Raw genomic sequence first — 144,179 nt, 5'->3', positions numbered from 1 at the left:
AATTACAGGATAGGGCCCGCAACGCTCGATGGCATCTTTTTGGTCTAATTCTAAACCCCTTCTCCCCCACCTTACATGGTGCTTGTCATATAACAGGTAGTTCATAAATATTCATCACATCGGTGGAAAGAGGAGGAAATAAGAGGGAAGGGCATCCCGATCTCAACCCGCACATGATCTCAACCCACACAGCCTTCCTGCTGGTGACAAAATGGTCCCAGATGACCAGAGGCGTCCTGGATTTCACTTTTATGCCTTTTGTCTTTTTTTTTCTTTTAGGTCCTCCTGGCCCCAGGGGTCCGAAAGGTGACAGAGGACAGCAGGGACCCCCGGGTCCCACTGGCAACAAGGGACAGAAAGGAGAGAAGGGGGAGCCTGGCCCTCCCGGCCCGGCCGGTGAGAGGGGCCCGATCGGGCCGGTCGGCCCCCCTGGAGAGCGTGGTGGCAAAGGCTCCAAAGGCCTGCAGGGCCCCAAAGGCTCCCGCGGGTCCCCCGGGAAGCCCGGCCCTCAGGGCCCCAGTGGGGACCCAGGCCCCCCTGGCCCACCAGGCAAGGACGGACTCCCAGGCCCCCAGGGCCCCCCTGGCTTCCAGGGACTGCAGGGCACCGTGGGGGAGCCTGGGGTGCCCGGGCCAAGGGGTCTGCCGGGCTTGCCTGGGGTGCCGGGCATGCCGGGTCCCAAGGGCCCCCCCGGTCCCCCGGGCCCATCAGGGGCGGCGGTGCCCCTGGCCCTGCAGAGCGAGCCAACTGCAGCACCCGAGGCCAACGGTAAGTCTGAGCCCCACGTACCTGGGGATGGGTGCCCCCGCCATGTGTGCCCCCCACACTGCATTTTATTGGAAGTGAAGGCATCGCACAGGGTGGCCTCCGCCCCCGCTGCTCCCACGGCCCCGTGCCAGGCGGTGGTGCTCAGGCACTTGTGTTTCTCTCTAAACAGCACCAGGCCCTCCAGCACTTGTTTATAATTAGCTGAGTCGGATCCTCGGGGACAAACTGGTCCCAAACATTTCCTTCAGGAAAGTCTGAGGCTGGCCACCCTGGACCCGTCCCTGTCCTCATTTTATGCCCTTCACCTGGGGATGGATGACCCGTGGTTAACGTGCAGATGGAACTTTCTGTTCCTGAAGCCAGATCGTATTTCTTTTTGAGAAGATGTTATGGCGCCTTCTCGTCCTTTGATAGTGAAACCTTTGGTCAAACCCTGAGTGTTGGGTCTGCAACCTTTGACCCACACCCGATTCCACTTGGTTTCCTTCAGTCCAGCTCAGTCATGTTTGTTCCATGAGCCTAGTTCTAGTTCTGGGCTCTCCTAGCCACTTGTTTACAGGTTCCACGTGATTCCAGACTGACATTGAACATCTGTGCCTGTGCTTTTTGTTGCTGTGTCTGTTATTTCTGTCATTGTAAAGACGAATCCAGACACAGAGGAACAAAGGCTCAGGGTAGATATTTTCCAGATTATGTAGTTTTAACTACTGTGTATTCTGCAGGCCACTTTCCTGGACTAGTCTTTGCTCCCAGCATGTCCCCAAACGTCAGTCACTGGCTTGGCACATGGACGTGGGGAAGCAGGGCCATAGCTGTGCCTCTTAAACGCAGCTGAGGAAAGGCATAGTGCTTTCTCTCTCTCTCTCTCTCTCTCTCTCTCTCTCTTTCTCTCTCTCTCTCTCTCTGTGTGTGTGTGTGTGTTTTAATCAATACTTTTAAACTTTGCATTCCTAGGCTGCCCGCCTCACTGGAAGAACTTCACAGACAAATGCTACTATTTTTCGGTTGAAAAAGAAATTTTTGAGGATGCAAAACTTTCCTGTGAAGACAAGTCTTCACATCTTATTTTCATAAACACAAGAGAGGAACAGGTATGTTTGCAGCATACTTATAGTTGGGGAAAACTGTAATTTAAGGATCGTGACACCTGGAAAGTACGTGCTTACTGAGGATTCAAAGATATCAAGAATTCATAGTCACGTAAACACAGAAGGCTGCATTATGGAGATTTGGGCTATTTATCCAGTGACAAGAAGCATTCATGGCATGGGAATTAGGTCCTTATGCTTCCACCTGGAAGGTCTTGCTTTATCAAGCCTGGAGGTGTGTGGCTTTTACCGGTGGCCATTGAAAGAGCCGTAAGCCTGGCAGGCCGGCACCAGGCCCCTGTGGAGAGAGAGGCAGAGAGGCCTAAGCACCGCAGGGGTGGGGAGGGATGCAAGAGACCAGACGTGTGGCCTCGGCACAGTCAGGAAGAGCAGAGGAGGCCCTGGGGCAGAGCCCACACATGATAACAATGGTGACCACTCACTAGGCCCCTACTGTGTGCCAGGCACTGTATGAGGCATTTTCTCTTAGAAACCTCACCACATCCCTAGAGCTTACGTGTAATGTTACCCCCATCTAACAGATAAGAAAACTGAGGCCCCGCAAAGTTTAAATGATTAATACATGATGAGACAAGTAAATGCAGAGCTGAGATTGAAACTGAGGTCCAACTAGCAACAATACCAATGCTCTTTCTTTAATGCCACACTGCCCCAGTGGCCTCCTTCCTTTTCCTTAAGTGTCTCTGGCAGACATGACCCCGAAAACAGATGCTTCTGCAGTAATCGACTGGGAAGGAGCATCCATAAGACAGAAGTCAGGTACCTGGGCTTCAGAACACACACACCTGGGCCTGATCCCAGCTCAGCCACTTGTCATCTGTCTTAGGTTGGTGGTTGTAATGGCTCAAAGACACATTGTATGTGACACGTTGGACGTGGGACCTGGCCCAGAGGAAGCGCTCAATATTGCCGTGGCTGTTACTGTTGTTTGAACATGGGAGGGAGGGGTGGTGGAAGGGGGTGGAGCCTGGTGGGATTCATCGAGTGGTCTGGATACTTTAAGGGAGAAAGAGCATCACTTAAATATTGCTTATAAGCTTATAAGAGGACAAAACGTCAAAGCCCCCAAAACAGTGCAAAACAAGTGCAGTAACGAGAGGACAGCAAAAGCAGTGTACAAATTCTGACAAACATCCTTTTTTTGTGAGACAGCTTTATCTTATTCAAATCTCATTATGCTTCTCTGTTAAAGTCTGATAAACATCCTCTTATAAAGTGTCCTTCTTTTCTAAACATTGAGGGGAAAGTCCCCCAAACATCTGTTCAAGAAATAGTAATGTACCGTTTCTGATTTATTTTTCAGCAATGGATCAAAAAGCAGATGGTAGGGAAAGAGAACTACTGGATCGGCCTCACAGACTCAGAGCAGGAAAACGAATGGAAGTGGCTGGATGGGACATCTCTAGAGTATAAGTGAGTCTCAGAAACTTCCAGATTGCTGGTCAGGCTCTCACTGGTCTATGTTTTCACCTCTTGCCAGACTGACTTCCTACAGTTTCTTCCTGAACGACCTTGTGTCCTACACGTTCCTCAAACTGAGGCTCCAGGTACCAGCTGCATGTTTATTTCCATGTAGGGAAATTATGGTTGAGAATCAATATGCTGTAAAAATAGGGGTTTTCTTTTTTCTTTTCATGGAGTGAATTTTTTTTCATTTCTACAAAAACAAACAAAACAACAAACAAAATAAACCACCAGACTCATAAAACCACCCAGGATGGCACTTGTGGCCGAGCGTGCTCTTTAAATGCTGCTGTGAAGGCCAAAGAAGCCCCAGGCTCCCCAGCATGGTCCGAGCTCACCAGCCATGTTTCTGATGAGAGCCGGGCACTCCCTTCAGGATGATGCCATCGATGCCCTGACCCCCTCTGTGCTTCTGGCCAGAGTGTGGGGATGAACTACAGGTTGATGACTGTCCTACACACAGAAAGTTCAAGTACACCACAAATGAAGGCGTTTGTGGGATGACCGTGTCCTGCAGGCTTGAAGAGTCTCTCTAAGTCCGATGTGACCTGAGTTCTATAAAGGCAGCAACAGAGAAGGGAAGCACTTCACAGAACCTTCTCGGAGCTCCTAGGGGCATAGACATCTCTATGAGCCTCATCCGACCCCCGTGCCCACTCCTGCCCTAATCCTACCCCATGGTCTGAAGAGGACTAACTTGTGCCCATTTAAATTTCACCTCTTTATCCTACTCCTGCTTTGCCTCTAATGGATGTGAAAATATGCGACACACACTGTACCAAATGGAGCAGAATTTATAAAAACCCACCTTTCCTTTGCTGGAGACAGAGAAGGCAGGCCCCGCAGAGGTTCAAGCAGGCATGTGGGCATCTCGGCTTCAGGACCATGTCCCGAGCATGGAGGAGCCACAGCATCCTTGGCACCAGGAGAGGAGAAAGCGAGGGTATTTCAGGTCCAAGACAGCATCACGCGCTTCGGGGCTGGAGCAGTAGAGGTCAAGGACAGGGAACAGGGGTTAGAAGGGATGGAGGGGCCAGATAGAGTTCCTGTGCGTGTCTGTGCATGGGGGTAGACAGACAGGCTTCTTTATACTTTTAAATCCTCCACGTGAAAAGCATGATTAGAGGATATAGGTGGAAACCAGAATAAGGCCATTTATTTTATTTTTTTAAAAAACCTTTTACTTAAAAATTGTGGTAAAATATATATAACATAACAATTACCATTTAAACCATTTTTAAGTGTAGATTCCAGCGTCAACTACATTTACATTGTTGTGTAAACTTCACCACCATCCATCTGCAGAATTTTTTCATCTTCCCAAACTGAAACCCTGTCCACGTTAAATAATAACTCTCTATTCCCCCCAGCCTGTAGTACCTACCCTTCTACTTTCTGTCTCTATGAATTTGACTCCTTTAAGTCACTCGTGTATGTGGAATCATTCAGTATTTGTCCTTTTGTAACTGGCTTATTTGACTGAGCATAATGTCTTCATGGTTCATCCATGCTGTAGCACGTGTCAGAATTTCTTTCCTCTTTAAGGCTCACTAATACTCTATTGTATGGATGGACCACAGTTTGTTTATCCATTCATCCATGGATGGACATGTGGGTTGCTTCCAACTTTTGGCTACTGTGAATAATGCTGCTGTGAACACAGGTGTGTAAATATGGGAATTCAGTTTTCAGCACAACCCTAGACCTCATTCCATGTGACCCTTATCACCCCCATGGGAGAGGTGGAAATGATCAGCCTAGAATGGACCTGACCCCCGAGGTGGGGTCACATAGCCAGGCACTGGGTCTATGATCTTACCATTGTGGGGGGTTTGGGGGGAGTGTTTAGAAACCGTACTTAGAGAAAGACAGTATATGTCTATTTTTTATTTTGGCTGCGGGCTGTAGTTGCGGTATGCAGGTTCTCGGGATCTTTCATTGTGGCACGCAGGCTCTTTGTTGTGTGGCGCAGGCTTCTCTCTAGTTGTGGCGTGCAGGCTTCTTTTCTCTCTCTAGTTGTGGTGCGTGGGCTCCAGAACACATGGGCTCCATAGTTGCGGCATGCGGGCTCTCTAGCTGAGGTGTGCGAGCTCAGTAGTTGTGGCGCACGGGCTTAGTTGCCCCTTGGCATGTGGGATCTTAGTTCCCTGACCAGGGATCGAACCCGTGTCCCCTGCATTGGCAGGTAGACTGTTTACCACTGGACCACCAGGGAAGTCCCGACAATATATGTTTTTGCTCCTGCACCCCATCACAAGTGCTGTGCTGGAGCGCACACTGGAAATTTTGGGTCCATAGCTAGGTTCATCCTACCACAAGGGAGTTCTGGGTGGGGGCTGGCGAAGGCCATTTCTTTTAAAAGAACGACCAAACTTCAAGGTGGAACGTTTGAAGATTTTAGGTCTGCTCCGAACTGCCCCAGACTGCCCCCAGGGCAAATGGATATCTGCCTCCTGGCTCAGCAGACATCCTGTCTGCTCCCTGCGCACCTGTCCTTGGGGAGACGAAGCCACACCACACCCTGGCACTCGGGAATTTGGCCGCCAGCCCGAGGAGGGCATCCAGCACAGCAGAGATATGCTTCAGGAGAGTCAAAACAGTTGTGAGAGTTGTCACCTAAAATCGGACCAGTGGCAGGGGGTGGGGCACGGGAGGCAGAGACTACTAAGGGAAAGAGAAATTTGTGACTGACAGTCTAGAGTGCCGGGATCATTTTTTTTTTAAGGGAGTCAGTGGGGAGCTGGAAAAAAAAAAACAAAAAACCTCAGTCCCCTCCACTTTTCTCACAACCATAAATACGAAAAAGGTCTGGGTTAGACTCACTAAGAAATTCAATCTGAAGCCCTCCTATAAGCAAAAACTGGATTGGCCCACATGGAATGGATTGAGAGGGAACAGAACAGTACGGCCTATGCCAGCTCTCCCAAAGTGGAAGTTTCCTCGTCTCTCCCAGGCTCCAGCAGGAATTATGTGATTTGGGAGGAGAGCACCAGAATTGGTACCTGGGACCTGAGAAGGCTCACATCCCCAGACACCTTCCTGGGAGCTCTGTTCCCAGCCACAGCCCAGACAGTGCTTCTAGTTTTCCACCCAAAGGAATACATAGACATGTAAAAAACCCTAGGATCACATTTTTTTTTTTTAACATCTTTACTGGAGTATAATTGCTTTACAATGGTGTGTTAGTTTCTTCCCACTAGCTACCTATTTTACGTTTGGTAGTGTATATATGTCCATGCCATTCTCTCACTTTGCCCTTGGGATCACATTTTAAAAGCAAGAATAAATTAGGCAGACATATTATGAGGCCTCAATAGCTGAAGGCTAATTTAACTTGACATAGAATAATAAACACAGTACAAACTAGAAAAAGAGCTAGTGTAGCGAGGGGAGAGAGTACCTGCCCTAGAGTCAATAAGGTGTGGGTTCCAGGTCCGGACTCAGCACTCAACAGCTCGTGACCTTGTGCAAGTTACTCAACTTTGGAATCTCCATGCCCTCATCTAGAAATGAAGATTCCAGAAGGACCGATGTCAGTATTGTGAAAATTAAATGAGATAATATACATCAAGCATTGAGGACATTGCGCCCATGGGAAGTGCTCAAGAATTATTACTCCTATTGTCATCACTGTCATCATTTTCATACTAGTCACTAATCGCAGGATAACACTTCCTAGCAGTTATGGATTATACCATGTCCTGAAGAAGATGCCACACACACGACAGGTTTGTGAAGACAAGAAGAATGTTCCCTGCCGTGGCCTGGGGATGGGGCTCTAGGCTCTCAGGGGTCTCCCAACACGATACAGCTCCCCAAGTACCTCTCCATCGACTCAGACTCACCTGTACCCTCCTTCTCTTTGCTTCTGTGGCCTCCAAGAATCCACTTCCTTTCCCCTGCCACCCACATCCACTTCCCTTTCCCCTGCCACCCACAGTGGTTTCTGGACCTGGCACCTCCCCGTACTTTGTGCAGGCTACAGAAGAAGTCAGTCTCCCTACTTTACTCTTATCCTTTTTCTCCAACACGCGCACACACACCCCTTGTGAAATTATTTCAGGCTGCTGAGGGGACTGTTAAAGAGGAAACACACAAAGGATAAAAGGTTCTCTCCTCTGCCTCTTGCCCCCACTCCATTTTTATACTGAGAGCTGGCTGAGAAAGACAGTGCTGGAATAAACAGACAAAAAGCTACGGTGATGTGGATTGGATGCCAGAAGCTTAGGGCACACGTGGACTTGAACGGAGGTTTATTTCCCATGAAACATACGACCTGACTCACTAAATCTTATGACGATTAGGGAAAAGGATGGCATGAGAAGCAATCTGTGATGTCTCAGGATGGTCCCCAGGACAGGTTTCCAAATGCGTTGGGTCCACACACCAATACAATTCCAAGAGAAAGACTGGAGGGCTGACTCATGTTGCCAAGATTTTAGTTGCCCAACTAAGGACGTGGGTTTTAAAAATCACCTATCAACGGTGACTTCCCTGGTGGTCCAGTGGTTAAGACTCCACACTTCCAGTGCAGGGGGGCACGGCTTCGATCCCTGGTCAGGGAACTAGGATCCCACATGCTACACAGCACAGGCAAAAAAAAAAAAAAAAAATCACCTATCAACAAATCTCAGCACAAAAACAAGAATAAAACCAAGAAAAGACAGTTGGCCATCACACATACACACAGAGTTGTCCTCATTTTTCTCTTTTCACCACAGACCTGTGAGAACTTCATTCTTGCCCAGCACCAGTCCTCTGACTGGACATTGGGATCCACTGGCCCACAGTCCCATGATAACATTCAGTGAATTATCCTGGAGTGTCCACCATGACCCAGCCTCTGTGCTGGTTTGGAGGATCTTTTCTGGAGTTTGGGGCACAATACGAGTGAGAGGTACTGTTCTTCTACTCATGTAAAAACAGTCTGATTTCCAGGACCCTGTCACAATCAAGAAGACAGACACTCTGACCCTAAACGTGGATACAGTGAAGAGCGGGGCTTCAAAGGAGGTTTCAATGCTCTCCTCTCAGTAATTAATAGAACAAGTATTGAAGAGATAGAAAAACCAAGAGGGATATAGCAGACACTATCAACTAACTTGACTTCATTGATATTTATGGGACTTTTCACCCAACAACTACAAATACACATTCTTTTCAAGTGCGTATGATATGTTCACCAAGATCAACTATGGGCTGGGTCATCAAACAAGTCTCCATAAATTTAAAAGCGCTGGAATTATGTAGTGTATGTTCTCTCACCAAAACAAAATTGAATTAGAAATCAATAACAAAAAGATATCTGTAAAATCACCAAATATTTGGAAATTAAAGACACACTTCTAAATAACCCATGGGGCAAAGGAGAAATCACAAAGGAAATTTGCAAATGTTTCAAAGACAAAGAAAACATAACATACCAAAATCTGTGAGATGAAGCTAAAACAGTATATACAGGGGCATTTATAAATTTAAAATGCTTATATTAGAAAAATATTTTAAAGTTGAAAATTAATGACCTAAGCTTCTACTTTATGAGGGTAGAAGAAGAAATGCAAATTAATCCCAAAGCAAGCAAAAGCAAGGAAATAATAATGACTGGAAAGCAATGAAATAGAAAACAGACAAACCAGGGAGAAGACCAGTGAAATCAGGAGCATGTCAAAGCTGGTCTTTCTACTCTTGATGGAATAAATGCCGGTGTGTCATTTGGCAAAGGTCATCACTGTCAATGGAGACTGCCTGGTAGGCACGGGGCAGCCAAACACATGGGATGGAGACTGCCCACTTGCTCAAAGCAGAAATGTAAGGGAGCCTTTGAAGGCCTTTCCTGCCCACCCTCCTTGCAGTTGCCCACCTTAGATCACCAGAGATATGCTGTGCTTCCTGAGAGTCTCCCAAAACACACTTGAAGCTCCTCTCTTCCTCTTGTCCATTTCTTGGTCCCCTGCACAGGATATCATTTAACGGGAGCATGCTGTCAAGTTACGAGTAACAGCTTTCATCTCTGCACTGCAAAGACAAAACATGGGCTGCCCTTCTGTCCACACAGATGGCTACACGTAATATTATATACTACATTTTTAGAATATAGAACCATAGAATGGTAAGGACCAGAAGGGAACCTTTGGCATCATCTACTTCAATACTAACTCGCTCTAGTCATGCCTCATGTTTGTATCAGTGGCACTGGCTTTGGCCACTAGAGAGAAATCTTCCACTGTTCAGACCTCTATAGCGGGAGAAAATTCTACAGCAAAGAAACACTTCTTACTACTAAGATTTTCCTGTTTTGAGGCCAGGCTCTTACCAGCAGAAGTTTCTTGGCCACGAAGGCTCAGTCAATCTTGTGGTTGATGAGAAATACTAAGTTGTGAGGGTTGGAAGGGGCTGTTCCCAAAATTGAGAGTTTGTGCTCTACCTCCATTAGTATAAACCCAGAATCCTGGGGGGTGTTTCACACCCACTGGCTGAGGTGCTTGCAATGATTCCAGCTCCCTGGAAGAGGGAGTCCCGATGCTTCCATGGTCCCCAGTGTACTCAAAATACAGTGTCCAAGTACATACACACCTTGCTACCCAACCACTTCTCTGACATGTATGTTATAATGTGGCATTCAAGGATCTGGCGCCCAGGTTTCAGCCATTCTTCTTTCCAGAATCTACCTATGAATGAGGTTTAGGAAACATTTAAGCTGAAATTCTTCTCCAAAATATATACATTCTATTTATCTGACACGTTCTGCTCTATTACAAACATGCAGACTGGGGGGATTTGCCACAAATCATTCCATGTGATTTTAGCTTTTCCAAAGAGATGCTGTGAGACTTAGTCTTTGAGACAAATTCCTCCTGCAGCCTGGCTTCAGGCTACTCCACCGCACATCCATGCTGGTCCCACCTGAGTCACTCCACTCACAGCCACCTTCTACCTTTAGTCCTGAAGGATTGCTTTAAGCACTGCATGTGAAGAATTCCAGTGACCTGGAAAAAAACGAATGGAGGATGGTGATAAAGACAATCTCCTTTCTTATCAAGCAGTTCTCTTTTTGTCTCATCTGTAAATCCCTTTTGTCTACTCAAAAGGGCAAGGAAATACAAGGGGAAAATATTAAACAGATCTTCTATCAGAATTCCTATTTATTATTATTCCTATTTATTATTTATTATATAATAAATAATATTATAATAAATCCTATTATATTTATTATATAAATATTCCTATTTATTATTCCTATTTATTCCCAACTAACTGGGAGATAAAGAATATTAAATGTCCTGTCAGTATGCATCGAGAATCACAATCTCAAATTTGATAAACAAAATTGGAAGGGAACCCCCTCGTATAACTACAGAAATGAACAACGTGTACACCAACGACATCAAAGTGCCCGGGCATTGTTGTCATTTCCGGGAGGGTCCTTCAAGGTGGAAACACACACACAAAAAAGCTTGCCTGAAAGTTTCCTTCCAACTTCATCTCTTTCTGGCATCACTGTGACAGTCTGAGGGTTTTACCTCATTTGTTTCTTGCCTGTGATATAATTTCTGAGAGGGCTGGGACTCTATTCTCCACAGTGCCGTGTTGCCATCAGCTAGCATTATTTATCCCTGGCACATAGTTGGTGCTCTGTGAATATCTGTCGAATGAATGAGTTAACGAATGACCATTTCTGACTTCCACCTGAGTATCGTCCCACATTTACTCTCATCAGTTGATGGTTTCATCTAAATTATCTCTTCATCACTAGATTTATTTAAGTGAGTTCATTTCATTTTATAAAATATCCCAAAATATACAGTTGGCTTGGGGGAGTCCATGCTACCTTGTTACATCCTTTAACTGTAAATTTCAACTCTCCTTTCCCATCGCCCTGATTTTTGCTGGTCTTGTCGTCGAAAGAAGCAGGACAACATGGGCTCTGTCCCCAGGTGACCCTGGTAAGAGCCTGGCCTCAGAAAAGGAAAATCTTAGTAGTGAGAAGTGTTTCTTTGCTGTAGAACTTTCTCCTGCTATCAGGGTCTGTACAGTGGAAGATTTCTCTCTAGCGGCCAAAGCCGCAGCCACTCTGATACGAACATGAAGCATGGACCAGAGTGAGTTATTATTAGATGATGCTGGTTGGGTAATGAGTCATCGTTTATGGGAAGCACTTCCTGCTGCAGATGTTTTTTCGGACCCTCCGCACGAGGCAAGCTTGTCCTCTTAGGAGGTAACCACAAGCTTCTGTGCAAAGACCTGGTTCTCAGAGAAAACGTAGTCTTTCAAGTTTTGAGTCTTGGAAGCACATCTAATTTATTGCTTGGAAATAGAGTCAGGGACAGCAAACGTTGGCAAAGGGGTGCTTTGAGCAGCAGCATGCAAGTTAAGCCCCAAATGAGCTCATCCTAAAGAAAACTTGTTTTAAAGACTTTAATCTCTCTCCCCAAAACGGCAGTGAGATGTATAAGTCATCTTCAGTAAGAATAAATTACTATTTCTTTCTATAGCAATTAACTATCTACAACTTAGCCAGAAAACCATAACCAAGTGTTTATAATTGTAGGTTCTTGTAAGTGTATATCAAGCGTCTTTCGCTCTCTCTGCCTGACTCTGACTTGTTAGAGACAAGATATCAGAACGTACGAGGATCCCTCTGGGTTCTTCCAAGAATGTGTGTGTGTGCGTGTGTGTGTGTGGTCCTCAGAATGCATATACATTCACACACAGATATACACCCACATGCCCAGCAGTCAGCATTCCAGTGCACGTTAGAAAGCTGTCATTCATCTAACTGTGTTGGAGACAGATTTACTCTCTCAGCAATGTTATGAAGCAGCTCAGTGAGCTGATTGCTCTGTGGCAATGATAACAAGCCTGCAGGGAGATGCTGCATAACACAGCGCTCTGCAAAACAGCTGCTTATTCTGAACCCGAGTGTGCACAGCTTTTTAAACAGTGCATTTTCATTCCCGGACAAATGGCAGGCCTTGGTTTTGTTTTTTACATTTCTCTGCTGCTCTTGGGTAAAGAAAACTTCTCTGTGGCTTTGCAGATAATATCTGATTTCTGTTTTCTTAAAAGAAATTGGAAAGCTGGACAGCCAGATAACTGGGGTCATGGCCATGGGCCTGGAGAAGACTGTGCTGGGCTGATTTATGCTGGGCAGTGGAACGACTTCCAATGTGAGGACATCAATAACTTCATTTGCGAAAAAGACAGGGAGACAGGTAAGCAGCAGAGGTGATTTAAGAGAGAGCCACTGAGCTTATATCTTATTAAAGGGCAAGAGGTGATGAGTATAAGGGATCTGAATGTAGGCTCGGTAATCGGCTTCCAGTCCTGGTTCTGCCATTTACTAGCTGGGCAAGCTATTAACCTCAGGGAAATAATAATATCTTCTTAATGGGGTTGTGGTGAGGACTTAAATAAGTTAATAAATGTGCCTAATGTAGAGGAAGTATTCAATAAATATTAGACTAAAAGGCCTAGGTCATTACCTTATAATATTGTCAGTCAATTGTTATTTAACATATGGCACCAGTGTTGTGTCTTTTTCATAGAGTTCCATGCACGGATAATTCAGGTGGCCAAGCATTCAATTCCACGTGTATTTATTGAGCATTTACTATGGGCCAGATGCTGTGCTAGATAATGTAGGGATATAGTTTCCCTGCCTCCTTCTAAGCTCATAAGCCTAAGAGGCATTTGGAGATTCTCTTTTTCATTTCAAAAGGTACTTATGTAAAACTTCATTAAATACATGACCCTCTTCAGGACATAGCATCTTAGTTTTCTTCATCAGAACTAGATTTGAAAGTTTGTGGTGGGTGAAGGAGGAAATGGGGGTGAATGGTAATAGGTATGGGTTTCTTTTAGGGGTGATGAACATGTTCTAAAATATTAGATAGTTCTAAACTATACAACCTTGTGAATATTATGTAATTCTATCTCATAAAGTCTTTATTTTGAAAGTTGGTGGGAGACCTTGAAGGGCAGGCACTATCTTTGTGCTCTCCCTCTGCTGTGCTCCACAGCACCAGTATCACCCCAAGGGGAGCTTTTACACACGTCTGATGCCCAGTTTTTTGCAGCTGCCACGCAGGGAACACCCCTTGATCTCCTGGCTCTAGTGGCCAGTGAGCTTGCATTCCTGGGTCCCATGAGACTATAACAAACAAATCATTCTTGGCCAGCTGCTATCCCCAGGGGACTGTGCAGACAGCAAACTGAATCATACCCCCAGTGTTTCTGTGAAAGAGGCCTATTTGCTTGTCCTGGAGCTTCAGCAAGAGGGGTAGGCTTCTGGTTTGGCTCATCTAGGGACCTACTGAGGCGCCCTCCAGGGACAAAGGCTGGTGGATGCCATCTTTGTGACCTCCCTCTGCCTCGTGACAGGGTGCAGGTAGCTCCCAGGATGGAGGTTGTACACTTGTCTGGCACCCTGATTTTTGCAACAACTGTGCAGGAGACACTTCTAGGTCACCCAGTTCTGGTGGCCAGTGGGACATACCTTTCAGTCCCACAAGACTATAAATATTTGCATACTTTAAAAGCTGCTGCCTGAAGGTCTAGTTTCTAATCAGCAAGACTCTAGTTGCTGACTGAGATCCTCCCCTTTGGGGCACTGACAGGTCTTGGCACACTCAAATGCTAGGAGCCACTAAAAATAAAAAAGGCTGCTTGAACAATCACAGTGGTTTGAAGGACAAGCAAGAGCTAGGGCAGTGTTGAAAGATAAGGTTCATTCCTACAAGATGCCACTCCCTCAAGATTGGGAAAGAGGGTTGTTTTATCTAGTTTGACAACACAGAGAGTCAAGCAAAATGAAGAAAGATACATATGTTCTGAATGAAAGAACAAGATAAAACCTTATAAAAAGTCCTTAGTGGAGATAAGTGATGTACCTATTAAAAAGTTCAAAATAATAGTTATAAAGATGCTCACACTGAACTCGGGAGAAGAATAGATGAACACAGTTAGACTTCAATAAAGAGACAGAAAATATAAGAAAGTACCAAATAGAAGTTACAGAGCTGAAGAATACAATAACTGAACTGGAAAATATATACTAGTAGGATTCAGTAGCAGACTAGAAGCAGAAGAAAGGATCAGTGAGCTCAAAAGCAGGGCAGTGGAACACACCCAGTGGAAGCAAAAAGAAAAAAGAATGAAAAAACGTGAAGATAGTTTAAGGTACTTAAGAGACAATGTGAGGTGGTCCAACATTCACATTATAGGGGCCCAGAAGGAGAAGAGAGGGGTAAAGGGGCAGAAACTTCTTGAAGAAATAATGGCTGAAAACTTCCCCAACCTTGGGAAGGAAACAGACATCCAAACCCAGGAAACCCAGAGTTCCAAATAGGAGGAACCCAAAGATACCCACACCAAGACACATTATAATTAAAATGTCAGAAGTTAAAGACAAGGAGAGAATCTTAAAAGCAGCAAGAGAAAAATAACTTGTTACATACAAGGGAACCCCTATGGACTGTCAGCTGATTTTTCAGCAGAAACTTGGCAAGCCAAAAGGGAGTGGAATGGTTTTATTAAAAGTGTTCAAAGAAAAAACCTTCCAGTTAAGAATACTCTACCCAGCAAAGTTATCCTTCAGAATTGAAAGAGAGAGTTTTCCAGACAAGCAAAACCTAAAGGAGTTCACCACCACTAGACCAGCCTTACAAGAAATGTTAAAGAGGCTTCTTTACACTGAAAAGAAAGGGTGCTAATTAAAAACAGGGAAACATATGAAAGTATAAATCTCACTGGTAAAGGTCAAAATATATTTACCTTTACATATATATAGTAAAATTCAGAATACTCTAATGTTGTAAAGGTAGTGGATTAACACTTATAAAGCTAGTATGAAGGTTAAGAGACAAAAGTAATAAAAATAACTACAACTACAATGATTTGTTAAGGGATACACAAGATTAAAAGATATAAATTGTGACATCAAAAACATAAAATGGTGTGGGGGCAGGGAGTAAAAACACAGAGTTTTAGAATGCATTCAAACTTAAGTTGTTATTAAAATAGACTGTTATAAATATAAATTGTTATATGTAAGCCTCATGATAACCACAATGCAAAAACCTATAGTAGATATATAAAAGATAAATAGAAAGGAATCTAAGCCTACCACTACAGAAAATCATCAAGTCACAAAGGAAGAGAGCAAGAGAAGAAGAAACAGAGGAACTACAAAACAGCCAGAAAACAATTAACAAAATGGCAGGTAATACATATCTTTTAATAATTATTTTAAACATAAATGGACTACATTCTCCAGTCAAAAGACATAGAATGGCTGAATGGATAAAAATACAAGACCCGTCTATATGCTGCCTACAAGAGACTCACTTCAGATGAAGGATACACACAGACTGAAAGTGAAGATGTAAAAAGATATTCCATGCAAATGAAAACCCAAAGAAAGATGGGGTAGCTATATTTATATCAGACATAATAGACTTTAAAACAAAGACTGGAATAAGAGACAAAGAAGGTCATTACATAGTGATAAAGGAATCAATCCAACAAGAGTATATAACATTTGTAAATATTTATGCACCCAACATAGGAGCACCTAAGTAAAAAAAGCAAATATCAACAGACCTAAAGGGAGAAATAGACAGCAGTACAGTATTAGTACCCCACTTTCATCAGTGAATAGATCATCCAGACCAAAAAATCAATAAGGAAACATTGGCCTTAAATGGCACATCAGATCAGGTGGACCTAACTGATAGAAAAAATCCCATCCCAAAGCAACAGAATACACATTCTTCTCAAGTGTACATGGAACATTCTCCAGAATATATCATGTTAGGCCACAAAAAAAAGTCTCAATAAATTTAAGAAGATTGATTTCTAGCCTCATACCATTGTGACTGGAAAAGATGCTTGATATGGCTTCAATCACAAGAAGAAAACTGGAAAAATCACAAATATGAGGAGATTAAACAACATGCTGCTGAACAACCAGTGGGTCAAGGAAGAACTCAAAAAGGAAGTAAAAAATATAGTGAGACAAATGAAAATTCAACATACCAAGACTTATGGGATGTAGCAAAGCAGTTCCAGGAGGGAGGTTCATAGCAATACATCCTATATCAAGAAAAAAAGATCTCAGATAACCTAACCTTACCCCTCAAGGAACTAGAAAAAGAACAAATGAAGCCCAAAGTTAGTTGAAGGAAGGAAATAAAGATCAGAGTGGAAATAAATGAAATAGAGACTAAAAAGATAATAGAAAAGATTAATGATAGAGCTGGTATTTGAAAGATAAACAAAATCGACCATCTTTTAGCTAGATTTACCAAGAAAAAAATATGGGCTCAAATATATGCAATCAGAAATGAGAGAGGAGGGGCTTCCCTGGTGGCGTCCAAAAAAAAAAAAAAAAAAAAAAAAAAAAGAAATGAGAGAGGAGACACTGTAACCGGTATCACAGAAATACAAAGATCACTATGAACAATTATACACCAACAAATTGGACAACCTATGAGAAATAAATTCCTAGAAACATACCATCTACAAAGAAATGAATCATGAAGAAATAAAAAAATCTGAACAGACCAATTACTAGTAAAGAGATTGAATAAGTAATCAAAAACCTCCCAATAAACAAAAGTCCAGGGCCAGATGGCTTCATTAGTGAATTCTACCAAACGTTTAAAGAAAAATTAATACCAATCCTTCTCAAACTCTTCCAAAAAATAGAAGAGGAGGAAGCACTTCCAAACTCATTTTATGAGGCCAGCATTACCCTGATACCAAAGCCAGACAAGGACACTACAAGAAAAGAAAATTACAGGCCAATATCCTTGATGAACTATAGATGTAAAAATCCTCAACAAAATATTAGCAAACCGAATTCAACAATACAGTAAAAGAATTATATGCCATGATCAAGTGGGATTTATTCCAGGGATATAAGGATGGTTTAACATCCACAAATCAATCAATGAGATACACTACATTAACAGAATGAAAGGAAAAAATCATATATCATCTCAATAGATGCAGAAAAGCATTTGACAAAATTCAGTGTTCATTTATGATAAAAAAAAAACCACTCTCAAATGGATTCCCTGTAGAGGGAAACTCTCTATAGAGGGTCTGTGACAGGCCCACAACTAACATCATACTCAATGGTGAAAAGCTGAATACTTTTGTTCTAAGAACAGGAACAAGACAAGGATGCCCACTCTCACCACTTTTATTCAGCATAGTATTGGAAATCCTAACCAGAGCAATTAGGCAAAAAAAAAAAAAGGCATCCAAATCAGAAAGGAAGAAGTAAAACTGTCACTATTTGCAGGTAACATGATATTTTATATATAGAAAACCCTAATGGCTCCACCAAAAAAAAAAATGTTAGAACTAATAAATGAATTCTGTAAAGTCGCAGGACACAAAAATCAATGTACAAAAATATGTTGTGTTTCCATACACTATAACAAACGATCAGAAAGAGAAATGAGGGAAACAATACCATTTGCAGTTGCATCAAAAAGGAAAAAAATACCTAGGAATAAATTTACCCAAGGAGGTGAAAGACCTATACACTGAAAACTATAAGACACTGATGAAAGAAACTGAAGAAGACCCAAATAAATAGAAAGATATTCTGTGTTCATGGATTGGAAGAATATTGTTAAAATGTCCATACTATCCAAAGCAATCTACAGATCCAATGCAATCCCTAGAAAAATTCCTATGGCATTTTTCACAGAAATAGAACAAACAATCCTAAAATTTGTATGGAACAATGAAAGACCCCAAATAGCCAAAGTAATCTTGAAAACGAAGAGCAAAGCTAGACACAGTCCCTGATTTCAAACTATATTACAAAGCTACAGGGATCAATACAGTGTGGTAGTGGCATAAAAACAGATACATAGATCAGTGAAACAGAATATATATAACCCAGAAATAAATCCATGCATATGGATTATTGGTCAACTAACTTATGATAAAGGAGCCAAGAATATACAGTGGGGAGAGGACAATCTCTTCAATAAAAGCTATTGAGAAAACTGGACAGCCACATGCAAAAGAATGAAACTGGACCACTCTCTTATACCATACACAAAAATAAGCTCAAAATGGGTGAAAGACTCAAATGTAAGACCTGAAACCATAAAATTCCTGGAAGAAAACATAGGTGATAATCTCCTTGACATTGATCTTGGTAATGATTTTTTGGATCTGACAACAAAAGCAGAAATAAGCAAGTGTGACTACATCAAACCATAAAGCTTCTGCAAAGCAAAGAAAACCATCAACAAATGAAAAGTCGGCTTACTGAATGGGAAAAAATATCTGCAAATCATAGAACTGATAAGGTGCTAATATCCCAAATATATGAAAAATTCACACAACTCAATAGCAAAACACCAAACAATCCCATTGAAAAATGGTCATAAAATCTGAACAGACATTTTCCCAAAGAAGACATACAGACGGCCAACAGGTACATGAAAAGCTGCTCAACATCCCTAATCATCAAGGAAATGCAAACCACAATGAGATATCACCTCACACCTGTCAAAATGGTCATTATAGAAAAGACAAGTGTTGGCGAGGATGTGGAGAAAAGGGAACGCTTATGCACTGTTGGTGGGAATGTAAATTGGTGCAGCCACTATGGAAAAACAGTATGGAGGTTCCTCAAGAAATTAAAAATATAATAGAACTACCATATGATCCAGCAATTCCACTTCTAGGTATTCATCTGAAGAAACAAAAACATTAACTTGAAAAGATATATGTACCCTTATGTTCACTGGAGCATTATTTACAATAGCATTATTTACAATATGGAAGCAGTCTAAGGGTCCATCAATAGATGAATGGGTAAAGAAAATGCAGTATATAAATACAATGGAATATTATTATTCAGCCATAAAAAAGAATGAAATATTGCCATTTGTGACAACATGGATTAACCTTGAGGGCATTATGCTAAGTGAAATAAGTCAGACAGAGACAGACACCATATGATCGCACTTATATGGAACCTTATAAAAAAAAATGGAACTCATAGATACAGAAAACAGGTGGTTGCCAGAGGCGGAGAGTGGTGGGGTGTACAAAATGGGTGAAGGGGCTCAAAATGTATAAACATCTAGTTATAAAACAAATAAGGCATGGTAATGTAATGTCATGTACAGCATGGTGACTATAGTTAATAATCCTGTTATATATCTGAAAGTTGCTAAAAGAGTAAATCTTAAAAATTCTCATCACAACAACAGCAACAAAATTATAACTATATGTGGTAGTGGATGTTAACTAGACTTACTGTGGTGATCATTTTGCAATATATACAAATTTGGAATCACGTACACTTGAAACTAACATGTTATATGTCAATTTTATCTCAATTTTTAAAAACAAAGTTGATGACAAAAATATATTTTGCTCAAATTATTTTTGACAGTAACTGGGGCACAAATTATGCATTTATCCATTCAACAGTCATGTATTGAAAACCTCTAGTGTGTCAAGCACTCCTCCAAGTGCTAGAGGTCTCCAGACACGTAAGAAACTCCCATCCTGGTCAGTTTCAGGAAAAGAACACAAATATCTCAACAAGAGATTATAGTAGAGGGTGACAAGTGACCCAGATTTGTCATTTGTTAGCCTTCTTTGGCCATTTGGGATTTGAGTTGGGACTAGGATTCCCCAAAATAGGCTCTTTCAAAGTGAATTTTACCTTTTATTTAATCTGAGTAAGAATTTCTAGGCATTTATTTGAAAAAATAATTATTGAACGATGTGTTTGGAATGTTTCCTATAAAAACACATGTTCCTTTTTTGAATTATACATTAACATTGTTCTTTAAGAAAAACTAACACCCATCCTTTTTCCTTTCTTTTAGTACTATCACCTGCATTATAATGGACTGTGATATAATAATAAGAGCAAATTTTCGGACAGTTCTCAAAGGCAAAAGATACTTCTTCCTCATTGCATCACCTTCTCACCAGATTGAAAAAAAGCACTGAAAACCAATTACTGAAAAAATTGACAGCCAACGTTCTTTACCATCTGCCATTACTTAAGGACTTGGGAACAAAAGTGTTCCCCCAGTATGATACATTGATTTTCAGTATGCAAATGGACTGAATCACATAGATTTTTCTCAGCCAGTAATCATACGGTTATGCAAATCATGTCTTCCAGAGTATGGAATGCTCCAATCAGAAAAAAGATTATCATTGGTTGTTGAGCTTTAGGAAGAACTGAAAACGTATACTGTGTAAACAGTACCTTACATTTCTAAAATCCCACATGTAGGAAAAATATGCAGACATACAGATATATAGGTCAACTTTTAGTAACAATATGAAATATACTTAAAGAGCTTTTAAAACTTTGTATTTTTGTACAAAATATTTGCCTTTTTACAATTTTTTTCTTTTTTTTTGTTATTTTACCATTATAGTACATGAAGCCAAAGAAAACAATAATGGTACTAATAAAAACTCATAGGGTTTCTTGTCAGATTTAATTCTACACAGTGGCAAAGAATTTCTTTCAGTTGTGGTTTAAAAAAATAATTAAATATGTGTGTATATGTGTATTTTTTAATGTATCATTTCCTCAGAGGAATCAATCACTTGAAATGTCTAAGAAGTGTCCTTGCAGATTTTGCCAGTGTAGGTCAAGCCTGAGCATGTGTGTGGCTCAGTCAAGTGGGCCATGCATCAAGCCCATCACCAGCCAAGACTCTTGCTGTGTGTCTGCCAGGCTCAGAGGAAGTGGTCAACTCAGGATGTGCTTTTACTTCATTTTGGCGGAGTCAGGGGTGGTGGAGAGGCATCTGTTGGGAAGGGCAGAGCACCTGAATCTGGCTATCTAGAAGGTCCTGTTTTATGGCTGAGGTATGAATATACTTGGTATCAGACCCATACCAGAGCTGATATTAAATGTCAGGAAAGTATGGCATCACATCGGCCAAAGGCAGAGATGCTAGAAAGATGGGGACGCCTATACACTACCTGGAAAGTTTATGTTTTCTTCAGTCAGATTCCAAAGAATCCGTAATTCCAAGGCACATGCATGATGAAATGCAAGAATAAAATCTTGGCCACTATGTTGAACTCTTGCAAAGAACCTTTTGTCTGAGCCCATCTACCTTCTACTCCTTGACTTGCCATTGAAAAGTCTAACATGAAATGTGCTGAAAACAGGCTTAGATGTAACTGATGCTCAAAGGTAAGATTTCCATCCAACAGATTCCCTCTCCTCTCCTCCCAAGGAGCTCCCCAGCAGTGCTGCTACCTATCCCACATACAATGGTAAAAGAATAAAGACAGAGTTTGATTTTCACACCTGCAGCTGTGTGGACTGTGTTGTCTTGCCCTGGTCACTGTTCATGCCATCTCTGCAGCCCAGGAATGGTCACCTCCTCAGCACCTTTATGCCCTGCTGTCCTGTCCATGTAGTCTGGTCGGGCTGGTAGGACCCACTGTCATCTGGGCCCTATGACACAAGACAGGCACTGGACTCTGGTACCTCTTCAGGCTCAAGACCTTCTATAGACTAAACTCTATCCTCTTTTTCATCCCCTTCTGGTTTCTTAGGTGTCAATTAAGATTCATGTTCAGAAGCAACTTGAACGTCTGATGCCATGCTCAGAAGAGAATGGTGCTGGCTCCCACAGCTGAGGGTGTTCCTAATAACAACTTACCCAGAGCTTATCATTTGTCAGGCTTCAAGCAGATGATCTCATGTCATCCTCCCAACAGCCCTAAAAAGTAGGCCTTACTGCTCTCCCCATTTTATAGGGAGGTGATGTCATTTCCTGGGTCACATCATCACCAAGGAATGAGGCAGGATTCAGACTCGAGCTTTGAAAATGTTCTAATTTTCTTTAGGAAGCAGGGTTCATCTTAATAACACAGTAAAATCAGATGAAAATCACACATTACCAGATGCCTCATGCACTCCTCTGTATATTTAGCTATTTATACACCATGTTTCTATTCACCTACTCACCACTGATGCCCTTCTGGGAGGAGAGTTTTGGTAAAATGTCATGAGGTCCTCAAGCACTTGAGTTGCTATGAGAAGATGGAAACTTTTTCTTTTTAAATGACTTGAAAGAATGAGTGCACAACCAGAAAGAAAAAAACCCTTTCTTTTCCTCTTTGTGAGCAGCATTCACCAGGTCTTCCCATATCCTTCCAATTTTAGCAGTTAGAGTTTAAAGCAGACAACAAATAGTAAGACCTGCTCCCATTTTAAAAATCAGATGTTTAAGGAAATAGAAAGCTACATAAATCATATATCCCTGGGACTTCCCTGGTGGTGCAGTGGTTAAGAATCTGCCTGCCAATGCAGGGGACATGGGTTCGAGCCCTGGTTTGGGAAGATCCCACATGCTGCAGAGCAACTAAGCCCGTGCACCACAACTATTGAGCCTGCGTTCTAGAGGCCATGAGCCACAACTACTGAAGCCCTCGCACCTACAGCCTGTGCCCCGAAACAAGAGAAGCCACTGCAATGAGAAGCCCGTGCACCACAACGAAGAGTAGCCCCTGCTCACTGAAACTAGAGAAAGCCTGCACGCAGCAACGAAGACCCAACGCAGCCAATCAAACAATCAATCATATATCCCTATATAAATCAGGTAACGATATTAAGCATGTGTATTTTGCCTCAGATGACAGAACTGATCTCTTGAAAAATGAAGTATGTTAACTCATTCATGGCTCAAAGAAGTCCAATAATAATAATAAAAGTTTAAATATATTTAGCACTTTCACATACATTACCTCTTCCAACCTTGGTGCAAAACTTTTCTCTCTACTTTAGGAATGAGGACACTGAGGCTAATTTGAAGACTTGCCCGTTGCCCACATCACTGTCATGCAAATCTGATCAGGTTCCTCCTTCTTATGTCCCTAAGTCTAAGTCCATTCTAACCCTTACCCCCAGTTTAAAATCTTCTGAGTTGCCTGCAGGACATACATGCAGGGGAGATAAGGGCCTTGTGACCAGGTCCTCAGCTGCACCTCCAGCCTCCCCTCCAGCTGCAACCCTGCCCTCCCTTGCCATGTGCCAGAACAGCCTTGCAAGCCACCTGCAATTTCCTCCATGCTCTTTCTTACCCTCATACTTTACCTGAACTTCCCTTCCCTACCTTTGTTACCTGGAAAGTACCTCTAAGATACAGCTCAAGCATCACTTCTAGCCCGAATCCTTTCAAAACAAATGCACCCTGAAGGAAGAGCTGATTCTTCCATGCCAAACGCTACACACAAGTGCTCCAGATAACATGGAGGAAAACCCACACACTGTGTTAGATGATCTACAGATTAGCTGAGAGGCCTAAATATTACTGAATTAAGAAGAGAAAGGTGGGCTTCCCTGGTGGCGCAGCAGTTGGGAATCCGCCTGCCAATGCAGGGTACACGGGTTTGAGCCCTGGTCCGGGAAGACCCCACATGCTGTGGAGCAACTAAGCCCGTGCGCCACAACTACTGAGCCTGTGCTCTAGAGCCCATGAGCCACAACTACTGAGCTCACGTGCCACAACTACTGAAGCCCACGCGCCTAGAGCCCATGCTCTGCAACAAGAGAAGCCACCATGATGAGAAGGCCCGTGCACCTCAATGAAGAGTAGCCCCTGCTCACCGCAACCAGAGAAAAAACCCGCAGCAACAAAGACCCAATGCAGCCTAAATAAATAAAATAAATAAATTTATAAAAAAAAAAAAGAAAGAAGAGAAAGGTGAATATGGCCAGTCAGCAATGAAATCTTAAGAGAACTGATGAATGGGAGAAGCCAAGCAGGAGAAATGAAGCAATTCACGTTGATAACAACTGGTTACTATAAATCCACTATATTGGCTATATATGTAATATACATATTATGAATGGAATATTGAGTGAAAAGAAAACTGGCAAAGCAGATTCATTCTATTTATCAAAATATGGCCCTGAGTCAGGGAAAAGCTTTAGAAACCTTTTCTAAATGGCTGTGTAATGAAATATCTCTTTTCTGTTATACTCAACAGTTTTAGAAGTATAGGTGAACTTTTGCCATTTTTTAGAAGGTATTTCTCTGTACCATAGCTCCATTTTCCTGGAAAGCATCCCGTAGTGGCATGGCATCACACTTACTTTATAAATCACAGAGCAGATGTTAAAGAGATTCCACTCCACCCATTCATGCTTTTTCCTCTCCTCCTAGATATACTTGTTCAAATAAGTACATAGCATGCCCAGGTTACACCAGGTGGGCAGAAGTCCAAAGAAAAGCAGGCTTAAGAAAACCAACTTTAATTCTCCAGAAGCAGAGCCCCTGGTTTTCAAACTTTTCAATGAATGAGTCTATGAATGAACTCAGTCCAGCCCTGCCTGCCATAGGCAGGGTTGTATCCCAGCCTCCAGCTTTCCTCCAAGGACTTATTAGGTAAAACAGGGATCACCTGTACAACTTGGTTGGGAGTCAGCTGCCAGCAAGGAGACTCCCACCAACAACTCAACCAGGCAGGTCATTAAATGGGCTTTAACAAAAGGGTTAGTCCTCTTGGCCAGAGATGGAGAATTGTCCTTTGGCCAGTCTTCCAACCGTTGGTGCCAGAGTTTGGTGTATTCTTTAATCATCACTCATTGCTGTGACCCACTAAATAATGCCTGCAAGCTTCAGGGAATTATAAGATTCTTAAAAGCAGTTGCTGTGCCTGAGAGCAGAGGAGCTAGGCCAGGTTTGACATAAACCAGCACGAAGTGCTGGCTCTAGAGTAGCTATAATAACACCTACTATCTCCAATTACCATACGAGGAAATTGAAGATCAGACAGGTTAAATAATTTTCCAAGAACTGGGATTTGAACCCATGGCCACCTAGCTTCCACCCCACCAGGCTGTCTCCTTTGATCCAACAGTAACCTTCCTGAGAGTCTGGGCTTTCTGGGTTGTATTTTGTTCTTTGCCACAAGAAATCAGTCAAGCCACCAGGTCTCTCTAACAGAAGTAGGGAGATAATGGAGTAATCGTGATTCGTGCCCTTTACATAAAAGTACTAGACCAATCTCTTTGTTATCAATGAGCAAAGAGGCAAAAGTCCACTTGGCACCCATGCCATGGATGTCCAAAGAGGTCCAGTTTGGAGAAACCACCGTAGATTCTAGAGTAACTGGACGTCTCACAGGGTTCTCTGATATAATTAGTGTCAAATGAAAGGAGACAGGCTTGGGAGCCAAATAGACCCAGGTTTGAATCCTCCTCTCTACTTCCTGCTTGTGAGGCATATGCTGTTGGATTCTGTTTGCTAGAAATACACTAGCCTTTTTATGCATATAAATTGTATCTACCCAAAATGAATAGAATGAAGTCATATACCATTGTGTCCTCCCTTTGTTTTAGGGGCAGATGGAAGGATGAATGCATGAATAGTTGCAAGGACAGATGCAAGCATGGATGGACAGATGGTTGGCTGCATGGAAAGGCTCTGGCCCCATCATAAGTAGTTTTTTCACAGGTTCTACCTCCTTCCTCATGACCTGTAGAAATATGACTTTCTGCTCCACACAAATCCCACTGGAAGCATCTCTCCTGGAACTTCAACCAAACTCTAAAAGGCCAACTAAAGGAGAGCTGAAGGTCAGACAGGATATGGGAGAGGCTGGCTGAACTCAGCTGCATGAGGCAGCTCCAGGTCCCACTTACTGAGACCTGGGAGGAAGGGGGCACAAGAGGAAAAGCACGGAAGCCTGATGCTGTGGGAAATCCTGATCAAACAGACAAAAAGCAAGAAAGAGTCCCCAGTGGACTTGCTAACATGCTCTTAAAAATCTATAATTCTGCCCCCGCCAAAAGATTTCCTAGCTCCAGCCTTCCACCATGATGTTCATAGATAGTAAAATGAATAATGATTTTTCTCGTAGACACACACTACCTTGTTATTGATGGTAATAACAACTTATTTCTAAACAACTATTTGCCTTGCCTCCATTTGGACAATACTGTGTGAAAATAAGCTCTTTTTACTCCAAAGGTATAGTTTGGAGTCCACTTCATAAAATAGTCTGGATTTCAGGTCCTATAAGATGCCACTTAATTGACACTCTGCAAAGAAATAATCAGTTTATACCAGAACTTCACCTATTTCAACCCTATACCTACAACTACACTGGGTGAAGTATATACCAAGAGGCCTAAATCAACAGGCACAAGGAATAATGACCAGCACCTTCATACAGAGCCTGGCATTTCTCAGAAAGAAAAAAGAAGCCCCCCAAAATTAAATGATGGATAGATAGATGGAAGGAAGGAAGGAAGGGAAGAAGAAAGGAAGGAGGGAGGGAGGAAGAAAGATAGGAGACAGAAACATAGACACATAGATGCATAGAATGGAAGAGAAAAAGAAAGAGGGTCAGCCAAGAGAAAGCTGTTACCATTTTTTTTTTTACCCCAGAGTCCATTTGAAAGAGTTCTTTCGGTGGAGAAAGCACTGCCTTAAAGTCCACTGAAGTCCTGAAGTCCTCCGCCTGCCCCCCCAGGCAGGTGAAACCTGAGTTTAAGATGATGACAGCTTAGGAGCAGCCAGCGGCACTGCACATACTCTTCTGAAGGCATGAAAAAATCATCTGCTCAAGATCGTTGGTGCTCACTTTTCAACTCTGTGGCCACAGTGTTTTGAAATCATAGAGCCCCAGCATTACCTTTTCCGGTTTTCGTCTTCCATCGCAGGCAACGGGATCATATGCACTGCATTCTTCCACAGTCTGCAGTAAGAACTGGCAGCTTGGTCAGCTGGCCCTGGCATTTGGGGTTGCTGCTTCCCACCTCCCGTGGGGACTGTTTTCCTCCCTAATTCAGCTCGCTGACACACACCCTACCACAACGGGCACCTCGTGAGGCCAGAGCAGGGGAGGCCAGGAACCCAGCATGTTACCCAAATACAGGGTGGGGTTGAACCTACCCAGGAGCAGACCTGCCAGAGACAGGCTGCTCCCAGCAACCGGAAACCCCCGCAGGGATGCACTGGGCACCACGGAAAAGCAGGCAAGGCTGATCTGTCTGAACATTCGCATGAACTCTGGATTCTCACCCTTCCCTGTCTAGCCCTGTTGCTATTTTTGAGAAATAATCTCCTACTTAGTATTAGAGATTATATAAGAAAATACCACTTCTCATAAGAAAATAAACCAATCCCCAAGACTAGCACTTGAAGGATAACATCCTGGACCACACAGCCTGATGTGTCCCTAAGCTTCACGTTCTCCTGGGGCCTCATGGATCCCTGCTGTCATCACAGCAGGAGAGGGACACTGCTCTGTTAACGCTCACAGCCAAGCATTGACCAAACCCCTCCCCCCTTTCATTCTCTAGGTTAGAAGCTCTGGAGAAGGCTTACAGTCAGGGCTAGAGCACAATAAAAGATAAACAGTCACAGAGAGCATCCAGTTGCTAGAGAAGCAGAGCTTGTCAGCCACGGAGGATTCCAAGGAGGAGAGGTCTCACCTGGACTGCCCCCTTCCTCACTCCAGGGTGCCGCCTGGCATCGCCTTGAAAACCCCCTGTTCAGAAGCACCTTTTAGGCATCTAGACCCCCAAAGTGCCCCTCTCCTGCCTACAGATCCATGGGTCCACCCTGGAGACACCTGTCTCCAGTTATTCACATGACACAGATCTCAACCTTCAGAAAAGATCCAGCCTCACCCTACAGGGTCTGCACCAGAATAACCAAATCTCAATAATAAAAACCCAATGTCACTAATACAAGAGACAGAGGAAGGGATAGGGAGGGAGACAAACTTCGGTAGAAAGGGTGGAAGGTGATACTTCACCCAAAGAAGTGTGTCTCCAAAGGTGGACTCTTAGTCATTGTGGGGAGGAATCTGGGGATAGGAGGTAAAAGGGGGGATGACATTTATAAGGGGGGATGACATTTATAAGGGGGGATGACATTTATAAGTGGACCATTTTTTCCTTATCTTTATAGACGTTACTTTCTTAGAGCAGTTTTAGATTTAGGGAAAAATTGATCAGAAAGTTCAGCCAGTTCCCACACATCTCCTCCCAGTTGCAACTGCACAGGTGGAATGAAGGAGAGTGAGGCCCTTGGCCTTGGGAACTTGGCTGTCACAAGGCATTTAGGAGGCAGTCAAAAAAAAAAAAAAAAAAAAAAAGATCTGTCCTCCGAGACAAGGCAGAAGCCAGCCCTCCCAGGGTGAGATAACGAAGACTCTGCATGCTTAGCACCCAGCTCGGGGGGCTTGCAAACTGACACTACGTATTTCGAAAACTTTGCAAAATTAAAAAGAAAAAAAGAGTTTCTCCATGGATGGCAATTGTTAGCCTGTCTTCAGAGCAGGAGCCCTTTCAGCTCTTCTCTTTTGTGGGAATTTTGGGGAATACAGGAAATTGGGGGCACCCTGACGTCCTTATTCAAACCCCTTTACCACTCACCCGAACACCCTCTTTTTCCCATTTTCTGCAAATTGGCACCATTCTCTCCTCAGGTGTCTTATGCGATGGCCGAGCACTGTATATCCTTGCTGACGTTCTAGTCTTCAGAACCTCCTCCTATAGGACACCCAGGATAAAATTTTCAAGGATACACCACTCCCTGGAGCTCCTCAAAATCAGCAGTACCACAGTGGTGCATCTGGCCTCAGGATCAAGCCTTGAGATCTGTCTCTTCTCCCCCTCTTATTAATTTATTCCATCATTTATTTATTTATATCATATGTGTATGGACTCAATCCACCTAGGGTCTTTGTAGTCTGTGCGTCAAGACTCCCAATAAATTACCGAATGTCCTCGCCAGCACTATATTTGGAAGAGATTTCAGGAGGAAGGGGGCAGAGTGGTTTGTGTCTTTCCACGCATATTCTAGACAAGGAGTCAGCGTGCGATAGTCTGTGGGCCAAATACAGCCCCCTGCATGTTTTTATAAATAAAGTTTTATTGGAACACAGCTGTGCTCATTGTTTAAGCACTGTCCATGGCTGCTCTTGAACTGCAATGTCAGAGTTGAACAGTTGCAATAGAGACCAGATAGCCTACAACGCTGACATGTCCTATCTGTTCCTTTACAGAAAAATGTTGCCAACCCCTATACTAGATGGTAATAATTTATCTTTCTGTAGTGCTTAGGAAGTGTTTCACACATATAATTTTATTTCAAACAAACACCTCAGTGGATTAGGATATTTTATCACTTATAGTATCATTGTGCTGCTATGACATTTCCTACTTTACAAAATGAGGAAGCTGAGGCTGAAGGTGTTAATGGACTGGGCACTGAGTAGCAGAGGGGTCCTCAAACTCAGCACTGTTTCCATCCCACTCTCCCACCACTGTGTCTACAATACCAATATCCTTAATGTGACCTGATAAGAGTCTGAAGGGCACACAGAATCATCTTAAGGAGCTTTAAAAGCAAGGTAGCACTTTCGACAACCTCTCTTGTAAGAGGTCACCAATAGTAATAGCAACTGGAAAAGGCAAAATTATAGAGGCAGTAAAAAGATCAGTGGTTGCTAGGAGGGAGGGGAGAGAATGGAAAAACCTGAGAAGTGCTACCTTAGCCAGGTGACCAAAGCCAGCATTAACAGTCATAATTCATGTGGATGGCCTGTACTCTTGATATGATGTAATGAAAATGGCACTTTATCCTTTGGTCTGTCTCCCAAAAGCCCATAAAATCAGTCTATTCGTGCAGAAAACATCAGACACATTCCTATGGAAGGACATCCTACAAAATATCTGAGTGGTACTCCTAAAAACTGTCAAGGCCATCAAAAACAAACAAGGAACAAAAAACAGTCAAAGCCAAGGAAAACCTATGGAGACCTGACAATTCCATGTAATGTCGTATCTTGAATGGGATCCTGAGACAGAAAAAGGACATTAGGTCAAAATTAAGGGCATCTGAGTAAAGTATTGACTTTGGTTAATAATAATGAACCAATATTGGTTCACTGATTATAACACATGTACCATACTAATGTAAGATGTTAAGATAAAGGAAACTGGGTGCAGGGTATAAGGGAATCCTCTGTACTATCTACTCAATTTTTTTGTAGTAAGTCAGAAAGAGAAAGACAAATACCGTATGCTAACACGTATATATGGAATCTAAGAAAAAAAAATGTCATGAAAAACCTAGGGATAAGACGGGAATAAAGACACAGACCTACTAGAGAATGGACTTGAGGATATGGGGAGGGGGAAGGGTAAGCTGTGACAAAGTGAGAGAGTGGCATGGACATATATACACTACCAAACGTAAAACAGATAGCTAGTGGGAAGCAGCCGCATAGCACAGGGAGATAGCTCGGTGCTTTGTGACCACCTAGAGGGGTGGGATAGGGAGGGTGGGAGGGAGGGAGACACAAGAGGGAAGAGATATGGGAACATATGTACATGTATAACTGATTCACTTTGTTATAAAGCAGAAACTAACACACCATTGTAAAGCAATTATACTCCAATAAAGATGTAAAAAAAAATAAATAAAAACCAAGGGAACTTTTTGGCCAACCCAATAAAATAAATAAATAAAAAATAAAGTCTATTTTTTAAAAAAATTTGCTAAATTAGATACAAAGCTATACTAACAGGGCAATAACAACTCCTGGGCATACATCCAGAGAAAACCATAATTCTAAAAGATACGTGCACCTCAATGTTCACTGCGGCACTATTTATAACAGGTAAGACATGGAAGCAACCTAAATGTCCATCGACAGAGGAATAGATAAAGAAGATGTGGTATATATATACAATGGAATATTAGCCATAAAAAAGAATGAAATAATGTCATTTGCAGCAACATGGATGGACACAGAGGTTATTATACTAAGTGAAGTGAGTCAGACAGAAAGACAAATATCATGTGATATCACTTATATGTGAAATCTAAAAAATGATACAAATAAACTTATTTACAAAACAGAAACAGACTCACAGACTTAGAAAACAAATTTATGGTTACCAAAGGTGAAAGGTGGGGGGAGGGATAAATTAGGAAGTTGGGATTAACATATACACACTACTATATATAAAACAGATGATCAATAAGGACCTACTGTATAGCCCAGGGAACTCTACTCAATACTCTGTAGTAACTTACATAGGAAAAGAATCTGAAAACGAATAGATATATGTATATGTATAACTGAATCACTTTGCTGTGCACCTGAAACTAACACAACATTGTAAATCAACTATACTCCAATATAAAATAAAAATTAAAAAAAGAATTACAAAGTGAAAAAATAAACTTTTTTTTAGTTGCTAAATTAGATACAAAGCTACACTAACAGGACAATAGGGCCATAACCTTTGGAGTTATCTCTTCAGCCAGACAGAAATCATCTGCTCCTCTACTGGTCAAAAATCACTGGCAGCTTATCAATTATCTTCATTAACATCCAGCTTTACAGCGTTTGAGCCATTAATTTGCCAAAATTTTATTCCCTAAAGGTTCTGATGGCCCGTTGATGGGCTTGTTGGTCAATGCAACAGAATGACATTTGCACGGATATATATTTATCCTTTTATGTTATTTCCATGTTTTGGATAATTTCATCTTAAAAACATAACTCGTAAATTTTTTAAATCATTATTTTTCAGAGAAGTTTTAGGTTTACAGAAAAATTAAGCAGAGTGTACAGAGGGCTGCCATATCCCCTCTCAACCACCCCCTCCCCCAGTTTCTGCTCTTAATAACATCATTCATTAGTGCACTACACTTGTTACAATTGATGAACCAGTAGTGCTAAACTACTGGCTTAAACTAAAGCCCATAGTTTACATTAGGGTTCACGTGACATGTAGCCATCGTTATATTGATAGTTTCATACAAAATAGTTTCACTGTCCTAAAAATCCCCTGTATTCCACCTATTTATTCATCCCTCTCCCCATCCCCTGGAACCCCTAGTAACACATATTTTTAGTGTTCCCATGGTTTTGTCTTTTCCAGAATGTCATATAGTTGGGAATCATACAGTATGTAACCTTTTCTTATTGGCTTCTTTCAATTACTATTTATAATATTACTAATAAAGAGTTATATACATTTAAGCTTCTTCTATGTCTTTTCATGGCTTAATAGCTCATTTCTTTTTAGTGCTGAATAATATTCCATTGCCTGGCTATACCACAGTTTACCCATTCACCTACTGAAGGACATCTTGGTTGCTTCCAAGTTTTAGCAATTATGAACAAAGCTGCTATAAACATCTGTGTGTAGGGTTTTGAGTGGACATAAGTTTTCAGTTCCTTTGGGTAAATACCAAGGAGCATAATTGCTGTATTGTATGGTAAGAGTATGTTTAGCTTTGTAAGAAACTGTTTTCCAAAGTAGCTGTACCATTTTCATTCTCACCAGCAATGTATGATCCTGTTGCTCCACATCCTTGTCAGCATTTGGTGTTTTCAGAGTTCTGGACTTTGGCTATTCTAAAAGGTGTATAGTGGTTAATCTTTGTTATTTAACTGAAATATTTAGTCCACTTATAAGTAATGTGATTGTCGTGTATTTGGATTTAAATCAAGCATCACGTGTTTCGTGTCTCGCTTTCTCATGTTCCCTTTCTCCCCTTTCCTGTCTTCTTTTGGATCAAATATTGTTTTGCCCCCTTCTCTACTTTTTGTTTTGCTATTTAGACATTATTTTGACATTATGTTAGTGGTTACATTAGCTTGGAAAATATAATATTATTTTTGACTTTTTGAGTTCAATTTATTTAATCTATTAAAAAAAGTTCACCCCTTTCTCCCACCCCCACCCCCTACCCCTTGCAATCACCAACATGTTCTCTCTATCTCTGAGCTCAGTTTTTTGGTTTTTGTTGTTTTTCTTCAAGATTCCACATATAAGAGAGATCATATAGTTTTTGTCTTTCGCTGTCTGACTTATTTCACTTAGCATTAATGCCCTCAAAGTCCATCCATGTTGTCACAAATGGCAAGATTTCATTTTTTTAAGGCTGAATAATATTCCGCTGTATATATATACCAAAATTTCTTTATCCATTCATCCACCGATGAACACTTAGGCTGTTTCCATATCTTGGCTATTGTGAATAATGCTGCAATAAACACGGGTGCTGCATACAGCTTTTCAAATTAGGGTTTTGTTTTCCTCACAAAAATATCCAGAAATGGAATTGCTAGATCATATGATAGTTCTATTTTTAATTTGAGCCACCTCCATATTGTTCTCCATAGTGGTTGCACCAATTAGCACTCACACAGACAATGCACAAGGGTTCCCTTTTCTTCACATCCTCATCAACGCTTGTTATTATCTTTTTGATAAGTCATTCTGACAGCTGTGAAGTGGTATCTCATTGTGGTTTTGATTTGCATTTTCCTGGTGATTAGTGATGTTGAACATCTTTTCATGTACTTGCTGGCCATTCATATGTTTTCTTTGCAAAAATGTTTATTCAGATCCTCTGCCTATTTTTTAATCAGATTTTTTTTTTTTGGCTATTGAGTTATATGAGTTCTTTATATATTTGGGATATTAGCCCTTTATCAGATCTATGATTTGCAATCATTTTCTCCCATTCAGTAGGTTGCCTTTTCATTTTGTTGCCTTTTCATTTCTGCTGGGCAGAAGTTTTTAGTTTTATATAGTTCGACTTGTTTACTTTTGCTTGTTGCTTTCGGTGTCAGATTACCAAAAATCCTTGCCAAGACCTATGTCAAAGAGCCTACCGCCTCTGTTTTCTTCCAGGGGTTTTATGGTTTCAGGTCTTAACATTCAAGGCTTTAATCTCATAACTCATAACTCTTATACTGTTTTCTTCACTGCTAGCTAGACCCAGGATTCTTAATTGGTAGGTCACGTATAGTACGGTGGCACCTCACAAATCCATTGCTAACATGTGGCCAAATATTGATCAACATGTAAATTTCATTTTAGGCACAACTACAATACTTACTGTTACAGAGTTGTTCAAAAAATGAAACACAGAGGTGACGAGGCTGTGAAAAGCAATATAGAGCTATGTGGAACTTACTGTAAGGCGGTAAAGCATAAATTTTTATCAGGCTAGTACCAAAGGCAAATTTTATGCTAATTTAACCATGTGAGCAAAAGGCCAGGGCAGTAAAAAGGTCTTCTGAAACAACAACATGGCCTGAAAAGCTGCCAGGTGAATGAGGAAATGACTGTGGATGCTTTCATAACACCTTGAGAAAGTGTTAAACCCGAGCAGTGGCTGCATGGTAATTTATTGCTTACTTGTTTACTGTTGTTCTGAGTATTTCAATCTCTTCACAAATGCCACCAAAATTCTAGCATACGAGAATGGACTAGAAATGTAAGAGCTGAGAATCAGTGAGCCAGGCTGTAAAATGTCAGAACTAAGAGAAAGCAAAAAAGATGGGAATAGAGTGAAAGACTGATAGATTTCTGACCCTATCTGCAGAGCCTCTGCTTTTGGCATTGGGCACTAGGCAAAAACACCTCCAAGTCCTTCCAGGCCTACGATTACATCTCAAGAAGATAGCTCATTTGTTGGAGAATTCATCTCCCACCAACCAATCCCAGGAGAGAGAGATGAAGGGGTGGAGGGGAAGCAATTTTTCATAGAGCTGAGCCTTAGACCACTGTCAATGCTGTAATTATATTACACTTGCCACTTATTTTGGTAATTTATCGGGGTAAGGTACATGGGATAATTTAAAAACTAAATTCATTCAGTCACTTTCAAAAACATTCAACTGGCTTATGTGTGGAGCAATAAAGTGTGAAAGTGACACAGCATCCAAATTATAGCCATGTGTGACTTGGCTTTTTTATTTGGGGGAAAGAAAATGGTCAAGCCTTAAGGATCGTGTTTCTTTCTGTCGCTCTGACTCAGGAATAATGAGTTCCTGCTGGCGACACAGTGGCTTGGGGAGGCAAGCACAGAGGGGCTTTGGTGCACTTCCAAAGCTGTGTGTGAGCCTTCAACATGAGACCCTGGTTCGGCGGGAGGAACAATGAATGAACCCTGCTGAACAGGGGCTGGGGGTGTCACGTGTTAACATACAGACCTTCCCTGAGATCCCTAAGCACTTCTCAAATGTGAATTAACTTGAGCATCCTTACCACAGAGCACAAGGCACAGTTATTCATTCATACATTCATCAAAGATTCATATAGTCAACCTCTTAGGGCCTCTCTACTATGTTCTAGATCCTGTGCCAGATGCTGGGGATCTTTCTTGAGTTCCCTGGAAAGCAGATCCCAAGATAAAGCCTTCATTTACCTCCTCCACCACCCACTCTAGATTTCACTCACCTTTGGTCAGTACTCCAGACAGCTGAGGCTTCCTGCCTGATGGGCTGACCCAGAACCTCAGCCCTGAGTCCTCAGCTGCCTTGGCCTCATCAAGCCATAGCTGTTGAAGTTGCCCACTTACTGTTATTGCTGGCATGGAAGCACCGAGAGACACCCAAGTGAGTCCTCTGGGTTCCAGTCAACTCCTCCATGCTTTCATTATGTAGGAGCAATCCTCTGCCTCATGGTAATTAGGGTCAATTTTGCCCACCAAGGGGATAATTCTTTTCTTTGCCAGTTCTTCCACTGACATGAGGAGCCTAAAATGACCTGACATAGTCACAGCTTCAAGTTCACCTGCTGCCTGGTGTTCCTCTTGTGGAAACCAGAACCTTTAAAATGGCAGAGTCTAAAGTTGCAAGCTTGATAAGCAGTGATCCTGAGAGGATCCACACCCATTTCTATCCCTTGGTTCCTGTACCTGTGAATTCTAGTTATTGGGAGCATAGCACTATAGCCACTGACTTAGTGGATATACTGCACCCTGGAAGACAGCACCCTAACTCTGCAGGTTATTGCCCCAAGGCTAGAACCCTAGCTGAGCCTTCAACAGTCTTTGCACTCTCCCATTAGACTAGCTACTTCTGGTTGATCAGATCTCTGGGGAGACCAGTAGATCTCGTGTTCATGTGCCCTTTGCCACAATGCTGTGCAGGATGCCATTTTTAATAGATCAGGAATTCTGTGAGCCCTTGGGTGGTGATATTAATAGAGACATGTGGGTAGGGTTGGTATATCAATTCTGGAAAGGACAACTTGAAATTGACATCATTCTGCCACCAAGTGGGTGGTCTGGTCTCCCCAAGGCTCATCACTAGCTGTCCACATCCACAAGATGAGACATCTTGTCTACCTTGTGGTTGAGAGTTCCCTCTGCAGTGGGGGTTCTCTGGTGGGCATTAATGTAGGATACAAAGATACACATACTCTGTGCCCACAACCACAGATACATCCTCATGCCTCTTCCCCAGATTTCCTCACCATGGACCTTCCAATTTTGTTCCTTCTGGGCCCCGACCAAGCAGTCAAGCCATTCACTCTTGTCCAAGAATTCATATCAATCTGTATCTCAGGGTACTTCTCCTTCTTTATAAAGTGAGCCTTTATAAGGTCACCCTGAGAGGGTGTACAACATGGCAGCAGTCCATCTCCAGCCAGCACCAAGATCCCATGATCTTTCTTTCCACTGTGCTGGTAAATGGATAGCGGGTGGCTGGTTAAGTTTCCCACTGTGGTAGGTTCAGGGCAGGGATGTGATATGAGTGAGGCTCTTTGGTGCTTAAGTCTGTGCTTTTCCTTGGCACCCCACTCTGCCAAACCAGAGAGTAGTGCTAGGATGGAGAATACATAGTTTCTCCTATAAGTTCTTTGCCCAGTGGGTGGTCACTACTACTCTAGCGACTGGCCAGAACATGACACCCTCTACAGAGCAGGTCAGAAAAACATCCGTGTGCCAGCTCCCACTCTGCCCAGTTTTGGAGGGTACACTTTACACTGTGGCTGTTATTACCAGTTTGAATGCCATTGCTGTAGAAAAATGAAAAACCGCAATTTGGTTTGGGCCAATCCTGGCTCACAAATTGTGTTCCAGCCAGCTGAGAGATTGGTATTTCTAGGAGAATAGAAAAGTTAAGAAATCTGCAAGGTCTGCCTTGTGTTGATTTTTCCAGGGACTTAGAAGTTACTGGATGCTTCAAAGTATTGAGTGACTAATTTTCTTTCCTTTTTTCTAAAATCTAACATGGTTAAGCACTTATTTCCTGAAAACCTGCCAAAAGAGTAATTTTTTTCAGAGTTGGAATATTGTTTTAAAATGTAAAATGAAGTCCTGATAGCAAAAATTATCAATGTAGCTTGAATCTACCTATGGCAACTTAAGAAGTATTGCCTTCTTTTAAAAGGAGTTTAAAAGAGAGAAAGAAAGAGAGAAACTTCCAAATGTTTCTGAAGTGCTTATTTTTCTCTACGATTCAGGCTTGCTTATTGGATAAGAATGGTCAACCCAGGGCAGTGGGCAACTCCAGGTAAAAATGTGCCTACAATTTGTTTTTAGTTGTGTTATTACACCTTTCAAGCCAAGGTTGCAGGTTGGCAGTGCCCTGAAGAAGGCAGAGAACTGGACAGCACCCACATCTCCCATTAGGGAGGCCTCCAGACAGAGCCTGGAGCAGAGCCACGCTGAAATTGACCCAAGACAGGCCTTCCTGGGCTGCCCAGAATCGGAGCAGCACCCTCAGGACGAGCCCACTTGAGCCCACTTGAGCCCACTTGAGCCCACTCTGGATAGGCCATTCTAGGGGCATATACAGATTTGCCCAATGGGTGTTTTTTTGTATCCTAAGAAGTGTCTCTGTCAAATTCATAATTTAGATTGGAGGTTGGTGATCAAATACTATGGAAACTACTACCTGGTTTTGCCATTTAGTGAAGGAGTGGACCTTTCATTCTAGAAAGTGCTCGTTGAAAGTAAGGTATTTTGTTTCAAGAAGTAGATACACAGTTAATCTGGAGTTTTAAAATATTTTCCCAAAATAACAATAAACCTTGTTTTCAATGAAACCGGTTAAGTGCCTTGTGTATGATGATATTCCTTTGATTAGTAAGTCACATTATTTATGGGCTGTTGGAAGACCAACCTTTCACTTTACAAATTGCCAGTGGATCATTTGGGAAAGGAACCAAAGGGTCAGGAAGAGCTCTTTATCCCACTAATGCAGACACACACACAGCATGACCCAGATATAAAAAGGGGCCAGCACTGCTAGCAGATGCCATTCATGGTTGAGCTGAGGAGACAGCTGCCTGGAAGCTCTCATAAAGAAGAAAATGATAGAGAGGTGGGGGGAAACACTGCCCAGAGTGAAACACCATGGGGAAGACCAGAAGGATCTGGGAGGGGTCTGGCTTTATGAAAAAACAAGATATAAAAGGACCCCATTTTTCTAGTTTCTGCCCCACCCTCTCCCTCCTGAAAATCTGAATCCAAATAGACAACATATTTGACTGCAAATATCCACCCTTAAAAAAAAAAAAAAAAAAAAAAAAAAAATATCCACCCTTTCCATGGTTAGTTATGAGAAGAGTATATAAATTTGGATAACACTAGCTGCTATAATAAACAGCCCCTCAAAAAATGTATAATGGCTCAAAGACCACAGGAGTTTCTTTTTTTCCCAGAACTCAGTGTGAAGGAGATATTGTTTGGCAGCTCTCCTCCACATGGCAATTCAGGAACCAGGCTCCATCTATTTTGTGGCTGTGCCATCTCCTACGGCCTTGTCCATCTTCTGCATCAAGACACTGAGGAGGGCACTTAAAAACCCTGCCTTTTAGAAACTCTAGCTTGAAAGTGATGGGTAAAACTTCTCACAAACCATTGGTTAGAACTTCATTGCATTGTATGCCTACTTGCAAGGGTGCAAGGAATGTAGTGTAGCTGCCTGCCCAAAGAAAAAGAAGAAATGGATTCTTTTTGGTGAATGGCTAACCATCTGCTTGGAAGCAGATAAACCCTTTATTCATTTTTTCATGAGTGCCTTCTGCTGTGCACTGCAGGGTGAGTGGCAAGTAAACAGTGAAATGAAGCAGTGTTTGAGTGACTACTGAGATCAGAGTAATAATTATCATAAACTTATTGAGAACTTATTATGTGCACCTTTCTAAGTTATTTACATGTTATCTTATTTAATCCTCAAAGTTTTGTGTACTTTTACAGATGAGGAAACAGGCACAGACTTACTGAAAGTCACATAGCTGTGGGTGGCAAGGCAGGAATCTGAATCCAGATTCCTCATTCTTTTTTTTTTTTTTACAGTACGCAGGCCTCTCACTGTCGTGGCCTCTCCCGTTGCGGAGCACAGGCTCCGGATGCGCAGGCTCAGCGGCCATGGCTCACGGGCCCAGCTGCTCCGCGGCATGTGGGATCTTCCCGGACCGGGGCATGAACCCATGTCCCCTGCATCGGCAGGCAGACTCTCAACCACTGCGCCACCAGGGAAGCTCCCAGAGTGTAACTTTTAATCACAATTTTTGTTCATGCACACGGAAACCAGCTTTTAGAATTTTGTAACCCAAAGGTCAGTATGACATAGTGTAGTGTATTTCAAACTGGATTCCTGGATGGGGTCCATTGAGTTCAATGGGACAATTTTTAAATTTGGAGTTCCCACTGTAATGATAACCTTTAAAAAAAAAATACCATGGGGGGTATGAATCTCAATCTGCAAATTTAAGCAGGGAAAAATATATTACTTAATTCTCTGTAATTAAACTTAATTTCTAACTCTGAGTCTACCATTCCACCAGGAGGACAAACAACTTCAGGTCTCCTTGCTCCCCTCACCCCACACCTCCAGGGCTTTGTCTCAACTCTGTGACTTTTCACAGAGCCCCAAACACCAAATCATGGGGGCCTGTGCGGGAGCAAGGACTTATGTCCAAACAAGTAGCCACTGAGATGCGTCCCTCGGTCTCATGTCAGTGCCTCCCACTGGCCAAAACCAAGCAGAAGCCAAAAGACAAGAGGGATCAGTGATACAATTCATAATGAGCAGCCTCCAAGGGCACAGATCAGGCTGGAGAAGAATGGAGAGTGGATCTGAAGGTACGGATGGAGGATAAGCAGCACACTGAGGAAAAGTAGACCCAAAAGGGGCTCTGTCACCTGGAGGCTTAGGGAACACAAACCAAGAAAGCTTACAGTCTGCTTCTCCGACCCGCCAGACCCCTCCCATGAGGTCCTTGGCATAGAATCCAAGTACCTGCTGGAATAGTCAGGACAGGAATAAAGGAAAGGGCTGGAGAGGGAAAACACAGAGAGAAATCAACAAATAATGCCTCAAAATATTATCTCAGCAATATAAGCACACTGTGAATCATCTGGACGACCATCCAACAACCTATTATCACCATAAGATCTCAGAAACTGCCCTTACAGGTAATAATGTATTGGCCTCAAGTGTTTTTTGTTCATTAACCCTTCCATCCAATAAACATTTACTGAGCACCTACTATGTGACAGGCACTGTTCTAGACACCAATCAATACACCAGTGAAAAAGGCAGACCCACCCTCGAGGAGTGGACATAGTTCTATTTTTATTGTCATGATTGATTTTTTATTGTAATGAAACAAGAACAGAGGTGGATTTCATAATGAAATAATCACTTGGGTCAAGCAAAGGTTAAATCATATCACGATGTGCTGTAAAAATCTCGGATTTCCACAGTAGTTCAAAGAGTTAAGCGGTAATGTGAAATGGGATCATCACACAGCAGACAGAAATGCCGAAGTGAAAAAAAACTGCACTATGAGACTCAATATTGTATTTATATTGCAAGCCTCAATTTTATTTTAACAAAATTACATTATCTATTATTTATGTCATTTGAAGTTTTGTTTCTATTTAATTTGTGTATTTGCTTTTAGTCCTGTAGTTACATAAATGCCATATACACGAACTGTAATTAGTTTTATGTTTGTTCACTTAAGAAACATAAAATAAATCATTACAAGGGGTCTGTGGAAATGTTTTCCTTTTTTAAAAGAGGTCTATTCTTCCTTTAAATTTGGGAGACCCTGGGGGAGCGGGGTTATGATAATGCATGTGAAAGAGTTGTCTGGCACTTAGCATATCCTCAGTAAATACTAATTCCCTTCCTTTTCTCATAATATTTTTTCAAGATGAGTGATAAAAATAAATTACTTGAAATGGGAAACTAATAAGGCCATATCTTTAAAGAATTTCTTGCTCTCAAGAAAATGGAACCATAATTTGCCAGGATATTTCCAGAGTCTCAGCAACTAGAAAACTGTACAAAAAAAAAGAAGAGGAAGAAGCCATTGCGAAATAAGAAAGGCAATGCTCATGGTACAAATCTAAGTGAAAATATAGCTCCCAATATTTGAGAAAGAAATGAAAAGGCATGCTGGAGATATAATCCCTCAAAGTTTCTGTTCCCAGGTAGCATGCTCAAAATAGCCATTAGCTACCTTATGGAAAGAATTTTAAGAAAGGAGTGTTGCCTCCTCCTGATTTGCCCATTCTGAGCACACAAGTCCTCCCTGTAGTTTGGGTAGGAGTTGTTTTCCCTCACTTTCAAGGCCCTTTTGGTTCCTGTATTTGCAAAGGCTCAGAGTTCATTTCAGGTCTAGCCTTTAAACACAGCTGCCCATTTGATTTGTTCACCCAAGTAATATCTTTTTCTATTCTCTTAGCCCTGCAACTCCACCTTGGGAGCTCCTTCTTGAAACTTCAGTTACTGCTCAATCAGTACTCTCCCTCTCCTAGTAATTATATCTCGGGGTCAAAGGAGATGGACTTATTTTGCTACCTTATTTTGAACACATTTCCTTGCTGGGGTGCAAGCTACAAGTGGATTTCCACACATTCTTTTCTGAAGAACCAGAGCAATGGTTCTTCCAGAGTAACATCAGCAGTTAACTCCCGAATCCTCTGCCGTACTCCCTCATGTACATGCTAAGAAAAACTACTCTGTCCTCAGAGCTGGGGCCATGAACACAGTTGAGTAGATCGGGGAGGGTCAACCACAGCAGTGATGACTAAGCTGAGCTTTAAACAAGAAGGATTCGACTAGTTAGAGCAGGGAAGAAAGGCATTGGGAAGAAGCAGAAATGTACGCGAAAGTTATTAGACATGAAAAGAACTGAGAGTAGCTCAGTCTGACTGCAGAGTATGTGGTTATGAGGCGAGACAAGAGAAATGCAATATATAATTATGACTTTAGAATCAAAAACACTCAAGTCCGAATCCTAGTCGTGTAAAGAATTTTTTTTAATTCTCTAAGTCTTGTTTTCCTCGTTTGCATACAATATCTCAAAAAGGAATCAATGAGATCATGTATATAAAGTATAAAAGACAATGATGGCATATGATGTGTGCTTAGCATACAGTAACTTATTATGAATAGGAATATATCACTATATAAGGCTGATGGATTGGGCAGGGCCATGCTATGAATACCTTTGAATGTGGAGCTAATTTAACTAGGTCTTGAAAGCTATTTGGAGCCACTGAAGGAATGGACTGATCAGATTTCTATTTTCATTAAGGCAGATATTCAAGTACAAGGCAGTGTGCTAATCACTGTGGGAGAGATGTTTGAACAAAAATGCTATCTTAGACACCCCCTCTATGATTCACTGCCATCAACCACTGACGATTTAGTGTGGGTCTGGTGCTGACATCAAAACAGGAACCTTTTCACGACTTTCCATAGCCTGCGCGTCCGGAGCCTGTGCTCCGCAACGGGAGAGGCCACAACAGTGAGAGGCCCGCGTACCGCAAAAAAAAAAAAAAAAACAGGAACCTTTTCACGACTTTCCGTTTACGAAGTGGGAGGAAGGAAGCTAGAGTCGGGCAAAAAAACATTTTAGTGGAAAGTCTAACCAGAACCAAGTGGCAGAGGCCTCTTCTAGCCCTGAGGGCAAAGTGCTTTGTTTTCCTCTAAGAGCTATGAATAAAAATAGCACATGCTAGAGTGAAGGTCACAAAACCTCATGAAATAGTCATAACTTAGTAATTCCCCCTGGTGTAGGTCTGTAACACTTGTTTTTTAAACTGACATAAACAGCCATTAGAGGAGTTCCTTGAAAGAAAAAAACACCAAAGTCCAGCTGAGCCTTCCTGACTTCTGTAATGTGGATGGACCTGCTGAGTTGCTCAGAACTAAGGAAGTATTCTAACATAGCACTATAAGTATATACCATTTTCTGTAGTAATAACTTACTTACAATTGGCATTGACTAAGGCCGTTAAGGTCAGTACTACCAGAATCCACTTCAGATAGGAATACATCTAAATAGAAAAAGTTCACTTTTCTGTCTCTTCGTCTTTCTACTTTAGAGGAGTATTTCCATGCAAATGCTGACCTCTCCTGGTAAGAAACTTTAGTAAGTTACTTACTAAACTACTTCTTTAAAGTTACTTTAAAGAAGGTATCATTCCAATGGAATTTAAGATAATTTGCGTTATGGATAGGAAGGGCAAAGTTAAATGATCCTATTTTATTTAATTAATTTTTTTTTTTGCGTTACGCGGGCCTCTCACTGTTGTGGCCTCTCCCGTTGTGGAGCACAGGCTCCGGACGCGAAGGCCCAGAGGCCATGGCTCACGGCTCATGGCTCATGGCTCCGCGGCATGTGGGATCTTCCCGGACCGGGGCACGAACCCGTGTCCCCTGCATCGGCAGGCGAACTCTCAACCACTGCGCCACCAGGGAAGCCTATTTTAATGGAAAAAACAACTTCACCCACAAAATGCTTTTCCCTTGGCAATCCCAGAACTTTCTCTCTTTCCTCCAAAGGCTTTCTCATTTTGCTTATTACATCCCTATTGAAAATTATAAAAGTCAAACATGATCACTCCAACCAAAGAGATTTATTCACACTGAAACAAATACATCTAGCTCTTTCATTTTCTCTGCCTTACACTCAGCAAATGAATATTTTAATATTTATTCACCAATTCATTGATTGACACTTGGTGTTTCCAATTCTGTGATGTTACCAACAGTACCAAAATAAGCATTTGTGTACATGGCTCTTTGTATACGTCTTATCAACATAAGAAATCCTCTTGTGTTTATACCTAGAGAATTGTTGGATTGAAGGGTATTACACCTTCAACCTTATAGAATGCCAAATTCTCTTCCAAAATGTCTGTACCAGATTACATTTCCATTAGCTGGCCCCACCTCCTCACGAACATGCATCAGGATTTTTTTTTTTCTATTTTTTTGGCCGCGTGGCACGGCATGAGGGATCTTAGTTCCCTGACCAGGGATCGAACCCATGCCCCCTGCAGTGGAAGCACGGTGTCTTAACCACTGGACCGCCAGGGGAGTCCCACATCAGGCTTTTAAACTCATGCCAATCTCACAGATGAGAAAACAATCTCTCAGTATTGTTTTATGCATTTCCCTGATTACTCAGGGAGCTAAGCATCTTTTCATATTTCCTCTTCTGTATGAATTTACTGTTTATGTCTTTTGCCGTTTTTAACTTGTTTGCCTTTTTATTGATTTGTAAAAGTTTTTAATATATTCTAGACACTAATCACTGATTATAAGAGTCGCAAACATCTTCCACCACTCTAAGCCCGTCTTTCCATTTTTACTATCTTGTCTTCTTAATGAGCTGAAGTTAATTTTAATGTAGACAAAATTGTTTATTTTTCCTTTATGTTTTATGCTTTTTGTATTTTGTTTGAGATATCCCTCCCTACTCCATGGTAATTGGATATGTTCTAAATAATTTAATTTTGTATTTCAGACTGTGTCATTAATCCATCTGAAATTTTTTTGTGTGATATGAGGGATCTTTTTTTTTCCCCATGTGTGGATAACCAATTGTCCTAGAATGATTTATCATATAATCTCCCATTTTCTTCTTGACTCTTAGTCACAATGTCTTCAAATGTGATACAATGAAACATAGATAAAATTTCTTCATATGTGTGGGTCTGTTTGCGGACTCCTTATTTTCTTTCATTAGTCAATTTTTCTTTCCCTTAACCATTAGTATGGCATCTTGTTATGATTCTAATAAGCATATATCTAGTAGGGCAAGTTTTAATTTTTTCCAGTGTTATTGAGGTATAATTGACAAATAAAAGTTGTGTATTTTAAGGTGTGCAACATGGTTTTGATAAATGATTACCACAATCAAGCTAATTAACATACCTATCACCTCACCTAGTTACCTTTTTTGTGATTGATGAGAACACCTAAGATCTATTCTCTTAGCAAATGTCAAGTGTAAAATACAGTATTAACTATAGTCACTGATCTGTACATTAGATCCTCCCCTTCTCTTTTCATTTCCTACAGTCCATCTGTTAGCTCTGTGTCTGTGTGTTGGCCTCATTTTCTCTTTCTGAAGATGGGCTTTCTCCAAGTGATAAGGAAGACGGCAGCATTAGCTCAATATTCACCACGGTTCCTGTGGTGAATCGGGCTAGGCAGCCAGCATCACTAATGGATATTATCCTACTTGCTGTTCAGCATCCAAATAACTCTTTCCAGTTGAAGGGAAATCCCAAAATAGGGCTCTGCAGCTCACTACAGAAGCTGAAGGTGAGGAGGGACAGGTATAACTCTTCCTGTTCCCTGGAAGCTAGAGCACAAGCATGAGACCTGAGTGTAGCCAATCAGATACTGTCAGCCACGAACTTGAATCTCGAGGAAGACGTGCAAAGGTCTGAGAGCTGGAGATGATGCAGGACAGCTGCAGCGGCATGGTGTGGTGGTCAATGTTCAGTGACGCGGTGACAAGTGCCCAGGGGCTGCCGAATCCAGAAGCAGAGCCAAGCCATAGAAATGGTGTTGGTGGGGCATCTTAAGACTGAAGCTATGTCTTGCTTCCACTGAGGCCTGCCCAAGCTTTATCTCCAGCCTTTTACTTATATGAGCTTCCCGATACCCTCCCAATAACGTACTTCTCAAAATACTAACCAGAGCAGGTTTCTATTGTTTTATGAAAGAGAAACTCTCACTAGTACGACAGCCATATTGTCCAGCTGCAGAAGAAAAATTTCAAAGACTTACGGCTGGCCAGGCCTGGTCCTATGCCCACAACTGTTCATCTGTTACAAGAATGGGGCAAAGGTGGTGGGAATGGCAAGCGAGGAGTGGGAAACGTGCTGGGCACCCCTGCAACAGTGATTAGGACTGAACAATCTTGACCTTCATTTATAAACATTTGTAAACATACAGAAGGAAAAATCACCATTCATATGAATATCTTTCTTGCCTTCCTCTGCCAAATCCCACCCTCACAAATATACAGCTCATTCCTTTCCATTCTTTAAGCTTTAGCTTAAATATCATTTCTTCAGAGAGGTCTTTTCTGGCAACTCAAAAGTTAAATACTGCCGGAGTCCCCTGCCTCAGTCTCTCATTCCTTTGGTTTTGAGGGACCTTGGGGCTACGTTACTTAAGCACTCTTCACCTCAGGTTCTTCTGTAAACGGGGAATAATAAAGAGTACCTACCTCACAAGGTTGCTGGGAAGGCTAAATAGTTCATACGTGTAAAGCACTAAGAATTCAAGCACACAAGGGCACTCAATATACGCCACTGTTTCCTTCATAGCATTTTTCACAGTGAAATTCTTTTATGTTTTTCTTTACTTTAAAAAAAATCTTTTCTCCCATAGAATAAAAACTCCATGAGGACAGTTAACTCTTCTGTTTTGTTCAAAATGCCAGGTTCACTCATACACACACACACACAACTAATATATATATATTAGTTGAGAATAAACAAATGAAGAAAATATTATATCAAAAACTTAGGAGAGTGTGGTGGCCATGAAAATGCTCCCCTCAGACCATTTGCTGTGGGAAACATAATTGACTGACAGCCCCACTGTTGCCTGCTGGGTCCACCACACTTGCACCGAGGCCAGGCTTTCTGAGGGTGGCTCTAGGTCAATGACTGAGCATGGCAGAGGTAACCAGGGCAGGTCCATTCGGGCAAACTGCCAGACCCTTCCTACAAGAAGTTTGGCCTGACATCTCCCCACTGGCAAAGTCAAGCCTTTCCTGGAGCTGCACTTCACTTCTTCCCTCCCTCTCTCTTTGCACAGGTGTCAGCCCTGCACTGTGGTCTGCAAGCTCTCACTGCCTGCTCCTGGCTCTTGCTCCCTCCCTAATAAATCTCTTGCACATCTAATAAAATGTTGGCATCTGCTTCTTGGTAGACCCAAACCAACACACTCAGGACTTGCAGAAGCAAACCCCGAGGGGAGAATTTGTGAATATATGATTAAGGTGCTCTCAGGAGAAACCAGTAAGGGAGAGAAACAGGATAGGAAAGGGATACAAGCCAAGTGATGGGTCAATTTCAGTCAAAATCTCTGCCTAAACTTTCAGGGAAGCTGGGCTCACCAGGGTAAGAATCACCCACTATTCAATTTCTAACCTTAAATTATGTTCATCTATGTGGTCTAATCAAGCTCACCAAACAGGATTTCACAACATATACTAGATAATGATATATACAGTATTACAATAAAAATAACAATACTGCATATATAGTCCAATAATATTGTTCTTGTGCCTAGCAAATAGTAGGCACTCAATAAATACATATTGAATGAATAGCACAATATTTACAATATAAAATGCTTGAAAATTGCCACCACCCTATAAAAAAGACAGCACCCACAGTTTTCACACAATTTCTCTTTTTCCACAAAAATGTAACTCCCAAAATATACACGAAGTGCCAAACTTCTTCCATTCTTCTTCTCAGCGACATTCCTCTCCCAATGCAGGAGTCTCATTCTTTTTGCTCAACTTTGCCTCTCAAACATCAGTTCCCTGTCAATATAATTCTTTCAATCCACTTAAATTACCTAGGGAGAGGAAGGGAAAGAGGGCTAGGGCCCAGAACCCAAACCGGCAAAGGCCGCAATCCAACATGCTAACACAGCTGACTTGTGAGCATGCAACAAAGTTTTGTTGGCCTGGGCTAGAGGATAAAGACCAGAACGAAAGCAGACTAAGCTGCCTCCCTGGTCCTTTTCTCCTAGATCTCACCACACCAATGATAACTTGAATCCAAATGAGACATACCAAGGAAACGAAGAGGAATAAAGATGTGAATGCTTAGAATCCATCCAAACCATCCATCCTAGAATTTCCCATGGAGGTGTTTCCTAACAGAGAGGCATTCCCTGGTCCATCTTACCTCACTAGCATAGAAGGAAGAAGAGGTGCTCAATAAATGTAAGTGAGGAATTTACATGTTATTGGATGTCTGCCCTTGGAATGTTATTATTACATACTTCTTTAAACACTTATGTTAGGAATGACAATATGATCCTCACCCTTATCTAATTATAAGGAAATAATTTATGAGCCATTAACTAGGCCCGTGGCTTCATAAGGATTCATAAGTTAAGACTCGAGAAGAATATAGGCTTTGGGATTACAGCTAGGGGTTCAAACCTAGCTTCCTCTAGCCATGTGACCTACGACAGATGAGCCTGTTTCCTCACTGATGTGTATAACTATGTACAATGTTGTTGTAAGGAGTAGGAATAATACAAGAAAAGTGTCTGGCTCATAGGAGGTACTCAATAAAACTTGACTATTACTTACGACAGTATGACAGTGTAGAGCTAAAAAATTGAAATCAAAACCCATGGGTAGTCTCATGTTGCCAGTTACCTCTATCAAGAACCCTATCTCTTTGAGTTTGCTTCCTCGTGTAAAGTGAGCATAATCGCTGTTACTCATCTCAAAATATCATTTAAAAGATCAAAAGCAAAAAAAAAAAAAAAAAAGATCAAAAGCACTACACGTTAAGTGCTTTGGGAATTATAAGGCATTTATTAACATGATCTAAATGCTAACACATTTCTATGGTAGTGAGTTTTGATGCACAACTTTTTTAAATGCATCACCTACTTCCTTGCCTTATTGAATATCACTTCACCTTGAGATCTCAAGATCATACTGATGGCTGTGACGTTTTTGCCCTTTTTAAGTTATCTAGCATCAGACTACTGTTTTTACATAGATTTTTTCCTAACTTGTGGTAAAATATAAATAAAATTTAGCATTTTAGCCATTTTTAAGTGTACAATTCAGTGTCATTAAGTACACTTACAGTGCTGTGCAAACGCCACCCATATCCATCTCCTGAACTTCTTCATCGTCCCAATCTGAAATCTGTACACATTAAACAGTAACTCCCCATTATCCCCTGATGTTTGCTGCTTTTTTTTCCTGTTTATCTGGCGTTTGTTCACTCATTAGTAACAACAGCTCACTTCTCTCCTTCCCACAAAATATACTGCTGGCTGTAACTTGGGAGGAACCGCAAATGCCATTTTTAAACCAGTAACATTCTTTGGCATGAAACACGAATACAATCTGGTTCCAACCCAGTTTTTCAACTCTATTTCTATTCAGAATCCAAAGTTTAAGTCAAAGTCAACAACTACCTTTCACTGTGCTTTCTTCTTTCCACACCTCTGCTCACACCTTCTTCACCCTTTGGAATGTCTTTCCTATTCACCCCTTCACACTCTGACCTGTCTATTGGAATCCTTCAGGGCCCAGCTCATATTCTCTCTTTTCCACAAAGGCTCCTTGACCACCTCATATGGTCCCTCTCTCCTTTGATCTCTTACAGCAGCTATGATGCAAATTACTCATGATCAAAATTGTACACTGCAGTTGTTTCATTTATGTCGACCTGAGCTCCTCAAAACAGCAATTTTTGTTCATTCAATCATATGTCCATATATTTATTACTCATTCAACAAATACTGTCCACTGTGTATAAAGTGCCCAGCAAATGTGTGAATAAACACAATTCTAAGTCACTAGACTTTGATGGATGAGTCAATAAACTCAAGCTCTTCTTCTGTTTGGATTTTGTAGAAAATAATTTTATTTACCTCTTGGGTCTTAGTTGTGCTCCACACAGTTAATAATCACCTATAATATAATAATAATCCTAATACATCAGCTACCTATTAAATCAGTTAAAACCTGTTTATTTTGGCAATTTGGAAATTTACGTTGCACAATCAAACCTGAATGATTCTGTTGATTCTAAAAAGCCTTCAACGCTCCAGGTAGCCAGCACTGTTCACAATTCCCACTTAGGGACAAGACTATGCAAAGCTGTCTTTTTGTTAGTGTCCTGTATTCTCGCTGGATATCAACGAAGGGAAAAAGGTGAAGCGCGTCTAGCTTTCTTCATTTAGGTACACATGGAGGTGAATAAGAGCTGGTAGGAAGTGTTTGGGTCAGTGCTTCTTCGCCCACAGCATAATTCCAACTGAAAAGTTACTGCCACTTGGCTTCTCATTGGCCAAGCCTCTCTCATTGGCCAAGGTAGGAAACTGCAAGATTTTGCAGCTGGTGCCTCCAACCCTTGACCCGGCGCCACGCGCTATCCAATCAGCGCCGAGTACTGCGTTCCTCCGAGATCTTCCTCTTTCAGTATAGCCCTCTATGTGCCAGCAAAGTTAACGAATCCCCAAACATTCATAATAATACTTGCATTGCTATACAAGCCACACGCGCATTCATGACTTCACTGACGCTCCTCCACAGCCCAAGGATATAAGCATTATTTCTATTACTCAGAAGAGGAGGCTGCTCCTGAGCTACAGGGCCCATGAACTGTAGGGCAGAAACGCAAATCCGGAGCTGGGACCACTCCTCGAAAAGGACTTTGGTCCGGCGGTGCACGGCCACTGCCGACACTTCCCCAGCCTGGAGCATTCCCGGATAACCCACCTGCCTTGGATTCTCGGGCGGCGGTTACCTTCCCTCGCGGCCCATTGAGCCGTAACCAGCCGCCTTTCACCAGGCTTCCCCAAAACAGGAAAACCACCGCCAAAGTGCGCGTCCCGGCCTGCAACCCGCAGCGCTTACAGGACAAGGCCACACATCTACCGTCACCCCAAGGGTTACCCACGAACCCGAATCGGGATTTGAGCGGCTAACTCCGGCTCCCAGCGCCAGCCCGTCCTCGGTCACCACAGAAGCTCCCACCCCCCACCGGGCCCGCCCCTGCGCTCACAGGCCGCTCTAGCCGCGCACCGAGCCGGCAATCTCTTCGCTCCCGCCCTGACGTCATCGGCGGGCGCCGCGGCGCGGTGGCGGGCACGCGCGGCCGAGAAGATGTCTCCTACGCCGCCGCTCTTCAGTTTGCCCGAAGCGCGGACGCGGTTTACGGTGAGGGGAAGGCGGGTGGGTGCGGCCCTGGCTCAGCGCTATTTTTTGCCCTCCTCTCCCTGAAATTACTCGAATTTTGCTCTGGGGTAAAGCGGGGACAGAGGTGTGTGCGCCGCGGCGACGGGCTCCCGGCCTCGTCGAGGGCTGGGAAGTGGCAAAGGCGCATTACCTGTCTCTTCCGCGCGTCCTCTGCGGTCCGCCTCCACCTTCCCGCCGGCTGGTCCCAGGACCCCGCGTTCTGGGCGTGTCTGCGCCCTGCGTGGAGGGGTCATCCGCAGACTACCTCTGTTCGGGTCCAGCTCCTCTGCAGTGCTCTCTCAGCTGGTCAGGTGTCTCCAGAACTGGAAGGGGGCTGCTGAAGGGGGAGGGACTGACTTTAGCCCAGAGAACTGGCTCCCGCCCCGCCTCCTAAGCTGCCAGGTGGTTGTTCTGGCCGCTTATTCACCACCCTTTAACCCTCCGTATCTCATTCGTAAGAGATGGATGAGGAAGGTCCTAAGTGGGACAGGACAAACAGGTCAGCTTGGAAAGGGTTGTCAGCTGTCATTTTATTCTTACACATTGGGGAACAGTAGTTTAAGCATTTGGGAAACACTTTACAGAGCGTTTTCTTGTTAGCTTGGTTAACTCTTAGAATAGCACCTGTAAGGAGGCTGTTTTATTATCCCTGGTAGATGAGATAGAAACTGAGACAGCCTTCCCCCACTCCACAAGTTAAATGATTTACTTTACTGTTTTCTCTGACTTAAGACCCGCTATTCTTTTTATGTTGCCCATCACTAAATTGTTTGACTGTATTTTTCCCTAGTGCTCTGAAATTCTGCCAGGAGTAACTGTTAGGAATATCCAGTATTGGTCCTGGAGGGGACCATTTAATGGGAGCTCATCTAGCCCAGTGCTTCTCAAGCTTGAGCATGAGGTGGGATCTCCTGGAGATCTTGTTAAATGTAGATTCTGGTTCAGTAGGTCTGGAATGGGGCCTGAGATTCTGCATTTCTAACAAGTTCTCAGGTGATGCCACTGCTGCTGTTGGTAGTAAGGATCTACAACAACCCTCATATTTAACTCATGAGGAAAATGAAGCACAGAGGTAAGGGGGTATGCCCAAGATTACACAACCTATTCACAGGCAGAGTCAGGAACGGACTTTTCCAGTATAAATATAATTCCTGTGAGGTAACATTGATTTTCCAAGTGTATGTGAATTTTCACAGAATGAATGACTTGGCAATATTTTTGTCTTTCAATTATGACTACTTTAAGACAACCAGCAGGTTTACTACTTTAAGACAATCAGTGTTTACTTGGTGTCAGGGGCTGTGCTGTGCAAGCCACCTAGACGAGGCAGGACTTCTTTTTTTTTTTTTGAGGTAGGACTTTTGATGGGTCTTGAAGAATGGATAGAATTTGCGTGAGCACGTGGGAGGAATAATGGGAATGAATACACTAGAGTGAGCTTGATAGAAAATGATGGGAAAATGGCTAGACCCTAGTAGAGAGTATGTGTTAGGGGGTACTGGGAAATGAGGTTGCTTGAGTGGGATAACATTACCAAGGACGTTTAGAGGAAGCTACGAAATAAGGAGCCACTTAGAGATTTTTTTTGTTTTTAAAGCAGGATACTCTCATGAATGGGATATTTAAAAAGAAAGGAGGAGGGAAAACCTGGAATGAGAAAGTCTAGCTGGGGAGCTCTTGCAAGGCTTAAAGTGATGAGTCTATATCAGTAAGTGGCATTTGAATAAGAATTACTGATAGAATGACTCATAGGTAATTTTTCCCAGGTATAAACATTTTTTAGTTAGACATACTATTGATGAGTGATATGTTTTTCAGTAAATAATAAGCAGAAATCTTTCCACTTATTTGCTATTTTTATTTTTCTAGAAATCTACCAGAGAGGCCCTGAACAACAAAAATATCAAGCCCTTGTTGAATACCTTCAGCCAGTTGCCTGGAAGGTAAGGCGTTGATATCCATGAAATAGGCTCGCTGAAATCTTTATACTTACCCTGAGCTGCTTTAAAAATGCAGGTGTTTTTTGTTTTTAATAGTGAAAATGAAAAAAAATGTACCCTTGACCAAGCTTTTAGAGGTGTTGTAGAAGAAGAAATTGTAAGTATGTTTTTCCTTTATTTATCGTTAGAATTTTGCTGGCAAATTAATATTATTTTTAAATTTGCTTTTATCCTTAGAATAGATATTTAAACATGACTATTTTTTCTAGAGTGAACTTGCTACTTTGTGAAACCTAACTTGGTCATAGTTAGTATAGGAGTTGTGTAAGGATTAAGGGTTTTAATAGCACAGTTTGACTTGTTTAAGTGTTTGGTTTAATAAATGAATAGAGCCCTCTGCAAGTGAATATGTATAAGAAAATTTGATAAGAGGTCTTCCTGAGCAAAAACTATAATTTGAAGGTGAGCCCTCTCGCTTTGCTGGATAAACAGTGACACATCTTGTAGTGGCATAAAAGGTCTAGTCCAAGGATGTTCAGCATGGGAGCTGGGATTCCATGCCCTCATTTTCCTATGGCATCCCCTTATCAGTTCACCTGCAAAAATAACAATAGCCTATCCAACTTCAGTAGAGAAATTTAATCTAAACATGAAAAATCTGAATTTATTTACCATTAGTGGAGCACGCAAATGAAAGGAAAAATTTCAATAGTTTATTCTTGGTTTAGCAAAGCTTAGATCTCAAGAAGCTAGACCCTTTTCCCATGGCCATAAAACAGTGTCCCTTTCTTTTGGACAATTCTATGTCAAATTCATTCTTTCCTCTTCTTCAGACCTAGTCACTTACCTGTTGTCAGGTATTGGGCAAGTTACTTTGCTTTTCTGAGCCTCAATTTCATTTGTAAGAGGGGAAATACCATGTTTTCATGGTGGTTGTGTGAAACGGCACTTAATGTACACTCAATAAATGCTGGATTTTATGATGTTATCAAACCTAAGCACCACCTCTCTTCTATTAAAACCCTCCCTCAGACATATTGATGCACGAGTACAATTAATTCCCCTGGCCCTGCCTTTGTCCTGTGCCATTGAGTGAGTTTTGGCCTCAGCACATGTGTAGTTGATTAGCTTACAGCCTTAATCATGCTAATGTAAGGATCTTCCTAAGACTTGGATTTTAAGTGAATCACCTGCTGTTTAATTATTTGATATACTTCTACCGTTAGGGTTATTACTGTTCATTTTTAAAATTTTCATCTTAGAAAGTAATCTTATCTTCTGTGAGAAATATCTTTATCCAGTATTTATGATAATCAATTTAATGTCAGAGGATATGTTTTTCTTATTATCAAATTAGTCTAAAGTCTGGCTCCTAAATTAAGTTGTTTTCTCCTTTGTTGGTAGATAAATCATTCATCATGTGAAAACGTTTTAGCTGTTATTTCTCTTGCTATTGGGGGAGTTACTGAAGGTAAGTATGGGTTTGTTTGGTGTTTTTTAAAGCAATCTTGGGCATGACATGTTTTATTTAAAACTTATTCTCCCCATACCTAATTGATTTTGTTCATTTTTAAAATTCTGCCTACCCGCTTTGCCAAGAAGTCCCATGGAAATTAGCTCACAGGCATTCCTTGTCACTAGTGTGTACAGTGCACACTTCGGCACTTTCTTTGTTCTCCACTTGTTCTGTTCATCAGGTAAATATTTATTGAGCATCTACTATGTGCCTGGTACTGAGCTAGGAATTGGGGGATTCAGTGGTAACTAAAACATATTCGCTGCCTGTAAGGAGCCTAGTGGCTAATGGAGGAAACACGTCTAAATGTCTTACTGGGGCGGGGGGTGAAGTAGGAATGAAGTATGGTTGAAGTGATTCTCTAAACTTCAGAGTCTGAAGGAATCAGGATGGTCTTAGAAAGGAAACTGTAACATAAGAGCTGGGATGTGAGGGATGAGTAATTTGTCAGGCAGAAACAGAAGGATATAGCTATATAAAGACCTGGTTCAGCATGACTAAAAAAAATGTAGAGCAGAATGGTGAGAGGATGATGAGCATGGTGAAGAAAAGAAGCAGGAGGGGTAGGTTAGGGCCATTTGTAAAGGGCTTTGTGTGCCATGCTAAAGAGGACCTATGGAAGAGCCATTGGATTGGGAGAAACTGCTGGCAGGAAAACTAGGTAGAGGACAATTAAAATGGGGCAGTGGCAGTAGGGGATAGTTTCAAGAGCCTTTTATTTATTTTTATTTATTTATTTTTAGTTATTTTTATTTAGTTAATTTTGGCTGCGTTGGGTCTTCGTTGCTACGCGTGGGCTTTTCTCTAGTTGTGGAGAGCAGGGGCTACTCTTCGTTGCAGTGCACAGGCTTATTGCAGTGGCTTCTCTTGTTGCAGAGCCCGGGCTCCAGGCATGCAGGCTTCAGTAGTTGTGGCACACGGGCTTAGTTGCTCTGTGGCATGTGGGATCTTCCTGGACCAGGACTTGAACCCATGTCCCCTGCATTGGCAGGTGGATTATTAACCACTGCGCCACCAGGGAAGCCCCTCAAATGAGATTGCCAGGCTTTAGCTTTGTTTTACTGAATCAGAATCTTTGAGAGTGAAATTTAGGTAATTTTCTATAGCTATTAATGTGAGTTAACTTTTGCCAAACTATACTTCTGCTAAGGGCAGGAAGTATGTCTCTCAAATCTCTTGGATATACAGGACATAAAAGTATCACAAATCTAAGTGTTAAAGGACTTTAGAGGTCATATGGTCCAATCTTGTCTCTGACCTATCCTGTCTCCCCTCAGTAAAGTCCTTGGCAGGTGTTCATCCAGCCTCTACTCCCATTGATGGAGCTCACTATTTGATTTCTGTTAGATAGTTCTGATGGTGCGATATCCCCTTTGTATTGAGTTGAAATTTGCTTCTTTATGCCTCCCTGGTTCTAGGCAGTATCCCTCACGTCACATTCCAGATATGATCTTACCAGTGCAGAGTAGAGCTGGAAATACTACTTCCTGTTTCTGAACATACTGTGTTAATGCAGTAATTTGGGCTAATAGTACCCACTCAGTACTTTTTTTTTTTTTTTTACATATCATGCTGAAGTGTCTACTTTTCCTAAACACTTAACAAGTGTTAGTATCTATTATGTAAAAATAGAAGGAAGAATGAGCAGGGAGGTAAAAGTATTTTTAGCTAGCCTAGATGACCTTAAAGTCCTTAATTTATTGCTTTACTTTAGTAAGATTGAATTTAGAAATAAACAACTTTTTATTTTACCCTTTTTTCCCTTGAAACAATGGTATTATTGTAAAAGTTTAATGAGTTGAAATCAGTATCAAATCTTTTTTTTTTTTTTTTTAGAAACAAATATTTATTTTGCCACTTCAGAAGGTTTTTGAAAGCTTTAGGAAGAGTGGAAGAACAGAATTTTTAATTTGAAGTTCATTTACCCTTTTTTTTAACATCTTTATTGGAGTATAATTGTTTTGCAGTGATGTTTTGTTATCTTTTTTGAAGTAGTTATTTCAAATCACAGACAACTTAAATTTTAGGAATAGTACAGAACATTTGGAAATGAGAAGGGAACATACTAGTCCTAATTCTTCTACTTTAAAAAAAACTACCATTTATTTTGGTATATGGTTTTAGTTTCTCTGGTCTTTTTAAAAGATTTTATTGTGATAACCATAATACCCATACAGTTTTGAACCCTGCCTTTTTCACTTGACATTATATCATAAACATTTTCCAAGTTATTATAGTCGTCATAACCATCTTTTTTAATTGGCTGCATTATATTCTTTTGAATAGCTTAGTGGTGAAGAAAACAGACTGTGGAGCCAGACTGCCTGGGTTCGTATCCCAGCTCTACCACTTACTGGCTCTGTGATCTTGGGCAAGTTATTTAACTTCTCTGTGTCTCAGTTTTCCCATTCTATAAACTGGAGATAATGTTATCTACCTCATAGGGTTATAAGGATTACATGTGTTAGTATATGTAAAGCACTTAGTGTGCCTGACATATAGTAAATGCTCTAGAAGTGTTATCAAGAATGATTATCATCATCACATACTTACTTAAGTATATCCTGTTTGGGGACTTGAGGTTGCTTCTGTTTCTTGTCTTTCACAGCCTTGTTAGGATTGACAAAGTATACCTTTAATATTTTCTTTAAAATTATTTTGCATGGGCTGTTTTACTCAACAGTATTTTAAACTTATTAATTGGCTTGTGCTCCACTTGAAGGTATTTGTACAGCATCTACACCTTTTGTATTGTTGGGAGATGTTTTGGATTGCCTTCCTTTGGATCAGTGTGACACGATATTCACTTTTGTGGAAAAAAATGTTGCTACTTGGAAATCAGTAAGTGCCTTAGTTTCTTTTTCTGCTAATATTATCCTTCTATAGATCCAGAGTTCTGAGGGTAGTTTTTGTTGTTGTTTTTGTTTGTTTTTTGCTTATATTTCTAATATTGCTGATTGCCAAAAAGTTTGTCCCTATGAGAATTATATATTCTGCTCTCTTGGAAAAGCCAAGTAAAAGTTATATGGAGAAAATGGAAGTACAAAATTTGAGTAGATACAATTAACTTGAAAACACACACTTTTACATGTTTAAAAGTTACTAGAATTGTGTTTTGTTATATATTTGAAAATATTTTTATTTCATTAAAATTGTTATTTGCTTGAAAAAAGTGAAAGTGGCATAGTAGATTCTCAGTGCATAGTAGTGTTCTTTAAAATTTTACTTCCTGTGACTTATTACTGAAGGATGTGCAACAACTTCAGAACAATAGTAATAATTTCTGTCTTAATTTCAGAATACATTCTATTCTGCTGGGAAAAATTATTTACTACGTATGTGCAATGGTAAGTAATTCAACAGTAAATGATTGTTTTTTAAAAAGTAAATGTGGCCAGGAAAACAGGTGGTGGAATTAAACACAAGTGGTAAAATTTTTAAAGTAGATTGTATCTTCATTTTTAAATAGCAGTCTGACTTATTAAAACTGATCATTTGCTTTAAATTAAACTATTATTGTTCTGGGTATAAACTTAATGAAAACCAAAAAAATTTAGTAAAGCTTGTCTTACCCATGCTAAACTTGTTTAGTTTTATTCCTAATTTTCTAGAGCTTTTTTGTGACAAAAATAGTTTCTACCCCCATTTTGAGAACTACTGCTTTAGGAAAATACTTTTAACAAACTGGTTAAGAAACTTGGGTATGATTGTAATAAACATAGAATGATCTCACCTGTGTAACCTTGGTTTCCATGTGTTGTTAGATCTCTTACGAAGATTATCAAAATCCCAGAATACAGTCTTCTGTGGACGAATTCAGCTCTTTTTGGCCAGACTTTTCCCTTTATCTGAGAAGTCAGGTAAGCTTTTGTGCATAAAATGCTTTGCAGGAAAATCTTTACCAGATTAGAATCTACTATGATGATAAAAAAGAAAAATGGTTCTAAAAAGTTGAAAACTTAGGAAATTGCCACTTTATTTTACTTATAAGTAGTTATACCTGTCCCAGTGTATGATACAGGTAACCCTTAAATAAAGTCATTGATTCCTTTTTTTCTATATCTGCAAGCCTGTTTGTTTGTCTCTCTTTTTTTAATATTTATTTATTTATTTATTTTGGCTGCACTGGGTCTTAGTTGCGGCATGCAGGATCTTTGTTATGGTATGCAAGATCTTTAGTTGCAGCATGCGGACTTCTTAGTTGCAGCATGCGGACTCTTAGTTGCAGCATGCAACTCCCAGTTGTGGCACGCATGCGGGATCTAGTTCCCCAACCAGGGATCGAACCTGGGCCCCCTGCATTGGGAGCACAGAGTCTTACTCACTGGACCACCAGGGAAGTCCCTAAAGTTATTGATTCTTTAAGTTCAAAGTTTATTAATAATAATGTACAGTTGAATCACACTGAAATATGTAGCTGTGAATCATGTTTTTATTTCATTTCCTAATGTGTGCCTATTTTTCTCCTTTTTTCCTTCAATCACTACTGTTCAGCCACATTGACTTTGTTCGTTTCTTTTATCATTTATTATTGTGAAATATAATGGTAATATGAAAAGTGCATAAAGTAAATATAGTATAATTAGGAAGCAAATACTTGTGTAACCACTGTCCAGGTCCAGAAATGGAACACTGCCCACCACAAGGCTCTCTAGAGCCCACCACAGTCTGTTCAAATATGCCAGATTTTAATATCTCTGTGCTTCAGTCTTCCCTTCCTTAATATCAGGCTAATATACCACCTACTTCATATGTTGTTGTAAGGATTAAATGAATTAAAATATGTGAAGAGCTTACAACAGTGCCTGCATGTGGTAAGACCTATAGTATATGTTAGCAGTTGTCTTACGTGTGGCTTTCTTTTTGTCCTGCTAGATCTATGTTTTTTTTCTTTCCTCTTATTTAATGTGGTCAGGATTAATTTTGATTTATCAGTGTATTTACCACTTGTATTTCTGACCTTCTGTTTCCCCCTTTAGACTTTACTTTAGTGCAGATTTGTGTTTTCTTTGAAAATCTTTATTTCTTTACTCTTGAAGAATGGTTTCAATAGATAGAAGATTGTAGGTTGGCACTGGATATAGGATTTCATTTAGTGGGAGATAATCATTACTTTGCCTTCTAGCTTCTATAGATAAGGCAAATGTCAGTCTAACTCCTTTGAAGATAATCTAGTTTTTTTTTTCTCTCTATCTGCTCTTAAGGTTTTATTTTTCTTTGGGTTTTTTGTTTGTTATTTGTTCGGGTTATTTTGTTTGTTTTTCAGTTTTATATGATGTATCTAAGCGTGGATTTTTAAAATTTATCATTCTTCAGATTTGTGGGCATCTCGAATTTATGGATTGGTTGTCCTTCATACAGATTGTAAAAATTTAAGCTGTTATTTCTTCAAATATTATATATGCTTCTTTCTCTTTTTCTCTTTTTGGAACTCTAGTAGACATCCTATATCTTCTCACTGTATCCTGTCTCTTACACTTTCTACATTTTTCATCTCTTCGTCGCTCTCCATCACATTCTGCATAATTTCTTTAGAAATGTTTTCCAGTTCACTACTTCTCTCTTCAGCTATGAATAATCTGCTAAATGAGCTCTTAATTTCAGTAATTGTATTTTTTCATTCCTAGAAAGTCTTTTTTAAGTCTGCTGTGTCACTTTTTTAGTTTCTTATTCCCTGCTGATATTTTCAAACTTGTTTTTTAATCTTCTAACCAGGGTAAGCATTGTTATTTTTATGTGTCTGATAATTCCAGTCTCTTAAGTCTTTGTGGGTATGTCTCTAGTGTCTGTTTCTACTGTTTCTCACTGATTGTATCTTACCCCTTTGTGTTTCTGGTTAGTGTTTGATGTTATATTTGAGAAGATATTTGAGGGAATAATTTTGAGGCCTAGGTTAGATACCTTTCTCCAGATAAGAGTTTTCATTACTCCTGCCAGGCACCCTTACTAGTCCAAGATTACCTTAATATAGCCCAGCTCAAGGCCTGTGATTCCTTAGATAATTGAGAAGACTTGGCACTGGACTGCAATTTGGTTCATCCTTACCTGAGGACATAGGTCCCAGTCTAGAAGAAGGTTGGGGTAGGATTTATTAGATTCCCCACCTTCCTTGGACTCAGAGATTTATTTTTATCATCCTCACTTCAGGACGCTGCTAAAAGAGTAGCTCAGTTTTGCAGCGGATTCTTCCTGTTTGGCAGATATCGTCAAGACAAAAGTGGCTTTGAGTGCTGATGATGCATTGCTTATCTTTCTTGCCTTCTTGATTTTTGCCATATATTCCTCACTGAATGTCAGCTCTTTACTATTTTTAAGAAAACAATTTTCTGTTTCTTTGCCTAAAACAATGCTGTGAACATGGTTTATGCTCTGTAAGTATTCATAGAATTAATGTAATTTATCCAAGTTTTCAGTTGTCCTTAGAGGGTTAATCTGAATTAATTAATTAGCTAATTAATTAGCCTTCCATTACTGGAAGCTCAGCTTTTTATATTTTTTTAACAGCTTTATTGAGATGTAAATTCACATACCATACAATTCACCATTGAGAATGTACAGTTTTTTAGTATATTCACAGGGTTCTGCAGTCATCATTGCAGTCTAATTTTAGAACATTTTAACTTCTAAAAGGAACCCTGCACCCATTAACTGTCACTCTCCACTTACCTCCATCCTTACCCTGTCTCCCAGGCCCTAAACAACCATTAATCTACTTATTGGTCTCTATGGACTTTCCTATTCTGGACATTTTAAAAATGGAGTAATAAAATATGTGGTCTTTTGTGACTGGCTTTTTTTTTTTTTAACATCTTTATTGGAGTATAATTGCTTTACAATGTTGTGTTAGTTTCTGCTGTGTAACAAAGTGAATCAGCTATACGTATACATATATCCCCATGTCTCCTCCCTCTTAAGCCTCCCTCCCACCCTCCGTATTCCACCCCTCTAGGTGGTCACAGAGCACCGAGCTGATCTCCCTGGGCTACGCAGCTGCTTCCCACTAGCTATCTATTTTACATTTGGTAGTGTATATATGTCAGTGCTACTCTCTCACTTCATGTGACTGGCTTTTTAAACTTAGCTTAATACTTTCAAGGTTCATCTGTGTTGTATGTATCAGTAGTTCATTCCTTTTTATGGCTGAATGATATTCTCTATATGGATATACCACATTTTGTCCATTCATCAGTTAATGGACATTTGAGTTGTTCCTGCTTTTTGGCTATTGTAAATAATGCTGCTGTGAACATTTGTGTACAAGTTTTATGTGGATGTATGTTTTCACTTCTCTTGGCTATATACATAGGATGGAATTGATGGTAACTGTTTTAATTTCTCCTGGATAGATATCTAAGAGTAGAATTACTGGGTCATACGATAACTCTGTATTTAAGTTCTTTTTTTTTTTAATTGGGGTATAGTTGTTTTACAGTGTTGTGTTAGTTTCTACTGTACAGCAAAGTGAAGTAGAGTTCCCTGTGCTATACAGCAGGTTTTCATTAGTTATCTATTTTATATGTATTAGTGTATATATGTCAATAATCCCAATCTCTCAATTCATCCCACCCAACGTTTTCCCCACTTGGTGTCTATATGTTTGTTCTCTACATCTGTGTCTCTATTTCTGCCTCGCAAACTGGTTCATCTGTACCATTTTTCTAGACTCCACATATATGTGTTCACATACGATGTTTGTTTTTCTCTTTCTGACTTAACTTCACTCTGTATGACAGTCTCTGGGTCCATCCATGTCTCTACAAATGATGTATTTAAGTTCTTGAGGAACTACCAAACTGTTTCCCAAAGAGACTGCATCATTTTATCATTGATGCAAGTGCGTTCCAGTTTCCCTGCATCCTTGCTAACACTGACTGTTTATTGTCTTTTTTATTATAGCCATCCTAGTGAGTGTACAGTGGTATCTCATGGTTTGGGTTTGCATTTTTGTAATGACTAAAGATGTTAAGCCTCTTTTCATGTGCTTACTGATCATTTGCATGTCTTCCTTAAAGAAATAGTCTATTAAGATTCTTTGCCCATTTTAAAGATTGGGTTATTTGTCTTTTTATTACTTAGTTGTACAAGTTATTATATTCTGGATACTAGACCCTTATCAGATATATAATTTGTAAATATTTTCTCCCATTCTGTGGATTTCCTTTTCACTTTCTTGATCGTGTTGTTTGCAGCAAAAAAGTTTCAAATTTTGATGAAGTTTAATATATCTATTTTTTCTTTTGTTGCTGGTGCTCTTGGTGTCATATCTAAGAAACTGTTGTCTAACCCAGCAGTCCCTGACCTTTTTGGCACCAGGGACTGGTTTTGTGAAAAACAGTTTTTCCACGGACTGGGGTTGGTCAGGGGCATGGTTCAGGCGATGATTCTAGCGATGGGGAGCGGCAGGTGAAGCTTCGATCACTCCCCAGCTGCTCACCTCCTGCTGTGCGACCCGGTTCCTAACAGGCCACTGACCGCTACTGGTCCACGGCCTGGGGGTTGGGGACCCCTGGCCTAACCCAGAGTCACAAAGATTTACATCTATGTTTTCTTCTAAGAGTTTTAGCTCTTACATTTAGGTATATGATCCATTTTGAGTTAATTTTTGTATGTGGTGTGAGGTGGGGTTCCAGTTTCATTCTTTTTATATGTGGATACCTAGTTGTCCCAGCACCATTTGTTGAAAAAACTATTCTTTTCCCACTGAATTGGCATCTTGCCTTCTTTTTACCTTCAAAATATCAAGATCAATTGAACCTTAGGACCTTGGCACTCTTTCTGCTGTCTGTAATCCTTTTGTTCGTTATTGTCACATTACTGACTTTTGCTGTCACTCAATCTCGGTTTAAATTTTATTACCTTAGAGAGGCTGTCTTTGAGCATCTAATCTAAACCTGCCACCACAGTTACCCATTATCACCACCTGATTTCAAATCTCTTCTTAGAATTTAGCACCACCTGGCATTTTCAGTGTGTTTGTGTTGTTCACCTCTGTATTTTCTGTGCCTAGTAACTTCTAATACCAGATATCTAGGCACTATTTAAATATTTGATGAATGAAATTCTATCTCTTTGTGAAATGAAGTGCCCCTTCATAAGTACTGATTTGTGATTTCTTTTTCTGGAATTTACAGAAAACAAAAACAAGGTTTCAATTCTCAGCCATTCTTTAGTCCTTCCTGTTGATCTCTAGCCTCCACTCTCATTTTTTAAAAAACATTTTAACCTCTTTTTCAATATGCTACATTCCTAAATTGACAAGACATAGAGAAATGACTTTTTTCTTATTAATTAGTTGAAAGACTAACAATAATTGCTAAAGGTAGCTTTAAACTATATATATATCTTTTAATAAATTATATTTTTAAATTTAATTTTTAAATTATAAAATTACCCAACGTTGTTTCAGAAAATTTGGAAAATGAAGGGAAAAAAATCATAATCGATCCTGTCACCCTAACATAAGCTAGGTTGGCATTTGGGGATATCTTCTTGCAGTATTTTTTCTTCTTTTTTTACATTTGATTGCATAAGATTCACTAGAGTATATCCCAAGACCTTCAGAAAGCTGTCTTCACATGTAATTTACCCATTAAATTTAGTAAAGTATGACTGAGATTTTTAACCTGAGAATTATGGCATGTGCTTTGTTGAGTAATAAACAGAAAATGGACAAAGATATTTTAAGTAGTCAATGCTAAATGGTCAGCCAGTTTCATTCACTAGCTTAATGACGTCATCTAGCATACTAACTTTAAAAAAAAACTTCTTGTTTTAAAATAACTTTAGACATGAAGAGTTGCAAAGATAGTATAGAGTACCCAAATAGTTTCACCTAATGTTAACCTCTTACATGCCATGGTACAGTTATCAAAACTAAGAAATCAACATTGGTGCAGCACTGTTAGCTACAGACTTTATTTGGATTTTACCAGTTTTATCAGTGCTTTCTTTTTTAAGAATCCAATCTGGGATCCTGTATTACTTAGTTGTGATGTCACTTTAATCTCCCCAATCTACCCAGTCAGTGACAGTTCCTCAGTCTTTGCTATTTTTTCATGACCTTGACAGTTTTGAAGAGCACTGGTCAGATAATTCATAGAATGCCCTTCAATTCATGTTTGTATATTGTTTTTCATAATTAGATTGAGGTTACAGATTTGGGGAAGAAGACCACAGAGGTGATGATGGGCCCTTCTCAGTGCATCGTTTCAACATGGTATTGATGTGTCTTTTTACTGGGGGTGTTATCTTTCATCACTTATTTAAGATATTATCCTTGATCACCATATTTCTCTACTACAAAATTACTATTTTCCCCTTTGTAATTAATAAATATTTGGAGGGAGATACTTTGAGGCTATGCAGATACTTTTTCTCCTTAGACCTTTGCCGGCTGAGTTTAGTACTGTTCATCAGTGGATCTTGCCTGCAGTGATTATTATTAGGTTGTCCTGGTGGTGATTTTCTGTTTCTTTCATTCCTTCTACGTTTATGAATTGGGAGTCTTCTCTAAAGGCGAGTTGTCTTGGGAATTCCCGGGCGGTCCAGTGGTTAAGACTCTGCGTTTCCAATGCAGGGGGCCTGGGTTTGATCCCTGGTCAGGGAACTAAGATCCTACAAGCCTCGCAGTGCAGCCAAAAAAAAACCAAAAGAAAAGAAGAGTTGTCTCTTCTCCTTTGTTTACTTGTAATTCAGTCATCTATTTCAGTATGAACTCATGGATATTTATTTTATATGGGTTATAATCTCATAATATCATTATTTACTTTGTTGCTCAAATTATTACAGTTTTCCCCATTGGGAGCCCTTTCATGTAGGCGAGGATAGTCCAGGCACATCTTGTATTTTCCCTGCACAACCCCTGGAATCAGCCACTTCTCCAAAGAGCCTGATTTGTTTTACTTAAAAATGGTATTTAGAAGACAAGATCTGGGACCTAGATAATGCTAATTGTTACTAGAATATCACTGCTTCTAAGCCCTCTCAGTAGACAGAGCTTGGAAAGATACATATGTATACTAACTGTATTTCTGTATCTGTATTTCTGTATCTGTCTACGTGTTTTTTAATGACCACGAACAAAAACAGTGCTATCATAGTGACTGATAACTTGTGAGTCTAATCTAGCACCAATAGATCTGCTTATTTATAACTTCTTTCCCTGACAGCGAGAGACCTGGCCCTCACTAACTATGTTTCCTATAAATATTGTTATACATTCACACTTTTTGAATAATACAATTTCTATTTGTGCTTCAGCAAAATTATAAATTACTACATATTGCATTCTGTAAAATTGTTCTAGAATATTCATAAATAACAAGGATCAATATATCTGTCACAGTGTATACAGAATTCAGCATACTCTAAAGGCACCTTAAAGAAATGAATTTTAGAAAGAATTTGAAAATCAAGTGTGATGTTATTCTGACTTGATCTTTTGCTTAATTATGGATTTATCATTTTATGTATTTTGGTTATATGACAACAAAGTTATACTCTTAAACAAGTTTAGGTGTTTGATGGATTTGCTTTGAAAATCTTTTTTTTTTTTTTTTTTAATAGGTCTTAACTTGCAGAGTCAGTTTAATCTGGAAAATGTCACTGTTTTCAATACCAATGAGCAGGAAAGCACATTGGGTCAAAAGGTGAGGCTGATATGAAATCTAACATAACATATTTTGTTATTGAGATAACTCAGATGAATGGGTCTTCTAAATCAAAAATTTTTAAAACCTTTGTTTTCAATTTATAGAAATAATATGTATTCTGTGTAGAAAAAAACAAAATAGAAATATTTAAAATAAAAAGTACAGCTACCCCATAATCCAAGGCCCCAAAGATAACCACTCTTAACATTCTTTTTTTGTCCTTACAGGACTTTCTGTGTATATGTAGTTTTATTCCAAAATTGAGGTCATACAATACATACTGTTCTGAAAATCACTTTCTTCTTTTAACAGTATGAAATGGTTGCATTTCTGCATCAGTACATTTAGATTTGTCTCTGTGTTTTAATGTCTCATGATAAGTTTTTGGATATATCACAGTCTCCTGTTACTGAGCATTTAGATAATCTCTAATAGTGAAAACTGGTTAGCAACATTATAGTAAATAGTATTTTGTGTATCATTGCTAAATTATGCAGGTGTCTCCTTAGGATAAATTTTGATAGGTGAAATTTCTGTGTCAAAATAAATGCATATATCAAATTTTGATAACTGTTGCCCGGGTACTTCTCAAAAAAGTTGTACCCATTTATACCACCCCCAGTGGCACATAGAGAATGCCTTCCCATTTCCCCATAGCCTCACGCCAACATGGGGAATTACCAGTTTTTAAAAATTTTTGCTTAATTGATACATACTTGAAAGGTAAGTCGTCTTTGTTTTAACTTACATTTCTTTGGTTATTAATGAAGTCGAGGAACTTACTGCATGTTCATTGGAATTTATTTTTCTTCTGTGCTGATTAGAAACAATGAGGAAGAGAATTGCCTATTCATAACATTTGCCCATTTTACTGCTGAAACGTCTTTTACTGTTGATGTGTAGAAACTCATTATATAGAATATTATTAATTCATTCCTACTGTGTGTTGATACATTTTTTTCCTCAGTTTATGGTTTTTCTTGTAACTTTATAGTTTTCTATATGGAGCTATTAAATTTGGATATAGTAATATTAACATTTGTTGGTCTTTTGTTTTAGTGTTTCTAGCCTTGTGTCATACTGAAGGCTTCCACTCCACAGGAGTATGTAATTCTTTGTTTTTTTCTGGTGCTTTTATGATTTTATTTTTTCTTTTAAATCTTTTACCCAGCAGGAAGGTTGGGGTTTGGAGTAAGTTGAGTTATAATTTAATTTTTTCTAAATGGTGAGCCAGTTATCTCAGAACCATTTGTTAAATAATCCATCATTTGCCCACTGATTTTTTCAAAAGGACATCAGCAGATCAACTTTATTTTTAAAGATTATTTATTTATTTATCTGTCTGTCTATCTATTTATTTATTGGTGCGTTGGGTCTTCGTTGCCGTGCACAGGCTTTCTCTAGTTGTGGCGAGCCGGGGCCACTCTTCGTTGTGGTGCGCGGGCTTCTCATTGCGGTGGCTTCTCTTGTTGCAGGGCATGGGCTCTAGGCACACAGGCTTCAGTAGTTGTGGCAAGTGGGCTCAGTAGTTGTGGCTCACGGGCTCTAGAGCGCAGGCTCAGTAGTTGTGGTGCACAGGCTTAGGTTTCTCCGCAGCATGTGGGATCTTCCCAGGCCAAGGCTCGAACCCGTGTCCCCCTGCATTGGCAGGCAGATTCTTAATCACTGTGCCACCAGGGACACCCCCTAAAGATTATTTTTGATGTGTCCAGAAGACAGTCCAGAGCTGGCAAATTTTTGGACATTCAGCACCTGCTCTTCATTTAAGAGCAAGTTATAAAGTTTAAAAAATTATTAATTAGATGTAACTAATATTTCACTGTAAATTAATCAGAGTGCTTTACTTAATTTATCCCTTAAATTGTAATCATTGTCAATTTGGAAATGATATTGACTTTAAGATTTTTCAAAATCTGCCTTTCCCTTTTATGTATCTTTTAGGTATTTCTTGGACTATTTTATGTAACCTTGTTATTTTAAATTGGGGGGGTGGGATGAATTGGAAGATTGGGATTGACATATATACACTATACTATGTATAAAAGAGATAACTAATGAGAACCCACTGTATAGCACAGCGAACTCTACTCAATGCTCTGTGGTAACCTAAAAGGAGAGGAAATCCAAAAACGAGGGGATATATGTATACGTATAGCTGATTCATTTTGCTTTACAGTAGAAATTAACACAACATCATAAAGCAACTATACTCCAATAAAAATTAAGTATTAAAAAAATTTTTTTTCAATATGGAGCTGTACACCCAGCATATCCTAAAGTGTTCCCAGATAATAAGTGTTATGTGTACAGGCGGGGGAAGATTTTCAAGGTCAAATTAAAGTTGGGGACAAAAACTACTTAAATCGCTTTGAGTTATTTACGGTGGTTCTTGGAATCCTTAGTGTACTAATGATCTTCTCACTTTTCCAACAAGTCATTGTATACTATGTTTCCAAATCATATTTTGCCATAGATTCTCTATTCCCAGAGAGAATGTACTGACTGTGTTTGGAAAAGTACTGGTTTAAAACTTTGCACTATGTTTTTTGTTGTTGTTATTGTTTTTAATGAATAGGTATTTATATTCTTTTATTATTTATATAAATATTTATTTGTTTATTTAATATTTATTTTGGCTGCAACTGTTCTTAGTTGCGGCATGCAGGATCTTAGTTGCAGCATGCAGACTCTTAGTTGCGGCATGCATGTGGGATCTAGTTTCCTGACCAGGGATCGAACCCGGGCCCTCTGCATTAGGAGTGCAGAGTCTTACCCACTGGACCACCAGGGAGGTCCTTGCACCATGTCTTCATGGCTATCTTATATTATTGTCATACTGCTCTTGAGTTCTCGGATCCCTGTCATATAGAATTTTCCTCTGCCTGACAACTGCTTCATGACAGGATGTACATTCTTTTAATTTAGCACATGGAGGACAGAGAAGAAGGAATGGATGTGGAAGAAGGTGAAATGGGGGATGATGAAGCTCCAACAACTTGGTGAGTGTTTAGAAGTTCAGATTTCTTGATTTACAAAGATAATACCTTATGACTTATCAGGTACTAAGGTGAGAATGTAGACAGGGAGGAAGGAGATCATGCTTATAGATTTCTTTTGTTTGTAACTTTAATGTATATCACTTAAAATTACAACTCCAAAATCACTAATGGGCTCTATCAGTTGGTTTCTAAATTGTGTGCAGGCAGTCCGTTGTTTAGGTGTAACCTACCTTATATATATTCATAACGTTTGAAAAGCCAACCACAGGCAACCTACGCACTCCTTCCCTTCTCCCTTCCATTTCATTTTGAGATCATGGTGCTGTGTGGATCACTAAACCTACTTCCTGTTTCCCATATAAAATTACAGTCTTACTTGGAATATTTGTATGGGCATGAAGCTTAGCACAGATGCTAACTGTAATCCATAGGTTCAACTTGTTAAGGTTTATTTGGAAAGAATGGAGTAAGATAGTATACGTATACATATAGCTGATTCACTTTGTTATATAGCAGAAACTAACACAACACTGTAAAGCAATTATACTCCAATAAAGATGTTTAAAAAAAAATACGTATTGACACTGAAGATTTGTAACATAGCCGATTTAGAAATTGAATTAGTAACGCCATTTTTGTAATACTAAGTTGATATGTACTTAATGTGTTTGTTTCATACTAGGTCTTAGTGTGTTGGTTAGGATATAATGCCTAGGGCTTTTACCATTAGAGTCAAATTAACATTAGCTTAAACAACATAGAAATTGATTTCTTTCTCATGTAAAAGTCTGAAGACAGGTGTTCAGAAGACAGGTGTTCAGGGCTGATGCAGTAGCACTCTTCAAGGAGATTGTCTAGTGATCCATGTTCCTTTAACTTCTTGTTCCACCATGCCTTGGTATTTGCTCTTTTTCATATAGTCCAGGATGGTTCATCATCATATCTGCATTCTAGCCAGCGAAAAGGGAAAATGGTAAAACATAGCCCATATAAGACATATGACTTCCGCTCCCCACTGACTGGCCAGAATTTAATCACATGGCCACACCTAGTGCAGGAGAGGTTGGGAAAGAGAGCCTTAAATTCTGAATGTATCCAGCCAAAATTCAGGGGTTCCACCACTGAAGATAAAGAGGGAATAGGGGTCTATGAACCCCCTGAAATTATTTATAGACGTTTATATAAATATTTATGAATTTGTGTACTTTTCTAGGGAAAGAAGCCATGGCTTTCATTACCTTTTTCAGAGGATATGTGACCCAAGAAAAGTCAAAGCATTTAGATATTTCTAAAAGAACTTAAATGATTTATTTAATGTAACGTTTATTTTATCAGCTCCATTCCAATTGATTACAACCTGTACCGAAAATTTTGGTCACTTCAGGATTACTTTAGGAACCCTGTGCAATGCTATGAGAAAATTTCATGGAAAACTTTTCTCAAGGTGAGTTGCCAATTACAGACTACCAAAAGCCCAATATTTTATAGCTAATGGCAGAGTCAGAACTTGACTCTTGTCCAGCATACTTTTCACTATATAGTTCTACCTCTTATGTTTTTATACCTATTTCATAATATAGAAGCTAAATTGTAAATTAATATATAAACAATTGATTTTGAGAGTAGTTTATAAATGACTTGAGGATTAAAATTTAGTAATTACAGCCTTGGTTTTTTTTTTTTTACATAGTGAGTATTGTCAATTGATGAACTTTTACAGAATACATCCTGCCTTCACACAAAATTATTTCAGCTATCCTCTAAGAATAGGACTTTGCATACTATGGCTTTGGACCACATCCAGCCTACTGCCTACTTTTGCAGACAAAGTTAATTTTGTCACACAGTGACACCAATCATTTACGTGTTATCTGTGGTTGTTTTTGTGCTATAATGGCTGACTTGAGTAGTTGTGATTGAGACCATTTGAGCCATATAGTCTAAAATATTTACTATCTGACTGTTTACAGGAAAAGTTTACTAACCTCTTTTCTATAAGAATCCTCTGTATTTCTTTTTCTTGGCTCCTTAAAGGTCAGTTTGTCCTTTTTGTTGTAATCAAAATCTAAAGTTAATAGGTAGCTCTTAAAAGTAGCATGGTGTGTTTTCTGTGTTACTTTTTAAAGTTTTTATTTTATATGAAGTATCTTTTTTTTCGCCATAACTATCCAAATTCAGGTTAAGTGGTAAGTGAGAAATCATCTGGAATTGTTCCTCAACTGGATAGGCTTTGACATCATTTTTTTATTTGGTCACAGTGTTTAGCACAAGAAATGCTTGAGAGTTCCGTTGCTGATTAAACAGCTACTTTTACTGGTAAATTTCTGTATACTCTCAAAGCATTCCTTTCTCTGTTTGCCCCTTACACAAACTGCATAAGAAATCACATTTTTCCAGAAGTAGAGAGTTTATTCCTACTTTTATAACCATGATATCTCACAAAAAATAGTTTTACCCTCATTTTGCTGTCATAATTTTTCTTGTTTAGTGTGCCTTAAGGATGCATATATGATTAACTGGGAATAAATTATACATTATTTTGATAAAGAAAAGCACTAAACAAATGATTGGGCAACAATGCCAAATAAAACTAATTGATATTTTTACTTTGCAGTATTCTGAAGAAGTTCTAGCTGTTTTTAAGAGTTATAAATTAGATGATACTCAGGCCTCAAGGAAAAAGATGGAAGAATTGAAAACAGGAGGAGAGCATGTATATTTTGCAAAGTTTTTAACAAGTGAAAAGGTATAAATCTTTCTTTTTCACTAAGCATAGTAAGAAATGTTTTTATTTTTGTTTTCTCTATTTAGCTGATATCCTTTTACGTTAAATACAGTAGAAAAGTTTCTTACTTTATTTTTGGTTAAAACTGATAAATGTTAGTTTGAGAGTCCTATTTCTTCTTGTAGAAGTAAGACTAATTTAATTTCAAAGGTGAAAAGTTGTTCTGCATTGTCTGTTTTGTAGATTTACTTTGGATTAAATACATTTTAGTTATTTTCAAGTACATATATTCTGAACCTCAAGTTAGGATTTCATTTGCATTTATGAAAATATTTTGTATAGTTTTCCATTTAGGTACAAATAAGGGGTTTTAAAATTCCCTGTTAATCTTATTTACACAGTTTAATAAGTAATAAGTAAATTTTGTTCAAATACAATGCTAAGGCATTATGCAAGTTTCTAGTCAAGATGGCACATTGAGTTTGTGTTTCGATTCACTCCCTTTGCTCCAAACACAAAGCAATGACAGGTAAAATATAAAAAGAGAAAACCAAAAAGACAAAGCTGGGCTTCCAGAGACAAGATAAATATCTTCACAGACCAGAACTGCCAAGTAATAAGTGAAAATGAAGCCTTGGGCCTGCTGACTGTATATTCCAAGCAGGTGGTGGCAACCAGGAGCTTGGCTACAAGTGAGACCAGATCCATGTGGGACCAGGAGCCAGAGCCATATTCACTGCTTGAAGCCAGAGACTGGGGTAGAACTTAACCCACTTTTGAAAAGAAGCTAAGGTAGATATTACCAGTCTTCTGCCAAAGGCTGTGGTTTCATAGCAAGTTGTGGGTCTAGGGATAACAAAGGCACAACTTTGTGTCCTCTGCTTGCTCTATGACCAGATATGAGATATCCCCACTATACTCATGAAACAGCTGTTCCAAAAAGTCATCATGAGACTGTTTTCTAGACTTGGGCCCATGGACCTGGTGAAAGAAAGTACAAAACTACTAGATAGAAAAAGGTATACACAGAGATAAAGAAGAAGCAAAAAGCAACAATCCCAAAACAAAAGCCTTCCATTCAAAACTCTCTGATAAATTAAAATTCCGAAATCCAGTGCTAAGAAAGATCACCAACAAAATCAACTATTGGGATGTATGTTTGTTTATTTTAGATACATAGCCTGACCAGGACTTTAAAATATATATGTTTTGGATAATCAAAGAGATAATTGATAGTACAGCCTCCATGGAGAGTAAGAAATTGTGAAACTGAAACATTTCAGTTGAAATGAAATAGGAAAGTTTAATATGACAACTAATAGGGATTCTTGAAAATGAAAATATATGATCATTGAAACCAAAGCACAGCACATAGAATTAAACTATAGTTTGGACATAGATGACAAGAGTACTAATGATGAGAAGTTCACCCAGAACACAGCACAGAGACAGATTTTTTTTGTCAACCTGAAAGCAGTTAAGAGCCATGGAATATAGATTGAGAAATTCTAGCATATATCTAAGTAGGATTGCCAAAGAACAAAATGGAGAGAATATTGGAGAAACTAAAGGACTAAAGGAAGTCCCAAGTTCTCAGATTAAAAGTGTGCTACAACTGCCAAGCAGGATAAAGAAAGATGAATCCATACTTCAGTACATTATGCTATAACTGCAGGTATAGAGAGAAAACCTTAAATGCCACCAAAGAGGGGAGGAAAAAAACACAAATATACTGGAAAGGAACAGATTTCTAACAGTTATCAATAATAGATACCAGAAAACAGTGGAGAAGTATTTCTGAGAAAAAACTATCAGTCCAGAATTTCATACCCAGCTAAATGCACTCAAGACTGTAGATGAAATAAAGACATTTTCATTCTAAGACCAGGAAAGCATACCACTCTTAAGACCATCATTGTGAAAAACTACTAAAGGATGATCTTCAGGAAGAAGGAAAATGAATCCATAAGAAAGGAGTGGAATACAGAAAGCAATTGTGAGCACAGAAATTGAAAAATATTTCAGTTTACTATTGACTAAAAACAAAAAAGTCATAATAACTGATTTTTAAAAAAATTTTAATGTAGTATGTAAACTAGATAACAATAAGAATCAGAGGGGAAAACATGTTTAGTGAGTAATTTAAGTGTATGCTACAGTCCTTGTAAATCCTCAGGAGGAGAAAAGGAATGCTGAATAACTTTAGACATTATTATATTAAAAGGGAAACCACCAAAGGAAAAACATCCTGTAGCTCTCAAATGGCAAGGGGTTAAAAAAGGGGACAAGAAGGAATATAGACTACCTTATAAATCCAACAGATGGCAGGAAGGGAGGAAAAAAAGAAGGGTAGGTAAGTCCAAATGTATCAGTAATGACTGCATAAACTGATTTAATTTACCTAATAGAGATTATCACATTGGATTTTTTTAAAATCCAGATATATTTATTCATTTAAATGAAACAGACATATAAAATTCTTTGGTTGAATAAAGAATTCAAAATTTTATTTTACCGTATGTAGAAAGGGAAGAAAATTCCAAAGCCTCCTCTAATTTAACAAAGAAGCTTCCCAAAGATATATACCTTTCAGAAAGCTTGAGATATCAATTTAAATAATATTATCAGGGCAAAACAGTTAAAAAATACAACAACCAGTAAGAGTTGTATGCTTTTAGCAGTTAAAGGTCACATTTCTCAGGACATGACAACTATTTCAAAACCCTGGATATCTTAAAAGATTTTTTTTTTTTTTTTGGACAGTTGACATTTCCAAGGACATTTTAGAAAGCAGCAGGATTATACATTTTCAGACATCTCCACATTGGAATGTAAAATCAGTGCTTTTGTATCGATCTCCATTCACCACTTTATCAGAACTGGTCCCTGAATAGTGTCTCCCTTACTGACTCTTTGTGAGCTTTGTTTCACCAGCAATGCAGACAGCATGAGCTTTCAGGGTTAAGCACTGGAATTCCATTAGGTAACGTTTTGATAGAGGGAAAAGCAGGTTTTAGATGCTTAAAACTTTACAATATGGGAAAGAAAAAAGGCACAGAGAATTGCAGCAAAGAATGTAAGGCATGTGATGTTTTGCATCTTCACTTCCATTTGTTGCCTCTTAAGCAGTAACTTTATCTTAAATTTCAACCTATAAAAGAACCCTTCCTGTGCAATCTTTGTATTTTTCCTATGTATTTCCAATGTTTATTACTCAGCATCCAAGTGAAAATATTTGTAATGCACCACCTGTAGCACCATTTGATAAGTTTTACTGCTTCACTAAAAGAAGCCTTCTAGCATTTCTATAACACCTTACATGATGTTTTACATCCCAGGATTTCTGAAAAGGCCATCCCACCTAAGTATGTGCCAATCTAATGTTACTTCTCAACTTTCTTCTGGTTGTAGATTTGGTAAATGACAGAAACACTCCTGATTTTTCAGGGATATATTTCTTGCCAGTGAGAGCTAGCTTAAGTGAAATCAAAAGCCATTTAATTATTTAGAGTATAATTCTATAGCCCATTGTTTCAGTGGTGAGCAGGTTTAGGAGAGTGGTCTTGTCATTACAAGGTTAGGTCTTTCATCACTCAAATAGAGCATATAGCCTCATTTGATGGCCGTGTTATTACCCAGAACCCTTGTGTTTTGCTTACATGAATGTGGTCAGACTTTTTCTTAGGAGAGTTTTCCTTATATCATTCTTAGGAAGGATGATATAACCTTTCTAGTTAGAGACAGGCCAGTCATGTAGCAGCTTCAGGTAGGCACAGATTTTACAGATAAAATAGATATGTTTCTAACTTATCATACCTTCTTTCTTAAAGGTGGACGTTTCCACTAGAAACTCAAGCCTAGGGTATGATTGTAAACACTAATTTCCAACAATACAGTTCCCTTGTTAACGTAGCAAAATAATCCCTGGATTATTATTTTTAGTGGAGAACTGCCGGTTCCTTAAGTATAGTCCAGAGTCTTACTCAGAAATTTTAAGGGAGGATTTCACCTCCAGTTGTCCAGTTTATCATAGTGTGTGAAGGGCACTGTACTATTATAGGAATTTCTCCCTCAGTACTGTGCAGCATGTAAAAGTAGAACCAGCATTTTCAAACAAATTCCAAGTATCATGAGTGTTAGCATGATGGTTAAAGGAATGTATTTTTATATCTTTGAGTTCTTACAGAAAAAAGCCCAGCCAGTAACTAGGTATGAGCTTCAGGGTTACCCAGTTCTTCAGAATACCGACTCCTTTTCCCCTTACAGTTGAGACTCAGTGACCTAATGAAAAAATCCGGGGGAATACTCCAGAGCTATCAGTTACCAGAGTGGTTGTCCCACAGTCACACACTAGTGTGGTCATTAGGCCATTCTTGTTCATGGAGGTAAGAGAAATAACAATTCTTCCCAGACTCTGCATTGTATGAAGAGCTCTCAAATAAGAACTTTTAGTCACTTAAAAAAAAAAAAAGTTCCTGGCAGAAAGAAGCTGTCAGTACAGCCTTAAATTTTTCATACTTTCTCTATCAATTTGAGAGATAGCCAAGGCTGAGTGCTTATGTAGTGTAGGCAAAAACAGGTCTCATCTTTTATGAGACACACTACAACCTAGTTAGGAAATGACCTCAGAAGTAAGACCCTCCTATAGACAGACAGGCAGGCTAACCACTTTCCTAGAATTTCCTTTAGTTTCATCAGTTGTCTCATATGGGACTCCCTTTAAACAGGTCTGGGAGGTTTTTGGACAACTCTGGAACACCGCTTGAGTTTTCCTTGTCTGCAGCCAGAGAAAGAGCCAGCCCTCCAAATAGTTCCAGGAGTGTACCATGAGGTTCCTGGAGTTTATCAGAAATTTAAGTAGAAACTAGATCATTGATCCCTGTGCCCCCAGAGAAAAAAAAGTTATAGCAAAAAGCTGTTAAATGGGTGGTGCTGACATTTTCTTATAGGTCCAAGATGGAAGGCCTTACACTTTAAAAATCATATAAGCACTCAGCAGTTCTCAATAAGAACAGAGCAATGTTTTCCACTGATGAACCTTGATGTAAATCAGTTGTTAGACTTTACGTCTTGACACCATCCATCTGAGTTAACTGGTTGGGCTTCTCACAACTGTGATTAGAATATTTGACACACTTGATCCAGGCTTTGAAGTAATCTAACAACATTATCTAGCACATCATTGTTGGCCCTTGGGTGGCCACTGGGGAAGTATCAGAAATTTAGTTGGCCTACCATTAATATTTCACAAGGAGAAAAACCAGATCTTCTGTTTACTATAGATCTCATTGTCATATGAGCTGTAGGCAATGTGTCTAACCACTATAGTTGAAATATATACAAACTCTTGGGTTAGTTTATTTTTCAGAATTCTCTTTTGATGTTTGACTTTCTCTGCTGAATTCCAGTTCTATGGCATGAAGGCATTGATGAATCGTTAGGGTTTTACAAACTGCAGTTTGTTTGAAGACTTTTGCTGACACTCATGTCAGTTTTAACATATGGGTGTACTTCCACTCATCTGAAAAGGTAAACACAATTACTGAAGTTTTACATGCATAAAATCAATCTGAAATGGTCTGCAAGGTGGGAGGCATGAGCTGCCCTCTTTATTGTGACACTCCTGTATTCTGTGGGCCTGACACAGGGCAGCTCCATAAATACCATTGAACATATTGGAAAGTTTAGAGCATACTCATCATTCTTTATTATTTTTAGAATCCCTTCTGTGTGTGAGTCAATCCATAGTTATGCAAGCAAGATAAGAGTAAATTCTTTGGTGATGCCAAGCAGCTATTTAGGAAAGACTAAAGACAGGGTTAAAAAAATACCCTGCCAGTGTAGACTGGATTTGGAGCCTAGTTCTGAAGAAGGACAAAGTATTTTATGTCACGTGTGTAGGTCACAAATAAAGTGAGAGGTAAAAATTACCACTTTAAATGCATTAATGAAAAATTTAAGAGTGACAAATTGAGAATTCAGGAAGCTAAAAAAGATACGGAATAAACCTCAAGAGAGAACTAAGTAATAATAATAGCAGAAGTTAATGAAATAGAACAAAGAAACTATAGAACATATCAGGAAAACCACAGGCTTTGAAAAGAAAAATTTTATAAAAAGAATTTTTGTAGAAGTTCTTGTAGAACAGGCCTAAGGAAAAAAGTGAAAAGGTACCAATAAACAAAATAGGAGTAATTGGAAATACAGAGACAGTAAAATGTGTAAGAGACTATATTTAAATCTAATGAAATAGTAATTCTGTAGAAAAACTTAATTACCAAAATGGATTCACAAAGAAATTAAAAGCCTGAATAAACATATAACTATTAAAGAAATAGTAATCAAAGTGACACCTTTCAAATGACATCAGTCCCAGATTTTTTTAGGTACGTATTATCAGCACTTCAAGGAATAGAGGGAAAGCAACCAAGGTCCTTATATGAGATTAATGTAACTTTTAAATAAAACCCCAATAAGGACAGAACAAGAAAAAAAGTATATATATCAATTTCACTTATGAATAGAGATGAAAAATATATTGTAAAAACTCACAAATCAATTTTTTAAATTGATAGTAGCTATTTTTAAAAAATAGAGACTAGGGGCTTCCCTGGTGGCGCAGTGGTTAAGAATCCGCCTGTCAGTGCAGGGGACACGGGTTCAAGCCCTGGTCCGGGAAGATCCCACATGCCGTGGAGCAACAAAGCCCGTGCGCCACAACTACTGAGCCTGCGTTCTAGAGCCTGCGAGCCACAACTACTGAGCCCATGTGCCACAACTACTGAGCCTGTGTGCCACAACTGTAGCCTGCGTGCCTAGAGCCTGTGCTCCGCAACAAACAGAAGCCACCACAATGAGAAGCCCGCACACAGCAACGAAGATCCAATGCAGCCAGTAAATAAATAGATAAATAAATAAATTTAATAAAGTAAATAAAAAAGAGACTAAATAATATTTATAATAATATTTAATAATATTTATCATTTAAGTCTCTAAATAATAGACTTGATATTTATTAATATATTAATAATCCCAGGATTGTAAGTATGATTCAATACCAGAAAGATTAATATGAAATTAACAGATTAATGGTTTTTAAATAAAAACTATGACCATCTCAGATGCCAAGAAAATTATTTCAATACAATCTAATACTCATTACAAAACCAAATCAGAAGTAGAAGGGAATTTTCTCTAACTTGATTAAGGGGATTGACAAAAACCCTATAACTTAAAGCATCATATGTAATGATCAAACTTTCAAAAGTATTCTCAGTAATTTCAAGACCAAGACACAGATATCTACCAACCATATTTCTGTTCAATGCTGTAATGGAGGACCTACATTTCAATAAGAGAAAACAAAACAGAAATGAGAGTTATATGTATTGGAGAGAAAAGACTGAACTGTCTCTAACTGAAGGCAATATAATTGTCTACAGAGAAAATCCAAGAGAACCAACAAACTTTGAATTAAGGAGGCTTCAGCAAAGTTACAAAAGAAACATCAATAGTGTTCCTATAAGCAACTGGTTACAAAATGTTATTTAAAACAGCAATGAAAACTAGTACCTATGAGTAATCTCCATGGATAAAATTATAAAAATAAAGAGATATGACTACATTTATAGATAGGAAGACCCAGTGCAACTTCTCCCCAAATGTGTCCATAAATTCAGTGTATTTTAAATCAAATCCAAACAGGCTTTTTGAGGGAACTTGAATAGTTGATCTTAAAGTTTTTATGGAAAAGCAAAAAGCCAGGAGTAACTAAGCCAAGAGTAACTACTTCCTCCTAAGAAGGAACAGTTGCCCTATCAGATATAGATACTAAGACCTATAAAGCTCTAATAATTAAAACAGTACGTATTAGTACAGGTATAAAGAAGAAAAAGGAACTAGGACTAGACAAAGTGAAAAGACAAGCCACAAAGTAGAAGATATTCACCATCTCCAGAACTGAGGAAGATTAGTATTTTAAATATACCGTTGACAAAAAGACAACCAGATGGAAAACTGGAAAGATGGTATGAACAGGTGATTTACAGATGTAGAAACCTGAATAGCTACTGAGCTTATAAAAGATGCTAAATGTCACTAGTAGCCAAAGAAATTAAAATGATGAGATAATCACTTCACATTCGTCAAATTGACCAAAATTAAATATCCTAACTATAAATGAAATGTATTGGCAAAAGTGTGGGGAAAGGAGAACTTTAACACACTGCTGGTTGAAGTATAAATTGATACAGCCACTTTGCAGAGTAATTTTATAATAAAGAGCAAAGTTAAAACTTCTAAGATGTGGGCCCTAGAGAATCACACATATGCACAAGGAAATATATGACTCATTGTAACTTAGGTGTTTGCAAGTGAAAGTGTAGAAACGACCTAAATGTTCATAAGCAGGAGACTGGGTGGGTGGTAAATTATGGTAAATTTATACCGTCGAGTTCTATAAAGCACTGAAAATGGATGACTTAGGATGGGGGTTGGCACATTACTTACTGCCTATTTCTGTAAATGAGTTTATTGGCTCACAGCCATGCTCACTCCTTTACGTGTCGTCTGTGGCTGCTTCTGCATGGCAACAGAGATAAGTAGTCGGGACGAGGACTGTATGACCACAAAGCCTAAAGTAATTTACTGACCCTTAACAGAAATTTGCCAACCCCTAAACTCGAGCTACATGTATCAAGTTGTGTAAATGTCAAACATAATATATGAAAGATAGCTTATTGCAGAATAATGTGTGTAGTATAAGAGTTTGAAAACATGCAAAATACCTTGATACTTATAGATGCCTCTATATGTATAATAGTGTAAAATATGCATTAGAATCAGCAACACTGAATACATGGTAGTGCTTTCCATAGTGGAGGGAGCTTATAGAGGGGCTTCAACAGTTTTGATAATATTCTATTTCTTTAAGAAATGTGGAACAAGTAAAAATGTTAGGATTTGATAAGTAACTGGATTGTGAGACATGAATGTTGTATTAACTGTACCTTTTTGAACTTTAAAAAATACTCCACAATTTGAAAATTGGATATTTTCATCTGATGTGTTAATAATCACAAATTAGTAAGAATTTAATTAATGAGAATGCTCTTAATATTTTGTTTTTTAGTAAAGATTTTTTAAGCATTTTGTGTTAAAGTAACAGAAATGGAAGATTTCATACTTCAGTTTAATTTTTCCAGAGCATTGTTTTGGTTTTAAATTTTTTTATTATGAAAAGTTTCAAATGTGCAGAAAGGAATATTGTTTGTATGTACGATTTATTGACAGAAAGGCACATAAGAATAACTAAGAAGAGTAGCCTGAGCCTTTTTAGGTTTAGAATAATAATCAGGAAGGCTGAGGCCTGAGCTAAGAGGTGTAGTAAAAGCTAAGGACAATAAAAGGTCCTTTGTTCACAAAACAAAGACAGCAAAGAAATATTTGACCCAATGCATGATGTAAATGGTGTAATTTTAAAAATAACTGAAGAAAAGCAGGACTAGAAAATATATATTATTGAAGAAAGAATACAATTGATAGTCCCACCTCTTACTAACTAGCTGTGTAACCTTGCAGGGGTCATTTTAACTTGTCAGGGCCTCATTTTCTTAAGGATAGTGTGATGCAGTTAGTTTAAATGATCAAACTAGTCCCCTCCCACCTGTGATTCAATGTCTTCTTGACTCTTGTTTTCAATCCATTGTTTCTATCAAAAATTATCATCCAACATAAAAAATAAATGTGGAATAGGGGGCTTAAAGCTCAGGGTAGATGAAAAGTTCATAAACAGCACCTATTTCTTCAAGCCAGGAAGTTTCTGTCTTCACTGTAAGCTAAACGCCTCAGGGTCTTCAAACTGGCCAGTCTTGTACTTGCCTCAGTCTTTGTACCTCCTGTTTCTTTCTTCTATACACTCCAACTTTAGGTTTGCTCCTGTGGCTCATGGTTGCTGCTTTTTCCAGGAAGTGTTCCTGGAGTAGTTTAGGCAAATAGATGGATGGTGGAGCCTCTCGGTGAATTAGCCAACACCGGAGAAAAGCAGACTTTGTTGAGGAAATTGGTGTGTTTTATTTTGGACAGGAAATCTGATCAAGTGTCAGTGGGACATTCAAACAGATATGTAGTAGCTTCTTGAGCACACAGATCTGGAGATTAGGAGCGAGATCTAGGTTGAGAGTATAGATTTGGTATATAGTTTGGTTATCAGCTTATACGTGGTAATTAAAGAGGGGAGTGTAGACTGGAAAGAAAAGAAAGCATCAAACCAAATCCTGAAGAAAATCAGCATTTGAGGGAGAAGGAAAAGAGAAGGAGAGAAGAAGATAGAAGAGTAGCCAGTGAGATTGGAGAACTAGAAAAATATGACCCCATGGAAGCCAAGCATATTGAGTAGGATGAGGACTGTGAAGAGTGCTCATTCGATTTAATAACAAGTAAGTCATCGGTGGTCTTGGCAAAACACTTCCCGTGGATTGGTGACCCAGAACACCACTGGTTGAGGCAGGTTGAGGGGAGGATTGGAAACTGAATGTAGCCAGTTCTTACAAGAAGCTTTGCTCTTCAGGAAGGATAAGGTGAAGCTGTAGAATCTTTTTGAGAGAAGTTATTAAATGCTAATGGAAAGGAGCTTGGAAAGAAGAAAGGGTTGAAGATAAGGCACCAGGGTGGTTAACTGATGGGATGTCCAGATAGAAGGATCACCTTCAGCGAAGATCCTGAAGATGTTGTGGCAGAGGAAATGAGGCGAATGAGGATGTGAGTGCAGTTGAAACTTCCATTTTAATGAGTTTTTCTCCTCGTTGAAGGTAGAGGGAATTATCTACTGAGAGCGAGTGGGGTAGTAAGTAGTGTTCTGGTAAGTACAAGGGATTTGAAATAGTTGCTGTGGAGAATAGGAGGGAGAACAGCCTTGGAGAATAAAGATTGCTGATTAGAGACAAGGGAGAATTCTAAGTTGGAGACAGTAACATAGCAGTGGTACCATTTGTGTAGCTGTGTGATTTGTTTTTTCGTTCTGTTTTTTTTTTTTTTTGCGGTACGCGGGCCTCTCACCGTTGTGGCCTCTCCCGTTGTGGAGCACAGGCTTTAGACGCGCAGGCTTAGCGGCCATGGCTCACGGGCCCAGACGCTCCGCGGCATGTGGGATCTTCCCGGACCGGGGCACGAACCTGTGTCCCCTGCATCAGCAGGCGGACTCTCAACCACTGCGCCACCAGGGAAGCCCTGATGTGTATTTTTTTTCAAGCAGTTCCACCTGCGGCTAGATGGGAAGTCTTAGTGTTAGGATGGAGAAGGTAACTAACAGTTGGTTTGCTCCAAGTTGCCCTTTTGCTCAGTGGATGTGACAGAAGTATGGGATGAGGGTGTTAAGGAAGTTGGCAAGAAAGTTGTTGAAGAGATAGACCACGTACTCTAAAACAGGGGTCGGCTGACTATAGGCCAAATGTGGCCCACTGCCTGTCTTGTGTTTTTATACATTTTAAATGTTTACATAAGTACTTACATAATATCCATAATATGCCTCTTGGCTCACATAGCCTAAAATATTTAGTCTCTGGCCCTCTAAGAAAACGTTTCCTGACCTTTACCTAGACTAAAATAGGATTATAGTAATAACAGGATGGGACTTACAGATAGCCAGAAAATAGAGGGTCCAAGGAACTTAAGGTCTCAGTAAAGTCCAAATATTAGGTACAATGGGACAACTGAGTGGGAAGGATAGGAGGTTGAAGTGAGACTCTTGTGATTTCAGAGCTGGGGCAGCTGCAAGTGACAGCCAGGTCCAGCTGTGGCCATGGTAGTTGGGGACCAAAGTAGAGGGGCTGTGACTGTCAGTGGAGTTGAGGTCAGGGAACTGAGAGCCCAAGCGGAGATATAAAGTCATCCAGGAGTGGAGGAAAGGGAGATTGGGAGCGTGCCATTCAGCCTGCCAATTTGGGGTGGTTCATACAGTAACAGAATCAGATCCTTAAATCACATTTCTAAAGGCGAGGGAACCCCCACTGGAAGGCCAATCGTATGTTTAAAATTAAAAGAAAAAAGGGCTTGGCATTTGCTTGAACCAGAACCACCCTTGTGGAAGAAGTGGCTGGTGAGTAAATGGCTAATGAACGTTAGGCTGCGGCATGACCAGGTCACGCAGGATGGCTGTTTTTTTGCTCTCTGTACATCCCCTGCCGACCAGTGCCTGCTTCACCCACACCCTGCTCACATGACTGCCCTTCTGCATACCTGCCCCAGGCCCCAGCTGGTGATCTAATCTTTAGGTCAGACGATCTCCACCGGGAGAGCTTACCTAAGGGGCAGTGAGGGGCATGCGCCTCTGCTAGTTTCCCTGGTAACCGATGACATCAATTCCCGCTACAACTGGTAACCTCTCCCCTCCCCCCCGGGGAGGGAAGACTGCTGCCTCGTCCTGCCCACCATCTGCGACACATGGTGGGGTGTCACTCCAGGCCTCGCTTTCAAACATGTAAGCTTCCGCGTCCGTTAAACCATTGATGTCTCTGTTGCTGACTCCGGCTCTGCTGTCTTGAGGCTGGGCAAGTACAGGGCTTCCAGGCCTCTGGGGTGCAGCCCAACTGCTGTGTTAGTAGATGAAAGCATAGCGTGTGATGCGTTGCCCAAGGAACTTGGGACCTGGAACTGGAAATTGGTTCCTAGGGCTGTCAGGTGTCTCACTGGTTATTCATTTAGAAAAAGGAGGCCTCCATTGTTGCTTTAGGTCTGGAGGGCAGAACAGCACAAACAGGGTTTGTGGACATAGATGTAGCTTTCCCTCAGCACGTGGGACAGAATCAGAATGACGCCTTCATCACTGAGGTCATTCTTACAGCAAGACCAGCTAGGTGGCAGTGTTGTTGAAGAGCTTCCTCATAAATGACCTTCAAGTCCTTTCTAATCCAAATTCTGTGATAATACAGGTGTGATACAATTTTTTCTAAAATATAAAAACAATCCATTTAATTCATGGATGATTTTTCACCTCTGATTCTTCTCATTTGCTTGTTATTGAGCACCCACCCTGTTGCAGGCACTTCCTAGGACTACAGAAAAGAGCGACATCCCTCAGTATTGTATTGTTTATCCACAGGGACCTCTTCTTTAGCCATTATTTCTTTATATGTGGGAAAGTGACAGCCATACTTTTACTTTTTTATATTTCTTTTATCCTGACCTCAGGACCACAGGTATAACATTGCTATCCACCAACATAAATACCTCATGGCATAAAATGGTTAAGAAAGCTAAATGAAGCTTTGCTACTCTGTCCTGGGGCTTGTACAGTAACGCCTCACATGCAGTGAGTTCTCAGCACGTGTTGTTTTGAATTGAAATCTTCCATTTCTGTAATAGCATCACTTGCACCTTTAGGTAGAACTTGAATTTAATGTGGTGGTTTGTGTGTGTGCTTGTTTTTCGAGTAGCTGATGGATTTACAACTGAGCGACAGTAACTTTCGTCGACACATCCTGTTGCAGTATCTCATTTTATTCCAGTATCTCAAGGGGCAGGTCAAATTTAAAAGGTAAGTTAATATGGGTAGTAAATGGTTTATAAACAGCAGCAAAGAGAATGATTGCTTACTGATGTATATTTTTATGTAGCGGGCTCATTTTGTGTGGAAGGCTCACCTCCCTGAAACATTTCATTTGCAGCAATATTAGATAATCAGGGGCTTTTGTTAGCTTAACAAGATGCTAAGGTTATTTGTTCTAGAGAAAAGGCATTGACTGTATCTGCTGCCAGTGTCTTTCTTGCTGAGAGCCTGGCATCCTGGGAGTTCAGTTGTCTTGGTGGGTGGAGGTTTGCTCCTGATTTCCGTCATTCCTCACCTCACTCAGACCTTCTTCAAACCTGATTTGCACACTCAGCCAATAATACTTCTTTCTCCAGGTGTGGGACTATCTAGAACATTAGAACTGAAAAAAATTAGGTAAACCTTTGAAGCATGGAGGAGTTCTAGTTTCTTTGGGATTTCAGAAAACCTAATCAGGTTTTATATGTGGGAAAGTGACAAACCTTCGCTGTCAGTCTGAATACCTCCACCTGTAGGGCGGACTAGTCCCTCTTGTCCCACCTAAAACTGAAGCAGAGCTCCGTTACTGGATGGTATCGGAAGTTTGCAGAGCAGTGTTGTATTAGTTGTAAAGAATGTGGCTTTCTACCTTCTGGTTTTGAATCGTCCACCTGTAGGGCGGACTAGTCCCTCTTGTCCCACCTAAAACTGAAGCAGAGCTCCGTTACTGGATGGTATCGGAAGTTTGCAGAGCAGTGTTGTATTGTAAAGAATGTGGCTTTCTACCTTCTGGTTTTGAATCCCACTTTCATTACCCACTAGCTGCAATTCAGCTTTCAGACTTGTAATTTTAAGATAACACATAGCAAACACTCAAAAATGCTATTTTTTATCCTATCTGTTGTGGAGGTTTGGTATAGCATAGTAGAAATTGGAGGCAGACCTGGGTTTGAATGCAAGCTTTATGGCTTGAGCCTCTGTAGTCCGTTTAATATATGCACATGTCCTTGTTTTGAGAATTAAATGAATAATGTATGTAAAGTCCTTAAATCCTGGCATATGGCCGTCTATCAGTATTCGTTGGATGGCTATAAACTATAGAGCACCTAGTACATAGTGAGAGCTGAATTGATGGCAGCTGTTAACAATTTGGGTCTGCCTTCAGCCTTCTATAGAGTTTTGGGGGTTTTATTCATTGTATCTTGAATGCGTTTTAAAGGAACATAGTGTGACTTATTTGAATGTGCATCTTGGAGAGGAGTATGTTAACATTTTCTCTGAGGCTATTATCCCACATTGAACTTATTTTAGGAAACATTCATTGCTTTGTTCAGTGTTTCTTCAAGACGGTACATAAACCTTAAAATTGAATGTACAATTCTTGTAACTCAAGCATGCTTTTATTGCTTTGTTTCCTAGTTCAAACTATGTTTTAACTGATGAGCAATCACTCTGGATTGAAGATACTACAAAATCAGTTTATCAAGTAAGTTCATCACGCAACAAACCCATGATTGAACAAAATGAAAATTTAGAATTTTCTGTTTCAGCCCCAAATAGGAAAATAAGGATAAAGTTAAGCTCAGGTACAAGACCACAAACACTTCTTGGTTCTCTGCCTACAAACCACTCCTATGATGCAGAAAGTTGTTGAAAGCTTAGTATATTCTTTCTAATCACAGCTACTATCTGAAAATCCCCCTGATGGAGAAAGATTTTCAAAGATGGTAGAGGTATGTGTTTTATATTTACATAGTCTTCTTAGCACCCAGTAGAGTTTCAAAGTCTTCATTATGGAAATGCAATTTCTTTGTTTTTCCCAGCATATATTAAACACTGAAGAAAACTGGAACTCATGGAAAAATGAAGGCTGCCCAAGTTTTGTGAAAGAAAGGTAAATATATACTCCTCTCAAGCAATATGAGAAAGGCTTTCAGAATACAGTCTGGTATGATTATTTTACATTATGTACAGATATGTGTAAATGTATTTCATATAAAAAATGTAAATTGTATTCCATAAAAATTACAACCATTTTGATATACTTCTATTTGACATTTTTCTCTCAAATTTCTTGTCATTAACTTCTCAGAACAAACTGATCTGTTATTAATTATTGGGAAAAAAATGCTGTGTACCCACTCCTTGTAATTTGTCCCCTGGTGTGGCCTTTTTGTCTTCTCTCTGATGAGTGTGATAATATGAAGCTTTCATATGAAGCTTTTTTAGGAAGAAAACAGTAACTAAATTTTCTTTTACATTAAACATTTGAAATTCCAGTATGTTTTGTTCACCACAGAACATCAGATACCAAGCCGACAAGAGTAGTACGGAAGAGAACGGCTCCAGAGGACTTCCTAGGGAAAGGACCCAACAAAAAAATCCTGATGGGAAAGTAGGTTAACCTGTCTCATAGGTGGGATGTTATCATAGAGGCTTTTATATTGTGAAAATATTACTGTAAGAACTCCCAAGGTTTTGTGTTTTTCCAGTTTTTTGTGTGTTTGGTATGTACACAGATGACTAAAGCAAACCACACCCTATCAATCTGTAGGGTCCATCATGGATTCACGCATTGAGACAAAACTTAGTTTTTTGTCTCCTGCTTCCAAAATCCATGGCTCTAGGTTCTGCCATTTTTTCCATGTCACAGACAATACAACTGCTGTTAGATTGATCCAGCTTACTTCTAGTTGTTGCATGGTACTATAATCCTTTCATTTCTTTTACCTTCTAGTTAACTATTCATTGCGTTATACTGCACTTGAATATTTTTAGAAAAAAGTAGTGGTTATCATTATCATTAAAGGGAGCTCAGCTCAGCGCTCTGTGATGACCTAGATGGGTGGGATGGGGGCGGTGGGAGGGGGAGCCAGAGGGAGGGGATCTAGGTATACATATACGATTCACTTCATTGTACAGCAGAAACTAACACAACATTGTAAGGCAATTTTATTCCAACAAGAAAAAAAGAGAAAAAAAAAATCATTAAATATATGCTCATATAGAAAATTTGCTAAATACCAAAAATGATTAAAACTCATCACCACCCCAAAATCCACTATTTAAGTATTTTTATAGTTTTAAGGTAGAAGAGAATGGTGTCCATAAAAAAATGTATTTATCTTTGTGTCTGTCTGTTTTGCAGTGAGGAGTTAACAAGGCTTTGGAATCTCTGTCCTGATAATATGGAAGCCTGTAAATCAGAGACAAGGCAGGTTTAAAATGTTTCATATGAAGTATTGCTTTTCTCAAATGTTAAACTAGAGTAGAATTTTGGCAGCTATAAGCAGAGCTCAAAAGAAATTTTAAAGTTTACTGTGGTTGACTTTGGCCCAGTAGAATATAGCTTTCCATAAAACACCTAGAAGTACTGATAAAATAATTGTAGAAATCACAAGAAATAAAGATTTGCAAAAGAAGGGGGAACTAAAAACCAAAGTAAGAACTAATGCTGCGGTTGCTTCTAGCTGGGGAGCAGTGCAAGTGATTCCCACATTGGGGAACCAGAGAACTTGGGTTTTAACGGCCACAAAAGGACAGAAAGTAAAGCCTTAGGGCTGTACAAATATGTAACTGAGTTTCCCCCAAGTAAAGCTGAGGCCCTCAGTGCACACTATCTGTAAAGAAAAGGGCACGGCGGGAGGAGGAGGGACTTGCTCACTGGCACAGGAAGCAAGGAGCTCATCCATTTCCACCTGAGATGTGGAGGAAAAGGAAAAAGTATTCCCTGAGAAATTATAACCACAGGTCTGCTGTCATGCCGTCTTAGAGTTTATATTTATATTACCAGCAGTATAAAGGAACGACCCTTAAGCTAAGAGGGTGAACTAAAAAGTCCCAGGCTGATGATAGAAAGCTTGTGGTGGGGTAGGGCGGCCACACCTTCAACCTAAGCCACACAAGGATTCTACAGGTAAGTCTGAAGATAAACTCACCATCCAAACTTAAGAAAACAATCTACCATGACTAAGAATCAGCAGACAGAAGAAGCAACTAAAAGGAACATGGCACTCTCAAAAAGGACCAGGCAAATTAGAAAAAACAAGTACTACTTGTAGCAATAAGAAAATATAGCCATTTTGTACAACACAGGGAATAGAGCCAATATTCTGTAATAACTGTAAATAAGAACAGACATGATCCTCACTAGTTATTTTTTTAATGCCCAGGGAATATATGCCAACTTTGGAGGAGTTCTTTGAAGAAGCCATTGAACAGGCAGACCCTGAAAATATGGTTGAAAATGAATACAAGTAAGTAATGTTTCTCATGAACTAATTTCCCTAATCTCTCTTAAGAACTGTATGTATACTAGAATGCTTATCAAGGCAGACAGTTGAGAGCATAGTACTTTTTCTTTTAGCTGAGTTTATGTGCCAGCTTCACATTACTGCACGTCTTGATTTCAGTGACCATTCCCATCGACTAACAAGCATGACTTAAGAGTCACGCTTGTGTCAGAAAAGTAGAAAAATCCCCCTTGAGCCCACCTCTATCCCCTCTTTTCTCTGTTCCCCTTCAAATCACAGTATGTCCAACAGTGGTTGATAATTACTGCCTTCATTTCTTCAGCTCCTGTTCTCTGGTCAGCCCGTGCCTGTCTCCCCATCACTCCACTGAAATAGCTCTGATCATTTTTTGACCTCTCAGCAGCATTCTCCAGTTGATCTCTCCCTGCTTAGATAATGTTTTCTTCCCTTGACACCCATCTAACTGCACTCTCCTCCTGTTTTTCCCTTTGCCTCACCGTCTCAGTCTCCACTGCTGGCTGTCCATCTAACTCAAATTTTGTAGTAACTTCAGGAGTCAGTCTTAGCTGTATCTTCCAGGTGACACCACACAGCCCCGTGGTTTTAAATAGGCATTATGGCCTCGTGATCCGAGGGCAAGGGCCCTCTCATCAGCCTGCCTAGGTCAGTCCTGGGGCTCTGCCACTTACTGGCTAGGCTTCTAAGGGCTAATTTTAAACCCTTTGCTTTGTTTCGTTATCTGTTTAACAGTAATAGTACCCATCTCACAGGGTTATTCTGAGCATTAAATAAGATGGTTCACGTTGAACCACGCACTGCCTAGCGGTAGTTTTTCGGGTGCCAAGACTGTCTCAGAGGTAATGAGGCTTATTTATGAGCAGTGACTAATAAACTAGATTGCTACTCTAAGAACTTGTGGGGACTTCCAAGTCACTTACAAAAACTCTTAAGTGGAACAGATCTGTGCTCTGGATTCTCTGTAGCTTGTCTGTTTCCAAAACATTATCTTTAGAGTTTCTCCGGTTTTTCTTACCTTACTGTGTACCACCTATATTAAGGAACAGTTCGTGGATTCTGTTCTTGGTATCACTGCTTATGGTGTTGGCTACTGGATGTGTCCCTTTTAGTTTTGGAGTAATTTTTATTCACTGAGGTTGATATTCAGCAAATTAAAGTTTAGATGTTATATAAATTTAAAAAAAAGATTAATTAAATTAACATGATGAAAACGGTTGGGTTTATAAAATATTCTGAAACTCACACCTGCAGATGGCATTGCCCATTTGGATATCAAGTCTACTGAACATAGTGAACCTATGAGTATTTTTCTCTCTAAATGACCAGGGGGATGATGTGTCCTGCACACACAGCATCTAGCCAGTCCTGGACACATACTAATTGACTTAGCTTAAAATGTATGTAAACTTTTTAAATTTAAAAACTTTGCTGCATATGAACCTGCCTCTTTGGACTCTGTTGGTTTCCGTTTATAAGTGAACTGCTCACTGAGAGGTTCTTTAGGGCTGTGATCAGAATGAGAAGAATGGTGCCTTCAGCTACTGACCTGGGAGTATAGAATTTTGCCTCATGAACTACATTAACTAGAAGGGAATATAGAAATAAAGAAGTATAAATTACAAGACTGACATCTCTTTTTATAGGGCTGTGAACAATTCTAATTATGGTTGGAGAGCCCTGAGACTATTAGCACGGAGAAGCCCTCACTTCTTTCAGCCAACCAACCAGCAGTTTAAAAGTTTGCCAGAATATCTCGAAAACATGGTAATAAAGCTAGCCAAGGAATTACCAGTAAGTAACACATCAATTTTTACATCCTTTAGTTCGCGTTACCTTCTTTTTTTAAACTGCTATTGCTGTTTGAGCTAAGAGCTGAATTTAGCCTTTATCATGTGGGGAAAAAAAAAAATCCATAAACCCCCTTGTTTAGAATGAGAAAAAAATGCATTTGGGTATACATTTATAGGAAGTACATATATAGATAAAGTAACTTTATATAAAAATTAACTTATTATACTTTAACTTATTTTTTCTGTGTGCCAATGCATTATATTTTATCAAAGGTAGGGCCCATGGGGTAGTGTGATAGGCAGTTTGGCCTATCTTTCTACTCTTTTCCAATACAATATGGTAATAACTATACTGTATGCACAAATTGAATAAAATTACTCAAAAAAAGTGTTAAGGACATGGTTGCTCCCCCAGTCTTCCCTAGACCATTGTTACCATATGCTGAGTACTTGCAAGTCATCTTACCGTACTTCTTACTGGCTCCCTTCTTCCCAGGTTGGAATAAGAGTCTTTCCAACCTTCAGTCTTCCCCGCCCACCCCTCCTTCTCCAGGTTAACACTGTCCCACTGCGATCCTTACCTGACATTCACGTTTAACACTCTCAAGGGTAAAGTTCTGGGCCCCGTAATTGGAATCTCATACCTAAATAGAAAGTATGCCCAGTTATCTGGTTTTAGAAGTTGGCATTCTTTTAAAACATTCTTTTACTCATTTTAGCCTCCTTCTGAAGAAATAAAAACAGGTGAGGATGAAGATGAGGAAGATAATGATGCTTTACTGAAGGAAAATGAAAGTAAGAATTGAATTTTCTTGGCTATTTTACAAAATTGGAAAAGATTGGGGTTCTTTGTTGAGAGGTACGTTATTTGATCTACTTCTCAACTTCTACCATCTTTCTCAGCCGTTTCTTATAGTGAGGAATCTAAAACATTGCTTGATAATAACTTTTAAAATAGTACCTTTTATACAGTAAAATTTGGAAGTGTTGGGAAGAAAAGTACTTACATTTGAAGGCAACTCATACCTCTGTTAATTCTTGGGGTTTAGATTGGGGGCCGCTGGTTTCAGAAGCCTTCCTAATTATAATAGAGGCAACAGCTTTAGCTTTGATTGAGTCCCTAATGATCATAAGAATGGTACTTCAACCCGTGGAAAGTACAAAAAGGAACTGTTTTACTTTTAAAATAAAGCTTATTAAAGATGACTAATATCTCAGTGGCCCCATATTCCGTTTTATATTTTGAATCGTACACATCCTCGTACTTTGTTCATAATTTATGTTTCCTGTGTTTTCTAGGTCCTGATGTTCGGCGAGACAAACCTGTAACAGGGGACCAAATAGAGGTATTTGCCAACAAACTGGGTGAACAATGGAAGATTCTGGCCCCCTACTTGGAAATGAAAGACTCAGAAATTAGACAGATTGAGTGTGACAGTGAAGACATGAAGATGAGAGCTAAGCAGCTGCTAGTCGCCTGGCAGGATCAGGAGGGAGTGCACGCGACACCTGAGAACCTGATCAATGCACTCAACAAGTCTGGGTTAAGTGACCTTGCAGAAAGTCTAACTAATGACAATGAGACAAATAGTTAGCTTTTTTTTTTATTATTAAAACTGTGATAAGCTTTTGTTACCAAGCAGCATTTGATAAGAGGTTCACTGGTTTTGGTAAACAATAAACATTTTTATAACAGTTGTACAGTTGGCTGGTGCTCCAAGAACAACAGAATGCATGGTGCCTCTTGATGACTGACCTCAGGGTCTGAGGGGACAAGGGGGTAGGTTGGGGAAATGGCCAAAGTAAAGTGACCTCAAGGTCACATAATATTTTTGTTAATTAAACATTTATAAAGTCAGTAAGCAATATTTAGGGGCACGGTGTTTCCTAAAATACCCTATGCCAAACTGGTTTCCTGCATTCCATTAGCAGTTACAGAATTTAACTTGCTATCCTGAACATCCCACAGTAATACTTTCTGAAACTGTATGACTGCTCTAGTCTCATCTATGCTTTAAAGCAGAGGATCAGCAAACAATGGTCCGTTTGTCACCTCTTTTTATAAGTAAAATTTTAATGGTACACAGCTATGCTGATTCTTTTAAGTACTGTCTATGGCTCCTTTCATGCTACAACAGCGAAGTTACATAGTTGCAACGAAGACTTATGGCCTGCAAAGCTTAAAACATATTTTAAAAATACCTGGCCCATGGCAGAAAATATTCTCCAACCCCCAACTTTAAAAGAAATGGGGTGAAGTCTAAAACGTAGTTCATTTAGCCTTAGAGAACTTATTTTAAGCTCTCAAGTCATTAAAATAGGGGTACATACCTCAGGGATTGTTGTGAAGTTCAAATGAGATGTATGTGAAAGCATCCTACAAACAGCAAAGCACTATGTAGTCATCATGGCTGGAGACAGTTTCCATTCCCACGTAAGTTACCCTTTAGGGCGCTACGGTCATTGTTTTGAATCTGGAAGGAGGGCTAAGTGCCTGTCACTAAAAATATTCTTGCTGGGGCTTCACCTCACTCACTAGTCCAATAGTGATCCAGCACAGCTCTAATATCAAAAGGGCCTCAGTGCGAGGGGCACAGCACATAAGGCACGCTCAGGAATCAATCAAGACATTCTCTTGCTCATTCTCTCTTTTCAAAGATCTTATATGAAAGGCTGAATTCTAAAATAGCCTAAATAGTTTAAAACAACCCTAGTATAAGTCCAATTTCTTATACTTTATAATGCTTTTCTGGATCAAATAAAATGAAGTGTTTTGTTAAGGAATTATAATTTAAAATGCTAATTCCATACAAGGCTTATATACTTCGTTCTAACCCTACCTGATCTAGTAGCTACAGCATCCTCCAAATCGTAAAATCTGAATTCTAATTCCTAAATTGGTGTCCTCAAAATTGTTCAGAACAAAATTAGTGAATAAAAAAACTTCACAAATTTACAAGCATCACACCAATATATAAAAGAATCATTACAATTCTTAAGGTCTCATCCTCCCTATTCTATTCTATACCACCTCCAAGGCAAAAGGAGTACTGATTGCCAATTATTAAAGCTTAGCTGAAGAAGCTATTTACAAATAAATTTTCCTGAAATGCTTATTTTATCCCCTAGTGTTCTTAGATTACATTGTTCAAACGTGAGCGGAAATGGCCATTATTCTCTAAGAATCTAATAGTTATCACTACTATGCTCTGCAGAGCATTAAAACAGCATAAGCAAAGATGAGATTTCACGATAATCCCCAAAACTTTATTATAAATATCTAACTCAAAGGAAATCAGACAAGTCAGCTGATACTCTATCCTTTTGCAACCAAGCAAGGCTCCTAAAACAAAAATGAATTGACTAGAGTAGAGTATTAAAATGGAAGAAACATACCATATATTGAGATATCTCATACTCTGGTATTTCTACCATCACTTTAAAAGTCATTGGTACTAAATTTTGATAGACATTAAGAATTTGGACAACGGAGTTGTCCAAAGTTGACAAGGGAGTAGAAATAAACACCCAACTGAGCCAAGGAACAGATCTGATAACATGGTTGCACTCAGCATCCAAAGAACTCCATTACTTTTACAACTCTATTCCTTTTTAAACAATATTATGCTAGCAGGCAAAGACTAGTTTTAAATGGATGCTTAAGAGCATAGTTAAACTAACCATCTGCAGAAACTGTAATAGTAGTAAACATATCTGAACTTCAGCCAAGCTCCAACACTCAACAGACAAAAGACTTGAGGTCAAACGCTGTTAGTCCCTCTTTGTTTTGTTTTTTTATTAAATATCCTAATTTTCTAAAAATAAGCAACTGGAGCTTGTCAACATTTTTAAGGTTGATTACTACAAAACCATTGCAAAGTTAAATGTACAAACCTAGTACATCAGAGACACAGTAATAAATGTATAATCAAATGTACTATTATTGATCACAATTTATTTTAAAGTCATGAAAAGCCAGCAACAGTCAGGCTGGACAAATACTTGATTGTACCCATGTTTCCATGGGATGGGGACAGCAGCACTGAGTCACACAATGAGATCAACACTTAACTTCCTTTCCACCGTCCTGGCAAAATTTTTGTTAGATAATGCAAAGGATGGGCAGCTACTCAATCACTGGTGGTTTGAACCATGCAAAAACAACAGAGTAATAGGTGTGCAATAAACATCTGATTGCTGAATCCTGGGCTGAAAAAGACAGGAAGAAAAATTATCACAGAAGGTAATGGTTGAAAGGCATTTCAACTCATAATTTTTAAAAATTAATCCAAGAAATAAGCTTTTTAAAAATGTCTTCCTGTCACTTTTATATAGGGCAGCACAGTCCAAAGGCCATTTTCTCTTTTCTGTTATTTTTTAGGTCGATAACACAGAGTGGTCTGCGTCTGCCCTCTTTTGTTCCACATGAGGGGAAACATGTAAAACCACCTAAAAATCTTCCTTTAAAGCTCTGGGTTATAGAAATAAATGATCAACAAACAACATTTATTTCACACCTAAGCATAAATAGCTAAAATGAAGATTACTGTTCACTTTCCTCTTCCATTATTTCAATTCTGCGAGGCCCATAGAGTAGAACATAAGCTATATGCCAGTCTCCACCACCAGATAGCCTCAAGATATCCTCTGGTGTCACGATGCTGACCTTATCATCATCAAACTTAATCCATTCATCTAAAGTGCAAAAGAGAAGAATGAAATTAATCTCATATATGATTTTTTCAGAGTTCCATTGCAAAAGAGGTACTGAGTAATTTTATGTACAGTAGTATTCCATCTGCCATACCAACAGTTCTCAAAGAGTGGTCCAGGGACTACTCAGGTTCAAGATCCTTTCAGGGGTTCCATGAAGGTTACAACAATTTTTATAACACTCCTAAAGCATTATTTCCCTTTTCCCCCTCATTCTGTGAAGTGTGCTTTGGAGTTCTCCAGAGGTTACACAATGTGTGATAAAGCAGCAGACTGAAGGCAGAAACAGGAGAATCCAGCTGTCTCCTATTAAGCCTAACAAAACAGACTTAGAAAAATGTAAATCAATATAATTTTTTGCCTTTTTTGTTTTGGAAAAGATTGTAATTTTTATTTTGAAAATGTTATTTATGTTAATATGTAATGACTTCACTACTGTCAGTTTTAAGAGAATTAACTTCTCAGTTTTAATTTCTATTATAGTAAATATTAAGAGAGATAATCCTCATAAACAGAAGCTCTCTGGGATCCTCAATAATTTAAGAATGCAAAAGGAGTTCTGAGATCAAAAAGTTTGAGAACAAATGTGCTAAAAATCTAAACTTATCAAAATAGTATGGAACAATTTAAAAAAACAGAATCTTTGGGCTTCCCTGGTGGCGCAGTGGTTGAGAGTCTGCCTGCCGATGCAGGGGACACGGGTTCATGCCCCGGTCCGGGAAGAGGCACAACAGTGAGAGGCCCGCGGACCACAAAAAAAAAAAAAAAAAAAAAAAAAAAAAAACAGAATCTTTACCTTGTTTCCTTTTCACCCATGACACATAATGACCTGAAGAGCTAGATCTTCCCTGATGTGTTAGCACTGCTTGTAAGTCATAGTATCCACAATTATTGGAGCCAATGTCTAAAGAAAGATGTAAACCCAATAATATTAGAAATGAACACATATGTGCTTTCTCAAGCTAAGTAACAAGCAAGAACAACTCAAGTTTAGCCTAGAGAAGTACTACTTTATTGTTAAAATCCAATAAGATACTACTGTCCAATTAAAGGTTCATGAAAGATGTTTTAAGAAGTACGCTACCATTCATAGAACATATATTCACTAAAAAGTGATTTTTTTACTATGTCATACTACAATAAATCATAAGAAACAACTTTTTTTTAAAGCACAGTACCTGAAAAAAACATGTGGAAAGACAGTAATTTTACCTTAAAAAAAAAAACTACACACAGTAAAAGTCAACTGAAATGAAGATTTCACTTACCATCAGCAAAAGAAAAGGGTTCATACTTAACTTCTTTTGGGGGACTACTCTTTTTGTCACTCTGAGGGGAAAAAAATTTTAATTTTAAGTTTTCATGATATTGGAAATAAAATTTATATTCTCAATGAGTATCCATCTCCACAAATATTTACTGTCTATAATGCAAATCACCAAGGCAAGACAAAGAAAAAATATGATCTGCCTTACAAATTGCTCAAATGATACAGCTACAGTTAACATAAAACTGTAAACCCAAAAGTCCTACTCTTTAACAACATACAGTCTCATATGTATAGTAGGAGATCCTGATTACAGAACCAACTTCAAACCACTAAACCTAGAGCACACCAGTGAATACAGAGTACAGATAAACACTGCTCTAGGGTAGAAAAAAACCAATTCTGCAACTTTTCCAGAATACTATCAAACCATATAGGTGAAGATAAAAGAAAACCTGCCTCAAAAAAACAGAAGTCGAATTACTGCAATTAATATTATATCTACTAAGCCACGGTCACCTGCCACTTCAGCTCAAATGAACTGAAATATTTAATTCAGCAAATATTTACCTACATTAAGAGGCATGATTTACAACTTTAGACAAGGGTCTTCAGTGGGAACTCGCTTGCCTCAACCCATTTCAGTGTGTAATATAAAAACAACTAAGCAGGGGCTTCCCTGGTCATGCAGTGGTTAACAATCTGCCTGCCAATGCAGGGGACACAGGTTCGAGCCCTGGTCCAGGAAGATCCCACATGCCGCGGAGCAACTAAGCCCGTGAGCCACAACTACTGAGCCTGCACTCTAGGGTCTGCGATCCACAACTACTGAAGCCCACACGCCTAGAGCCCATGCTCTGCAGCAAGAGAAGCCACCACAATGAGAAGCCCGCGCACTGCAGAGAAGAGTAGCCCCTGCTCGCCACAACTAGAGAAAGCCCGCGTGCAGCAACAAAGACCCAACACAGCCAAAAATAAATTAAAAAAAAAAAAAACTTACTTAGTCACATGGACACAAAGTTCTTGAAGACTATAATGAAAATGAAGACAATGCAAGCAGTTTAAAAGATAGCTAAAGTGACAAGAAGCCAAAGAATCTTACAACAAAGAAAGGCAATTAGGTCAACCATTCCTTTATATATTTTTAATACCTAGAGCAACCCAAAAAAGGCTATACAAAGAAACACATTAAAAAACATTACACATGGGTTTTCCTGGTGGTGCAGTGGTTGGGAATCCGCCTGCCAATGCAGGGGACATGGTTTTGAGCCCTGGTCCGCGAGGATCCCACATGATGTGGAGCAACTAAGCCCATGTGCCACAACTACTGAGTCTGCGCTCTAGAGCCCACAAGCCACAACTGCTGAGCCCGTGCACCACAACTACTGAAGCGCGAAAGCCATAGAGCCCACGCTCCACGACAAGAGAGGCCACTGCAGTGAGAAGCCTGCGCACCATAGCAAGGAGTGGCCCCTGCCTGCCGCAACTAGGGGGAGCCTGTGTGCAGCAACAAAGACCCAATGCAGCCAAAAATAAAATAAAACAGATAAATTTTTTAAAAATCAAATTCTTCAAAAAAAATTATACATAAACTAGAATTCTAAAAAATGTTCATGTAACCTACAAGAAGGGAAAACAGAAACAAAAATCAGAACAAACAGCAAATATAAAATAGATTCAAACACTAACATATTAAGAATTACATGAAATAAAATGGTCTAAATGTACCAATAAAAAGAAAGAGGTTAACACAGGATTTAAAAACATGACCCAACTATATGCTGTCTATAAGAAACTACCTTCAAATATAGCATGGGCAAATTTAAAGTAAAAGAATGGAAAAAGGTGTATCATGCAAACATTAATAAAAAGAAAGCAGCAGTGGCAATATTAATATCAGATAAAGTAGACTACAGAACAAAGAAAATGACCACAAACTGAGATGGACACTGCATAATAATCAAAGAATCACTCCACCAAGAAGACAGAGCAATCCTAAATGTGTATGCACCAAATAACAGTTACAAAACATGAAAAGCAAAAAGCTAACAGAACTGAATGAATGGAGAAACATACAAATCCACAATTTTAGTTGAAGACTTCACTACTCCTCTTTCAACAACTGACAGAAAAACAGCAAGGTTACAGGAAAAAGCAACAACACCATCAACCAACTGGATCTAATCAACATCACATAATACTCCACTCAACAACAGTAAAATACACATTCTTTTCAAGTGCCCATGGAACATTTACCAAGATAGATCACATCCTGAGCCATAAAGCAAACCTCAACAAATTTAAAGGAATTTAAATCACACGAGGGTGTTTTCTCACCACAATCGACTCAAACTAGAATCAGTAACAAAAAGATAACAGGAAATTTTCCAAACATTTGTAAATTAAACAAGACATTTCTAAATGATCCAAGGTCAAAGAGAAGTCTCAAATTTTTTAAAAATACAAGAAACATAATGAAAACGGGGGCTTCCCTGGTGGCGCAGTGGTTGAGAGTCCGCCTGCCGATGCAGGGGACACGGGTTCATGACCCGGTCCGGGAAGATCCCACATGCTGCGGAGCAGCTGGGCCCGTGAGCCATGGCCGCTGAGCCTGTGCGTCCAGAGCCTGTGCTCCGCAACGGGAGAGGCCACAGCAGTGAGAGGCCCACGTACCACAAAAAACAAAAAAAACAAAACAAACAAACAAAAAAAAAGAAACATAATGAAAATGGAAATGCAATACAACAATTTGTAGAACACAATCTGAAAGCACTGCTAAGAGGAAATTTACAACACTAAATGCACACATCAGAAAACAGGAAGTCTGAAATAAAAGATCTAAGTTCCCACACCATAAGGACCTAGAAAAAGAGGAAAATAAACCCAAAGCAAGCAGAAAACAAGAAATAATAAGAGTAAAAATCAATAAAATGAGATGCAGAACAGAAAAATCAATGAAACGAAATGCTAGTTCTCTGAAAAGAGCAATAAAATTGACAATCCTCTAGCAAGACTGACAAAGAGGAAAAAAAGACACAAATTTACAATATCAGGAATGAAACGGGACAGATATCACTACATACCGTGCAAACATCAGAATCATCATCATCCTAGGAACAACTCTGCACGCATAAAATTGACAAGCTAGATGAAATGGATCAATTCCACAAAACGACAAACTACCAAAACATACCCAATATGAAATAAATTTGAATAGCCCATAACTATAAAGTTGAATTTTTAATTTTAAAACTCCTGAAAAAGGGCTTCCCTGGTGGCACAGTGGTTGAGAGTCCGCCTGCCGATGCAGGGGACACGGGTGTGTGCCCCAGTCTGGGAAGATCCCACATGCCGCGGAGCAGCTAGGCCCGTGAGCCATGGCTGCTGAGCCTGCGCGTCCGGAGCCTGTGCTCTGCAACGGGAGAGGCCACAACAGTGAGAGGCCCGCGTACTACAAAAAAAAAAAAAAAACTCCTGAAAAAGAACTCTGCAGGCCAAGACTGTCTGACCAAGACAATTCTACCAAACGTTTAAAAGAGAACTAACACCAATTCTACACAATCTCTTTCAAAAAAAATAAGAGAAAAAAACAGCTAATAAACCAATTCAGGAGAGTAGAGGATGTAAAATCAATATACAAAAATCAACTGCAATGAATGCAAAAATGAAATTTTTAAAAACTATGCCATTTACAGAAACATCAAAAAGAATAAAATAGTTACAAATAAATTTAACCAAAGTACAAGAAGTGGACTTTCCTGGTGGCTCAGTGGTTAACAATCTGCCTGCCAATGCAGGGGACACGGATTCGAGCCCTAGTCTGGGAAGATCTCACATGCCGCGGAGCAACTAGGCCCATGCGCCACAACTACTGAGCCTGTGAGCCACAACTGCTGAAGCCTGCACGCCTAGAGCCCATGCTCCGCAACAAGAAAAGTCACCACAACGAGAAGCCCACACACCACACAAAGAAGAGCCCCCAGTCACCGCACGCGACCAGAGAAAGCCTGCACCAGCAACAAAGACCCAACACAGCCAAAAAGTAATTAATTTATTTTTTTTAAAAAAAGAAGGGGGTAGGGGGAAAGGAGAGTGGATTTGGCTACAAAGGGATCGTTGTGGTAGAGGAAATGTACTGCATCTAGACTACATCAAAGTCAGTATCCTGGTTGTGATATTGTATTACAGCTTTGCAAGATGTTACCACTAGGAGAAACTGGGTAAAAGGTACTCAGGAACTCTATTATTTCCTATAACTTCATGTGATTCTACAATTATCTCAAAATAAAGTTTAATTTTTTTAAAATTGCTTTTAACACACACACACAGTAACCTGCAGAATTTAATTTTAAATTTTGGTATATAATATCACACTGGAAATATTCCTATTTACCAGGAAATATCTTTTTCCTTTTGAAGAAAACAATCCAACATATAATTCAGCTGTCCCTTCTCTGAATTTAAAATATACAATTTATTAAATATATAAAGTTGCTAAGGTTATAATTTTAACAGTTATAGGTGCTTGTTAAAAGATATGACTTAAGTTGTCACAGTGGGCATAATGAAGCAATATTCGATAACACTAACTCCATTTTAAAAAATGGAGATGCCTTACAAGGAAAATAATAAAATACTCTGAATTTTACAAGGCAAGATTTTACGTGAAGTGCTTTGAGGAAATAAATATTGATATAAAAGGAACATAAGCTGAAGATTTTTATGGGAAAAGAAAATTAAGTTTATTCTACCACGAAGGACCCATTTAGCATAGCTAGAGTTCTTTTTCTTATGCTAAAACACACCTAAAACTTTAAGGGCTTGCACCAATATCTGCAAGATTTGTATATATGCTAAACACAGGTTCATCCATTTTTACTAACAGGTTAACAATATAAAATGAATACTGGACACAGATTAAAGATAAACATATTAAGATTAGAAAATGACCAATAAAAACCTACTGTCTTTGGCTGATGATTTACTTTTTTATCTTCCAGATCCTTGAATTTTGATCGAAAAGAAATCATTTTCTCTTGAAGTTCTGGTGTACACAGTTCGTACACATCCAACATAAGAGGAAATTTAACATCCTATATACAAACCAAAAGGAAAAGGGTAAACAGACTTATAAAGGTAGTTATTTAAAATATTTATCACACTTTTTAAAGTACTGCTTTCATATTCAAATAAAGTTGAAAATAAGAACTGTAAAAATCACGTGGAAATCTATGCATTTGAAAATATGTTTATTTTCAATCTGGTCCTAACTTTTTTTTAAGGGCTTGCACCAATATCTGCAAGATTTGTATATATGCTAAACACAGGTTCATCCATTTTTACTAACAGGTTAACAATATAAAATGAATACTGGACACAGATTAAAGATAAACATATTAAGATTAGAAAATGACCAATAAAAACCTACTGTCTTTGGCTGATGATTTACTTTTTTATCTTCCAGATCCTTGAATTTTGATCGAAAAGAAATCATTTTCTCTTGAAGTTCTGGTGTACACAGTTCGTACACATCCAACATAAGAGGAAATTTAACATCCTATATACAAACCAAAAGGAAAAGGGTAAACAGACTTATAAAGGTAGTTATTTAAAATATTTATCACACTTTTTAAAGTACTGCTTTCATATTCAAATAAAGTTGAAAATAAGAACTGTAAAAATCACGTGGAAATCTATGCATTTGAAAATATGTTTATTTTCAATCTTTTCCTAATTTTTTTTTTTTTTTTTTTTTGCGGTACGCAGGCCTCTCACTGTTGTGGCCTCTCCCATTGCGGAGCACAGGCTCCGGACACGCAGGCTCAGTGGCCATGGCTCACAGGCCTAGCCGCTCTGCGGCATGCGGGATCCTCCCAGACCAGGGCACGAACCCGTGTCCCCTGCACCGGCAGGTGGACTCTCAACCAGTGTGCCACCAGGGAAGCCCGTAGTCCTAACTTTAAAAATTTTTAACTTTTCCATTAAACATTTTAACCCATGAAACTGACCGCAGAGGAGTTACCAAAAATTTAAACAACAGGGACTTCCCTGGTGGCCCAGTGGTTAAGAATCCACCTCCCAATACAGGGGACACGGGTTCAATCCCTGGTAAAGGAACTAAGATCCCATATGCTACGGAGCAACTAAGCCTGCGTGCTCTAGAGCCCACGCACAACTAGATAGCCCATGTGCCACAACTACTGAGCCCATGTGCTCTGGAGCCCCACACACCACAACTAGAGAGCCCACATGCTGCAATTACTGAGGCTGTGTGCTCTGCAGCCCGTGCGCCACAACTAGAGAGCCCGAGTGCTGCAACTACTGAGCCCACATGCTCTAGGGCCCACGTGCCACTAGAGAGAAGCCCGCATGCTGCAAAGAGCCACAACGAAAGATCCCACATGCCGCAATGAAGATCCCGTGTGCTGCAACTAAGACCCAACGCAGCCAAATAACTTTTTTTTTTAATTTAAACAATAAAAGAAGCATTTCAGAAATACTAGACTAGCAGATACTTCAACTACATTTAACCTGTTCATATGACCCTAAGTATATCTGAAAATGTATTATAAATTTCAGCTCAAGAGGCTAAAATTATATATACCTCTCCCAAGGATCAGACTCTATGGATGCACAGCAGAGCTACAGTTCAACAAAACAGATAAATCATAAGGTTAGCTCTGACATCAAACGATTACAATTTAAGTATTCCTTGGGCACCAGTAACTTAACACTCTCCTTTCACCTGGAAGAAAGGAACCGCCTAGAATAGAGTGTGTTATATTGCCCCTTACCCCACTCCCGTCCCCAAACCTACTGGACCAGTATCTCTGGAATTGAGGATCTGGTCTAGGGCAATATTTCTGGGGAATGGAGGGCATCCATCAGAATTACCTGGGAATCTTTTGAAAAATGTAAGACCTACTAAGGCCCCACTTAATCAGATGCTTGGTGGCAGTTGAGGGGCAGGCGTGTGTATGATTTAAAATAAAAAGGACAATAGATAATTCCAATATATATTCTTGATTAAGAACCACTTGTCTAATGTTAATAACTTCCCTATTTATAGTATTTTAAAGTGAGTTTATCCCTAAAAGAATAAAGAAACCTATTGTAAGTTATGAATTACCTTCAAAGAATTACAATAATTCATTATAGTAAAGTTCGTTACTAACCTTAAGAACTTTGGCATTCACAGATTCCTTCTCTTTATAAAAAAATCGAACCATCTGAATAGTCAAGTAAGCAGGCAACCGGCTGATCTTGGACTGAGGAGACAAAGTGGAAAGAAATTCTGTAACATACAAATACCACACAAATTTTTAATTCCTCAGTTTAGTAAAAACAAAGACTGGGTAACATTAATTAGCTGGAAACCTTTCTAGTAAATGGAACTGGATTCCAAAACTTACAGATTTGATGTACAAAGCATTTCTTTGCAATGTTGGAGACTGTTTGGTGATTTCTTCCTGAAGTCGCTAAAAAAGAACATAAGTCCAAACATTAAAGAATTTTCTTCTGCAATACAGTTATTTATTTATTTCTTTTAAAAATTATCAGCACTACTAATTAATAGACAACACACAGGACGTCAACGGATTTATACCCCTGAGAAATAATTTGAATGAAGACAATGTGGGAAGGCTTTTAGATATGGTTCAGTTCTTAAAAGGCATCAATTTTTACTGGCATGAACTCCTCAGAATGTAAATAATATTTGAAGTCTTTTAATTATGACCCAAATGCTCAGATTCTGAGAGTTTATACTGTATTTTATACAACCTAAGGAAGCCTTTCATGGTATTCCTCTACTTATGGATCAACAGAATATTCATATTAGACGAAAATTAAGAGAATGCAGATAATCCTTGTTCTTTATGCTTTTTTTATCAAAGCCTTCCAGAACAAATCAGTTATTGTTAAATCTGAGAAAAGTCATAACACAGAAAACCTCTGTTAATCTAATAAATGTGGGAAAGCCTTTAGCCATTATATCTTATAACCATCATGTCTGCCATTCCACTCCTTACAGCCTGTGTGACACTGAGCAAGACAGTTATCCCTCTGGGCATCATCTGTAAATGGTGCTAACAGCATTTAACGTGACAGTGCTGTTGTTAGAATTACATGAGTTTGTACATGAAGAAAACTTGGAGAACTATTTGGTATATATTCTATGTTCAACAAGCATGTTATACTTGTATAAAAATTGTTTCAGGTTTGATTTTTTAAAATTACTAATTACAAAAGAAAGCACCATGGAGTAGCTTTTTAACATTTAACCAAGTTTAGCTGGCAACAAAGAGGTAAAGAAATGTGGAGCAAAATTACTCAAAACTAAAACGAATGATAAGAAATCTAAAAAATTACCAAGACAACAAATACAACATCTGATTAATACATGTTATTAAAGAAAGGATATATGGTACAATGTTACTCATCAGGTAAGCTACATATCATTATCATCAATTCATGATCATCTAGAAGTTCCAGGTATACTTAGTTTTCCTGGAATTTTATAAAATTACGAAGAATACACCCTGGAGAGTCCCTGCCGAAACATTCTATACCACACTCTCCAATTAACATTTACATCATATTTTGATGCCCCAAAACTTGCATCATAATTTTTTATAGGACTTGGGGTGGTAAGCTAGTATCTGTATGCTATTTTTATTTTTACTTTTTTTTTTAAACATCTTTATTGGAGTATACAATGGTGTGTTAGTGTCTGCTTATAATAAAGTGAATCAGCTATACATATACATATATCCCATATCTCCTCCCTCTTGCATCTCCCTCCCATCCTCCCTATGCCACCCCTCTAGATTGTGACAAAGCACAGAGCTGATCTCCCTGTGCCGTGTGGCTGCTTCCCACTAGCTATCTATTTTACATTTGGTAGTGTATATGTCCATGCCACTCTCCCACTTCTTCCCAGCTTACCCTTCCCCCTCACCTTGTCCTCAAGTCCATTCTCTACGTCTGCATCTTCATTCCTGTCCTGCCCCTAGGTTCTTCAGAACCATTTTTTTCCCCTTAGATTCCATATATATGTGTTAGCATATGGTATTTGTTTTTCTCTTTCTGACTCACTTCACTCTGTATGACAGATTCTAGGTCCATCCACCTCACTACAAATAACTCAATTTCGGTTCTTTTTATGGCTGAGTAATATTCCATTGTATGTACGTGCCACATCTTCTTTATCCAGTCATCTGTCGATGGACACTTAGGTTGCTTCCATGTCCTGGCTATTGTAAATAGAGCTGCAATGAACATTGTGGTACATGACCCTTTTTGAATTATGGTTTTCTCAGGGTATATGCCCAGTAGTGAGACTGCTGGGTGGTATGGTAACTCTGTTTTTAGTTTTTTAAGGAACCTCCATATGGTTCTCCATAGTGGCTGTATCAATTTACATTCCCACCAACAGTGCAAGAGGGCTCCCTTTTCTCCACACCCTCTCCAGCATTTATTGTTTGTAGATTTTTTGATGATGGGCATTCTGACTTATAATGAGGTGATACCTCATTGTAGTTTTGATTTGCATTTCTCTAATGATTAGTGATGTTGAGCATCCTTTCATGTGTTTGTTGGCAGTCTGTGTATCTTCTTTGGAGAAATGTTTATTTAGGTCTTCTGCCCATTTTTAGATTGGGTTGTTTTTTTTTTTTTATTGAGCTGCATGAGCTGCTTGTAAATTTTGGAGATTACTCCTTTGTCAGTTGCTTCATTTGCACATATTTTCTCCCATTCTGAGGGTTGTCTTTTCATCTTGTTTCCTTTTGCTGTGCAAAAGCTTTTAAGTTTCATTAGTTCCCATTTGTTTTTGTTTTTATTCCCATTTCTCTAGGAGGTGGGTCAAAAAGGATCTTGCTGTGATTTATGTCAGTGTTCTGCCTATATTTTCCTCTAAGAGTTTTATAGTGTCTAGCCTTACATTTAGGTTTTTAATCCATTTTGAGTTTATTGTTGTGTATGGTGTTAGGGAGTGTTCTAATTTCATTCTTTTACATGTAGCTGTCCACTTTTCCCAGCACCACTTATTGAAGAGGCTGTCTTTTCTCCATTGTATATTCTTGTCTCTTTTATCAAAGATAAGGTGACCATATGTGCTTGCGTTTATCTCTGGGCTTTCTATCCTGTTCCATTGATCTATATTTCTGTTTTTGTGCCAGTACCATCCAGTCTTGATTACTGTAGCTTTGTAGTATAGTCTGAAGTCCAAGAGCCTGATTCCTCCAGCTCTGTTTTTCTTTCTCAAGATTGCTTTGGCTATTTGGTGTCTTTTGTGTTTCCATACAAATTGTGCAACTTTTTGTTCTAGTTCTGTGGAATATGCCATTGGCAGTTTGACAGGGATTGCACTGAATCTGTAGATTGCTTTGGGTAGTACAGACATTTTCACAATGTTGATTCTTTCAATCCAAGAACATGGTATATCTCTCCATCTGTTAGTATCATCTTTAATTTCTTTCATCAGTGTCTTATACTTTTCTGTGTACAGGTCTTTTGTCTCCTTAGGTAGGTTTATTCCTAGGTATTTTATTCTTTTCGTTGCAATGGTAAATGGGAGTGTTCCCTTAATTTCTCTTTCAGATTTTTCATCATGTGTATAGGAATGCAAGAGATTTCTGTGCATTAATCTTGTATCCTACTACTTTACCAAATTCATTGATTAGTTCTAGTAGTTTTCTGGTAGCATCTTTAGGATTATCTATGTATACTATCATGTCTTCTGCAAATAGTGGCAGTTTTACTTCTTCTTTTCCGATTTGGATTCCTCTTATTTCTTTTTCTTCTCTGATTGCTGTGGCTAAAACTCCCAAAACTATGTTGAATAACAGTGGTGAGAGTGGACAACCTTGTCTTGTTCCTGATCTTAAAGGAAATTGTTTCAGTTTTTCACCATTGAGAACGATGTTGGCTGTGGGTTTGTCATATATGATCTTTATTATGTTGAGGTAAGTTCCCTCTATGCCTACTTTCTGAAGGGTTTATATCATAAATGGGTACTGAATTTTGGAGAAAGCTTTTACTGCATCTAGAGAGATGATCATATGGTTTTTCTCCTTCAATTTGTTAATATGGTTTATCACATTGATTGATTAGCATATATTTACGTATGCTTTTCAAGTGAACTTCTCTTAAAAGCCATTATGCCTCACCACACCTCTCCCCTCAGTATCACAGGGCAAAGAATAGCACTATTTATCTATCTGTTTCTTATAGAAACATTTACCAATACTTCCCCTAACCAATCTTACCCCAAACTGTAAATGGGAGCTCCCTGACAACGAATAATCTTGTTTTCAATGTAATCCCTGCCCCAATTCACTGCCCATCATTCAAGAGATGTACATATTCCCCCAAACCATATCAAATAAATGTTAGGCAAGCAAAATTGTTCTATTTTATCAATCTGCTCATTAGGGTGGATTCTTTAGTATGGCACTGCGGAAACAGTACTAACTGAATAATAAGACAAGCAAGTTTTATTTCTGGCTCTGCCACAAACCGATTAAGTCACTTAAATTCTAGGGCCTCAACTTTAATACTAGTGCAATGGCAGAATGACTACATGCCCGTATTTGCACAGTACAACCCCAGTTTTTACCTCACAATTATTAATATATCCTTATTATAATATCCTCAGAGGCCTCCTTTGAGCCTCTGGCCACAACATTTTTGTCAACCAATCAATACACAACCTTGTTTTATGTGTGTTTCTGCTATTTAATGACACCTTAACATACACTGAACTCACAGCCAATTAAACTATAACTCATCCCTGAATGAAGCTTATCTAACAAAGGTTATTTTCTCCTTAAGGCACATCACAGCCTTCTTGCACTTAGAACACCAGACAGCACTTCAGCATTATGTCTGAAGGCCATTATAAACAGCAAGATCACCAACAAAAAGCACAAAAATGCAAGAAATGTGGCATTAAAATTACCGCAAAAAGGGTACTTGTTTATAGTATGAGCACTGAAACAAGAAGGCAGAGCGGGCTTCCCTGGTGGCGCAGTGGTTGAGAGTCCGCCTGCCGATGCAGGGGACACAGGTTCGTGTCCCGGTCCAGGAAGATCTCACATGCCGCGGAGTGGCTGGGCCCGTGAGCCATGGCCGCTGAGCCTGCGCGTCCGGAGCCTGTGCTCCGCAATGGGAGACGCCACAGCAGTGAGAGGCCCGCATAGCGCAAAAAAAAAAAAAAAAGGCAGAGCATCACCTTTGGGGACCTCAGGTGAAACAGTGTGAGTCAGGTGACTCAAAATTTTTGTCACCCTGTGCGTATCTACAAATGACCATGAAAGCACCATGAGTACTGATGTTGGGGTTACAAATACATTTTAGCAAGTAGGTGTATTTGCAAATACAGAATCTACGAACAATGGGGAGGAACTGCAATTGCCCTTACCAACTTAAGTCCTGTAAAAAGATACTTGACTTCTTGATTGATAAAACAGCTAAGCTGAAGCTGACTTTCCTTTCCTTTACTGACTTCTTCTTCTTCAGATTCTGTACATTTCATGCTTTGAAAAATAAGATAAGGAATTTGCCAATGGCATTCAATTTGTTATATAATCTTGAATAAGTTATCCTAATGCTATTAAAATTAATAGCATCATTCACTGGTATTTAAAACATTTCAGTCTTCCAATAGAGATTCATTTTAATATACTTAAAAATGCTCATTCACTTACCAACAATACGGATTAATGAATGTGTGTAAAAGGATAAACTCTCAACAAATATAAGTTGGTATTTATAGTCTTAAAATGGTCTTAATAACCTGACGATAAACAAATCTTTTTCTAAGTTTCCACCCATGATGTAGAAAATAGTATTCTCCTAAATTCATGTTTTATTAATTATATCAATCTCATGTATATAATTTAGCTGATTTATCCCATTTCATAATTAAAAATTAATTCTCTATGAGGTGAATTAATGAGGTATTCTGCTAAAGGTGTTCTCAGGAAAAAATATGAATGTCCTTAAAGAGTACATTTATCTAAACTTCAAGAGCACTCCAAAGGATGTATTTTTCCAAATTCCTAATTTCCATATTTTTTAAGCATAAAAACCTCTGAAGAATTTTCCTTCATATCCCACCCACCACTCCAGGCAACAACGCTATTTATACCAATACACTTCTAAGTTACGATTACAGTCATACTAATCTTGGCTCATAAGGATACGTAGTTTCAAATTCAACTCCGAAGAACTGATCAATTAAACTTTTCTTTTTAGAAGGTGTCACTGCTGGTGCAGATGAAGAATCTGTCTGCAAAAGTTAAGATGAGATAAAAATTCCAACTTTACTTCATATGGATATTAATGTACATTGGCTCCCACACAATCCAGTTTAGTAACACACATTTAGACTTTTTAAAATGTAATCCCTTTCTGTAAAATTCTTCTACTGATCAAAAAATATTACCAAAAAATTAGATGCTCAATAATCTCAATTGATTAAATTCAGCAAATAATGCATTGAATTCAAGCATCAAATGCAAGTTGTCAAGTTCCAACTACAGATTCAGCATCTAAAGTATTCAAGTACATGTCTACCTATTAAGATGAACTAAGACTTTAGGGTGGGGGTGGGATAGAGAATCAGTCTATACTCACAAATATATTTCAATTACCTCTTTAACAGTATCATCCTCTATAGCTTCCAATTTCTGTTGCAATACTCGCATCATTTGTATCCAACATTCATTAGCATCCTGTAATTTAAAAAGTGACACAGTAAGTAATCCTGGCTATTACAGTGTTTGATCTATAAAATCCTTCCAAAGTAATTACTGTTTCCTTAGAGAAGGGGAAGGAAGTTGTTTTCTAAAAAAATATTAAGCCAAATTAAATATTATATGATCTTCAAAACAATGAAGAATTCCAGAATAGTTTATTCATTCATTCAAGAGATGTTTCATGAATTCATCATTATGCTAAACACTATTCTAGACACTAGGAATACAAACAGTCAACAAAACAGAAAAAGTTCTAATGGGGAACATAAACAAAATATAACAAACTCAAGTAAAGAGAGGGTTATGAAGGGAAAAAAAGCAATATGGAAGCAGAAAGTGATTAGGGGATTGCCAACAAACACATGAAGGATACTCAACATCACTAATCATTAGAGAAATGAAAATCAAAACTACAATGAGGGGCTTCCATGGTGGCGCAGTGGTTGAGAGTCCGCCTGCCGATGCAGGGGACACGGGTTCGTGCCCCGGTCCGGGAAGATCCCATGTGCCGCAGAGCGGCTGGGCCCGTGAGCCATGGTTGCTGAGTCTGCACGTCCGGAGCATGTGCTCCATAACGGGAGAGGCCACAACAGTGAGAGGCCCGCGTACCGCAAAAAAAAAAAACTACAATGAGGTATCACCTCACACTGGTCAGAATGGCCATCATCGAAAAATCTACAAACAATAAATGCTGGAGAGGGTGTGGAGAAAAGGGAAACCTCTTGCACTGTTGGTGGGAATGTAAATTGATACAGCCACTATGGAGAACAGTATGGAGGTTCCTTTAAAAATTACAAATAGAACTACCATATGACCCAGCAATCTCACTACTGGGCATATACCCTGAGAAAACCATAATTCAAAAAGAGACATGTACCACAATGTTCATTGCAGCTCTATTTACAATAGCCAGGACATGGAAGCAACCTAAGTGTCCATCGACAGATGACTGGATAAAGAAGATGTGGCACATATATACAATGGAATATTACTCAGCCATAAAAAGAAACAAAATTGAGTTATTTGTAGTGAGGTGGATGGACCTAGAATCTGTCATACAGAGTGAAGTAAGTCAGAAAGAGAAAAACAAATACCGTATGCTAACACATATACATGGAATCTTGAAAAAAAAAATGGTTCTGAAGAACCTAGGGGCAGGACATGAATAAAGACGCAGATGTAGAGAATGGATTTGAGGACAAGGGGAGGGGGAGGGGTAAGCTGGGACGAAGTGAGAGAGTGACATGGACATATATACACTACTAAATGTAAAACAGATAGCTAGTGGGAAGCAGCTGCATAGCACACGGAGATGAGCTAGGTGCTTTGTGACCACCTAGAGGGGTGGGATAGGGAGGATGGGAGGGAGATGCAAGAGGGAGGAGATATGGGGATATATGTATATGTATAGCTGATTCACATTGTTATAAAGCAGAAGGGAAGTGTGCTATTTCAATAGGACTGTCAAGGAAAGCCTCTCTGATGCCTTGACATTTGAGCCATGATACCTGAATGAGGTGAGGAAGCAAGCCATGCACCTGGGAGCCAAAGGAACAAGAGCAAAGGCCCTACAGAAAGAGGATACTTGGGGGGTTTTTTAAAAATAGCAAGGAAGTCAGTGTATCTGGAGAGAACTGAGCAAGGGGAAGAGTGGCACATGATAAGCTCAGAGAGGTAGCCAGGAGCTAGACTGTTTAGGACTGAGACAGAAAGTCACTAGGAGGTACTGAACAAGGAAACCAACATAATCTTATTTACATTTTTAAAAGGACTCTGGGGCTGTATAGAGAAACACCACAAAAGGCAGAAGTAAGATGATCAGTTAACAGACTACTGCACCTCTCCAGGCAAGAGATAATGGTGGTGTGAACTACAGAGGACTGATTATTTGTATTTCCAAATATACTCCAGTAAGTGTAGGATGCCTAAATTTTACATTTACAAAATAAAAACCACAGAACCTTGCCCTGATTACCTGTTGAAGATATTGTCCTTGTTCGCCCTTCTCTGCAAACTGTGGAAAAGCCATGTGCAAAAACTGCAGTAGAATAATAGGTGGAATACTAGAAGAAGTTTTATCCATGGAATCAAACAAATCTCTAAGGGCTTAAAAACAAAGCAATACTTCCTTAGTAAAATAGTGACATATTTAATACATGCTACTGTAAATTAATTCTCAATTAATACCAAGAAATGTCTATTATTTTTAAGTATACCTATTCCTTTTGCAATTGTTGGATCCCTAATAAGAAAATGTTTTTAAATCTTAACTCACCAGAAGACTTTATAATGCAATCACTAGCTATAAACAATGTCTCTCTCTCCTTGACAGCCTTTGTCTTCCCTAATAAAGCAAGGTATATTCACTTTAATACAGACAACACATAACTTCTGTCTAGGAATCACAGAGGCATGATGTTACAGTTCCGCCATTATCAGGACGTCAGGTAACCACTCCCAGCCCTCCTCCCTTTAAGCCCATACTTGGTTCCCGTGTACTGAACTCCTGAGTATTGAAATCTGGAGTATGTTTAAATGAAGTATGTTATCCTCTCTCACCATGACCATAAATCCCATGATGGTCATAAACTCAACCCTGCTCTTGAGTTCAGAATACTTTTTCTCTGTTGACTCCCTAGCTATCACACCTTGCCCTTACTTCATGTATAGCAAAACTCTAATCTAGCTTATCTTGCATTGTTTTGTTAACTAAAATGTGAAATGTTATCATTAGTATACAGACTATTTAGCATAACAAATACTAAAATACAACATCTCAGCACAAAGTAAGTACTCAATGAAATGTTCCTGAATAAAACTACTAAACACAATGTTTAAAAAATATTTTAGGAGGTAGAGCTGAAATTATGCATCCCTACTAAGGTAATAATTTTTAAAATAAAAAAAGCCTAAATTGTAATAACACTTTAAAGGATACACTTCTCAAAAAAAAAAAAGAAAAAAACACAGATGATTTAATTTAATATATACCATGAACAGAGCATCTCAAATATTTCATTAGTTTGAAAGAAAAAGGTCAAAAGACACACTATACATTAAGAGACTAACGAGACATAACAACATAACTAAGTGCAATGTGTGATCCTAGATTGGCTCCTGAAGCAAAAAAGAAAAACAACTTTATAATGGGCAATACAGGGTTAACTGGCAAAATTTAATCAAGTCAGTATTACAAGTTAACATCAGTGTTAAACTCCCACACTTTGAAAAATAACCATCTTGTGGTTATGAATGTCCTTATTCTCAGGAAATACATACTGAGGTATTCAGGAACAAAAAACAGGATGTCTGCAACTTATTCTCAAATGGTTCAGAAAAGAACATGCATTACACAGAATGATGAACCAGATGTGACAAAAAGTTAGTAACTGGTGAATTCTTGCAACTTTTCTGTGAATTTAAATTTATTTCAAAATAAAAAACTTAAAAAATCAAGAAGTAAAAAGTAAAGAACGGTATTTTTCATCCCATAAATACTGCAAGCCTCCTATAAGACTCTGGAGAAGCTGTTGAAATTCTGAGCAACTCTTAGATACGTAAGTTACAAGATGAACTAGATATATGATCACATTTTCCCAGTAAAAACTTCATTTCAGGGGGCTTCCCTGGTGGCGCAGTGGTTGAGAATCTGCCTGCTAATGCAGGGGACATGGGTTCGAGCCCTGGTCTGGGAGGATCCCACATGCCACAGGGCAACTAGGTCGGTGAGCCACAACTACTGAGCCTGCGTGTCTGGAGCCTGTGTTCCTCAACAAGACAGGCTGCGATAGTTGAGAGGCCCGCGTACCACGATGAAGAGTGGCCCCCACTTGCCATAACTAGAGAAAGCCCTCGAACAGAAACGAAGACCCAACACAGCAAAATTAAATAAATAAATTAATAAACTCCTACCCCCAACATCTTCAAAAAAGAAAACAAAACATTTCAACAAATGAACCTACTTTCAGGGAAAAAGGTTAGAGGAAAATCTCACTAATTCCAAATGAGGCAAAGAAACCTACTGTTTATAGTATTACAAATTAATGATTGACCACAATGAGATACCATTTCACACCCCTAGAATGGCGATAATCAAAGACATTCAATACCTAGTGTCAGTGAGGATACAAAGAAATCAGAATCCTCATACATGCTGGGAGGAATATAAGATGATGCAGCTGCTTTGGAAAACAGTCTGGCAGTTACTCACATAGTTACCATGTGACCCAACAATTCCTCTCCTAGACATATACCCAAGAGAAATGAAAACATATGTCCACACAGACTTGTACACAAATGTTTAGCAATATTTATATTGGTCAAAAAGTGGAAACTACCCAAATGTCTTATCAATGATGAAAGGATAAATGAAATGTGATATATCCAATACAATGGAATCTTACTCAGCAATAAAAAGGAATGAAGTACTGATACATGTTTACAATGTGGCTGAACCTCAAAAACATTCTAAGTGAAAGAAGCCATCAAAACAGACCACATATTGTACAATTCCATTTATATCAACATTCTAGAATTGGCAAATCTGCAGACTGACAGTAGATTACTGGTTGCACAGGGCTGGTAGTAGTGACAGGAAACAGGGTGACTGCTGTTACAGGATTTATTTTCTAGTGATGAAAATATTCTAAATTTGATTGTGGTGATGACTGCATAACTCTATGAGTAAACTAGAAAACAGTGAATTGTATAATATAAATGGGTGAATAGTACGGTATGTGAATTATCTCTCAATAAAGCTGTTACAGGGCTTCCCTGGTGGCGCAGTGGTTGGAGTCCGCCTGCCAATGCAGGGGACATGGGTTCATGCCCCGGTCTGGGAAGATCCCACATGCCGTGGAGCGGCTGGGCCCATGAGCCATGGCCGCTGAGCCTGCGCGTCCGGAGCCTGTGCTCTGCAGCGGGAGAGGCCACAACAGTGAGAGGCCCGTGTACCGCCAAAAAAAAAAAAAAAAAAAGTCCCAAGTTGTTTAATGTAAGTGTAAGTACTCTAATTTTAATGAGGTGATGTTTTAAAAACACATTTTGAAAACAGAAAGATACTAAAAAACTGTGAGTGAAAAATGACATTTATTGAATACCATACTCCCTCTTGAAATGTAGTATATTTAAGATACTGACCTGCAGTAATATACTGTGCTGAAGCCATTTCCCCTGAAGCTCTCAAGGCACCTGCATACCTAGGAACATTAAGACAATTAAATATTCACTTTATTCTGAAACTCAAATGGGAAGAAATTAGTTCAAAGGACTTATTATGAAACCCTCAACTACAAGTTTCTCTGAGTTGTTCCCACCATTTTTTCTTCTTCTCTTCTGGTCTTGTTCCTTTAAGAATTACATGGGCAAAAAAGGACTGCTAAGAAAAAATGGAAATTAGATGAATGAAGCCTACTTTAAATTCTTTCCTCTTGTCTAACTCATCTATAACATTTTCTAAAAATTGTGTAAACAAAAAAGTACATATAGCTGACTCACTCTGTTATACAGCAGAAACACAACATTATAAAGCAATTATACTCCACTAAAGATGTTAAAAATAAATAAATAAAATTAAAAAGCACATATTTAATATCCATTATTACAAAGAAAATAAAATATAATTTCAGAAATGAAGAAAAAATCATTAGATCAAAAACATTAGATCAGGGCTTCCCTGGTGGTGCAGTGGTTGAGAGTCTGCCTGCCGATGCAGGGGACACGGGTTCGTGCCCTGGTCCGGAAAGGTCCCACATGCCGCGGAGCGGCTGGGCCCGTGAGCCACGGCCACTGAGCCTGCGCATCCGGAGCCTGTGCTCCGCAATGGGAGAGGCCACAACGGTGAGAGGCCCGTGTACCGCAAAAAGAACAAACAAACAAACAAAAAAACATTAAATCAAAATCAATAAATCTACATTCAGCACTAAGTTCCTACACAACACTAAGTAAGTCACTTAAATTTCAAGTCAGTTTTCTCACCTATAAAATGAAGGGTTCCTATTAAATGATTTCTAAATTCACTTTTATGATTCTCAGTTAATTTACAGCAGTACAAAGGACTGGCCACCCTAAAGGAAATACCCAAACCACTGTAGTTACTTATACAATGTTTTACGAAAAAGGATCAAAAATTATCATTCAGGTATTAAACACCAGGCAATGGGAGAGATCCCACAAAACTAATATAAGATCAGTGGTTACTTGGGGGAGATGAGCAGTTAACTGGGAAAAGGTACAATAAAACTTCCTGGGATGATGAAAATGTTCTATAAATCTGATTGTAAAATGAGTTAGAGAATTTGCATTTGTCAAAACTGATCACACTGAACACGTAAGATGCATACATTTCACTAGATGTAAATTATATTCCAATTTTAAAAAAAAGGGGACTTCCCTGGTGGCGCAGTGGTTAAGCATCTGCCTGCCAATTCAGGGGACATGGGTTCGATCCCTGGTCCAGGAAGATCCCACATGCTGCAGAGCAACTAAGCCCATGTGCCACAACTACTGAGCCTGTGCACTGCAACTACTGAGCCTGTGCTCTGCAACAAAACAAGTCACTGCAATAAGAAGCCCACGCACTGCGATGAAGAGTAGCCCCCGCTCACCGCTCAAGAAAGCCTGCGCAGCAACGAAGACCCAATGCAGTCAAGAAAAAAAAAAACTCTGTGCTTATGTAAGTGAATGAAAGAGGTCACAGAAAATATTATGTTAAATTATACTCAATGGAATAATTTTCTTTTTTTTCAATTGTTTAGATCTTCTGGAAAGTCTTGCAACTAAAAAATTCTTTATTTTTCAATATACAATAATGCATATTGTCTAAATTATATATGTTCATTTAAAAAATAAAAATCATATGGGCTTCCCTGGTGGCACAGTGGTTGAGAGTCCGCCTGCCGATGCAGGGGACACGGGTTCGTGCCCTGGTCTGTGAAGATCCCACATGCCACAGAGCGGCTGGGCCCGTGAGCCATGGCCGCTGAGCCTGTGCGTCCAGAGCCTGTGCTCCATGGCGGGAAAGGCCACAACAGTGAGAGGCCCTCGTACCGCAAAAAAAACAAAAACAAACAAAAAAAAACAAATAAACTTAATGCCTATTATACTTTATCACCTACAAAAAGAGGACGTCTTGACTCTTCTATCATCTGTGAAATATTCACAACATTCAGTCACAGATCAGATCAACCCAAACATTCATTGACAGAAAAATGAATAATTATTTGGTAGTATATACATACAATGGTGTACCCTACAGCATGGGTCCCCAACCCCCGGGACACTAAATGGTACTAGTATGTAGCCTCTTAGGAACCCAGCCGCACAGCAGGAGGTGAGCAGCAGGCAAGGGAGAGAAGCTTCATCTGTATTTACAGCTGCTCCCCATCGCTCGCATCACTGCCTGAGCTCCGCTTCCTGTCAGATCATCGGCCTCACTAGATTCTCATAGGAGTGCAAACTCTACTGTGAACTGCGCGTGTGAGGGATCTAGGCTGCTTGCTCCTTATGAGAATTTAATGCCTGATGATCTGAGGTGGAGCTGAGGCAGTGATGGGGAGTGGCTACAAATACAGATTATCATTAGCAGAGAGGTTTGACTGCACAGAGACCATTATAAACCAACTGCTTGCAGACTCATATCAAAACCCTATCAGTGAGTGGCAAGTGAAAACCAGCTCAGGGCTCCCACTGATTCTGCATTATGGTGAGTTGTATAATTATTTCATTATATATTATAATGTAGTAATAATAGAAATAAAGTGCATGATAAATGTAATGCTCTGAATCATCCCGAAACCATCCCCCCACCCCCACACCGGTCCATGAAAACACTGTCTTCCATGAAACCAGTCCCCGCTGCCAAAATGCTGGGGACCACTGCCCTACAGCATGAACATGAATGAACACACACACAACATGGAAAAGCCAAATATAATGAGCCTGACTCAAATGAACATAATCTGTATGTTTCTGTTCATGAAGAGTTCAAAATAAGCAAAATTACTCAAAATTAGAAGTCAGGTGAGTATAACAACTTTGCAAAGAAGGGTGGGGGCAGTGGATAGGAAGGGATTGGTGAGGGGATTTTTGGAGTGCTAACAGAGTTCTGTTGATCCCCATCAGTTACAGGGATGTGTTCACTCTGGGATAATTCATTTGTATATGTTTCTATATAATTCAATAATTAAAAGCAAACTTTGGTTTTGCACAGCAAAGGAAACCATAAACAAAACGAAAATACAACAGGAGAAAATATTTGCAAATGATGCAACAGACAAGGGCTTAATTTCCAAAATATACGAACAGCTCATACAGCTCAACAACGAAAAAACAAACAAGCCAATCCAAAAATGGGCAGGGACTTCTCTGGTGGTCCAGTGGGTAAGCCTGCACACTCCCAATGCAGGGGGCCTGGGTTTGACCCCTGATTAGGGAACTAGATCCCACATGCATGCCACAACTAAATAGTCCACGTGCTGCAAGTAAGAAGCCCACATGCAGCAACTAGGAAGTCCAGATGCCACAACTAAGGATTCCGCATGCCGCAACAAAGATCCTGCATGCTGCAACTAAGACCCAATGCAGCAAAAAATAAATAGTATAAATAATAATAAATTTTTAAAAAATAATAATACCTTTAAAAAAAGTCTACAAATAACAAATGCTGGAGAGGGTATGGAGAAAAGGGAACCCTCCTTACACAGCTGGTGGAAATATAAGCTGGTGCAGCCACTGTGGAAAACAGTATGGATGTTCCTCAGAAAAGTAAAAATAGAATTACCATATGATCCAGCAATTCTACTCCTGGACATATATCTGGACAAAACTATAATTCAAAAAGATACATACACCCCTATGTTCATAGCAGCACTGTTCACAATAGCCAAGACATGGAAACAACCTAAATGTTCATCGACAGCTGAATGGATAAAGAAGATGTGGCACACACATACAATGGAACACTACTCAGTCACAGTACAAGGTCCTACTGTATAACACAGAGAACTATATTCAATATCCTGTGATAAACCATAACGGAAAAGAATATTAAAAGACCAGAATACATATGTGTATAACCGAATCCCTTTGCTGGAAAGCAGTAATTAACACAACATTGTAAATCAACTATACTTCAATAAGAAAAACAAAAAACTTTGGGGCAAAAGGAAAAGATAAGAATTTATAACTTATTTTTTAAATATTTATTTATTTTGACTGCACCGGGTCTTAGTTGTGGCGTAAGTTGTGGCATGCGGGCTGCTTAGTTGTGGCAAGTGGACTACTTACTTAATTGCAGCATGCAAACTCTTACTTGTGGCATGCATGTGGGATCTAGTTCCCCAACCAGGGATTGAACCCGGGCCCCCTGCATTGGGAGCACAGTGTCTTACCCACTGGACCACCAGGCAAGTCCCTTTTATAACATTTTTTAAAAAACATCTGAGCAATCTCATCTAATGAATAGAAAACAAGCAAAATCTCAGAATTAAATACTTTCATTCCTACATGAGAATAAATTAATGATCCAAGCATGCAACTTAAAAAATAATATAACAAGTCTAAGGAAAACAGAAATAAAACATTAATACAAACAAAAGTAGAACGAATCAGACAACTGAAAGAACTGAGTGAATAAATCTAATAGCTGATTCTGTGAAAAAATACACAAACCTCAGCAAGGTAATCAAAAGAGAAAAAATAACTAATACGAAATAAAAATGGAGAAAAAAATAGATCCCAAAACAGAGTAACTCATATGCTAAAATAGTTTAAAGACATACGGACAAATTCGTAGGCAACAGTAAATTACCAAAACTGACTCAAAAAGACACAGAAAATGGACATTTAAAATGCCCCAAAAAGGGCTTCCCTGGTGGCACAGTTGTTGAGAATCTGCCTGCCAATGCAGGGGACACGGGTTCGAGCCCTGGTCCAGGAGGATCCCACATGCCACAGAGCAACTAAGACCATACGCCACAACTACTGACCCTGCGCTGTAGAGCCTGTGAGCCACAGCTACTGAGCCCATGTGCTGCAACTACTGAAGCTTGCATGCCTAGAGTCCGTGCTCTGCAGCAAGAGAAGCCACCACAATGAGGAGCCCGCACACCGCAACGAAGAGTAGCTCCCACTCGCCGCAACTAGAGAAAAGCCCATGCGCAGCAATGAAGACCCAACACAGCCAAAAATAAATAAATAAATTTATAAAAATAAAATGCCCCCAAAAAAGTTGGGTCCAGCCAATTTTATTGGTACGTTCTATCAAGAATAGATCATTCCTCTACAAATTTGAAAATGAAAGTAAAATAGCAGTCTAGTAATTGCTAATGAAAAGACTATTTTGTACTTACTAAGAGTTGGCTTGCCAGTCTCCAATAAGACAAAAATATTGTCATGTGATACTGTCTTTTACAAGTAACATAGAATTTTCAAGAGTAATTTTTATTATATACACTTTTCACTTTAGGTTCTAAATTTAGAACTCCCACATTAAGATGAGGTTCCACTGCTGGGCAGCATCAAGCAAACCAGATTTTATCTGCAGGTATTGTTCTTGGCCCTCACTGCTTCTCTTCAGCTAATCCAGCCTGTTTCTCTTGAATGCGTTTTCTTTCTACTCTTCATCGGTATACATCCCACTCTCCAGAACCTGCCATACATTTGAGGATGAACCTCAGCATCTCCAGCAGTAAAGCATCTTTCATGGAATTGTCCTCTTTTCTTTCATTCCTATTTTATCAGTTAGTATCATTTTCCCAAAGACATACAACCCCATCCACATCATTCTGTATCGATTAAGTTAGTAAGTACAGGGGCTTCCACCCTCTTGCAACAACTTAAAATTCAAAATAGTTTACTTCGTTTCAAGAAAATGGAAGCAACAAGATGAAATCTCCCTGCTTATATAAAACTCAGAGAAGTTAACTCCAAAACATGAAAGAGAGCTCTCCTTGATGTAGAGGCTATAATAAGGAATCCCAGATGAAAAGAGTAAAGAGGAAGTCTTGGAAATAAGGCAAATCTGTCCCAACTAGCCACCCTCTATGACAGGGAGCTGCCCCAGCAAGCTACTCATTCAGATAATTTGCACTTGGAACACAAGAGAATACACTGCATAAGTACACCATCTTCAAAGAAATGAAGATCTATATATCCAAAGAGAACAAAGTTAAAGGACCAAACAGGAAAAAAAAAACCTTTAAATAAGAATACTTTGGAGCCTCAGAGAAATAAAAGCAGGAATCATATCCAAAACTTAAGGGAGATTTTATTAAAAAGAAGGTTGTGATAAATGAGCAGTTGTGAAACAAAGCTAACGTACAAATCAGTGAAATGTAAAACAGAACTGAGGCATTCTCCTAGAACACAGCACATAAAAATAAAAGTGCAGAGAAAAAAGGACATTAGCAACAGATCCAAGAACCCCAATATTTAGAATATAAGAGGAAGGTAAAATAGAAGAGAAGCAATATCTGAAGAAATAATGGCTAAGAATGTCCCAGAGTTTAGGACAACAGTCCTCAGACTGAAAGCACCCACTGAGGGCTAAATGAGATAAATAAAAGAAAACCCATACTTAGAACTGTTGGAAAACATTGAAAACAAAAATAAAGAGAAAACCCTAAAAGTTACTGACAGAAAAGATTAAGAATAGAGATTGATATTAGACCTCTCATCAGTAACCATGGGCACACTACAACAGTGGGGAAATAACTATGAATCTCTGAGGAAAAATAACTGACTTTAACATTTCCCAGCAAAGCTGTTCTGAAACAGTACCCGTTTACTTGGTAGTCTTCCTCCATCAGACCATCAGTACCTTGAAGACAGGTGCTCTGTCTTGTGCACTGGCAGTATATTAGTGACAATCTAGGCAACTTCATGTAAATACCTGACAAGTGTTCACTTCAGAGAAATTCAGAAAACCTTCAGTTACTCTCAGGTTTCTGCATGTCCCTTCTCTCTCTACTGCTCAATTTTATCAAAGCATTTCATAAGCCAGTAGGGGAGAAAAAACCACACAGCATTCATAAAGCTAAGAATCCAAACTGTAGTTCAGAATTCCACCACATATTAATAACTGGCAATGTATGAATCAAAACAGATGTAATAAATGTAGTCAGAATTAAATTACATATTTTTTTAAGTTACACATTTATACTCACTGAAGAGAAGGGACCCTCATTTTATAGACTATTTGATATGTTCTCAAAACATGGATAACTGTTTACTCTTGTAAATACAATAGTATAAAAACAAAGTTCTATTTCTTTTAAAAACCGTTACTCAGGGCTTCCCTGGTGGTGCAGTCGTTGAGAATCTGCCTGCCAATGCAGGGGACATGGGTTTGAGCCCTGGTCTGGGAGGATCCCACATGCCGCGGAGGAACTAGGCTTGTGAGCCACAACTACTGAGCCTGCGCATCTGGAGCCTGTGCTCCACAACAAGAGAGGCCGTGATGGTGAGGGGCCCGTGCAGCGCGATGAAGAGTGGCCCCCACTTGCCGCAACTGGAGGGAGCCCTTGCACAGAAACGAAGACCCAACACAGCCAAAAATAAATAAATAAATATTTAAAAAAAAAAAAAAAACCGTTACTCACTGGTATAAGGATAAACATACAACGTATGTGTTTCTAGACTAGAATTGAGAATCCAATCTTACTTTTTATTACATACATTATGGTCAATTAATTTTCAAAAAAGGTGCTAAGACAATTCAACAGGAAAGACTAGTCTTCTCAACAAATGGTACTGAAAGAACTAGACATCTGCATGCAAAAGAATGGGGAAAACTACCACCCACCATACCAAAAAATCACCTAAAAATGGATCATAGACCTAAATGTAAGAGCTAAAACTATATAACTCTTAAAAAAAATTTATGACCTAGAAATTAGGCAATGGTTTCTTACATGTGACACCAAAAAAAAGGAAAAAAAATTCAACTACATCAAAATTTAAAATTTCTGTGCTACAAGAATGCGGTCAAGAAAGTGAAAAGACAACTCACAAAATGGAAGAAAATATTCGCAAATTACCTGAAAAAGGACTTGTACCCAGAATATATGAAGAACACTTACAACTGAATAATAAAAAGACAAACCATTTAAAGCATAGGAAAAGGATATGCTGATCACACATTTCTACAAAGATATACAAATGGCCAATAAGCACATGAAAAGATGCTCAACATCATTAGTCACTAGGTAAATACAAATGAGGGCCACAATGAGATACCATTTCACCCTTAGGATGGCTATAATCAAAGACAGAGTCCCAAGATGGCAGCCACCATGAAGTTGACTACATAGATGTCAATGTTACATCTGAAGATCAACAAAAGATAAATGTGCACAGAATACAAGTAGAATCACACAATTAAAGGAAGAAACAGAATTAAAAAAGAAACAGCTCCAAAATTTAGGAGATGCTTGTGAGGATATCACATTTGCAGATGACAACTGCTTAATGATATCTCATCAGATTAGTGATGTTTTCATTAGCCATTCTCAAGAAGAAACTTCAAGAAATGTTAGAAGAAGCAAAGAAAAATTTCCAAAAAGAAACTGATACTTTAGAATCCAGAGTGGAATCAATGCAGCAGGTGTTAGCAGATTTGAAAGTTCAGTAATATGCAAAATTGGAGAACAGCATAAACCTTGAAGCAGAAGAACGCTAAACATTTTACAATACTTTTAAAATGTTGCTCAACACAGGTTACCATGTGACCAAGCAATCCACTCATAATCAAGAGAAATGAAAACAACTCATCTGCACAAAACCTTGTGCTTGAGTGTTCATAGCAGCATTATTCATAATAGCTAAAATATGGAAACAATCCAAATGTCCATCAACTGATGGATAAACAAAACATAGTATATCCATACAATGGAATATTATTCATCCATACAAAGGAATGAAGTATTGAATCATGCTACAACATGGATGAACGTAGAAAACATTATGCTAAGAAAAAGAAGCCAGTCAGCAAAAAGACCACGTACTGTATGATCCCATTAATATGAAATGTCCAGAATAGGCAAATCTGTAAGACAAAAAGTAGATTAATGGTTGCCTAGGGCTGGAGGTGGGAAAGGTATAAGGAGCGACTGCTAATGAGTATGAGGTTTCTTCTTGGGGGGCAGGGGAATATTCTGAAATTAGACCGTGGTGATGGTTGCACAACCTTGTGAATATAATAAAGACCATCTAATTGAACATGTTAAAAGGGTGAATTGTACGATAAATGGATTATATCACGATAAAGCTAATATATATATATATGACATAAAACAATCTCTCTTCTGTCTTACCTTTTAAGGGCATCTTTGAGTTCAGGTACAGAACGAATACACTGAACTGTAGCATTCATGTAACAAGTGTTACCAAGGTTTGTCAATCCACATGGTAATTCCATCTGATAAGGAAAAGGATTAAATCATTTTTAAAAGATGACACAGCATATATAAATCACTGAAGCAAATACAATTTACCAACTCATACCAATTTATTCTACCTTAACAATGTTTTATCTCCCTAACAAAAAATTTTACTTGCATCATGCGGACAATCATCCTGTTTTAATTCCCTTCTTAAAAATAATAAGAAAACAATCATATCAGTTCTGCCTCATCTGCAGGTTTATCACTGGAAGAGGGTAACAAAATATATACAGAAACACTTCAAAAAAATGAATGGTACTATATAAATGCTGGGTAGTAAAAATAATGATAATATTTGACAAGTGTGTGTTGGCCAGTTTCTAAACCAACACTGCATTTAAATTAAGGATAAATTGTATATTTTCAACATGGAAGGTTTTAAGAATTTAAATATCCCAGCATTTAAACTATTTAATTTCTTTGAGCCTGTTTTCCCATAAAATAATAGTAAACATTTAAATAGCACTATCTGCCAGACACATATTTATTACAGATATTCACTGACTTTATAATGAATTATTCAATTAAAAAAGGATTCCTTGAGCCAATTTCAAAGATAAAACTTTTATTTACTGCTAATAACATACATCTTAATATTGATTAAATCTTTAAAACATGTAGATGCTTTCTGAAAGGCATCTTACTAACTGTACTTCTTAAAAGTAGTGATCAAATATATAAAATGTGGTATGTCTTACAGCAGATGCTAACTGTTCTTCTGTCATGTCTTCTACGAAGACAGTTTTAGCTGAGGGCTCCTCAGGAAGAGCATCTGCTGACCCCATCATTAGTAAAGTCATTCCCTGTTTAAAAAAAAATTCATTTCATGAAAATGCTGAAAAGTTGATCACATTTATGTGCAATGAAAGAAGCCAGACACAGAAAAACACATGTTGCATGCTTCTATTTGCTAGAAAAGGTAAATCTAGAGAGACACAAAGTAGATTAGTGGTTGCTAAAAATGAAGGTGAGAATAGGGAGTGTCTTTAAATGGGAACTCATTTCTTTCTGGGGTGATGAAAATATTCCAAAATGAGACTGTGGTGAAGGTTACACAACTCTGTAAATACATTAAAGATCACTGACTGTTAAAAAAAAAAAAAAAAAAGTACTAGGGTGGCTGCCTCAGGCCACAGGTCACCTGCTTATCTGAAAAGGGGTATAAGGAAACTTCTTAGAATAGTGGAACTTCTTTACCTTGACTGTGGTAGTGGTTTCATGACTGTATAAAGTTAACCAAATCCATCAAACTCTTACACTAAAGTAGGTGAATCTTACTCTCTATATACTATACGTCAATAAAGCTAACAGAAAAAACACAGTCACAAAGAAAGCTGAGAATGTTTTCAATACTGGAAAGGAGAGAAGTCTTCAAATGATCATTAATATTTTGTGGCATCATTTCTCCCCATAACACAGTACGCACTGATAAGATTCTTTCTATGAAAGTCTATTGTGAAATGTAACCATTATTTACATTTGAATAGAAATATTTTGAAAGCATTGAAATCTCCATTATTAGAAAATATCAAACCAAACATATAAATTAGTTCAAAATATCTAATTGTATAATTCTACACATTATTAACTTAAGGGAATACTTATATTCAGTACAGATACACCATTCCATACAATAGAAGAACAATGGAGACACTGTCACCTTAAGTCTCATAATCCTGAAATGTGAACATCTTATTCAATATCTTTCTGGAAGACAAAAACATCTGAGACAAAGACAGAGGGTAGAGAGGTTTAAAAGAAAAAAAAAGGCCAGAAGGAGAATTTTTTTTTTTAAAAATGACAATAAAATAAAAATATCTAGACGAAGATTAAAATTAGTAAATTAATAAGGTCACCAAACTCAGTCTTATGAGTACCTATGTTCAAATCCAACAATCTTCATTCTATCACCTATTATTTTTATTTAAACTTTCTATAAGATAATAGCAAAGCAGTACTAAGCTATCACTAAAGAATCTTTCTTAAAAGACAACTGTCGGGCTTCCCTGGTGGCGCAGGGGTTAAGAATCCACCTGCCAATGCAGGGGACAAGGATTCGAGCCCTGGTCTGGGAAGATCCCATATGCCCCAGAGCAACCAACACTGTGTGCCACAACTACTGAGCCTGCGCTCTAGAACCTGTAAGCCACAACTACTGAGCCCATGTGTCACAACTACTGAAGCCCATGTGCCTAGAGCCTGTGCTCCGCAACGAGAGAAGCCACCGCAGTGAGAAGCCCACGCACCGCAACGAAGAGTAGCCCCCACTTGCCACAACTACAGAAAAGCCCGCACGCAGCAACGAAGACCCAACACAGCCAAAAATAAAATAAATAAAATAAATACATTTATTTAAAAAAAAAAAAGACAACTGTCTCAGGAAAACCAAATATCTGAGGAATATACTAGCAACAGTCAGAAAATACAACAGAAAAGAAAGAATACCAACAAATATCTAAGAGTAAATATAACAAGAAATATGTAATACTTTAATAAGAAAACTATAAAGCTTTACTTAGGGATATTAAAAAACACCTAAAGAAACTGAAGGGCACGAAAGATTTCTGGAATAGAAAAATTATGTAAAGATGTGATTCTAAACTATCAAATAAATTTAACAAAATTCCTTTCTGAAACTTTACAAAATGTTTCATTCATGTAGCAAATTCATACCCATGACAACAGCTAAGAAATTTCTGAAAAAGAAGACTAAAAACAACAATACCTTTAAAATTATTAAGAAAATAGATTACAAAATGAAGAATGTTGAGGACAATAATTTAGAAAAAAAATACTTTGAGTTCTCCACCTCATGATATGCCACACCCAAAATGAATTAGAAACTGAAGATTTAAACGTAAATAAAATGAAACAAATAATTACAAAACATTTGTTCATTTTCTAAAAAGTCTTACTGTTTTTGGAAGATTTTCTAAAATTGACATAAAAGATGAAAGGACTCATGTCTCTAGTATATAACTATATAAATCTTAAAAACTTGCCCATTACCACAATCAAAATTTTAAAGGACAAACTTAAAAAAAAAATCACTATATATAGGCACAATAGAAAAACAGGCAGTAGAGATAAGTAGAAAGCCAACAAAAAAGGCTTAAAATTAAATTAAATATGCTTCCACCTTAAGAAGCTAGCAGAAGTATATATTAAAATCAAAGTAAAAGGAGGAAATGAAGCAAAGAGGGGAAATCAATAAAATAATAAATAAACAAGCAAAAGTTAACTCTTTGGACTGGGGAGAAAAAAATATCAATGAAACTTTACAACCTCTGCCTAGATGATAAAGACAATAAGCAAGAAATCACAATTTGCCAATACGGGGGCTGGGGGAGGGGTGGAACGACAGAACTACAGATTCTAGAATCTGTAGGATATCCTGTAGGAATGTAGTATGACAATCAATCCAACAATTTAAACTAAACAGACCAATTCCTTAAAAGACACTACCAAAACCGGTGTAAAGAAAATATAACACCTGAATAATCCTACATTTATTAAAGACGCTAAATTCTGAATTAAAAGTCTTCCCACCAAGAAAGCTCCAAGCCCAGAGAACTTCACTAGAGAATTCTATGAGACACTAATATATGTGTGTGTGTGTGTGTGTGTGTGTGTGTGTGTGTGTGTGTATAAACTCTTCCAGAAAAGAGGAGAGGTATGAATGCTTCATAACTCATTTTTTTTCATAACTCATTTTATACGGTCAGCATTACACTGATAGCAAAAATCAAACAAGGACAGTTCAAGGAAACTACAAACCATCTCTCACAAAAAGAGACACAAAAATACTTAACAAAATACTACCAATAGAATCCACATTATATAAAAAGGAAAATATATAATGACCAAGTGGTTTACTATTTCGAAAAAGGCAGTGTAGTTCATCACATTGAGATTAAAGGATTTAAAAAGAAAAATTTCAATATATATAGAAAAAGTATTTGCCAAAACTCAACTCCCATTCATGATAACTCTCAGCAAACTAGAAATAGAAGAGAACTTTCCTCAACCTGATGAACATCTGTAAAAAACCTATAAAACATCTGTAAAAAAGGGACCAAAATTCTACAATGGGCAAAACTACCCTATATATGTGTAGCTGTAGTCTCAAAAAAGAGGAAAGAGAAGGACAGACAGAAAAAATATCTAAAGAAATAGCTAAAGATTTTCTAAATTTAATAAAAACTATAAACACACAGATCCAAGAGGTTTAAGCAGAATAAACATAAAGAAAACCTGACCAAAACAAATTGCTGAAAACCAATAATGAGAAAAATCTCAAAAGCACCCAGGGAAAAAAGGACACATTACATGCAGAGGAACAATGATAAGAATGACAGCAACTGTACAAATGAGAAGACATCTTTCAAGTATTGAAAGAGTGTTAATCTAGAATTTAATACCAATCAAAAATGTTTTTCAAAAATGAAATGAAACCAAGAGTTTTTCAGAAAAACAAAAGCAGAGAAAACTCATAGACAGGATCTGCAAAAAATGTAAAAAGGAAGTTCTCCAGGCAGAAGAAAATGATACCAGATGGCAATTTGGATCTGGATCCAAAGGAAGAGCACCAGAAATGGTAAATATGGGTTTTCTACATTTTTAAATCTCTTTAAAGGATAAATGACTATTTAAAGCAAAAGTAGCAATGTAGAAAGTAAAAATAATAGCAATGTAGTATGGAGTTTCTAACAGGTAGAAGTAAACTATATGTATGTATGACAACAGCACAAAGCAGGGAAATGGAAATACACTGTTGTAAGTCTTATACTATGCCTGAAATCACTCGTTATAGATACATAATATAAACCCTACAACAGCAATTCAGAAACATCAAACATCATCACAGGACCCTTTATACCAACGGTTGGCAAACTTTTCCTATTAAAGGCCATATAATAAATATTTTAGAATTTCTGGGCCACATACCATCTTTGTTGCATATTCTTTGTTGTTTTCAACCCCACCCCTTTAAAAATATAAATATCACTCCTAACTTGCAGGCCTTACAAAAACAGGCTGCAGGCCAGATTTGGCTCAGAGTTCACAGTTTGATGACTCCTGCTTCACATTCTTAAAAATTGAGAACTTCTGTTACGTAGTTCTCAATATTTACCGTATTAGAAATTAAAACTGAGAAATTTTAATAATATTCATTCAAAAACAATAAACCCACTTAATGTTAATAACATTTTTATGAAAGATAATTATATTCTCAAAACAAAACTAGTGAAGACTGATATTGTTCTACATTTTTTCAAATGTCTTTAATGTTTGGCTTAAGAGAAAACAGTGGATTTTCATATTTGTTTCTGTATTCAATCTGCTGCAGTATCACATGTCCCACAACCTCTGAAAAATTACTGTACATAATCAACAACAGAAAAGGCAAACAAAATCTTAATGTCAACATGAAAATACATTTTTAAAATATGAAAACAGTTTTGATCTCAAGGATTCCTTGAAAGAGTCCTGGGTACTGCCTGGAGTTCCCGGGATACACTCAGAGAACTGTTACCCTAGAGAAATCATTAAAACTCTGGGAATGGAGAGGAGAATGGAAAATGACTGTTAATGAACACAGGGTTTCTTTTTGGATAATGATATGTTTTAAAACTAGACAGTGTTGATGGTTGCACAACTCTATGAATATAGCAGAACACACTGAAATGAACATTTTAAAGCACTGAATTTCATAGTCAGTGAATTTTCTCAGAAAACTTACTATAAAAGCATAAGTAACAAAACAGAGATAAAGCAAAGTCAGAGATAAACACAAAATTAAAAATAATCGAAAAGAAGGCAGCAAAAGAACAATGAGACAGAAAACAAATAGCAAGATGGTAAATTAAACCCAAACATGTAGATAATAACACTGAACATAAGTGGTCTAAAGGTTCCAATTACAAAGTAGAGATTGTAAGACTGGATAAAAAAGCAAGACCCAAGTATATGCTAACCTAAAAAAATCCATTTTAAACAAAGACACAGATGTATTAAAAGCAAAAGGATGGGAAAATACATGAAACGCAAACAATAATTAAAAGAAATATGGTGTAGCTTTATTAAAGTCAAAGTAAAACTGAGAGCAAAGAATATTACCAAGGATAAAGAGGGACAGTTCACTGTGATGAAAGGTCAATTCATCAAGATTTAACGATCCTATATATGCATGCACCTAATAACAGAACTTGAAAATACACAAAACAAAACTGATACAACTGAAAGGAGACATAATCAAATCCACAATAATAGTTGGAGATTACAACACGCTTGATAAAAGAAGCAGACAGGGCTTCCCTGGTGGCGTGGTGGTTAAGAATCTGCCTGCCAATGCAGGGGACACGGGTTCGAGCCCTGTTCCGGGAAGATCCCACATGCAGCAGAGCAACTAAGCCCGTGCGCCACAACTACTGAGCCTGAGCTCTAGAGCCTGTGAGCCACGACTACTGAAGCCCACGTGCCTAGAGCCTGTGCTCCGCAACAAGAGAAGCCACCACAATGAGAAGCCCGCGCACCACGACAAAGAGTAGCCTCTGCTCACAACTAGGGAAAGCCTGCACCCAGCAACGAAGACCCAACGCAGCCAAAAATAAATAAATAAAATAATTCAAAAAAAAAAAAAAAAGGTAATGGGTTTGCTACTGCTACTTTTAAATGAATAATATGTTTAATTTCTCAGCCTTAATTTCAAATACAATAAATATCGACGTAACCCATATATATGAAATTCTTTGGGGTTAAAAAATAATTTTTGAGGGCTTCCCTGATGGCGCAGTGGTTGGGGGTCCATCTGCCGATGCAGGGGACATGGGTTCGTGCCCCAGTCTGGGAGGATCCCGCATGCCGTGGAGTGGCTGGGCCCGTGAGTCATGGCCGCTGAGCCTGTGCGTCTGGAGCCTGTGCTCCGCAACGGGAGAAGCCGCAACAGTGAGAGGCCCGCGTACCGCAAAAAATAATAATAATTTTTGAGAATGTAAAGAGGTCACAAAGACCAAGAAATCTGAGAACTGCACATGCCAAATATGCAAGGTTTAACAGTTAAAAATCAATGAGACTAGCCAGATTACCAGAATAAAAGAGAAAAATCATATGATCCTTTTAATCAGCAGAAAAGTACTTAAAATTCAAGAGCCATTCATAACTTAAAAGGTCTTAGTGAACTAGGAAATGACAAAGATGTTCACTCCCACCACTTTCTATTCAATGCTGTACTAGAAGTCCTAGCCAGTAAAGTAAGGCAAAAAAAGAAATAACAGCCGTAAAGACTGGAAAGGGAAAAGTAAAACTGCTTCTATTTGCAAAGAGCATGGTTACGTACATAGAAAACCCAATGGAATCTACAAAAAAACTACTGGAACTAGAAAGTGAGCTTGGCAAGGTCACAGGTTAAAAATAAACTGTACTTTTATAATCTAGCCATGAACATTGGAAAACAAATTTTTTTAAAGTATCATTAAATAGCCAAGAAATGTTAAGTTCCAGAATCTAACAAAAATCGTGCAAGCTCTCTATACTGAAAAATTATAAAACTGAGCTAAGAGAAATGGAGAAGTACACCTTATTTAAGGATTTCCGTACTCAATACCTTTAAGATGTTCATTCTCCCCAAACTGAACTACAGATTCAATGCAACCTAAACAAAATTCCAGGAGTCCGTTTGCTGGAATTGACTAATTCTAAAATTATAAGGAAATGCAAAGGAGTTAAAATATTCTTGAGGAAACAGAAAAAGTTGGAGAACTTACATTATCTTATTTCAAGACTTATTATAAAGCTTTAGTAATCAAGACCACGTGGTACTGTATAAGGTTAATCAAATATATCAATGAAACAAGAGTCCAAAAATAGACCAACAAATGATTTTCAACAGAGACTCTGACATAAATCAATGAGAAAAGGAAAATATTTTCAACAGATAGTGCTGGAACAACTGGATATACAGACAGAAATAAAGGCATTTGGAATACATTTTGGGTAATAATTAGGGAACTGCATTATAACTAGTGTTCTTAAGATAATACTTACATTTTTTATTTTGATGTTTCCCCAATCATCATCCTGTTTTAAAGACAAATAATAAACATTTAACCACCCCCATATAATCCAAACATAATCTCAATATCAACTAATTTTAGATTTCTACTTCAAAATAGAAATTGTCTATATGCAGATTTTACTTAAAATTACTGTAATCAAAAGTATTTTTTAAAAAACAAATGCAGTCCTAAAACTAGTAAGTCTAGCAACTGTTCAAACTACATAAGATACAATCTAAAAGGCAGTAAACTTGGCAGCACCAAAAGTACTGAAACACTTGACTGATGACAGATGCTAATTTTTTGCATATTTGGAACCAGCAGAGCTAATAACTAGCATATGTTTCACAAGAATAAAGAATAACTTCAGAAATGAAATAAGGTCTACATAATTAGGGTGATTATATAATTAATCACCCAAATCAAGAAACTCTTGAGAATGAAAGTGCTACTAAAAATTATACCAGGAGAGTAAACCAGACTACCCAAGGCAAACTAACCCTTAATAGTATTTGCTGCATCCACAAATGTTTCTCAAGTCCTACATTTCACATCTATTAATCAATTAACAAATACTTTGACTTCAGTATGCTCAATTTAAATCAAGTTTTTTTTGAAATGCCATGATTGGTCCACAGATATTTTGGCAGCTAAAAGCCCTTCCCTTCAGGGGATAGTCAGTTCCATATCACTCCTTCCTTTTTACCGAAGGTACCAGGCACTCAGTACACCTCCCTTTGGTGGTGCCACTATTTCTTTTTGGGCATCCTGCTTCAAAGTAGAACAGTAAGTTTCTAAATGCCCTTCTCAGTTTAAGGGCTATTACTGCTAATCATAAGGAATGATAATTATAAATGTCTCCTCAAATAATGCCTCCTCCTACTTATCCAAGGTCACACAAAGCTGGGAAATGAACCCAGATCTGCTCGACTTGTAAATCACATGTTCTTTTGGTGCCTTACTATATGTTACTTAAGCCTCTCTGATGCTCAGTAAAATATGTAAAATACATTTACTTTCCTCATTTTTAATATACATACAGTTGACAATTGAAAACAAAAGCCTGGCACAGAGTTAAGCATTCAGTAAGTGGTAGCTATTAGTCATAGTTTCACTTAATTAGCATTTTTCTGTAATTCTCCACAGTATACCACCAGTACACAGTTCAGCACAAATTACGTTACCAAGTTCACTAATGACCAAAGGCTCATACTGCAACTTGAGGGGAAACAATGTTTCTTCACCAATATCTGTTTTACGGCCCAGCTAACAGGGGTAGCCAATCCTTATCTCTAAAGTTAATTAGAGCTCTTTAGCATTTCACATCTAACTCTTGAAGAAAGTGTATTTTAAAAACTATACTTATGGGCTTCCCTGGTGGTGCAGTGGTTGGGAGTCCGCCTGCCAATGCAGGGGACACGGGTTCGTGCCCTGGTCCGGGAAGATCCCACGTGCCGTGGAGCGGCTGGGACCGTGAGCCGTGGCCGCTGGGCCTGCGCGTCCGGAGCCTGTGCTCCGCAGCGGGAGAGGCCACGGCAGTGAGAGGCCCACGTACCACACACAAAAAAAAAAACTTATATAGTATTACAAACAATAATAAAGAAAATACCTTCACATCTTTCCTGTGGCCCTTCATCAATGATACTGGTAAGCTTGGACTCTTAACTGTAATCAATGTGATCATTCCAAGGGAACTAATGGAAAACTTAAATTCCCTCTCTTTTAAACAAAAATTTCTTTCCTCCCATCTCCAGGCAGATATTAGATAGTGACTACTTCTAAGAGAAAGGGGCTCCTTTTAATGGTAGGATGCAAGAAAGGCCAAAGGAAAAATTAAGTTTTCCAGTATTCCAGAACCAGGGCCTTAGTAAATTTGGTACATTCGCATGTATATACAAAAACACATTGTGTAGTAGCCTTTAAAAAATAAATTTACCATACTGTTCCATATTTTTAACAGAGATAAAATTTCTAACCCCATAACTGAAAATTACTAAGGAAATACAAATAGACTTTTTTAGTCTATACAAAATGAAATACTTTTAACACACATTCATAAGAAAAAAATTCAAACACAGATAAATGGAAAGTGCCCCAGTCCCCTGACCCCCAGAGATAATCACTGATAAAATGCATTTTAAAATCAAAATTTTAATGATGCTTTATAATATAGTGTTTTGAAATGGCTACAATGTTCCTTCCTTAAACTAACATGAATAAGAGTTTTAATACCATAGACTATATACTCTCACCAAATAAAAAATACCTTAAATGCTACATTTTCTGGTGCTAGTTATTTTCACTAGTACATAATGAAAATCTGGACTAAATTTTACCTTCAATGTTCCTCCTTTCACCATAACCTTCTGTCTGGCCGGCTGGACTCCAGTCAGTGCAAAAAGCTGAGCCTTGAACACCATCGGAGGTTCATCAGTATTCAGTTCTACACCTTCAAATTTCTCCTTTCCCCATTTCACAGTAACTGCAAACAAACCATAATTTTTTTTTTAATTTACAAAATAACAAGACTTAAGATTTAGAAGATCCTTAAGGAACTATTAGGCTAGTTCTTAAAAGCCAAACTATGTCATTAATCTTTTTATACACCTAAGGCCTACCAAATCAGGAGTGAAGTGAATGCAATAGATCTTGGATAAAATTTAACTGGATCTAGTCCAACTTCTCATTTGATAAATACGGAAATTGAGACTTAAAAGAAGCTCACTGATTAATGTCACAAAACCAGTCAGTAAATATACAGGGCTTCTGAATCCTACTCCAGTAATATCTGCAAAATATGACCACACTGAAACACTTCCCAGAATAAAGTTCACAGACTTCAGAATGTGTTTATTTAAACAATCATTAAAATCAGTTGAATATTACATACTGCTGAAATAGAGAGGGGAAGAAAGGCTAGAGTATTTTGAGAAGAAAAAATATTCTTGGGAAAATAAAGCACACTGAAAACAGGTTAAGGAATATAGATCCTGGATTATAGGAAGAAAGGTGTAGAAGAACTGAAAGGTCTGCCTCCTGAGCAAGAGGTGGTCAAATATTAAAAAGAATCCAAAAATATAGCTAAATTATTAAAAATTATAGAAATCCTACTTCACAGCCATTCAGATGGCTACAACAACAAAACCACAGAAGATAACAAGTGTTGGCAGGGATGTGGGGAAATTGGAACGCTTGTGCATTGCTCTGGGAATATAAAAATGGTACCGCCACTGTGACAGAAAGTATGGTGGTTCCTCAAAAATCAGGCATAGAATTACTACTATGTGATCCAGCAATTCCATTTCTAGGTATATACCCAAAAGTATGGCAACCAGGGAATCAAACTGATATTTGTATACCCATGTTCCTAGCAGCATTATTTCACAATAGCCTAGAAATGGGAGCAACCCAAGTGCCCATCAACAGTGGTATATACATACAATGGACATTAATCAGCCTTAAAAAAATAATGGAATTCTGACACATTCTACCACATGGATGAACCTTGGAGACATTATGCTAAGTGACACAAGCCAGTCACAAAAGGACAAATACTGTATGATTCTACTTATGTGAGGTACCTAGAGTGGTCAAATTCCTAGAGACAGAAAGAAGAATGGGGGTTGCCTGGAGGCTGGGGGAAATGGAAACAGGGGTACAGAGTTTCATTTTAGGAACGGGAAGAATTTCTAGAGGTGGGTGGTGATGACGGCTGCACAGCGATGTGAATGTACTCAATGTTAAAAACTGTGCACTTAAAACTGTTTAAAACTACACTTTATGTTACATATATTTTACCACAATAAAAAAATTTCAATCTTATAAAATAGCTAACTTTTGAAATATGTTAACATAAACAAACTAGGGAATTCCCTGGCGGTCCAGTGGTTAGGACTCCATGCTTTCACTGCCCAGGGCCTGGTTTCAATCCCTGGTCAGGGAACTAAGATCCCACAAGCCATACAGCACAGCCAAAAATAAATAAATAAACAAATAAACTCACTCACTCAAGGATGTACATAGTTTTTTCCACTGAAAACTTTATACCTACTCAAAATGAGAATCCCATAATTAATAGTTGTCTAATTTCTCTGATTACTAAAATCAGAATATAAAAAAGTGACCCTGACTCCAAATCCCTATTCTTTCACTAGTTCAATTAACGTGTTAGCGTTCATTCAATGATAAGCCCAGTAACAAGGATTAGGGAGACTCTCTGTGAACTCACAGTTTAATAAAGGAGAGAGGGAAAAAGGTTAAAATAATTAAAAATACAATATAAATATTACAAATGCTAGAGTAGCACAGTGGAATGCTTCATGAGGGAGGAAGGATTCTGAGAAAGTGTTAACTGTGAGTTACCACTATCAACTTTGAGTCTCAAAGAAAAAATCAGGTGTTAGCCAGAGAATAAGAATAAAAGTATTCTTGAAAAAGACACTCAAAAGCATAAAGCAGCATGGTGTCCTCTGAGATACAAGAAATTCCCAGAGTGAAGGGGAAGCAGCTGAAAAAGGAGAAACTGACCAAAGATCAAGTCAGGGAAGATAACATAAGTCATGTTAAAACATACAGGCTTTAGGTTGTACAAAATGTGCAGCCCCTGAAAGGTTTTCATAAAGGCCACTTTGGTCTGGTTTGACCATTAGAACACTCTAGCAGCAGCAGAGAAAATACTGGTTTGAAGGGGGAACGACTACAATCATTGAGACAAACCAGAAACATATAACGATAATACAAACAAAAGAGAGAGGACTAAATCAAAACTGTATTAGAAATAATGAAGACGAATCTATCTGAAATTTATTTAGCTGTGTCACCATGGGCAAGTTAAACTTTTTGCTTACCCATAAACCAGGGGTTCCCAACCCCAGGGCCACGGACCATACCACACCATGGCCTGTTAGGAACCGGGCCGCACAGCAGGAGGTGAGCAGCAGGCGAGGGAAAGAAGCTTCTTCTGTATTTACAGCCGCTCCCCAGGGCTTGCGTTACCGCCTGAGCTCCACCTCCTGTCAGATCAGTGGCAGCATTAGATTCTCAGAGGAGCACGAACCCTACAGTGAACTGCGCATGCGAGGGATCTAGCTTGCACGCTCATTATGAGAACCTAATGCCTGATGATCTGAGGTGGAGCTGAGGCAGTGATGCTACCGCTGGGGAGCGGCTGCAAATGCAGATTATCATTAGCAGAGAGGTTTGACTGCACAGAGACCATAATAAATCAACTGCTTGCGGACTCATATCAAAACCCTATCAGTGAGTGGCAAGTGAAAACAAGCTCAGGGCTCCCACTGATTCTGCATTATGGAGAGTTGTATAATTATTTCATCATATATTACAATGTAGTAATAATAGAAATAAAGTGCATGATAAATGTAATGTGCTTGAATCATCCCGAAACCATCCCCCCCAACCCCTCCCCGGGACTGTGGAAAAACTGTCTTCCACGACTGGTCTCTGGTGCCAAAAAGGTTGAGGACTGCTGCCATAAAGGAGAATTATACTAGTACCACGGGACTATGTTGAAAATTAAAACAAAGCAACATGTATAAAAAACATTAGCTTTGGGCTTCCCTGGTGGTGCAGTGGTTGAGAGACCACCTGCCCATGCAGGGGACACGGGTTCGTGCCCCGGTCCGGGAAGATCCCACATGCCGCGGAGCGGCTGGGCCCGTGAGCCATGGCCGCTGAGCCTGCATGTCCGGAGCCTGTGCTCCGCAACGGGAGAGGCCACAACAGTGAGAGGCCCGCGTACCGCAAAAACAAAACAAAACAAAACAAACAAACAAAAAAACATTAGCTTTGTACCAGACAAAAAAGTGTTCGCTAATTTTTACAGCACTTCTTCTTAAACACTTAAGTGTCTGGACGTTTAATTTTCTATCAAAACTTATGACAGTACTTAAGATGCTCTTGTTTTAATACAGGGCTTTTTGCAAAATCTGAAAATACAGATTCTCAATATGGAGATGTCAAAGGAAGAAACCTTAGAAATCTACTTCAATTCCCTCATTTTGGAAATGAGGAAAAGATCTGATTAAATATTTAAGATGGAACTCTATTTCTAAGATAGAAAGTTTGGTGAGTACAGGCATTTTTTGAGGGGAACAAACTACCTGTGTGTGTTTAAGTATTAGCATACACAGGTATTTACCGCCACTACTTAATTAATGCCACTTAAATTCTATACTGCATAAACAGAATATTTCAAGTACCATTCTACTGTTCCATTGTTGTGGCCTTAGAAAAAGAGGTTGAGCAATCATTATTAAAGCATTTGGGGACACACAGTTTTGAGGGCATTAGCCTGCTGTGGCCCCCTTTGCCTGGCAAAGCAATAAAGCTATTTTTATACTTCACCCAAAATAACAAACAAAAAATCATTATTAAAGCATTCAAGATTCTAGAACATCAAGAATCCATGTCGAGTTTAAACATTATTCTTTTGTTTGATGTCATTCTTTGAAAACGCTGAATCTTCAATAAAGGAATTATGATAGAGTGTCAAGGATGGCCAATGAATCACACATCCATAGCCAACTGGAGCCACCACATACACTTTAGGGGCCATTTTGAATTACACTAGGAGACCGCAAGGTCCATTAACTCAGTAAAAACATGATCCCTGGCCAACCCCTTGGACTGCCATCACGCAAAAAAACCCTGTCAAACACCAATCAAAAGGAAATGATACCCGCGACCATTTGTATTCCTTTACCTCTCAAAGCTAACACTGTGCTTCGGACGCAGAAACACAAAACAGTGTTTGATGAAATGAAAATGAAGCAAAAAGCTCGCAATCTGCCTCGGGATAAAAATGAAATTGGTACAAACGGGGTGGTGGCAGCAAGGGGTAAGCGAAGGGAGGCTATGGAGGGAAACCCCCAGAACGAGGGAGGAAGGAAGGCTTAACCTCACATCTCTGGTCCCTCCATCACTCCCTTACCGAGGCTTCCCCTCCTGGCCGCTCCCTTCCACGGCTACAGCTACCCCTGAAGAGGTTCAGGAAATGCCACTGCACCTCCAGCCTGGTCCCTGCTGCCCCGGGACACAACCTCACCCTACCCCGCACGCGAGGACAGAGACAGAACTATTCTGCAGAGTCACCACTCAGAGGGGCGGACGCTCGCTGCTTCCCCACCTCTCCTCTGGCTCCCACCCCACGCACCCGGCGGCCCAGGAGGGGCACGGCTCCCTCGCGTTGCAAGGCCCGGAACTAGCAGGGAGAGAGAAAGGGGCCAGGGTCCCTCCACGCCGCGGAATCCCCGCCCCGTGCTCAGCGGGGCACCCGCCCTGCAGGCCAGGCCTACACAGAGGCCTAGCCCCGGGCGGGACTGCGGAGCACGAGAGGAGGAGGGCGCTCACCGGAGTAGAGCGGCATGGCAGGGCGCGCTAGGAGGCGGCGGCGGCGCAGGAAGGCTGGGCCTGGCAAGAGCGGCGAAAGGAAAGGGCCGCAAAGAAGCTGTGGCGGCGGCCGAGACGGAGGCGCGGTAGTGGCGGCAGACACGGTGCGACAAGAGCCTCATTCAAACCGGCCACTGGCGATGACGCAGCAACACGCCGTCAGCCGGCCGAGCCACGGGGCGACTGAGGGGAGGAAGCGAGGCGGGGCCTACGGGTGGAGAGACAAGGGAGGTGGGAGCGGCCGGGTGCCCGGGGCCCCTGTGCTTCACAGGTGCGCGCCTGCGCACTGCACCCCGTCTGCGCCCACCGGCTCCCAGCCCCGCCCCGCCCGGCTGCAGACACAGCGGGAACCTAGTGTCCCAGCCGCAGCCACTTAGGAGGTCGTTCACCCCTGTTTCCAAACGGTGGGGCAGTACGAGCTGGGGTTTTATTCTCTGTTAATGTAGGCTAGAGAAGAGCCTTGCTCCGCCCCTCAACTTGGTCTACTTATTAATGAAAATGTCTAGGCCTCCCATTCAGGATTTTGCAACAAAAATAAACATCAAAATGATCTGAATATTTCAGAGATAGGTCTGTCTTGGTTGTATGTATTACTGCTGTTTCTAACACCTGTTCGGACCCTAGGTTGGCTCTAGTAAAGGAGCAGATAACAGCGCCCTTGACTGCCCCATGAAGTTACGTGCAGCCCTCCACTTAATTGTTTTGGACCTGTTTCCTCAGCCTGGTAAATGAGGAAGATAGACTGGAAGGTTTCTGAGGCCTTTTTCAAACTCTAAATTGTCACAGCTGACATCAGTTTAAAACTTTCTAGATGAGTTAGAAAGGAAATAGAACCTGTAAATGAACGAAGGAATTCTGAAAACGTGGAAATTAAAATTGAGGTGCTTTCTTGCCTAATATAGAGGTTTTATAATGATCACCTATACTGCAAACGAGGAGTTGAAACTGTCCCTATTTCAAAATTAAATTGTCCATATTTTAAAACAGTGCAGCCCATGGGAGAGTGAGTTTTATCAGTCTACATCAGGAGTCTTACTCACCCTTCACTACTTCATTATTCAAGGCCTATCATAAAAATATGATCCAAAATGTGATCAAAATAACACAAAGATACGCAGAACGTTATTTAAAGTAATATGTGTAATATTAAGTGGAAAGAGTATATTGGATTTATTGAGTATATCGATTTATGCAGTACATAAAACCATTGTTCATAGATTCAGACTTCTTAAAAAAATTTTAACATCTTTATTAGAGTATAATTGCTTTACAATCGTGTGTCAGTTTCTGCTGTATAACAAAGTGAATCAGTTATGCATATACATATGTCCCCATATCTCTTCCCTCTTGCATCTCCCTCCCTCCCACCCTCCCTGTCCCACCCCAGACTTCTTTTTTTAATTGAAGTATAGTTGATTTAAAAGTTGTGTTAGGGACTTCCCTGGTGGCGCAGTGGTTAAGAATCTGCCTGACAATGCAGGGAACGTGGATTCGATCCCTGTTGTGGGAAGATCCCACATGCCGCAGAGCAACTAAGCCAGTGTGCCACAACTACTGAGCCTGCGCTCTAGAGCCTGCGTGCCACAACTACTGAGCCCACATGCCTAGAGCCTGTGCTCCGCAACAAAGAGAAGCCACCACAGTGAGAAGCCTGCGCACTGCAACAAAGAGTAGCCCCCGCTCGCCACAACTAAAGACCGCGCGCAGCAGCGAAGACCCAACACAGCCAAAAATAAATAAATAAATATTAAAAAGTAAAAGTTGTGTTAGTTTCAGGTGTACAGAAAAGTGATTCTATATATTCTATATTATATATATATACTTTTTCAGATTCTTTTCCAGTGTACATTACAAGGTATTGAATATACTTCTCTGTACTATACAGTGAGTCCTTGTTTATTTTATGAATAGTATCTGTTCACCTCAAACTCCTAATTTTTCCCTCCCCCCACTTTCCCCTTTGGTAACCATTATTTGTTTTCTATGAGTCTATTTCTGTTTTGTAAATAAGTTCACTTGTATCATTTTTAAAGATTCCACTTATAAATGATATCATATGATATTTGTCTTTCTCTGACTTACTTCACTTAGTATCATAATCTCTAGGTTCATCCATGTTGCTGCAAATGGCATTATTTCATTCTATTTTATGGCTGAGTAGTATTCCATTGTATATGTATACCACATCTTCTTTATCCATTCATCCGTTGATGGATATATAGGTTGCTACCATGTCTTGGCTATTGTAAATAGTGCTGCTATGAACATGGTGCATGTATTATCTTTTTCTCCAGATATATGCCCAGGAGTGGGATTGCATGATCATACAGTAAGTCTATTTTTAGCCTTTTAAGGAACCTCCATACTGTTCTCCATAGACTGCACCAATTTACACTCCCATCAACAGTGCAGGAGGGTTCTCTTTTCTTTACACCCTCTTTAGCATTTATTATTTGCAGAATTTTTGATGATGGCCATTCTGAGCATCATGAGGGAATACCTCATTACAGTTTTGATTTGCATTTCTCTAATAATTAGTGATGTTGAGCATCTTTTCATGTGCCTGTTGGCCATCTGTACGTCTTCTTTGGAGAAATGTCTATTTAGGTCTTTTGCCCATTTTTTGATTGAGTTGTATTTTTGGTATTGAGCTGTATGCGCTGTTTGTGTATTTTGGAAATTAATCCCTTGTCGGTAACATCATTTGCAAATATTTTCTCCCATTCTGTA

General features: G+C 39.1%; 3 protein-coding genes, 1 non-coding gene and 1 pseudogene across 6 annotated transcripts in view; 3 read left to right on the top strand and 2 right to left on the bottom strand.

Moving 5' to 3' along the window:
• COLEC12 (collectin subfamily member 12) overlaps positions 1-21,669 on the top strand; it is a 192,622-nt gene extending 170,953 nt beyond the window's left edge. The window contains exons 6-11 of one of the 2 annotated variants that reach the window (XM_024757940.1): positions 280-768; positions 1,723-1,859; positions 3,181-3,290; positions 8,063-8,238; positions 12,408-12,553; positions 20,216-21,669. In XM_024757940.1, the coding sequence (XP_024613708.1) occupies positions 280-768; positions 1,723-1,859; positions 3,181-3,290; positions 8,063-8,238; positions 12,408-12,478 (983 nt within the window). In that variant the 3' untranslated portion in view covers positions 12,479-12,553; positions 20,216-21,669. The remainder of the gene's footprint in view (positions 1-279; positions 769-1,722; positions 1,860-3,180; positions 3,291-8,062; positions 8,239-12,407; positions 12,554-20,215) is intronic. The other variant, XM_024757941.1, reaches the window with a different exon arrangement.
• A 29,574-nt stretch (positions 21,670-51,243) lies between these two features.
• THOC1 (THO complex subunit 1) lies at positions 51,244-93,499 on the top strand. The gene is made up of 21 exons (XM_024757895.1): positions 51,244-51,369; positions 53,257-53,330; positions 53,424-53,484; positions 54,732-54,798; positions 57,566-57,684; positions 58,142-58,190; positions 58,608-58,703; positions 66,409-66,491; positions 69,420-69,493; positions 70,829-70,937; positions 72,108-72,239; positions 85,649-85,749; positions 87,160-87,226; positions 87,423-87,473; positions 87,564-87,634; positions 88,040-88,135; positions 88,889-88,954; positions 89,913-89,996; positions 91,655-91,802; positions 92,521-92,596; positions 93,101-93,499. Exons 1-21 carry the CDS (start codon positions 51,316-51,318, stop codon positions 93,394-93,396), a joined length of 1,974 nt encoding a protein of 657 aa, XP_024613663.1. The 5' UTR covers positions 51,244-51,315; the 3' UTR covers positions 93,397-93,499.
• On the bottom strand, positions 69,213-69,285 carry TRNAR-CCU (transfer RNA arginine (anticodon CCU)). Its single transcript has one exon. It is a non-coding gene; the product is annotated as a tRNA-Arg (tRNA).
• A 2,237-nt stretch (positions 93,500-95,736) lies between the features above and the next one.
• USP14 (ubiquitin specific peptidase 14) lies at positions 95,737-141,579 on the bottom strand. Of its 2 annotated transcripts, none has more exons than XM_024757897.1 (17): positions 141,411-141,579; positions 136,379-136,524; positions 134,032-134,064; positions 126,684-126,788; positions 125,857-125,960; positions 116,684-116,742; positions 113,520-113,650; positions 111,440-111,520; positions 110,990-111,075; positions 110,206-110,320; positions 105,194-105,259; positions 104,957-105,049; positions 103,210-103,338; positions 97,783-97,843; positions 97,311-97,418; positions 96,468-96,496; positions 95,737-96,010 (listed from the first exon to the last, which is right to left on the bottom strand). In XM_024757897.1, the coding sequence occupies exons 1-17, from the start codon at positions 141,424-141,426 to the stop codon at positions 95,936-95,938; spliced, it is 1,437 nt and encodes a 478-aa protein (XP_024613665.1). In that variant the 5' UTR covers positions 141,427-141,579; the 3' UTR covers positions 95,737-95,935. The 2 variants fall into 2 exon arrangements, with proteins under 2 accessions (XP_024613665.1, XP_024613664.1); XM_024757896.1 differs by having other exon boundaries at positions 96,319-96,496; positions 141,411-141,576.
• On the top strand, positions 124,825-125,222 carry LOC112408312 (prefoldin subunit 4 pseudogene; annotated as a pseudogene).
• Positions 141,580-144,179: the final 2,600 nt, after the last annotated feature.

This window comes from Neophocaena asiaeorientalis, unplaced genomic scaffold (assembly GCF_003031525.2).
Source record: "Neophocaena asiaeorientalis asiaeorientalis breed wild unplaced genomic scaffold, Neophocaena_asiaeorientalis_V1.1 scaffold142, whole genome shotgun sequence".
NCBI classification, from domain to species: domain Eukaryota; kingdom Metazoa; phylum Chordata; class Mammalia; order Artiodactyla; family Phocoenidae; genus Neophocaena; species Neophocaena asiaeorientalis.
This window is presented reverse-complemented; position numbering and strand designations above follow the sequence as displayed.

Excerpts from the sequence above, each read along its gene's own strand:
- THOC1 (XM_024757895.1), top strand. The coding sequence starts at position 51,316 with ATGTCTCCTACGCCGCCGCTCTTCAGTTTGCCCGAAGCGCGGACGCGG. Across the intron at positions 70,938-72,107 it reads CATGGAAAACTTTTCTCAAG|TATTCTGAAGAAGTTCTAGC; the intron begins GTGAGTTGCCAA and ends TTTACTTTGCAG. Across the intron at positions 85,750-87,159 it reads GGGCAGGTCAAATTTAAAAG|TTCAAACTATGTTTTAACTG; the intron begins GTAAGTTAATAT and ends TTTGTTTCCTAG.
- USP14 (XM_024757896.1), bottom strand. Across the intron at positions 105,050-105,193 it reads ATGCTTTGTACATCAAATCT|TCCAAGATCAGCCGGTTGCC; the intron begins GTAAGTTTTGGA and ends TTGTCTCCTCAG. Across the intron at positions 103,339-104,956 it reads TGAATGCCAAAGTTCTTAAG|GATGTTAAATTTCCTCTTAT; the intron begins GTTAGTAACGAA and ends GTTTGTATATAG.